The following is a 136217-nucleotide window of genomic DNA, read 5'->3' as shown; positions in this document are numbered from 1 at the left end:
TTGCCTGGTCCTCCGGTAACATTAGCAGTTAGCAGGGTTAGCATGATTAGGCTATGGCGGCGTTAGCCAGGACCAGTCGGGAACACTTTACTGGCCGTGTCTCAATTTGTTTTTGTGAGTAACCAACTCGGCTGCTCTAGCTATATAATTCAATGTGAGTAGGCCTACACAAATGTCAAAATGACATAAAATGCCCGTACCTAGCCGTGGTAAATTAGCCTGAAGCTAATGCTTACCTGTTAAGGAGGAAATTAGCCAAGTCGGCTTTTCTTTTGTCTCCATCTTTCAAATACATCTCCAATATTTAACCAGGGTTTGTAAAGTCTCTGGTCGGGTAGAATCCATCTCCGTTGATCCGGTTCGTTTCAGCTTTCATGGCTGTACTAATGTTACAGCTGTAGCACGCTGGGTTTGCGTTTTTACAGGTATATCTGGCATCCCGGCCTGGCTGTCAAACTGGGCAGTTGATAACAACACACAGGCCAATACACAAACAGAAATTCAGTCACGGAAATTTTAAAAGGAGAAAATTATAGAATTAGCATTGTTGTCAGAAAAGATAGTATTTCAACTTCCTTAATACAGTCCTTCCAGAAAAATTGTTTTTTTTTTATTGTTGCGGGCAAAAATCCTTTATTATGCAGCACGTTTTCTTAAAAAATGCGATGGAATATGCCGGATATTTATGCAATTTTATGCGGTGAAATTGCGGGAACTTGCAAAAATTGCGGTTTGAGGAAAAAGAGAAAAAAAAAGTGATTCCCCCAACACCCTGCTTTTCGATGATATGTATTACATATTGGACCTTTAACATTCAAAATTGTAATTATTGTGGCTTCACAACCCTCATTATTACATAACCCTTATTAGGTTGAGGTTGGAGATTAAAATAGTTACATGTTTTCTGTTATGATCCGCCCACCTTAACATACACCTTTACCTGAAATAGTCTGCTGGCCAATTGCTCGACAAAAAGCAAATGCAAAAACATAGCATTTTATGCTACACAAATATAACACCCAGTCACATATATTAAAACATTCAAAACTTACAGTTGCTCTATAAATTATATATACAATCAATAGTTACAGTAGGTCTAGCTTATATCATTATACTTCCTCAAAATAAAATATGCTGTGACAGTAGGCTACCCAAGTCTCTGTAATTGTATCACTCCGCGCTGAGAAGACCCCGAGAGTAGTTCATCTGTATGACACTACACCCTAAAAATGTAATTACATCGATGAATGTAACCAACGTATTGGAAAGTGTAACCATATTCACTTCACTGTAGGGCTGCATGATATGAGGAAAATATCTAATTGCGATTATTTTGACTAGTATTGCGATTGCGATATGATTCACGATATTGGAGGGAATGATCGTTTTTGTAACATTATTCTTATTTTCGTTGAAAATTATTAACATTGAAATAAATTAAAATGATTATAGTGTGATTTTTGCGAGGATCTGTACCAAACAAAGATTTTTTTTCTTTAGTCTGTAGGATACAATTTGTAGGCCGGGATGTCTCTGCAGCACCACAATACTTCATTCAGAATGGTTTGACACATATTTTGCCATTAACAAATATTGCGCCCCCCCTGCCATTTGGATATTGCACTAGTCCATATTGGGATTTCGATACAATTGCTATTAATTGTGTAGCCCTACTTCACTGTCTGCAAATATGCCTAATATTGTAACTGTAGTAGTAAACCTTAGCACAGGTTCCCTGGAGTTCACCTAATGCAAAATACGTGCAGGGTAGACATTTTGGCTCCTCTGGACCATGTGAACACAGCTGAACCTTGCCGTCGAAAGCCCGGAGCCACAATGATGCCAGTTGCAGTAACTCGTATCCAGCGTGCACCGCCACTGTGAGCCCTATAGTTGATAGCTACGTGCTCGTATCGGCGGATGGCTTTCGGTAGCGCAGTGAGAGCGAGATGCGTTCCAACAATAAGACTTCCGGCTTGGGCCGCTGGCCTTCAGAATAAAACAGTGATCTTCAATTTTTTTAAATGTAAAGACAGGCGCTCCGACACGTGTAGCAGCCATGGGCAGAATGAGAAAAATAAGTGGGTTTTGAACATTAAAGCATGTTAACGTGTTCTAATAGAAACATTAAATACAACTATACGTCTGAAAACGGTATATAATAAGTCTCCTTTAAAGTGCAGTAAAGTATTTTTTGTATTTTCGCCAAACATATTAGTCTCTGAAAAAAGGACTAAACATGTTATAATATATAGAGGTGAAACAATTAGTCGACTTTGCAGACAAAATGAATATTTTTGATAATTGATTAATTTGTATTTATATTCATAGTAATACATTATATCAATTAGTTAAGGGCCAAACATTCTCTGGTCCAAGTTCCAACTACTCGGATGAGAGGATTTGCTGCTTGTGATGGGCATTTTTCACTATTTCTGACATTTCATAAACCAAACAATTAATGGAGACAGAAATTGACAGATTAATCAATCATGAAAATAATGGTTACTTGCAGCCCATTATGTGTTCCTCTCAGTGGAGCCTGCACATAAGTCAGTCAGTACTTTGTATCTATATTTTTGTTTTTCTGTATTTATTGTTTATTTCATATTATTATTTAATATTTGTTGTAATGTTTGTTTGTTCGTTCATTCACCAAGGCAAATTCCACATAAGTGTACTTATTGTGGCAATAAAACCTTTTCTGATTGTGATTCTGATTTTGTGGGCCTGCATTTTTTACCTAACAGGTGCAGTTTAATTTATAGTATGAGAATAGAGTACAGCCAAGTCGGACAATTTCAAACATAATTTAGTCGGTTTAGTTACTAAATCACCAGGTAAGTCCATTTGGAATAATGGCGATGGGGCTTTTATTGTGAAGAGTTGAGTTCGGAAGTCTTGTCGTTGTTGCTGCTGGCAGATCCCAGGCCGCAGTGATTTGGTAGCCGCTGCAGTAGGAGGAAGGACCGCGGTTCTACCCCTTCTATCTTTCAGTTTCGTCTCGAAATTCTATCGGTGGTTCCTTCTTGTAACGATCGGTAAATTGAGTGTACAGCAACAGTGTTCTATGAAAACTAAGTCGTAGTATTACCAACGGACAGTGATACCAATCGCCATTTTAATCGCACGTTTTCCCTGACAGAAGCGCTAGCACAACAATGGCTCTGAAAAGAATTCACAAGGTAAGGAAGTGAACGACGAGGCCCAGGCTTTCGCAGTTTCGTTAGGGATTTAAATCCAAGGCTGGCCATCTGATGAGTGTCTGTCGGGTTTATTAAACTGAGAATAAAACAAAAATACTGACTAAATAACTCGGGCTTGGTTTCAACGGCCAGCTAACGGTATCTGAGTAGCGGGTGACGCCGCCTGTATGACTGGTTCACCAGTGCTGCTACAGTTGAACCGTTACTAACCTTAGCTAACCGTTATTAAGCTTATTTTCGTCGTGTTACTTCGGTTCACCATCGATGTCTCTAGTACGGGATATAACGAAATGTTTTAGCTAACGTTAGCTATGCCGGTTACTAGGTAACGTTAGCGATATTAGCGGTGTGCTAGCTGTTTCTAGCTAGCATTATCTGTCCCGGTGGTTGCTAACTTGGATAAGCTAAATGCTTCTTCTGATCAAGCTAACGTTAGCTTACTACATGACGCTAATGTTACATCTTCACAGTAAATTAACGGTAGTTTCTACTCGTTTGGTGTGTCTGCTATAATTTATCTCCATAGTAGTTCCCCTATGTGATAGTAAAGGTAGCTAGCTAACTGTATTTATTACAGTTACTTAAGCTTGTTTAACTCGGTCCTTGATTTGACAGATAGCTAAGTTGTCCGGCTAACATTAACGTTAGCTTAATTTAAGGGTACTCTCGCGCTTATTCTGTTAAGCGATTTGCCATTTTTAACTCTTTTTATATTAGTTAGTTAACTTTGTCGATGTTTTTGTGTTTGGATGTAAGTAGAATTTTAACAGCCTACAAGATAAGAATGGATGTAACCTAACGTTAAGCTATCGTTTACGTTATCTAATCCCTGTTTTTTAACGTTATACTGTCTTCGTAATGCACAACCTGTAAATTCGGTATTTTCAGTAACGTCAGTGGTGGAAAAAATAGTTGCGTTATTGGTTGTATTTGACATTATAATGGTATGTATTCGACAAAGGAGCAATACACAGCGGAACGCTAGTGATAACGTTAGCAGTTTGTCGCTGTGGTTAAGACAGGCCCCACGCGTTGTTCGCCTTTGATGCCATGATGTTGCTGACAGCAGGCGAGCAGCAGACCGTCATCATGCCGTTTGTTTGATCGAGTTAGCTGAATGTTGTGTTTTTGTCTCGTTGATTCCTCCAGTAACCTTAGCCTGTGTCATCATGTGGCTGACCAGCCAGCATAACGTTTCTCTCACTTGACATCCTGTGCTGTTGTTTGCACCATAACGTAACACTCGGCTGCACACAACGAGCTTCCACTCGGTTCACCAGAGTGTCTTGGTTATAGTAAAACCTCTGTTGTCATATCGTCGTGATCTCAGTTTGGCTGTCACATGTTCTACCTGCTGTACCTGGAGAAATGCTATTATGTAATAGCGATCGCTTCAGTAATCAAAGCTCACGGTGCTACTGTAGTGTTGTTCTGTCAGTAGGAATGGCCCTTTTTTAATTGTCACTGTTGCATTCAGACTTTGTAGCAACTGCAGTGGCACTGACCTTCGGATCTGTTTACAAACAGGGATTTAGTCAACTATACAGAGGGCTCATACAGAGCATGTTAAGTGGTATTTTAAAACAAAACAAAAAACATATTAGTTTCAGATTATTATCTTTTTTTCCCCACGAATTTCGTTTTTTTGTGTGTTGCCATTCCCATTTCTGTTATGTAGGTTAATGTTTGTGGAAACACTTGAAATACTGTGCAGGACCTCATCAACTGACTTGTCAAATGTTTGTCTCAGGAGTTGAATGACTTGGCACGGGACCCACCAGCCCAGTGTTCTGCAGGACCAGTAGGAGATGACAGTAAGTCCATCATCTCAACCGAAGTTGCCCTGGTAGCTGTGTGTGATGGGGGGGCTCAACATTGAGCAGTACTCAACAAATTCCTGTCTTACCCTTCCCTTATTCTGGCCAGATCATTCAATAAACAACTCAACCCGCATAAATAAATATTTCTTTAATAAATAATATATATATATATATATATATATATATATATATATATATATATATATATATATATATATATATATATATACACACACACACACACAAATGACACCGAAAGGAATGCCATATTCTAATGTATTACAGACTATGTAGTTTAAATCTGTCACCTGCAAGATAGCTATGAATTGTCTTCAGATCTGCGCCCTCGGGTTAAAAAATTATGATTTATCTGATTAGTTTGGATCGGTAAAACTGCCCACAATATTTCAATTTACACAGACTGCAACTCAAATACATAACAAAATGTTTCAAGCCTAAGTATTGTAACTTGCAAAGGAAAATGAAAGCATCAGTGAATGGGCTGGCTTTTTATATAGTCCAGGGCATTTAACTAAATTAAGGAAGTACCTCTGTTTTTTGAGTAAGCAGATCCAGGAAATACCGACTGTAGACTGCCTCTTGTGAAAATACTGATTCATTATAATAGCAAAATATTCCCAACTCTGTTGCCACATGTCTGTGTCATTTTTGGTTGCAATGAATGTATGCAGGGTCAAGTGCCAACAACTGAAATCGCTTTAGCTTAACAGTGTGACCAAGAATTAGTTATATTATTACAATTTGGCATAACTCAATAAAATCAACAATTACCATCAACAGATGTGGTCCTTAGGACCTTAGATAATGTTAGCAATTAAGAAATGGCGATTATGTAAAAATATAGATAATTAGACAATTATGTAATGATTGTTACATGCCTAGTTTCAAGTCATTTTTTTTTTTATTATATATTATTGGTATTGTTAAATGATCAAGCAATAATGGATTGAAGTCATTGTCCCATTGTGTAATAAGCATGTCACAGTATCCTGGTAGTCTAGGTTATGTGTTGAATGTGTATGGGGAACGACACAATATCATGAACGCATATCTCAAGCAGTTTAGTAAAATAACCCTTTGAAAAATAATCACCTTTTGTGTATCTTGTGATTTTGTTGGTACTCTGTCAGAAAGGCCACATTCTGGTGCTGTGTTTGACTGTATTACATTGAAAGGTGATTCTATATTTTAGGATTTCCCCCAACTTCACCTGTCTGCCCATCTTATATTTACTGTTTATGGGGAGGACCAGGCCTGTAACAATTATTACATAATTGTCTAATCACCATGTATCACATTATCGCTGTTTCTTTGTTTCACCGCAATTAATTGCTAACATTATCTAAGCTCCTAAGGGATATGACTGTTGATGGCAATTGTCAACTTTATGTTGATTTAAGAAAAAACTCAATGTTTTATGATAAAGAGGCACAGTTTACTTTCTAGGCAGTGTACCTGTGTTATTACATTATCTGGGTCACATGACAGTCACATAACCAAAAGATGTACCCTGGGATTCATTCAAAACTTATTTGTTAGAAAAAGTAATAAATAAATGAATCTTTTTAATGTTGACCGAAAGACAATTATATTGTTAATCACAATTATTTCTGAGAAGATTTAATTGTACAGCCAAATTTGGAATTGTTACAGCTCTAGAGAGGACCAAATAAGAGTATTATGGGTGTAGTGTCAATCCCTTGTATATGCCCGCACGTTAACGTAAGAAAGCTTTAGGCTAAAGAACAAACCTGCTGCAAGTTTTGTGAACTTCACGAATGTGGTGCAATGCACAGACAAAGAGAGCCCTCTACCTAGCTTATATAATTACATCTTTTGATCATTCATAGTTTAGATTTATGGCTATTTTCATGTTTTTCTGCTGTGGTGATAAACAACAACCATCAATGAGCGGAAGTTTACTGACAGATGCATTACTGTTCTCTGTGTTTTGTTTTGTTTTTTTAAACCCTTCAATGTAAGTAACCCAAACATGAAGCCTTGTATTGACTCTGTCCACTGTCTGTAATGAGAGCCACATCTTTTCTGTCTGAAGAAAGGCACCGTGCTGCTGATAACATAGTTGCAGTGAAGGTAACGCAGATATGTTGCTGCGATGTAGGCACAGTGTTCAGGCTGGGTATCGCCAAGGATTTCCCTAATCATTTCGATTCCGCGTCACAAGCTCGATTACATTTTCGATTCAGTAATATTAGGTTAGGGAAGTTTCATTTACCAATTTTGCTTGAATATAAAAGATTCTCAGAGAACCTAATGCTGGAAGTTTCACAAGCAAGATATAATGCACCAGGTTAATGTTTAATAATTATCCACCCAAAAAATTTAGTTTAAAGTACTTATACAGCCATGGTGCAGAGGCATATATTAAATGATGCACCGATTACAACTTTCTAGGCCGATTTCATTTTTTCTAACCACTTTACAGCACACACAAATATTTATTTTCTGTCTTTTATTTAATAGAACATTTTGCAAAGAACAGAACATTTTTTGAACAGTTAATGGATCACTATAAAATAGAACTAATATAAATTACTCCTGGTGTGGGAAATTCACACACATCTAAGGTGCAACATTAGAACCATTTTCTTCTTTTCACATCCAATACCAAACTAAAAAAATGTGATTTGGGTTTTTGGTGTCGTCCCTCCACGCCCTACTTTTTCCTTGCAGGTGTTGCATATTGCAAAGTTGTTATCTTCTGCACACACGCTGAAGAATTTCCAAACAACTGACATGTTGCAAGTTAATTCACGAGGTTCCCTACATGTGTGAGACAGGCGCTTCACACCGCGAGCGGGTACGCTCGACGCACGGCGGAGAAGCTGAGAGAAAAGAAAAAGAGGCTGTGTGTGTGTGTGTGTGTGTGTGTGTGTGTGTGTGTGTGTGTGTGTGTGTGTGTGTGTGTGTGTGTGTGTGTGTGTGTGTGTGTGTGTGTGCGCGCGCGTTTGTGCGCGTCCTTGAGAACTGTAACTCATATAACTTATGTTGTCAGTTAATTGTGGTGTTGACCGGCATGAAATCGGCATATGTCAGACTGACCTCCCGTCACCGGTCATGGCCGAGCACGTGAAAACCGGCCAATTCCGGTCTCCGGTCATTTCTACTTACAATACCAATTTTGCTTGAATATAAAAGATTCTCGGAGAACCTAATGCTGGAAGTTGCACAATCAAGAAGCAAACCTCAAATATATTTTTTTAATAATGCACCAGGTTAATTTTTACATTAATAATTCCCCCACTTATACAGCCATGGTGCAAAGGCATATATTAAATGATCGATTTCTGGATTTTATTAAGCAATATCAGATCACTCAAAGATTGGCTGCAAGTGGTGAATTGATTATTTTAACCCAGCCCACTCTTTGTCATCACAGTCACGTTCCATTTAACATTGGCTCAATCTGGTAGTAGTAGTAGTAGTATTTAGATATTTGATATTCCATTCCTTGCTTTTCAAAAGCAACATAAGATTAAACTTTTATTTTGACGATGTCAAGGTCTTGTATTGCCTTAGGTAATGATGTGATCACTTCCTTGTGTGTGTCCACACTGCTGGAATTAATACTTTCGAGTTTGGTTTGTACATGAAGAAACAGCTATCTGAATCATACGCAGTTTTGCCAAGTGCGAGCTGTATTGCACATGTCATTGGAATTCATTTTAAAAGAGCAATCTCTGTATTTGGTAGTGTGGAATTGTTTGGTTGAACTAACTAGCCATAGGAAGAACTTTACAAAACATGTAGTGTTAACATCACAATGGTTAGCTTAAGAATGGTTAACAGCCTGTGTAGTAGCTTGTTCCAGTGACATCAACTAACTTGTTTTTTCAATGGCATTACCAACGAGCGTGTAAGTACACAAGTGCTATTAGCGTCCTTGCTTTAAAGTGCTCATGTTATGCTCATTTTCAGGTTCATAATTGTATTCAGAGGTTATATCAAAATAGGTTTACATGGTTTAATTTTCAAAAAACACCATATTTTTTTTGTACTGCACATTGCGGCAGCTCCTCTTTTCACCCTGTGTGTTGAGCTCTCTGTTTTAGCTACAGAGTGAGATATTGCACTTCTATCCCATCTTTGTTGGAAGTCGCACATGCGCAGTACCTACGTAAGGACTACTAGCCAGTCAGAAGCAGAGTATGCGGGCATGCCCTGACAGTACCTAGGTAAGGACTACTAGCCAGTCAGAAGCAGAGTATGAGGGTGTACCATGCTAGCAGCTAGGTGAGCATTATAACGTGTGTTCCAAAGTGACCACGTTTGTCTCTGAAGTAAAGGCTGGACTACAGTAGAGCTGTTTGGAGCAGTTGGTGAACAGTGTTTTCTGTTGGAGATGGTAAGTCCCTTTGGGGGGGACTTTGGGCTTTTTCACTTTGTAAACCTATAACGTGCACAAAAAATATATATATAACACAATAAAGGAAAGGGAAAGAGCATAATATGAGCACTTTAAATCTGTTTGATAAAATGTGCAGGCGACATATTTGAACAGGTTTTTTTCTTTGTGTTGTTGGTGGTGTTACACTCAACATATTTGTGTATCTTTTAGTATAGGAGTTTTTCCATGACATGGTACCTGCTCGCCTCGACTCACCTTTTTTTTTGGTTTTCTGTAATGAAAAAAAGTCCCAAGTACCTGCCAACAGGTACTTTATTTAGTATCCCCTCCGTCCAGGTTCCAAGCGAGCTGAGGAGCTACCAAAAGGTGACGTGAAAACCTGCAGACTACTGATTGGTCAGAGAGAATCGTCACTAATCGCTGCATCGTCATTGCTGTAGCGACCGACAGGGGTGTCCTGAACAAACCCGCCATTTTTAAATAGTTTAGCCAACAGTTTTTTCTTTATTTTTTTGCTGCCTCCAGCTTCTTTAGAAACGGTGTCTTCTGGCCTCATGCCGAGAATCAAAAACAACACACCTTCGACGTTCTGTGTGTGTGTCGCGTTAGATCACGGCAGTTTCCTGAGGCGTTGCTATAACAACCAGCAGCGCTCGCCTCACGCATGAGGCAGTAATAAATCTACAACGGAAAAGCGAGGACGGGGCACCGCGGCCGAGCCGAGTAGGGCTGGTACTAGCGGTGGGTAAGCGCCGTGTGTGTGTCCCCCCTGGCACCTTTTCACACTAAAACGGCACAACAGAAAAATGTAGCAACACGTACAACGACGTGTACAAAGCAACATCGCTTTGTACATGTCGCTTCCTGTCAGCCAACATCAAATAAACCACTCAACTATAAACTGCAAGACAGTGCTACTTGTAACATAATTGCTGTGTTTTACAGTGCGTTATTTTTTTTTATTTTCTTTCTCTTTCAATGTGACATTTGTCCTCAGACCTCAACAGGATGCTAGAATTAGAGCACAGGTTTAAATGCTACCAAATCTACTTCTGAGGTTTTTTTTGTTGTCACAATTTGTGCTGTCCAAGCTTTTTAACATGATACCCCATGTCCAGCTAACGGTTTTCTTTTAAGCACTGCCTTTAATATCATTCATATAAGGAGCAATTTCTGAATGTAAATGTGAGTCCCCTGCCATTATATGACCCTTTTTAAAAATACCACTGCCAAGAATAGCTGTCCTGAGTTGCACTTTATGTAAGCGCCTGTTACCCAACCGTGTAAATAAACACACTCTCTTCATGCGATATTATATATTCTAACACTTCCCAGCCATGCATTGTGTTCATAGTGTTTCATAACAGTTTTCTCTCTTTTTTTTTTTTTTTTTTTTTGTTGCAGTGTTTCACTGGCAAGCCACGATAATGGGACCTGTAAGTATTCACTTATTGTATCTCACTGATTTAGTCAGCTACTGCTGGGGATCCAGCATTCACACACACATATATCAAGCAACTTAACTTAACCAATACAGCATCTGATAGTGCTGAGGCAACTAAATTTACTGCTTACTTAATCAATTTAATTCAGGAGAAGGTCAACGTTTAGTCAGACAACAGTGTTTCCCTAGGTTTGTTGAAGACTTGGGTGCACTTATTTAACGGGGGGTTAAGGGGTCCTTCCTTAAGAAAATTGTGTTTTTCAACATCATTTTGTACCTTTGCTATTACCATATGTGTCTCAAACGTTGGAAAAGCTAATAAATAACCCTCAGAAAGCTTAAAGACAAAACTTGCTAATGAAGTCCACTGGGGACCGACTACAATCATTAGATCTGATAAAAGGCATTTAGTCTCATTCATTTGGCTTAGGTGGTGCCCAAAATGAGTGCTGTGCCTCAGCTTTATAATGGTAGGGAGAACCCATCTCAGTTGACAGCAACCTTAGCATTTCATCTTTTTATATTCCATTTGTATGCATTTATTTCAGTCACTAATGAGTTGAGTGGGCTTCTCTTTCCCGGCATTAGAATGACAGTCCTTACCAGAGCGGGGTTTTCTTCTTGACCATACACTTCCCCACAGACTACCCCTTCAAACCGCCAAAGGTAAGCAAGACGTAGCTGCAAACAAAGAAGCAGCAAACATACACATACAGTAGTAACAGTGAAGCACACACAGTGCCTCTTGCCTGCCAAAACATGCCTCAGCTTTACATTATTCAGTTTCCTGTTGTTCCTCTCACCTGCCCCCTCCCCCCTACATTTCTTCTCTCTCTCTCGGTCTGTTTCCAGGTTGCATTCACCACGAGAATCTACCACCCAAATATCAACAGCAACGGCAGCATTTGTCTTGACATTCTGCGATCACAGTGGTCTCCGGCTCTCACCATCTCCAAAGGTAGGCTCTTTCTTACAGGTAAATGGCAGATGCTGCTGCCTTTTATAAACAGTATAACATAGACAGGGGAAACATGTCTTTTTTTTTTTTTTTTTTTTTTTTTTAATGAAAATGTTTCCCACAAATGATACAACATTCCTCACCCAGAGGTCTGGAGTAGTCTCAGCTTTCAAATTTCATATCAGTTAAATTCTGACATACATTCAGAGAATGTCTGTTTTTTGTTGTTTGTTTTTTTTGTTATTATTTGTGAATACTGATTGGTTAACTGGTCCATTCCAGTCCTCCTGTCCATCTGCTCTCTGCTGTGTGACCCAAACCCGGACGACCCCTTAGTACCCGAGATCGCCCGCATCTACAAGACGGACAGGGAAAAGTAAGTTATTAGCTCCAGGTTGTTATGTGCATCATTTGGACGTATTCCCGAATTTGTTTCCACGGCCTCTTAACATGACAAACCAGCCCACTCTGATAAAATGTCACATCTCCGCCCGGCATCGTTGAAGCTGCGCTTAGGCCTGTTCTGATCCACAACCTGGCAACTGATGGACACCAGCTCCATCTTGCTCATGATTATTGGTTTTAAAAACATTGGTACTGGCATAGAGTCTGCAGCGATCACAAGGGATGTAACACAAGTTGGAAAGATGACGATTTTGATAGCAACATTCTAGCAAATTCACATCAATTAGCCACATTTCTGTGTTGTCTTTTACATAGTTTGAAAGCCAAGATATACATGGAGTGTCGGTGTTTACGCATGTGTCCTCACACGTCAAATAATGGGAACAGGGTGCTTACTCTTCAAAAGTAATAAGTCTCTTAAGCCGGGCAGACACTGTACAGATTAGGCTGGATTTAAGCCCTGAATTGGTCACCTGAATCAGGCTGAATTTCTGCCATATCGGTTGTCATTTTTTTTTAGTGCAGTTTGAGGAGATTCACGGTGCCTGGGTACTAGCCTGAATGATCAACGCTCTGATTGGTCAAAGGGATTTCCCGCAGGTCAGAAATTTCGGTCGGTCGTCTTGCGGTTTGAGAAGTACCACGGTCAGATTTTCCCACACTGCTGCTTTCAAAAGATTTCCATTATGAACTGAACTTCTTTTTAATATTACTGAGAGTCATATTTTACACGTTGTGGCTCAAACTGTATGAGACTGCTGTGACATAAAGATGAAGTTTACTGCAGATCAGACGGATCGCATTGTCTACGTCTTCCAGCCATCCGTGGCTCCAGTTTTCCTCTTTCCATTCATAGAATTGCTGCCTTTTTCTCTTTTTGTCTACGTTGAGGATGCAGCCTTCTTTTTGAATAAACTTTATTGGAATTGTCGATGAACAAAACCGACTGGGGGCTCAATGTTTACATTAATGGCTGGCAACTAATCCATACAGTGTGAGCTTAAAAAGTCTCAGGTTCTGGCCGTTCCAAAAGTTAATTACAGGTGTCTGCTGAGGTTTCAGAACATTTAGTTATATTCCCGCCCCATATAAAGGTAGTTTTGACCATCTGAAGGTAGTAATTGTGCTTTCCCTCCCCTACCTGCTACTCTGAATGGACACAGAGCAACTTGAGAGCTCGAACTATATCACAAACAATCATTTTTACATTTCTTTTAGAAACATTTCTTACCAAGAAATTACTTTTACATTTGGTGTCATTAATCCATCTGGCTTTATCAAAGTAATGCAAAGTTCTGCACAGTTGCTACAGCTCAATTTGTGAATGTGTTATTTTTGTAGCTTTAAAACAGAATGGCAAGATGTGGCTGCTTGCAATGAGATAAATGTGCTTGCTTAAAATGGGAATAGACAAAAATGTGATACATGGATAAAAGAAATCCTCTAAAAAGCCCTTCAAATTGCCATGTATTTGTGGTTCATGGTTTTATTTCTTATCTCCTCCACCCAGTTACAGTCCATCTCACCTGCGGAGCGTGGAGTACAGTCTCGTGTTTACCTGCAATACTCGCGTTTTACTGCTCATGTTCACCATCTGTACTATGAAAACATCCCCTCCACTCAGTCAAATAAGTCAGAGTGCTGTCCTACATTTCCAGCACACCTTTTCTGTTTCTATCCCAGTTAAATCTCTGGGTCATTTGAAGACTAGACTCGGTTTGTGAAAGTTTACAGCCTGGCATGCGCTTATCTTATCCAGCTCTACTCTGTGTACAATGATTCAGCAAAAAAAACAGGAGGTGAATCGACTGACGACAAAATATGAATCGGGAGCTTCTCGACTGACGATGTGAACCATCGATGTTAGGGGGCTCGTATTATGCTTTTTGGCTTTTCCCCTTTCCTTTATTTTTATATATCTTTTTTTGTGCATGTTATAGGTTTACAAAGTGAAAAAGCCCAAATTCCCCCCCAAAGGGACTTCCCATCTCCAACAGAAAACACTGTTCACCAACTGCTCCAAACAGCTCTATTGTAGTCCAGCCTTTACTTCAGAGACAAACGTGCGTCACTTTGTAACACACGTTATAATGCTCGCCTAGCTGCTAGCATGGCACGCTCTCATACTCTGCTTCTGACTGGTTAGTAGTCCTTACCTAGGTACTGTTAGGGCACGCCCTCATACTCGGATTCTGACTGGCTAGTAGTCCTTACCTAGGTACTGAGCATGTGCGATTCCCAACAAAGATGGAACAGAAGTGCGATGCCTCACTCTGTAGCTAAAACAGAGAGCTCAACACACAGGGTGAAAAGAGGAGCTGCAGCAATGTGCAGTACAACAAAAATATGGTGTTTTTTGAAAATTAAACCTATTCTGATATAACCTAAATACAATTATGAACCTGAATATGAGCACTTTTAAGGTGGCAGCCGTCAAATAATGTGCCTTTTTTACTATTAAAGTTTTACATTATTATTTTGGCTTCATTAGGATGCTGCTTATCAATCACTAGATTTTTTTGCTGTGGGGTTAGTACACCTCTGCGCTTACAGGACGTGGTAAACAAAACCAATAACGGCTCTTTTGCCTTTTTGTCCCCTTTGGTATCACTTACCAACAAGCTTAATAAACCTAATCAGGGCAGTGAGAATGGCTATTATTTGGGTTGTACCATATCTGTGCTAACTGGCCAGCAGCATCAACTCCGGCAGTTTTCTGCAGTAGGAAGGGGACATAAAGACAAACCTGCTGGAAAAATTGGTGCAAGCTGGCAGAGCTGTATCTGCCGTTGTAGAGTTCCAGCCAGCTGGCATCTCCGCTGCTGCTTCAAGGACAGCAGCAAAACTTATGATGTACACATGGAAATGAATGAGTGACAGTGTCACAGATTCCCTACAGTAAAAGATGTAACAATATTTTGATCTTTTTGTAAAGCAAAACGACTAATAACTCCTTCTCCCCTCTCTCTCTCTCTCTCTCTCTCTCTCTCTGCTTGTTCACAGGTACAACAAAATAGCTCGGGAATGGACACAAAAGTATGCAATGTAGTGTTGGGGTAGAATCATGGCCAACCACCTCTACGACATAAGGTTAGGGGAGCTTCAGACATAAAGAGAAAACAAACAAAACCATTCAAACAAATGAGAAGTTTAAAACAAGATCTTGTTGGTTTCCATTGGAGTGCTTTCTTTGAGCCACCCCTCCCCTTCACCAGAGTACCTGTAAAACTCCCTCTGCCCCTCCTCTCTCTCTCTCTCTCTCTCTCTCTCTCTCTCTCTCTCTCTCTCTCTCTCTCTCTTTTCTTCCTCTCCCTGTTTGACTCTCCTTTTCCTCTCCTCTCAGCTCACTGCCCACCCTCCAGTGTACATATTGTCAACTTGCAATGGCAACACCCATCGGCCCCTACTCCCTCTTCACCTCCTACCTCCCCTGTGACCTCTGGCCCTATCTCCTGACTCCAGTATTTCGTTACATTTTGTCACCGTGCAGGTTGGGCTGTCGCACCCCCTAACCCCCCCCCCCTTTTTCCTATACACACCTGCATCCCACCTTCCCCCGACGGTAATCACTAAACGCATTCCTTTTGAGCATCTGTAAAACTTTGAGGGGACCTTCTTTTTTTTTTTTTTTTCTTTATTTCCCTATTTCTTTAGGGGAGTAGGGGACAATAAGATGGAGGGACTTTTACACTCTGCACCCTTTTCTTGTTTTGTTGTCAGATAATTCCCATCCGCAGAGGTGACAATTCAAGAAGGCAGTTTGTTTTCGCACGCGAGTCGAAGGGCACTCTGTATTTTATACAATGAATACTCAAAAGAAATCATTGCAAGCTACGTTAAAATGGAACCGATGCACGTAGCCTATTTTGGTCTTCTGTTGGATTCTATGAAAGGACTTGAATTTATCCCCACACTTCCTGCTCCTAACTCCCACCCCACCCAAGTTGACCCCTTTGTACACACAAACACACACCTAGACACACATGCACGCACAATTGTAAACCCGTGTCATGTCACCACCAACCAACTTTTCTTCATTCACAAAGTGGAGGTTCTGGTCTGGACCAGGTATTTAAGCAATTTATTTTCCTTAGTTTAACCTGTGTTTTTATCTCCTCCCCCACCCCTCCCTCCCCATAACTCTTTAGGTTGCTTTTTTTTTTTTTTTTCTTTCCTTTTTGTTTTTGTTTTTTTTTGCTATTGTTAAATTAGAGGCTAACATCTTAAATGGCTATGGGACTGGCTTGGGCTCTGGGTGCGAGAAGAACCCACTCTTCTTGCACAAAACCTCTGTATATTGAATTACCTGAGAGGCTCGTTGAGCTTTGTGTGTTGATTAAACTGTGTAATAAAAAAACCCCATGATTCCTGTGTTGACTCACTCTCCCTTTTGGAGGACATAACCGAGGTAAGAAAGGGGCACGAGAAGCTGCAGGATACCTGCGCCATGACCACACAGCATCACTGTTAGATAGTTAACATTCTTTGTGGATATCGGGGAATGTCTGGTTGGAAAATAAAACTACTGGAACTTAAAGGTTTTTAAAATAGTTCAGAATGAATGATCACAAGCTGTGGGAGATGGTAGTTACAGAATATATATATATTTTTTATTATTTAAATGTCTGTGACAGTAGGTCGTTTTGCTGCCCTCTGGTGGTGCTTTTGTGTACAGTAATCTGAGTACATTAAATTTCGGTTCATGGCGATTCCGTGTTCATATATCAATTATTTGCTAAAGATGGACACGTTTTTTTCTGTTAAAATAAGTTTATCAAGTGAAATCCAGAAAGGACTGTTGTGGCTCATCACATTTACGTGGTTCAAGAGAAATAACTTATTCTCTGCCAAAGCCTCGCAGCCATCAAGATGATTCTCCTCCAACGGAAACCTTTTGGCTTTAACCGTCGTGGCCTGATGTGCAAGCTGTGACAAACGACCGTTAAATAAAGCATCGGTTATTCATAAAATTATATGAATTAAAAAAATTTTTTTAAATAATCTTTATTGGAACGTAGAGGCACATGCAACATTTTAACACCGTTTGAGCAAGCTTCGCCGGTGGAGGCTGTGAAATGTATTCTCTTGTCCCTGTTTACGTGGTTAAAAGTTAACTTTCACAACAACAACAAAATACTGGATTTCGCGTGGACACGAGATATTCGTAAAGGTTCACGTGAATCCCTTTGCATCTTAAATATCTTGACTAAGAAAATTAAAGTATCAAATCCTTATACATCCGTGATCTATTTGAGATGATCGTTACAGTTCAGTCCTCAAACGGCACCAAAGCGAAGCCGGAAGTACGCTGGAGGAGGGGTTTTGCTCCGATCTGTCCTCCTGGCATTATGTCACTCCCTTCTCCTCAGCCCTGATTGGCTGCTGCACAGTGACGTCGGGAGCCGAGCACGGTGCTTGCGGAGCTGACAGAGCTCCGATATAAAGACTCCCCGGTTGACCTTGCTTGTAGCGCTGACTACAAACAACACACCGTCCAGGAAACACACACCAACCCCAAGTTTACCAGCTATGTCACACATGTCAATGCCCGCCTTACCCAGGTCTGGATTCACGTTTTCGAAAGGTAAAGTATTCATTCAAGCTAGCGTTAAGGGAGTGTTTTCGTTTGCCGCTCAACTTAACGTAGCTAAACTTATCATGTCTGTGACCTAACGTTACCCAAGCCAAGTAACGTTAACAGCTAACGTTACGGTCTGAATTGTTTTGAGGCTACTGCGCGGTTGTATGGAGACTTCAAGTCAATTGAGTACATACATATTTAAAGGATTATCTAATTTATAAAGTTAGCTACTTATTGGTTGCACTGTCAACAACCGTTCCTTAGCTGGCTAACCGCCATGTAACGTTAGCTAGCTAACTGGCCAGTCAGGCGTGTTGGATACAGCCACATGTAGACGGTCACTCGGATAGTTCTTTTGCCCATCAGATAAGCCCATACTCGGAGGCGATCCCAGCATCTACAGCAGGAGTATCCTAACGCATCATGGCTACTAGCCTCTCTATCAAAGCAGCTAGCTAATCAGTGAACTTGCTGATCCGGACTGACAGCAGGGCCCCTGTTCCTCTTGTTTTACGACTCAACATCATGTGACGCTCAGTGGACCTGGATAATCCTCCTCGTTGCCTTGGAAAAAACGGTCAACATGAAAAGGCACTGCATCTAATGGACAAGAATTTATTAGAAATCCTATCTGATTATGCAACATTGCGAAGCTGTAGGAGGAGAGATGTATATAAGAGATAATGTGCTGCTGCCTATTTTAGCCAGGACCTTGAGAAGGAGATTTTTTAATCTCAATGGGACCTATCCTGGCTAAATAAAGGTTAAAGGAACACGGCGACTTATTGGGAATTAAGCTTATTCACCGTAACCCCCAGAGTAAGACAAGTCGATACATACCCTTCTCATCTCCGTGCGTGCTGTAATGCTGTCTGACGATTCCAGCATTAGCTTAGCCCAGCACAGATCCTGCAGGTAACTGGTTCCAACTAGCCTACTGCTCCAAATTGTGACAAAAGTGACAAAATAACGCCAACATGTTCCTATTTACATGTTGGGATTTGTAGAAATCTGGCGTGTACAAAAAACAACGTAACATGAGACACAGCCGTCTTCTAACAGTAAACAAACCGGGAACTATATTCTCAGACAGGCTTGCTGCGAGCATATCACTCCGCCCAAGTACTATATTCTTCCGCCTGAGAATATAGTTCCCGGTTTGTTTACTGTTAGAAGATGGCTGTGTCTCATGTTACGTTGTTTTTTGTACACGCTGTGACTCTACAAATCACAACATGTAAATAGGAACATGTTGGTGTTATTTTGTCACTTATTCGGAGCAGTAGGATTACTGGAACCATTCACCTGCATGTTCTGTGCTGGCCTGATGCCGCTGGAGCCGTCAGACAGCATTACAGCACACACGGAGATGAGAAGGGTATGTATCGACTTGTCTAACTCTGGGGGTTACGGTGAATAAGATAAATTCCCAATAAGTCGGCATGTTCCTTTTAAATAAATACTAAAGTAGTGCGGTATTAACCTTCCTGTCGTCCTCGGGTCAAATTTGACCAATTTTAGAAAGTCTCTATATCAAAAAATTGGGTTTCTTTCAACCAATTGAAAAATGATGTTCTTTAGTGTAAAATAAATGATCAGTTCAATACTTTCAATTAATTTGGGTATTTTATTAGATTTTATAGCATTTGAAAAAAATGGATAGGTTGAAAAAAGTGACAAAAATGCTTCAAAAACGTGGGGGAAGAAAAACAATTTTTTAAATTGACATACATCAGAAAAAGTGACAAACTTGGAAAAAAGTGACAAGTCAGAAAAAGCTTCAAAAACTTGATTTAAAAAAACAACAAACGTTAAAGAGAAGCTTCAAAATAGCCACAAAACTGTCAAAAGAAGACCAAAACATTGAGAGAAAAAAAAAAAAAAGGTTTTCATTTTGACCCAGAATGACAAAAAGCTGCGTGGTCGACGAAGCCAACACGAGGGTTTAACTGCTTTACCTAGCGCTAAAGAGCCAGTTTCTCTCTCTCTCTCTCTCTCTCTCTCTCCAGAGCATTTGGTGGTTGCCGTGCCGGTCGCAGTGGTTGCAGCTGTCGGCGGTTTCCTAGTCAGCCATTACCTGAACGGCCGGAGCTGTAAAAAGGGCCTGGTGAACACATGCATCAGTAAAGATAGCCCCAAAGTGGTCCACAGCTTCGACATGGAGGACATCGCCACCAAGGCTGTGTACTGCCGCTGCTGGAAGTCCAAGAAGGTGATTCCTCGGCAGCTACTTCAGGGCCATTCATAGCTAGGGTTGGGCATTGAGAACCGATTCCTACTTGGAATCGTTTCAAAAATTATGATTCCAGTGGAATCTCCTCTTTATTGGAATCGTTTGGAGGATTTGGTTTCAAATCTGATTATCAGTTGCAAATTTAAATGCGTAAGTTTTGGTTTCCGTAGCGGCCAGGCACTTGATATCTTACAGGCCTGGAGCACAGTAAGCGGTGCTCTAGTCTGGCTTTGTTTTACACCCGGTAAAACTGCAACCCACCACTGAATCAAAATAAAACTTTCCTCTTATTTGTGAAATAAGCATGTGACGCGTTTCACCCCTCAAAGAATCAATAAGAACCGGAATCAAAAAGGAAGAATTGCAATTGGAATCAGAATTGTTAGAATCCAAAAGATGCCCGACCCTATTCATAACTGCACTTTAGCTTGGTGTTTGAGTAACTGTTATTGGGCATTCTAAGCTAGCAAAACCACTTCTCGGGGGTCCGAAACTCCCTTAGCGTTCCACAATTAAAGGGTGTGTGTGTGTGTGTGTGTGTGTGTGTGTGTGTGTGTGTGTGTGTGTGTGTGTGTGTGTGTGTGTGTGTGTGTGTGTGTGTGTGTGTGTGTGTGTGTGTGTGTGTGTGTGTGTGTGTGTGTGTGTGTGTGTGTGTGTGTGTGTGTGTGTGTGTGTGTGTGTGTGTGTGTGTGTGTGTGCCAGACTTTCACACATTGTTGCCTTTCTTTTTACATCCCAGTCAGTGATGTCACAGCCAGGCTGTTTTTTCCTTTGACTGCTAATGGAAATCTTCAGTTCTAACACCCCCTTCAACCCATAATGCTTAACATGCCAGAAGAAAAAGCCCGTCATTAGTGTTGGCTGAAGTGCTATGCATGCAGGAGTAAATTAATAACACTTTTTTTTTTTTTTTTTTTTTAGCTATCTGAATTAAACTGAGTGGGCAGCTATCATTTTGGGTAGAGGTCCCATTTTAACACTGAAATGAACCCAAGTGGTACTTGGGAGTCCTCGAAGTCCTTTTGCATAAACAATATCCACAATTTGCTTCATGGACGTAGAATAAAGAACAAGAAAAATCAAAAGTTTAACGTCCCTTAAGTCTTAACGACTTTTGTTTTTCCTCTAACGCGGCATGTTGTGCTTCCAGTTCCCTTTCTGCGACGGAGCCCACACCAAACACAACGAGGAAACCGGGGACAACGTCGGACCACTCATCATCAAAAAGAAGGACGCTTAAGCCACCCAGTCGGAGAGCCTCGCCCTCCCTTCACTTCTCATTCCCCTCACCCCCACCCTAGTTTTTCCCCTATCAGTTATCGTCATCATCGCAGTGTCACACTGATGGTGACGGAGTATGGCATTGTTGAAATTAAATCAAACCGTGGGTATTATTCATAGTCCAGAACAGAAAAGTGCTGAAAAATGTTGCGTATTTTGATTTCATACGTACGCCACGCTGTTTCCACATGAAATGGCTTTGAAATCAAAGGTCCTTTTTTTGAGCGGAGATAAGGAAGGGACTTTGACAATCAGCACAGTCAGACATGAGGTGTTGTGACTGGGCAGTTGCATTTTGACCTACTTATTTACAAGAGTTTTTTTGTTCAAATTCTCCCTGGACCTGATATAAGTGAGTCGGTTTCATCATGCAGGCATTGTACCTTCACATCTGGTGTCACCTGCGTCCCCCCCCCCCCCTTCCTCCTTCACTCCTCCTGGGGGTGGAGCAGGTGGTCGAAAACCTGATCAACTGGCAACTCTTGGTCTCAAGTCAGCCCGTTCTTTTTGAATTCAGCCAAGGCCTTCTATTTAAATCTACAACCCACGAACCCAGAGTCCAAAACAATGCACACAACCCATGTGAATGTTACAGGTTATGATTTTTGAGAGCTGCTTAGTCAGGAGAAAAACAAAAAAACGAAATAATAATAATAATCCTCTCCAATCTCAAAGTGTTGAAACACTATCTGATGTTTGTAACCCGTTACTGTCTGCTTTCTGGGGAAACTTGTATTTAATCTGTACTGTTCAAAAGTCTGCTTACAAAGGATATATTTAGCTTTTTTCATTAGATTTATTTTCTACTGGCTGCAGTGTGTCTGACTTGATTCATTGTTCTGTATATTGTGAATAAAACTTTATTGAGTGATCGGATTTGTAGCCTTCGCATCATTTATTTTTCAGGAGGGGGTTGTAGCGAGGCCCAGGGGCCAAACTGTACATTAGTTTGTTTTTTAACCACAGGATCAAATGCACGTCGCCGAACAACTTCACCTCTGTTAGCAGTGAGGCGGAGCAGTGTGGATTAACAGTGGGCAGGGATAATGAGTAAACAGCCCTGTGTGGTGACTGCAGTGGGACCTGTGTGTGTGTGTGTGTGTGTGTGTGTGTGAGAGAGAGAGAGAGAGAGGCCTTGGCTGAAGGTGAGGGGGGGGTGGGGATGCCGTGCTGCAGTGTCCACCAGCACCAGTGGCCATTTTAAGATGTGGCAGTATTTGTGGTGACCACTAGGAGACGCTGTGTTTACACGGATAGTCCAGGCCAGACCGTGAACGCGAGTACGGTGGGCCCCTGCTCCCATAGTGACACGTACACGCAAGTGCGCACACACACACACACAGAGACACGCACGAGGTATCTGGCTGCGTGCCAGATGCAACGGAGGGCTCTCACAAGAGGTGGACTGGACTCCGCCGTCCCCGTGTGAGAGGAGTCACCTTTAACGGGCAGCAGCGTCACAGAGGGACAGAACGGAGAACGGCGACGCTTTACAAGTGGAGGAACACTAGCATGTAGGGTAATTCATGCTAAATAGGCTAAAAAACTTTAGCAAGAACGCTGAGTATTTTTGGGGTGATTTGTTTAGTTATTTGTTCAATCATTCATGTGTTGTTTTTAAGCTTAGGTGACGTCATAATGTCGACCTGTTACACTGAAGCCAGCATAGAGACTTTTTCTTTTCTTTTTTTCACGGCAGACATGTTAACATGTCATAGTAGGAAAAGCACACAAAAACCATTAATGATGGCTGCATCCCACTTAGGAGAGGTCCTGGTATTGTGCATGCTGACTCACTGAACTAGCTTACTGGGACACTTGATGGAGTTGAGCCATCATTAAGGTTATCAATTCCAGCTGTGCTTTTCCTACTTTGACAAGTTAAAAATGTTTGCTGTGAAAAAGGTCTGTTGAGTTCAACGGTCATAACGTATGAATAGTGACCACCCCTGTAATGGAAAGGTATGTCGTGTGGATACTATAGGAAATACAAGTTTTTCTTTGTTCAGTTATTTTTGCGGTTAGCGTTTCTTAAAATGTAATGTTAAAACAGTTATGTATAGCGTCAACCTGCTCAAAGACTCTTTTTTTTTTTAATTTATTTTTTATTTTTTTTATTTATTTTTTTAGGCCTACATCATATTGTTGATCAATTTTGTGTATCAACAAAAGGATAAAGCAAATATTCACATCTCCCTTTTATTACTGCAATAAAGGCGTGTCACTAATTTACTACTGTGTACTAAGCTAATTAATAATATAATTAATGAATTATAAGTTTACAGAGGTGTTTTCACTGACCAAACAGGACTTAAGTTATGAATGAATTTAATTAGCATAGGCCTCAAAGACAATTTATTGAGACGCAGCCTAACATATGAATATAACTTCCCATTACAGGGATACTGCTATGGCTTTAGTGTAACATATGGTTGACATTATGACCTGGCATATGCTTTAATAGCAACAACGACAACAAATAAACAGTTGAACAAATAATTTCTAAATGAAAAATATTTTTCACCAAACACTTTATTTTTCTTTTAAGAATAGGTTGGATGCATTTAGGCCAGTCAAAAGGTGTAACGTACAGTTATAAAACTTATTTATGAATTGTTAGACAATTTCAGTCATCATCATCAAAAAAAAATGATTTTATGAAAACACCATGTTAAAATGTGAATATATATATATATTTGTTTTGTGATGCTTGAGTCTGGAATAGAGGATTTTATATCCTATAACAGAACATATTTTTTTTCAAGAAAATGTCAATAAATTCCAATAAACATTCCCAGAATTCTTGCAAATGTCCAAAGTTAGTAAATATTGTCCACGTCCTAAAAAGAACACACATTATAATGAGGATTCGATGATGTGTTGATTGACAATTTTATAGTGTTGCCATTGAAAGTTGTAGGCTATACCTTTAATAGCTAGGCTATTTCTCATGAAATAACAGGCTAATACGTGTTCCTTATTGGTAAAGTAGTAACGCCACTAGTGTAATGGACGAGTGGGACTTAGTAGCCTAATGCTGGGTTTTAATCTGTCATCCTATAGTGTTCCTACTGACAGCTGTCCGTGCATGTTGAAGTGTTCCTGTGGATGTGATGGGGGTCGCTCAGACCACGGTCTCGGCTGCAGAGTCCACTTCGCATTTTGAGCGACGCCCCCAAATTCCGTGCAGAGTGTTTGCAGACCCTCCGGGACGGAGAGGTGGAGGAGGAATCGGCAGCTCCGCCGTCCATATACACCACAATCAGCACGCCATTAGTTCATGACTTCATCATACGTGTGACAGGAAGAGTTCGGGCCCTATTTAGAAGGTAAGGGGGGAGAAGTTTAACCGATACTTCCTGTTGATTTGCGCTGTTTTTTGGGTTTGTCGCCTTTTCCTGCGCGCGGCGCCGTGTCGCAGCGACCGCTCGGACTGTGGTCAGCTCGCCGTGGCGTCGGTCGAACACCGTCTTCTTAGGTAACCTTAATCACGGTGAAATGATCGATCGGGTCTCCCGATCGACCCGTAAAAGTGTTCACGCTGTTGTCCTGTAACAACATATATGTCCCGTGTTTAACCGCTGGAGTAGATTTCTACAAATGTGGACATGGAATATATGCCTGGCTGGTCTTTTTTTATCCACAGCAACCGCATCGTTGCGCACCTCGCTCCTCGCCGTCGATACCAGACAAAAGACAGCCTGTTTTTTTTTTACGGTCCTCTATTTAGTCCTTCTCTGTTGAGCTTAAGCTTTTGGCTGGCACACATAACAGCAGTCGTCAAAATGTATTTGAAAAGCGCGCTCCACATTTGACCTGCGCATATGCGCATATCTTTGCATATTGTTGTCGCTCTGTTATTGATTGCATTGATATACCGTGAAATTCTTAAAGGGATACTGCCTCCTATATGCGGAAATCATGGGCAAGCCATGCACTGTCTGATACATGGCCCAGTTCATCTCTATTCAAGCAGTTTTCTACATTTCTATACATATATGTTATTTTTTCTTCTTCTATTGAAACAGATTCTCTACACTCTGCTTCTCTGACAGTGTTTACTGCCTCTGGCTGAGAAATATCTTCCAGTCTCGTCTCCTCTGTTTACTCTCTTTCTGTATTCGTCTCTCCCAACATTTCTATTCTTAACCTTCCTCTCTTCATCCCCCATTCATTTCTAGCTCTCCAGGACTCTGAGGCTGCTGCAGAGAATGGGAATAGGGACACAGGCCAAGGCTTGCCATTTTGGCTGAAGTAACAGCAGGACGGTTGTCAACCCCGCATCGGCTTCAATCCCCTTCTCCCTCACCTCTCCTCCCACACACACACACACACACACACACACACACACACACACACTCGCACAAGGACAGACACCCCCACACACAGCCACTGCTATGTCCACTGCCGTAGACATCGCTGGCCCTTCCTCCCCAGATCAGGCCCACAGCAGTGCTAAAATCCCCAATGAGCCACTGAGACCCAGCCTTAAGCGCTCCAACCACCCCTACGGCCTCTCCCATTACATCTCCAGCCCTTCCCCGGCCGTGGACGTCAAAGGCCTGATCCAGCCCTCCCCGGCCCAGCAGCGGGCTGCCCAGCCTGTGCACACCAAACCTCGCCGGGCCCCCTCCTGGCCTGACATGTGGGAGTCGCCCAGCGGGCTCCACCTGGCCCACGCCGCAGAGCTGCTGATGCGCGCCGGGCTGCTGGCTCTGACCCCTGCCACCACAGAGCAGGCCGGCCTGGGCGCACAGAGCAGCCAGCCCGCTAAAAGGGAGGCTGCAGAGGCAAAGGGGGACGGGGAGGGAGGTGGATCCGGGCCTGAGGAGGAGGAAGAGGACTCCTCTGGATGCGGCACTGACTTCCAACCCTTCCTGGGGGCTTGGTTCCCCTTCAGCCCCGCTCTGTTTCCCCTGGCAGGCTTCCAGATGGGGGGAGGCCACTGGAGGAGCGCGGCCATGGGAGCTGAGGGCATCGAGGGGCTGGTGGCCGAGGGCTACTCCCCCGGCTCTCTGGGCGGGGGCGGCGGAGGGAGAAGGAAGAGGAAGAGGTGCGGGGAGTGCGTACCTTGTCGGCGTCAGACGAACTGCGAACAGTGCAGCAGCTGTCGCAATCGCAAGAGGGGACACCAGATCTGTAAATACAGGAAGTGCGAGGAGCTGAAGAGGAAGCCGGGAGGTCCCGGGTTTGAGAGCAGAGTGTCCGGGTTTGACCTAAGGGGCTCCGACTTTACTTTGGGTCTGGCACAGGAGAGAGGCAACGGCGCCTTGGATGGATAGTAACGTATGCGGTGGCAGCATTTGTCAGAGGATCCTGGTTGGATGATTGTTGAGGAGCTGCAGTTAGTAAAAACACACAGGACACCATGATACCATACCCGGACTGTGGTTCAAAGATGTTTAATGAGGAGTATGCAGCTCCGTTTGAGAATGTCCACACTCGTTCCCATCCTTTCTTTTGACAATCAGTGAATTGGAGAGGAGAGAAAGAAGGATACCAATGTGTGTCAATATTTAGATGACGACAAAAATGCTGTAAATAGACTGTAAATAGCTGGAAAACATTATGTCTTTTTTTACATCCCTTTCCAGTTTGGATGTATTGTGTTTCAACATAAAAAAAAGGAGCCAAATTTTTTGTTTCTAATGGGAAGTTTTGTTTCTGTTGTTCTGACGTCACTGCATCAGTAAGAAATGAATAAGTTCAGCTGAGGCTAAATTATTTCATGTGCAACTTGTACTGTATAGCTCTGTTTGCCCTTTTGAAATAAAAGAAATTGGCCATGTTTACTTGTCTATAGGCTGGGTTTATACTACATCTGTGTGTGTGTGTGTGTGTGTGTGTGTGTGTTCATATTTAATTGGGTGTGTGTGTGTGTGTGTGTGTGTCTGTAAACCTCCGTGTTTCTGGTTGTACACGCACATGTTTTTGTGTGTGTGTGTGTGTGTGTGAGATGTGTGGATTATGAGTCACCTAATGGTGTGGCTGAGAGCCTTATCGCAACCCCACAGACACACAAACACACCTACATGCTGCCTTGGCTAGTCCAGTGCATGCACTCCAACACACCTGACACGCACACGCAATCACCAACACTCTCTCCTGGATTCACACACTGACGCAATTTCCCTTTTTTTTATTTATTTTTTTTTTTTTACACAAGTGGAGATCATATATAGACACAAACACATAAACAAAATACAGCCAGCTGGACTGAGGCTACAGGGTGGGTTTTTGCTTGTTGCCGTAACGATGGCTGATGTGATAAGACCTTCTTCCTCAGCGCCACACTACAGGGGACCGCAGGGAAGACGTAACCATGGCAACGGCCGGCCCGAGGTGTCACGCTATAATTGGGCCACGGCTGCACTTCCTGTGTGCCTTCAGTCAGGGGGATCGCAGAGGGACCGTGCGCGCGCGCGTGTATGTGTGCGTGTGCGCATGTGTGTGTGTGTCTGTGTGTGTGTGTGCATCTGTGGGGGTGTGGGGGTGTGTGTGTGTGTGTGTGTGTGTGTGTGCATGTTTGTCAGGCAGGGAGAGAGAGAGAGAGAGGGAGAGAGAGAGAGAGAAAGCGCAGCACGCCAGCCAACGCAGGACACTGCCAACTCATGGAGAAAAGCAGTGAGCTCCAACATCATGCTATTGCAGCGCTCCCACTGAATGAGGAACACAGTCTTTTAGTTAAAGTCCACAGTCTAGTGTTTCTTCATCTCGCAGACAAAGGGGGAATTTCAAATTCTTGGATCTGCAGCTTTTTTTTTCCCTCTCTCCCCCTCTCTCTTCGGTGCCTTTCTAGTGATTTGGAGCTTAATCCCCCCTCCCTGTTCTCGTCACGCATGCACACACACGCACACACACACACACACACACACACACACACACACACACACACACACACACACACACACACACCGGAAATCTGTGTCACCCGCTGCCCAGCAGGTCCAGTGACTCCCTGAACGCCTGCAGTCTGGCTCCACTGGCCTGCAAGATGGCAGGAGAGAAAGGGGAGGAGGAGGGGGGCAGGAGGAGGGATTGAACGGAGGACAGAGAGGGGGGGTGGGAGTGGTGGTGGTGGGGGGGGGTGAGAGAGAGAGATTCGGGGGAGGAGGAGGAGGGGGTGGAAAGCGGATCTAGGGAGAGGGGGGGGGGGGAGACGTGGTGAAGGGCAGAAAGGGAGGAGAGGGGGGTGAAGAGAGAGTGGGTGAAACTGGGAGAGATGAAAAGCAGGCCACAGGGGGAGAGAAAAGAGAGAGATAGGCAGGGAGGAGGACGGGGAGATGGACAGCAGGGGATGAAGATAACCGAGGCCAGACAAAGAGAGAAGGCGAGATTGAGAGCGAGATCCGAGAGGGAGTGCAGTGATGGAGGCCAAACAAAATGCAGTGAGACAGAGACGCAGGGAGACGGGGGTTAATGACGGGACGCATTGTCCGGATAGCCGGTGTGTGCCGTCACAGACCCCCGTGGAGCTTACATATGTTAGAGCCAGCGGCCCTGCCCACTCTGGAGAAAAAACTCCTCTCGCACACACTGCAGTTGAGCAACCTGCACGCCCGAGGCAACCTGCACTGGAGCTGGGCGGACCCTCACTCACAAGCCAGACCTTTGAAATGTTGGCCACTGCGTCTGCTTGGAGACACTGTGTCTCATTGTGAATTTTTTTTTTCTTTTTCTTTCTCCATTGGCTGTATCCCCAGTGTTAGAAAATGTGTAACAGCTTTGCAGAAACAGCGTCTTTCTGAGATCATTCCTCATTGCGCCTCTGTTATCCATTTGTGTTCACTTTTCATACACATGGGAAACGTGTTACTCCCGAGCAGAAATACAATGGCTGCTTACATCCTTGAAAAGCTCAGGCTCATCTGCCCTCAGGTTATATTTTGGTGACAATTTGGGTCAAAGGGGACTCTTGACCTTTGACCCTCAAAGCTGTCAAAGGTGGATTCAAAAATAGATGAACAGCTTCTAGTTTGGGCTTATGCTACCTATGAAAAACAAGCCTAACTAAAAGACTATTAAATGTTTTAAAATGTAACTTACATATTTCAGTCCTCGGGAAATGACTTTGTAAAAAGGATGTTTCTATCAGTATAAATCCAAACATATCCCTAAATTGAGGTAGCTCTCAAAACATTCTGACATTTTGATCTTCAGGCGGCTTCACACCGTGTCGGTTACGGATGTAATGTGTACACAAAATTCTGTTAATCTTTAGCCTGCTGCTGATTTAAAAAAAGGCACTGTGGTTCCAGGAAGTTAGGCAAAACGTGGTGATAAAGTCTGACTGCAGTGATATTTCATCAGAGCTTCTTTTCATGCCACCTCATGAGGTGGAATTGATTTTGACCAGCGCAGCACATCATGACTGTAATTAGTTACATGAGGGCTTTAACTTAGAGTTTTATGGCAGGGCCTATGAATTTAAGTATTAGGCCTATTATTTTTGGGAGCTTTTCCCTTTATTTTTTGATAGTGACAGTGGATAGACAGGAAAGGTGGGAGAGAGATGGGGGATGACAGCAAAGGGCCGCAGGCTGGGCTTGAACCCCGGGCCGCTGCAAAGGACTCAGCCTACATGGGGCGCACGCTCTAACTGGGTGAGCTAGAGGTCACCCCTCAGGCCTATTATTAATGAATAAAATAAATGATAATCAATTATAGCCTACTGAATTGCAGCAATGACTATACCACTTGAAATGATCTTACATTATTAATTTGCATCATAATCTGTTTACCCCGACTCATAATGCAAGCTATTGAGTAAAGCTATATAGCATTTTTTTAGTGTCTATATCATTTAATAATCAAATTTAGGATAACCTAAAAGAAGATTTAGTGACACCAAGCTAATCTTTTTTTTTTTTTTTTTTTGTATCCTCATTTAATCCTCTGATCCCAATACAGCTACAGATTCTACATGTCTCACATTGAGATCTAGCTCCAAGTTTGTTGTTGTTTCCTGAAGCGAACAGAGAGTCAGGCGATTATCCTGAAAATAACTTAGTAGGCCTACTTCTGTTGATCCAGACTAGGATTTGTCCAATCCCATCTCAGTGAATAACTGTTTTCTTTTGAATAAACATGACTGAGACTGAGACTCTGGACTCAACCCTGCTTGTGGCGCTGTGTGACTGTACTTATGACAGTGGCATGCCCGGTTTGGCAAATCGGGGGTCTGGTTTTGTGGTCGCGAGGGCGGGGGTTCAGTCATGGTACTGGTTTGAAATAATAGTTGAATATCATGGATGCTGTCCTTAGGCTGCCTGCACTGCCCACTCATTTTATTTATTTATTTTTCTTGTAGCCCACCGTTCTCTACATTCATGCAGCCCACTCTTTTTTTAATTTATTTTTTATTGACAAAATGCAGATACAATGCAGAGAATTAGGTAAACAGTAAGTTTATACATTTGTAATGTACAAAAACATAAAAGACATCAAACATACGAAGCAATACAAATGATGAAATAACAGAATCATTAATAGAAAAAATAAAATAAAAAGAGGTACATGAAAACATAAATTTACAATTAGTCAGAGGTTTCAGGGGAAGAAAGCTCTACAGTTTCCACAATTTTAATACTTTTTTTGTTATCAAACGATCTAAGTTATTTAAAATCTATGAAAAAAGGTATCATGCAGCCCACTCTTTTTTTCCAACTTCATTTTGATAGACATATATTCAGACATCAAAATTAATAATTTAATTAAATAAAATTAAACAAAAAAATATGTGCAAATAATAAAGAATGAGAGTAATAATCTAAACAGAGAGAAATAAAGAAAATATATACAAAGGTACATAAGTGACAGACTTTCTAACTGCGTTAATAATATAGACAGCAGGAGCACTTAATCAAAGAAATTTGAGTAGACATCAGATATTAAGATAGCTTTCTCATTGGATACCAACTTGCTTAAAACTATGTCAAATTCAACCTGGAATAGTCTGAAGCACGGTATTGATCTGGAAAATGTTGCCTTATGGATATGGCACTTACCTAATCAAATAAAGAGATTTACAATATTACATAACTTTCTATCTTTACATTAAAAAGATGTAATAATATGTTTTCATGCAGCCCACAAAAAACGTCACCTCGTACACTTCAGTCAGCGTCCGGTGCGCAGAATTACCATATCCCGCCCTACGAAGCAGCTTGATTGGTTGAGGTTAGGCATTTCACCTCGAGTGGTTAAGGTTAGGATAGCCGATTGGTCAGGGGATAGGACCTGTACAAATCAGGTTACGTTGCCTTTCGTAAGCATGGATGCCTGGCCAATAGTAGCCATTGAAGGGCGGGCCTTGGCGTGGCCATAGTGGGAAAAAGAAATATCGCGTCCGGTGCTTTAGGATGCGACCGCGATCAAAAGTAAGCTATGAAAACGGATTATAGAAAGAGCAACAAAAAAAAAAAAAAAAAAACGGCGCTGAAAAGACAATTAAAAAAGAAAGCTCTAGAAAGTAAAGTGTCCATGCAGATGTGCTAAACTGAGCAACGTTTTCATTAAAACCAGCGAGAGTGAAACGCCAAATGAAGACGATGAGATGGGTAAGCTAAGCTAGTTAGGAGCAGTGCAGGATGCTAGCGGTCGTACAAAACATCACTGGTGGAAGAGTAAAAGTACTAATACCACACTGTAAAAATACTCTGTTACAAGTAAAAGTCCTGCAGTGAAAATTTTACTTAAGTTCAAATATGTATCATCAGGGAAATGTAGTTAATGTATTAAAAGTAAAAGTATACTCAATGCAGAAAAATCCTCCCATTTTAGAGACTGGAAACGATCCAAACGTGTTAAATGTGTAATGGTCTAATCATTTCAGCTGGATTTGTAGGCCTGTATATTGTTGGGTGGTTTAATTTATGATAAAACATTGTATTTTTTAAACTACATGTGTTTTGTGTGCAAAAATCTGAATGTGTAAAGTAACTAGTAACTAAAGCTGTCAGAAGAATGTAGTGGAGTAAAAAGTACAATATTGCTCTCTGAAATGTAGCGGAGTAGAAGTAGAAAGTGGCACGAAAAGAAAAGACTCAAGTAAAGTACAAGTACCTCAAATTTGTACTTAAAGGTCCAGTGTGTAACGTATTTAGTTGTTCATTCTCAAAGTCTGTGTTGCCCGTTCACAAACTTGTCCTTTTTCATGAATGTTTACCTCCCCCATCAATTCCAAGTATTCCTGTTGGCTTGAAATTTTACATATACAGTACAGGCCAAAAGTTTGGACACACCTTCTCATTCAATGAGTTTCCTTTATTTTCATGACTATTTACATTGTAGATTCTCACTGAAGGCATCAAAACTATGAATGAACACATATGGAATTATGTACTTAACAAAAAAGTGTGAAATAACTGAAAACATGTCTTATATTTTAGATTCCTCAAAGTAGCCACCCTTTGCTTTTTTGATAGCGCTGCAAACCCTTGGTGTTCTCTCAATGAGCTTCATGAGGTAGTCACCTGAAATGGTTTTCACTTCACAGGTGTGCCTTGTCGGGGTTAATTAGTGGAATGTTTTCCCTTATTAATGGGGTTGGGACCATCAGTGGTGTTGTGCAGAAGTCAGGTTGATACACAGCCGACAGCCCTATTGGACAACTGTTAGAATTCATATTATGGCAAGAACCAATCAGCTAAGTAAAGAGAAAGAAACGAGTGGCCATCATTACTTTAACAAATGAAGGTCAGTCAGTCCGGAAAATTGCAAAAACTTTGAATGAGTCCCCAAGTGCAGTCGCAAAAACCATCAAGCGCCACAACGAAACTGGCTCACATGAGGACTGCCCCAGGAAAGGAAGCCCAAGAGTCACCTCTGCTGCTGAGGATAAATTCATCTGAGTCACCAGCCTCAGAAATCGCAAGTTAACAGCAGCTCAGATTAGAGACCAGATGAATGCCACACAGAGTTCTAGCAGCAGACACATCTCTAGAACAACTGTTAAGAGGAGACAAATCAGGCCTTCATGGTCAAGTAGCTGCTAGGAAACCACTGCTAAGGAGAGGCAACAAGCAGAAGAGATTTGTTTGGGCCAAGAAACACAAGGAATGGACATTAGACCAGTGGAAATCTGTGCTTTGGTCTGATGAGTCCAAATTGCAGATATTTGGTTCCAACCGTCGTGTCTTTGTGCGACGCAGAAAAGGTGAACAGATGGATTCTACATGCTGGTTCCCACCGTGAAGCATGGAGGAGGAGGTGTGATGGTGCGGGGGTGCTTTGCTGGTGACACTGTTGGGGATTTATTCAAAATTGAAGGCATACTGAACCAGCATGGCTACCACAGCATCCTGCAGCGACATGCCATCCCATCCGGTTTGCGTTTAGTTGGACCATCATTTATTTCTCAACAGGACAATGACCCCAAACACACCTCCAGGCTGTGTAAGGACTATTTGACCAAGAAGGAGAGTGATGGAGTGCTGCGCCAGATGACCTGGCCTCCACAGTCACCGGACCTGAACCCAATCAAGATGGTTTGGGGTGAGCTGGACCTCAGAGTGAAGGCAAAAGGGCCAACAAGTGCTAAGCATCTCTGGGAACTCCTTCAAGACTGTTGGAAAACCATTTCAGGTGACTTCCTCTTGAAACTCATCAAGAGAATGCCAAGAGTGGGCAAAGCAGTAATCAGAGCAAAGGGTGGCTACTTTGAAGAATCTAAAATATAAGACATGTTTTCAGTTATTTCACACTTTTTTATTAAATACATAATTCCACGTGTTCATTAATAGTTTTGATGCCTTCAGTGAGACTCTACAATGTAAATGAAAATGAAAATAAAGGAAAAGCATTGAATGAGAAGGTGTGTCCAAACTTTTGGCCTGTACTGTACAGAATATATATATATATATATATATATATATATATATATATATATATATATATATATATATATATAAATATATAAATCTTTTGGTTCAGGCACTGTTTTAAAAGTATCGTATCATGTTATATTTATACAAATTTTAAGAGCGTAAAATGAGAAAAAATAATGGGACAAAAAGAAATCAAGGGACATTTAGAATAGATAAAAATGTGTGATTAATTGCGATTTAACTATGACATTAATGCGATTAATCACGATTAAATATTTTAATTGTTTGAGAGCACTAGAATGAAGAGTATGGTGTAGACCTGCTCTATGCAATAAAATGCCCTGAGCTAATCAATGATGCCAGATGATTCGGCATAACATTAATGAAACTTTATCAGAAAGCTATGTAAAAAGCTGCTGTCAGTGTGGAAGACACAGTGTGTGAACAAGCAAACATGATCAGAGTAGTTACAATATAATCACTGTATATGCTCAAATGTTACCAGAATCAGAATCAGATTTATTGGCCAAGTATACTTACGTACACAAAGAATTTGACTTCGGTAGGTGTTAACTCTCTATACATTCAACAAATAGACATGTAGAAGTAAACATTCAGTAGACAAATAGTAATATAGACACATACTGTACAATAGAGACAACAATATACATATGGGCACATATCAACATAATGTACAAAAATACAAATAAGACATAATATCAAGACAACTACACATGGAGTGGGATGTAAAGTGCAAAAGTAATAGTGCAAAGTAGTGTGCAAAATGCATATTGTAATGAAGTATGTAATGTGTAGAGAAGTGGGTGAGTGGCCAAAGTGGGGATGACCCCACTTATCCACAGTTCAGTAGAGTGATGGCAGTGGGAAAGAAGCTGTTCTTATGTCTGGTTGTTTTTGTGCGCAGGGTTCTGTAGCGCCTGCCAGAGGGGAGGAAGTTAAAGAGTGTGTGTGCAGGATGTGTGGGGTCTTTGGTGATGTTCTCGCTATCCCCGTATGGATGTGATATTATTTCTATCTTTGTTGTCTGTCTGGCTCAGGTTAAACTCTTTGTAAAATTTGAACAAACACAAACAATGAATGTCGTACAACTTTCTTTTATTCTCCAGTTTGACAGTCGGTTATAACGGAAAATTCAATTGTATCGACTAATCGATTAGTTGATTTAATCGACAGATCTGTAAATCTGAGTTTCTCTGCAAAGAGTCATGCAAAATGATGCATATATTGAATAAGATAACGCCTCCTTTGCATATTTAAACACAACATTTCAGAAAACGTGTAATACAACAAAAAATTGCCTTAATGAAAGTAATAAAAGTAGGTTTCATGGTGATATCTCTTAGGTAAAATGTCAAACCTTAATTCTTGTGTTTACCAGAGATGTGCTCGTACGTTTCTTGGAAATAAGTCATTCAGCATGAAAAAAAGCATCAAACATGACTAATGGACTAAAGAGATCTAAGTTGACTAAGACCAAAACCACCGATTAGTCGACTAATCCACTAAGAGGGAGCAGCCCTCCATAAATTCGTACAAATAATTTTTATTTTTATTAATTCAGTATGTGTGTGTGTGTGTGTGTGTGTGTGTGTGTGTGTGTGTGTGTGTGTGTGTGTGTGTAATTAATACTATCAATTGTCTGGATACAATATAATGAAATAGCCTAGGCCAAAGGTTTTCACAATGGAGCCCGGGAGGTTGTGCAGTAAAAATAAAAGGAAAGAAAAAACTAAAAATATTCCAAATTATTATGGGTACTGTTATAAAAGTATTATTGGTAGGCCTAAAATGGGTATCTTTATAAAAATATAAAACTGTTAGAGTAGCCCTGCAGCCGATTCAACATGTAGCTATAATAATAATAATAATAATAATAATAATAATAATAATAATAATAAAAGCTACCCAGTGTTTCCTCTATGTTAATTTCTGCCGCCACAGTATCAGAAATAGGGCAGACACACAACAGGGTTTCCTGTTCCTATGTACATGTAGTATATAAAGTCATAATTCCACGACTCTACAGAGCCGTGTGCTCTACTGAACTCAAGCCAACTGTCATCCGCTCTCTCTCCCCTCAACTGGAACAGTGACAGGACGTCATCACTCGCCAAGTCATGGCAACCAGATAAACAACAGGGCGAGTACACCCTATGTCAATGAGTACACTTGTCACCCAATCTCAGGCAAAGTCACAAACAGCGACAAAAGCCGCAACTTGAAATCCGCACTCACTCAGCTTGTGCGTGGCAGGCACTAGCGGCGTCAGGATTTTGATTGTAGGTGGGCCTCCAGAAAACTGGACGGGCCATTTAAAATAAGCCAAATGTATTCAGGTTCCCCCTTCATTCAGACAGCCAGACACTAATGACGTTAAGACACTACTTGCCTTGCTGGTGTGACGGTGTGGCTACGGGAGGACTTGATGGGGAGAGGGCGGCCGAGCAGGATGGTAACTCGTCACTTGTAACCGCGTTACTTAAAATGTCCTCCTCCTGCTCCTTGGAGTGTTTCTTGCTCAATTTAGAAGAAAACAAGCTGCTTTGCTTTGCGTTTCATATTAGCTAGCTAATAGCTACACTCTGTGTCTGTCTCATTGAGCTTGTTTGAAAAGCTTGCGCACAAACGTCATTCATTTCATTGGATCACTTGCTGGTGACGACGCAGCCTGTGGGCCGGCGGGTAGAAGCCGCTGATTGGCTGAGAAGCTTTCAGTCAAAGCTTTCCTCAGGCTGCTTATTGGATGAACTGCTAAATGGGTCAAAATGGGCGGGCCCGAACCTAAAATGACCAATGGTAGCGCCGTGGATGGTGGCAGGGCGTTCTGAACTCTATGGGGAACTCACTTGATTCCTCTACCTGTTCCACTGTTAAAAATAGCAGCGCAACTTGGTGGGCGTTATGCTGGTAATTTCTCTGCGTGAGAAATACAAGGTGTGGCGTGTGAGCGTGTGAACGGGTTGAAATGCGTGTGTCTCACGCCCAATGCGTGAGACTTGAGAGCCCTGTAGACGATTACTCTAATGCTAATTTAGCCAGCTAGCACACTCCAGTCTGCCTGCCTCACTCCCCCAGCACAAAGAGACTTAATTCGGGATGATAGCTGACAACACACCCGGAACATGTAGCAATAGCTAGTTACCGTTAGCCCCAGCTGGTGCCGGGTGTTACGACGCTAACAGCAAGTTAATGAAGCGTCGGGAAACAGAGAATATTAGACCCAGGCATCCTAGTCACAACATCGGCCATCCATAATGTTAGCAAGCTAGCTACGTCTCCGTAAACGCTACCGGTGTTTGTACCGAAAATCTCCTGCCTGCCGAATTTTTTCCCCCTTTGCGTTTAGCTGTCTTTACAGTTAGCCAGCTAAATTAACCCGACAAAAGGTGGTTTAAGCCCCAAAATGAATAGTTAAAGGTCCCATGGCATGAAAGTTTCACTTTATGAGGTTTTTTAACATTAATATGAGTTCCCCCAGCCTGTCTATGGTCCCCCAGTGGCTAGAAATGGTGATAGGTGTAAACCGAGCCCTGGGTATCCTGCTCTGCCTTTGAGAAAATGAAAGCTCAGATGGGCCGTTTTGGAATCTGCTTGTTATGAGGTCATAACAAGCAAGGTTACCTCCCCTTTCTCTGCTTTGCCCACCCAGAGAATTTGGCCCACCCATGAGAGAGAGACATCATGGCTTTCAAACGAGAAAATTGGCAGTTGGTCAAGGCCACACCCCCACCCTCCACCTTGCCCCCCTCTCTCCTCCTCAATAGCTTCAGACACAGAAATGGCACATCCTAAGGAAAGCTCATTGTGGGACTGGCTCTAGGGGCTGTAATTCTGCACCAAGGCTGAATTTCGGGAAAGAGACTTCAGATATAGTATTAGGGGACCACTAAGGTCTATATAAAAGAGACTTCAGATACAGTATTAGGGGACCACTAAGGTCTTTATAAAAGAGACTTCAGATACAGTATTAGGGGACCACTAAGGTCTATATAAAAGAGACTTCAGATACAGTATTAGGGGACCACTAAGGTCTATATAAAAGAGACTTCAGATACAGTATTAGGGGACCACTAAGGTCTATATAAAAGAGACTTCAGATACAGTATTAGGGGACCACTAAGGTCTATATAAAAGAGACTTCAGATACAGTATTAGGGGACCACTAAGGTCTTTATAAAAGAGACGTCAGATACAGTATTAGGGGATCACTAAGGTCTATATAAAAGAGACTTCAGATACAGTATTAGGGGACCACTAAGGTCTTTATAAAAGAGACGTCAGATACAGTATTAGGGGATCACTAAGGTCTATATAAAAGCATCCAAAGAGCACCATGTCATAGGACCTTTAAGATTACAGAAAAGTGAAGGGGGAGATTGGACAGCTGGGCGATGTTCTGCTGCCGCACAACAGGCATTGAACGCCCTCGCTGTCGCCGTCGCCCCCTGCAATCCCCACCCACACCCGTCTCTCAGCCTCGTTGAGTAGCTAGCTAGCTGGCTAGCGTTACAACAAACCCTGTCCGCCTGGTCAAATCCAAAAGGTGACATTGGCATGTGAATATATACTGTGATAGTGTGGTAAAACCTGCTAACGTTAAGGTTAAGGTTAGGGGTGGTCATGTTTTCGCTTTCTTTACTGTAAAAAAAAGAAAAAATATGATTAACTTTTTGTACATATCAGACATATGAACAAATTGTTAAAATTGTTGTGAAATTTTTTTTTTTCGAAGTTGCACTTTTGCTAAATTTGAGAGAGAAAACATTGTACAGTTGGTAACCAAATACACCGTTCCTGACTGGGATTTTTCAATGAAACACTTAGTTATTACTAGTGCTGTCAAACAATTAAAATATTTAATCGCATTAATGTCATAGTTAACTCGCTAATCGCATATTTTTATCTATTCTAAATGTCCCTTGATTTCTTTTTGTCCCATTATTGTTTCTCATTATAACGCTCTTATCAACATGGAAAAGTGGATCAGCTTGCTTTGTGCTTTTGTCGCCTGGCTTTGACAAGGGGGGGGTCGTTTGGGGAGAACTGGCATCAGCTGTGTGCTTGGTCATCAGCTGTGTGCTTGGCCATCAGGTGGTATTTCAGACTGGACGTGCTGCGATGATAGCTCAGTTCACAACGACAAAACACACACATCACTTTGGTCTTATCAATGGAACCATTTGGCAACTTTTTAAAAGTAAACTTTCCATTCAGAATCTTATTGGCATCCATTTCGGCGTCTCGCGCTCGCCATCCACTCAAAACGTTACATTAGCCTGCTAGTCTTTGGCTGGCTCCAAGCCCAAACAAGTGTGTGCGGCGTGCCTGTTGTTGTGTTTCCGGTCTAGCTAGATCCGGTGTGGTGTTGTAGTTTTTCTAACGTTACTAGTTGTTGCAACAGCAACTACAAAGTTTTCTAGGCCAAAAAGAACATTAATCTCGCGCTAAAAATGTAAAAAGGGTTTGGTTAATGCTGTTAATAACGCGTTTAACTGACAGCACTAGTTCTTACTGTTTATCTTGTAACAGCCTGATGTTTTACACATTTGTTCCCCAACATTGAGCTCACGATTATGAATACGAAAACCATCGGCCAAATCTAATGACATCGGCTGAGTTGTAGTTATTCATTACAGAGTACAGAGCTGTTAAGGGACGGTCTGATCTCCGGACTCATTATGCCTCTTCACATTGAATTGATTCAGAAAAAGAGATAACATATGTTTCATTGCTCTCACATCCAATGTATGTAATCCTTTTCATTACAATCTTTGAAGTGCACTATCATACAGGCGCTTAGTCAACACAGGAAGAGCAAAAACATGTCCTAATTTCACCTTTCAGACTCTCAACATCTACAGTGAATAGAAACATTACAAGTCGACGGCATGCACACGTTCTTATGGGACAGAGATGACCGGACTCCTACAATGCTTTGCTGGGAAACCCAACACTGTCCTGCTATATATAGCGGGGCTTTTTCACACCGTGCATGACTGCTTGTGTCTAGTCACATGATTCAAGAAATATGGGTGGAACGCGTGCGCACACACACACACACACGCACACACACCCTTTCCACAGCTCTACAGAGGCACGTACACAGAGGCTGAGGGTGTGGAGGTAGTGGGGGAATGAGAAGAGTTTTTATTGAGTTGGCTCTGACGTGTTGCTTCCCGTGACTTGACTCCCATTCGCTCTGTCTCCCCGAGCGTCTCGCCCTGTCTCGCTCTAAACCGCATGCTAATCAGCTTTCCGTGCACTCTGTTTGATCTCTGATGGGCTGTTTTTCTGACTCATCCCGCTGAATAGATAATCATTGTGTAAGTGACCACCATCAGCAACTCCTCTGTGGCTTTCCCTATCAGCAACCCCCCCCCCCATGCTGAATGCATTCTATAACCATATGAACAGACACAACTGTGTTGAATGTAAAAAAAAAATTATTTTGTTCTTTTTCCACACCAACAAAAGACATAGAAAACCATTAGGCAAATCCAAATACAGATAGAAGGTAAAATACAAAAGTCAAAGTGTCAGCAGGAGCGGAGTTTTAGAATTAGTGATCTAGTAAAAGGAATATGTGACCCAATTAGTTAGGTAGTAACTACAGCTCAAACACTCTAAACCTTTAAAATGAAGTACTGCTATCTCTCATGGTCACATGTTCCTACAAGAAGAGTTTAGTATTTTTCTGCAGTTTCTTGCAGCCAATGTCCCTTTTGGGTCTGTAGATATGTGTCCCAGGGACACCTTTTCCATTCTGTTTGGTACTCCAGGACACTCATATCAAAATGAAACAATAACCGTGGGATTAAAGTGCTGACTCAAAGCTGTAGCAGTGTGTGAGGGTGTTCAAATCTTTGTCGGCTGACCAGCATAGAAGCTCTTTTTTTATATATATATATATATATATATATATACACAGTCCCTCCTATTTAATGACAATGCAGGTCAGTCATCCTAAACATGGCAGCTTCTAAGAGCCAAGTCTGTCCCCTGATCACTATCGTCCCCTGACTCAGTCCAACTGATCATGTGTTTCACTAACTGAAGACCCAACTGAAGGCAAAAGGCAGCTAAAACAAGCAGGAAGTGAAGATGCTAACAATGGAAGTGTTTGTTGGTGTGTGTGTGTGTGTGTGTGTGTGTGTGTGTGTGTGTGTGTGTGCCTGCGCGTGTGTGTGAGCGTGTGTGTGGTGGACTTCAGACGGTGACTGGATGTAACGGAATATTAAATACGTCATTTGACAATAATAAATCCTAATCACAAGGCCCATTTACTTGGTTTCTAGAGCTATCAGCCTCATGTTGTGTTATCTGTTGTTTCAGTTGTCATGGAGATGGTTTGCTTATTATCATGTGACATGAGTATGGATTTACGTGATCACATGATAACGGTCTTGAGATATGGCAGATTGCTCTGGAAGAACCAAGTGAGTGGACCTTGTGATTGTGATTTTTTTTGTCAAACTGCTATTTCGTAGGTAAAAAATGAACCGAAAAGGTCAATTATTTAGTATTCAGCGTTTTCCCTACTATTATAATTTTTAGGTGCAGCACCCGACCTGTTTTGGGCAGCAGGTAAGCCAAAATGAATGTTAAATCAATGTGAGCATCAAAACTAACTAAAGACTTTCCTCGATATAAGGGTTGTATAGTCGATCCCTACTGGACTTCTTTGTCTTTAAAGTGCTCATATTATACTTTTGGGCTTTTTTCCCCTTTCCTTTATAGTGTTATATATCTTTTTTGTGCACGTAATATGTTTACAAAGTGAAAAAGCCCAAAGTCCACCCCAAAGGGACTTACCATCTCCAACTGAAAACACTGTTCACAAACTGCTCCAAACAGCTCTGTTGTAGTCCAGCCTTTACTTCAGAGACAAACGTGGTCACTTTGGAACACACGTTATAATGCTCGCCTAGCTGCTAGCGTGGCACGCACTCATACTCTGCTTCTGACTGGCTAGTAGTCCTTACCTAGGTACTGAGCATGTGCGACTCCCAACAAAGATGGAACAGAAGTGAGATGCCTCACTCTCTAGTTAAAACAGAGAGCTCAACACACAGGGTGAAAAGAGGAGCTGCAGCAATGTGCAGTACAACAAAAAGATGGTGTGTGTTGAAAATTAAACCCTGAAAACCTCTTCTGATATAACCTCTAAATACAAGTATGAACCTGAAAATGAGCATAATATGAGCACTTTATGATTTATTTAAGTTAAGTAAGATATTTAAGTGTTATCTATTTATTAAATCTGATCTAACTTTTCCAATGTTTGAGACAGAGCACGTGCACTTAAGTCTTTTATAATGCTAGGGGAAAACACTGGTATTACTTTAAAGTTTATCTTAATCTGTCAAATTACTGTTGGCCCTTTTGTATAACAAGAGTCTACAGCCATGCTTTGAGCTAATTGCAAACGTCAGTGGGCTACCATGCTCACAATGACGATGCTAACATTTCGTTGAAATTTAGCAGGTGTAGTCTTTACTGTGTTCACCATCTTAGTTCGGCATGTTGCAATGCTAACATTTGCTAATTAGCACTTAACACAAAGTACAGCAGCTGCTGATGGGCATGTCATTATTAAATATTGGATCATAAAGCAAAAGTTTGCTTAAATGTTGTGCGATTCAGTGCGAAAATGAATGTAAACACCTTAAAAGGTCTCAAATCAATTCGATATACCAATTTAATCGCAAAACAGCATGTGACGTCATTACGCACAGGTTTTTATTCGCTTTAAAGCCGTTGGATGGAAACACACTTTCACCAGCTTTATTTGCATGAGTTTTTTTTTCGAACTTCAGATAATTTGATTGACAAGTGGATGGAAACTTAGCTATTGTACTACTATATTTACCTGACAGATTCAGAATGTAATCACAAAATGTCACAGTGACAATGTGGAGTAATCAGACATTAGCCTCATGGACTCATGGCAATGCGTTACCCACCTTGCCTGTTACGGGAGCTAATCAACACATATCAGTGTTCATCAACCACCAGAACCGGACCGTTTGTGTGTGTGTGTGTGTACGCGCGCACACATGCAGAGAGAGACAGACAGACGGACGGACGGACGGACAGACAGAGAGAGAGAGAGAGAGACGTCTTGTGTCGTAGTGCTACTTTGCACATGTTTGTGGGCCTGAGGTGTAGGTCACATTTTAGCTGCCAAAGCTCTGCTGCTCTTTATCTGTCTCTGGTCCTGCTCACTCAGTGTGAGAGGGGGAGGGGCCAGCGGCTAGAGCAGCAAAAGCCAATCTGTGCTTCTTTAACCGACGATATCTTTTACGTTTCTTATCCAAACAACGTCAAACTAGTTCATTTCAGAAATTACCATTCCAAAGGAATGGTTTGTTTATTGGAATCATTTTGGTTTAGAATCCGATCATCGGTTCCAAATTTAACACAAGTAACTAACTAAGTTTTGGTTTCCATAGCGACCCGTACTTCCATCAAAACTGGGCGATATGGAGAAAATCAAATGTCACAATATTTTTGACCAAATACCTCGATATCGATACGATATTGTAGTGTTGACTATTGGTGCTTTCACAAAATATTTACACAATAAGATTTTTGATAAATAATCATCAGTAATGTGGATATAATGACTAAGTGGGTAAAGATAAATAATTGAACAGTTACAACAGTCTGGTAAGTTCAGAAAATGACATCACTAAAACTAGGAAAAGACAACACTTATGCCATATTACGATATTCAAAATCTAAGATGATATCGTCTCATATCACGATATCGATATAATATCGATATATTGAAAAAGCCCAGTAAAACTGTAAATCACCATTAAATAAAATATTTTGTTTTTCCTTTTATCTGTGAAATAAGCATGTGACCCGTTTCTACTCCACCAAATCCAAATGATGCCCAACCAAATATATAGTTACTTTGATAGCAAAGAGTATAAAAGTAACAAGAGGCGAAACTCAATAGAACGTTGTGTTACGTTCAAGATGGCGGAGCTGCACTCTTTAGAACGTTCCATTGCAAACTCCAGCTCGGTCATGGGTGCGTTTGTTGCAATGGAACGTTCTAAAGAGTGCAGCTCCGCCATCTTGGACTGAACATAACACAACGTTCTATTGAGTTTCGCCTCTTGTTACTTTTATACTCTTTGCTATCAAAGTAACTATATATTTGGTTGGGCATCATTTGGATTTGAACAATTCTGATTCCAATTCCAAATTCTTCCTATCGATTCTGGTTCATCTGGTATGATCAGTCCACTACTTTCATTGAATTTGGGTGTTTTATTCAATTTGAAAGCATTTGTAGAAAATAATGACACATGAACGTTGAAAAAAGTAACAAAAATGTTGGTAAAAACCTTCAAAAACGCGGGGGGAAAAACGAAAACGTAAAAAAAACAACTTCGGGAAATAAGTGTGCAAAAACGTTGGGAAAAAAATTTCAAAAAATTGTGAAAAGTGACCCAGAAAAACTAGAAGTTGCACGGCCGACGGGAAGACAACACAAGAGTTCAAACAGTTTAACGCTTCTGAACAGCACAAAATCACCTGGATAGGAGTTTGATCAAATTATACGTTTTAGATCCTGGTAACCTGCGTATGACTTCTGAATAATGAAACTTCATTAACACTCGTTTAACAAGTTTGCCACAGTGTCTTTTTTTCTTGCGGTCAATTGTCTGTGGACACGTCTCTCTGCGTCTGCCTGTCTATCACACAAACCGTGAGCATATTTGAACTTGGCAACATTAAAGCAGCTTCGTTTTTATCATTCAGGTTGACTTAGTTTGAACAGCTTTCAAATCTTTCTCTCTCAGTCTGACCCCCCCCTCCCTCCCAGACATTTCTCTGTCTGTAGTTTTGGGTCCATGAATTGAAGCCTAACATCTCATCTCAGTTCACCGCTCAGGGTTCAAGTAAGGATCCTTTTCTTCCAGTGCATGTGGCCTCAGCCCGGTCCATCAGTGTCTACACCTGAGCCATTATGTTGTGCACAGGGCTCGTTAACAATCAGTCACAGTAGGCTCTGCCTCCGTGTGGGGTCCCAGTGGCGTCTCGTAGCAGGCTGGACACGCCTGTCTTAATGGATCAAAGGCGTGCTGCTTTTCTGCAGGTGAGCAGGTTTGGCAGGTACTGCAGGTTTGGTGTAGGCCCGAGTGCTGTGAGCATCGTCTGTGAATGCCTTCCTGAGCTGCGCCACGCGGCCTCCATGCTCGGACTTTTTCTCTTCACAAAACACGGTCTCTGAGGAGGGGAGAAAGGGGCAATGTGTTGAGTTTAGCCTGTAGTTTATTTTAAACATGTAACAAAATAAATAAATAAATATATATATATATATATATATATATATATATATATATATACACACACACACTCTACCGGTTAAATGTTTGGGGTCACTTAGAAATTTCCACTCCATTACAGACAGAATACCAGCTGAGATCAGTTGCATTGTTTTTTTGCAGGGGTTCAAACAGAGAGCTCAACACACAGGTGAAAGGGTGAAAAGAGGAGCTGCAGCAATGTGCAGTACAACAAAAATATGGTGTTTTCTTTTTGAAAAATAAACCATGTAAACCTATTCTGGTACAACCTCAAAATACAATTATGAATCTGAAAATGAGCATAATATGGGCACTTTAACAAACAAAACATATGATCAGTTTATCAAATATGATGCAACGGTGCAGATTAAAAAACAAAGAGTAAACAAAACTATTAAAATGAGCTCCACCTCACCCAGCAACAACGTTACATTCTGTTTACATGTTAACGCATTACTGATAATAATCCAATAATGAAATGTATATTATAACACTGTGAAAGGGGCTATTCTGCAAAAAGAATACATTTATTATTATTGGTGTATTAAGTATTTAGTACCTCAGTTACAGTTCATCTTATCTTATCCTTTCTTCTGATGGGTAAGGACTTTTGCTGTTAAAATGTCGGGAACTTTCACCTAATATGTATATGTTTATATTTACAATGTGGTAGTACTTCTAGCTTCACCTAATTAGAATCTGTTAAAATGAGTAAATCATAGGCTCTGAACACATAAATCAGGTTTCTCTCCGCCTCTTCCCTCCTCTCTTGTTTTCTTACCTCTGTCCTGTGCGCTGGCCCTCTCTGTGTCTGGGAGCTTGTCTTTGAGCGGTGCCTGGTTGCCATGGCTACTAAAATGGGGCCTGTAGAGAGGAGTCCAGTCGCCGAGGTCGTACGAGCCTGATTCACTGTCGCTGTCCTCGGCGGGGTCCTTCGGCTCGCCGTCAGCGCTGCAGGAGTCCTCCTCGTCCCACTGCTCGTGTGCTGGAGCTGCGTCGTTCTGAATACAAGCAGGACACAATGTGACGGTAAGACTCTTGATACACTCTTCGTCCTACCCTCCCCACTTCAAACCCGCATAACAAACACACAAACTCACACTAACATCTGCGGGGGACAGCTGGATGTCTTGCTTCAAATCGAGCTGCTGGGCCTCTCTTCCTGGCAGCAAGTCCACCGTCTGGACGCCGTTCAAATGATCCCCGTGGACTCTGGAAGCAAGAGCGTAACTTTGGGTTCAACATTGGTGGGGGTGGGGGGGGGATTGAGAGCTACACTTTTAAGCAAAATTGTAATTTTGAACATCAAACACTTCATTTTCAGCATTCTGGTGAATTATTTTCCTGCAACAATTTGGGCCTTTTCTGCATCAATTTATGGTGCAAATGTCTTTATTTATGTTAAGGAAATTATAGTAGGTTTTGGGCTGCACTGGCCAGTTTTGATTATTGCCCCCCTCCACCTATGTCTGGTAGACAAAGACGGCCTTTTTTAGTCCCACGGACAGCCGTCCTAACCTTTGAATCAATCCTCCAGTTATTCATATAGCAAATAACTTCTATAATCCAATTAGGAGGAGGAGATGGCTCGCTGACTAAGGCCCTTTAGTTCACTGTTGATTTTATCAATCCCAGTTATGTCATTTGTTGAAGGGACTGAAGGCTTTCTTAAGGTGGATGTTCTCATGTGTTGGTTTAGAATACGTGGATGAAAAAAAAAAGACCAAAAAAAGCTTTAATGTTAAAAATAATTCAAAGGAATTGGCACATTCTGGACGTTGCTGCATCCGTGAAAACTTATGGAAAAATTTGATGTTATAATTGAAAGCACATGAAAGAGATTTTCTCTGAAACCCATGTTGTCAGCATGTGATGGGTGGACATGGTGGAGGTGATGGCTCTCATTTCATGTCTATGCTTTTTTGAAGCAACAAGTAGTAGTTCATTTATTTATTTTTTTTACACTAATTCAAAAATCAACCACCCCTTGTTCTCTTCAGCCTGCTGCTGCAAAACCAATAATAAACACCCAGCAAACGGATACTGTTGCTATGGAGTCTGCTTTCATCCATCTCATCACATTTAGGTCAATGACAAAAAAAGCCAAAATGAGTCAATCAGTGATGACTGTGTGTGTGTGTGTGTGTGTGTGTGTGTGTGTGTGTGTGTGTGTGTGTGTGTGTGTGTGTGTGTGTTTTTAAAGCAGTTCTTTGTGTTTACGTTTGTGTCTACCTGTTGTTCGTGAGGCTCTGGAGGAGTTTGGAGGACCTGAACTCGTCCACCTCTCCGATCACACGGACGCTCACATCGCCGTCCCGACCCAGCAGCCACTTCACATGCTTGTTGTCAGCTGGGGGGAGGAGGGGGGAATTGAAAAGACAAGAAAAAAACGAAATGGGTAAGCTTACAATCTCTCCGCAAGATTCTGCTAAAAGCAGTCGTCTCATAAGTTGTTATTCTGGCTTTTATCCAGAAGGTGGTGCTGTCCGGTAAGTAGAGAGCTTGGGGAACCTCACACAACAGCAACAGCCTTTATCTCACTGTTAATCTGTTGCCTGTTTGTGCTCTCTCTCCCTTTTATGCTTTTTCTGTCTCTTTCTGTGAGTAAGTTCACGTGTGTCTCACGCAAAAACATCATTTGTATGCAGGATTTTGATGAACCATGTTTGAATAATGTGGGATCATTACAAAAGGAAAGGAAAACAGTTCATGCCAGTGACCTCCTTCCTGTCTGTGATCAGGAGGATCACATCAGGCCGGGGGGCAGTTTAACAGAAACTCCCTTGAAAGTTTGGAATCAGCCAACAGCTTGTTTAGTTTTGTCGCACACTGCATTCACTAAAGTCATTGCAAATGATTAACTTGCGTAATAGTTTCTTGTTAGCTTACCTTCATTTCATAATATACAGAAATGAATTCCAAACACAACACACTTTTATTCCATTACATTAACACCCACAGGGTATTTCAGGTTGTTACCTCATCATGACAGACAGAAAACAGCGTTTCCCCCAGAAAAGTAGTTTAGCCCGGTTTGCAAGTGTCTTTTTTTTTTTTTTCAAGGGCCCGGCTGGGGCCGGTCACAGACTGATGGCAGCATTAATGTAGAGCCCAATAGTTTCTGTGATAACAGAATCATGGACGGAATTGCGAAATTGAGAATTTAAAAAAAGCTGTATGACAGATTCCACAAAGCCGTACATTAAGTCAGCGCTAAAAGCTAACTGGAGATTTGAAAATAAGTCTACTTCTTAGTTTCCAACCGAGCCGCCCCACCACCCCAAAATAAAACTTATTAAAAATACATTACCAGCTTAGGCCTGGTGGAGGGGAACTTAGGCCCGGTGGGCCACCAGGCTTGCAATACACTGGGGGCAATGTGACATCATGACTTTGTGTAAACATACATGCCACTTTCGTTATCTGTACGCATTTTGAGCTATCCGTGTGTATGTCTACGCTGTATACAGCGGACGGCAATTTGCAACGTCACACTGTAAACATACGCGCCACTTTCTAAAGCCACACGTGACACGCGGGTTGGGATTAGGAAAAGAAGAACGGGGTTGGGTTTAGAAAACGTGACCCACGGGTTGGGTTTAGGAAAAGAACAAACATGGAAAGGAAATATCACACCCGGGACACAAAAGAAACGTGACACACAGGACACAATCCCCATTCTCCTCGATGAAAGTCCTGTGTTTTACCCATCCACTATAATCCCCCACTCCCCAATGTGTAAAAACAGGTGTTTTCCATGAGGTAAAACACCTACCATGACATCACTGATTGGGGGGGTGTGGCTTGAAAATTCAAATCCTTGGGGGAAGTGTACAGCAGAACTTTTCTGCCAATTGGAAATTCAATGCAGATTTACCCTTTAAAAGACGGAGGAGGCTCAGAGAAAGGAGTCCATAGAGACAATCAGCTCCTAACAGTGGACTGACTCTGCAGATCTCTTAGAAACCAGCTAACAAAGACAGCTCTGTTTCTCTTCATATTTTAGGGAATGCCTTGTGTTTGTGTACGCAGCATATACGGGTACATTGTGTGGACGTCTCAGTCTGATGCCACCGGGCCACAGACCATCTCTGACATAAGTCATGGCCCGTACATGCAGCACACCTTCATGTCACCTTCATGTCATATTACACTTTAGTAATAACTGGGATTACAAGACTTAGAGGCCATTTCCAGTACAGAAGTGAGGTATCTGCCTTAATTACTACCACACCTACAAATTTACCAGAAATGCAGCACATAACAGTCATGTTCAATTGTGTATTTATGTGACATTGACAGCCCTGCGTGTAAAGAACGTCTTTCCCGACAACAGCTCAGTGAACAAAGACTAAAAAGACGCCTAACTGGATTGTATGTTGTGTAACGACAACACGCACTCGGCCACTCTCAGGTGACATGGCACAGATTGGGTAAACAAAGACGGGAACTTAATATGAGGTTTAAAGCGTGGCGACGCCCCAAAACCACAGGGCTTACTCAATCTTCTTCAGCTTTCCACACACACACACACACACACACACACACACACACACACACACACACACACACACACACGCATGCACACACACACAACACACACACACAGGCATGCGCGCGCACACACACACACGCTCATTGTGGAGCAGAATATATGACTGTGTGTGAAGTAAACACATTACTCAGATTGGTAACATGAGAGGCTGTTACTATACAGCTTGTGTATCATGTGCACTCAGAAGATTTCTGGTCATTAATTAGTTGTAAAAGGGCTTGAATGTACAATTTTATAACATCTGAACAATATGCCACCTGCTATAAAATGTATTAAATGCGCACATGCGTGCGTGCATGCGTGTGTGTTTGCAGCTCCCAAAAATGGTAGTTGTTGATGGACTATGGGACATTATGTGAAAGTAATGGCAGTAATAGTAATTCATTGTAGAGTAAATACTCTCCGTATAGACTTAATCCACGCGTTCCCACCTCCACAAGACAACACTGCCTAGCAGCCAAAATCTGTGGGAATTTCTGATTTCAAATAGAAGATTTCAGATTGTATTGACTTATTCCACTGTTAAATCAAATGCAAATCTGATCTCACTTAATGTGTTCTCATAGTCTCCTCACTACCAGGATGTTATTCTCAGGGGAGAACATTTTAATTTGTCATTTGATCTTAAATCTAAAAAGTCTGGATCAATGGTAGCTACAGCCCTGAAACCAAACACATTCAGAAGGTTAAACATTTTGGGAAATACGCTTAGATCAATATCATTCTCATATCTATACATGATATATGAAGCTACAGCCAGCAGCCGGTTAGCTTAGCTCAGCATAAAGACTGGAAAAAGCTTAGCGCGGCTTTGTCACAGAGGTCCAGGATGTCACTGCACCCACCCGAAAAAATACGGCCGGCAAAAAAAAAAAAACTGCAACGTATTGTTTTTACACATACGTTTTTGTACACATTTAAATAGATATATAATGGCATAATAAATGGCAGGTGAATTTTGTTACCCTCAACAGAGCTAAGCTAGCTGATCCAGTCAGTATGCCAAAGCTAAGCTAACCCAATGCAGTGCAACCTTCTATTTAACAGACAAATATGAGCGTGGTATCAATCTTCTAATCTAAATCTCAGCAAAGAAGTATATATCCCCAAAAAAATGTAAAGGTGGCAGATTTGATGTGTTATCTTAAATACTTGCATGTTGAAGAAATGTCTGATTTAAGGGGCAGATCATTTTACATGTACTGCAGTCTGACATTTGGGCTATGTATCTTTGTCAAATTAGTTGTGACACACTTCTCTTGTACTGTAAAGACATGAGACCACGTAAGTGAACCTAGTATCTTTAACCTCATGTCAGAGTTATGTTACCGAAGACCACATTTCCCACAAACCTTGTTCCTTCCTGTTACTTTAGTCAGTGTTTTCCTCTTTTACATTACTGTAAATCATACTCATATACTGTTGTGTAATGGAATGAGATGTATGCGCTCTTCCCACCAGTGTAACCAGCACAATAATACACAGTGTTGGACTCTACCTTTCTTCAGCTTGTTGTTGTTGTTGTTGTTGTCTCTTCCTTCCCTCTCCTCCCTCTCCTCCCACTCTGTCCAGCGGCGTACCTGCTCCTCTCTCATCTTCAGGAAGAGGATCCTCTTCTGGTCCTCACTGAGGGCCTCCAGCACCTCGGGCTCTACCCACATGTCCTCAAGGATCTTAGCCAGCATCCTGCCTCTTTTCCCCCGGGTGTCAGAGTCAGCCTTCAGCCCTTCTGTCTCTCCTTCTTCCAGTGGGTCGTGTTTCAGCGGTGGGGTATGATCGCTCCTTTTTCCTCTTCCAGAGTCAGGTTCCCTTTTCTTTGAAGGATGGGGGATCGGGTGGTTTAACTGCTGCAGGTCACTGTAGTGTCCTTTGTCAAGTGCTCTTCCTCTGCTGTAGGAGTGTGTCGGCCTCTTTCACACTGGCACAGTGTGTCCGGATCAACTGAAGGTTGCTGTTGTGGAGAGAGAGCGAGAGAGCGAGAGAGAGAGAGATTATATCTACTGTATTGTTTAGTTCCCCTCCATTCAAGGCAGAACACAATAGTCCTGAAGCAAATAAGCCACAATAATAAACTGTGTGTGTGTGTGTATGTGTGTGCGTGCAGTGTTTACTCTGCATACAGCGAGAATGCCGCTGTGCTTTCAAATACTAAAAGGCAAATAGGGGCAGGTTTAGTACGTCAACACACACACACACACACACACACAAACACAAACAGGGTGTTAATGATTGCATGCTATCTGGGGGTAACAGACATAGATAGAAAGCAAAAGACAGCTACAGTTCACTCAAATTATTGCATTAACAGCAGCTCACCCACGCACACACACACACACACACACACACACACACACACACACACACACTCCGATTGTTTTTTGCACCTTATCAGCACACGTGACACAGATAGACATCAGTTAGTAATAACTCCATCAGGAAGTCCTAAGAGTAAAATCCCAGAGAATCTCCACCTTGAACTGTGTGGACATAGTTTAAAAGCAGTCCCCGCCCTGTACATACTTTTGAAAGTTGTGAAACAGTGAGTTGCTGAGCAAGAGCCAATAGGATTTGTGTCTGTGATAACAGTTGACCAATCTGCACTTAAGGGCAGTCTGATATTAGGGTAACTCAGAAGAAGCTGGCAAATATGAAATATCACCCTTTCAGTTAGTGTTTGAGGCGTGGCAAATGTTGAACCATAGAAATATACTAACCCTCACACTAGACTTGAAGAATTCTATGGTTTGAGTCTAAACTGAGCAGTAAAACAATCATGTTTTGCCTCTAACAAGCTGATACAGGACTGAATGCAAAACTGTGACTAAAAACAACACCAATTTTACATAGCTGGAAAATTCCTAAATAGAGTGAAGCCTAAAAAACAATAACTTTAAAAGAGATAAAGAACATGGCTGCTTTACTTACAATGACTTATGTTGTGATATAAAAAGAGCAGCAGCTCATAAATCTATGTACCATGTTTACGTAGTAAAACTTAAGCTTAACATATATGAAGCTATATATATATATATATATATAGCTTCATTGCATTACAGCTTCATTGCATTATTAGTCTACTGTGGAACCAGCATCCATTCATTCATCAACTCTGTGCAGCACTTCTCAAGTCTCTTTCAGTTGTTTTTCAGAGTGAGGTTTTTGTGATCCATGTTCTTGTTCGTTTTCTATGGGGTGTGTTTTCTTTTATTCTTTCACAATGGAGAAGTTGTGAAGCCCTTTAGGACTATGTAATTGAGAGCAATCGTAGACTGTAAAAAAGAATCGACGGAGCTTCCGGGCCTTTAACCTCCATTCTATCTCATTTCCAGCAGGGGGCGACTCCACTGGTTGCAAAAAGAAGTCGGCTTGCAAGGAAGTCTATGAGGAAAAAAACCCTACTTTCACTTGATTTATTTCCCCAATAAACATTTTCATAATCATTTTATGGTCTCAATCGCTAGTTTCAAGTCTTCTTTAATACAGCATGCTATTCATTTTGTATATTATAGTCCCATTTATTTTAAAATGGACAATAAAGCAGGGGATGCTTAAGTGGTGTGGCTACACACTGACCTGTCAATCCTGATAGAGGCTTAGCAATGCTAACCATGACCCTGTGTACATTAGGATAGCAGTGAACTTGTTTTTGGGTGCCGGGTGGTTTTTATCTGAAACTTTGACCCTCTCACTCTTTTTTTACTTCATAAAGTTGATGGAAACATTTTGGTCGCCTAAAAATGTCCTGTTCAGCGTTCGGTAGCACCTTGCCACCCAAAGCTAGCTAGCTATTGCTAGCCTTAGCTGGTAACTTAAAGGACAAATCCGGCGCAAAATGAACCTAGGGGTTAATAACACGTGTGTATTGAGTCGACCGTTCTCTGGGATATGTTTTCATGCTAATTGAAGGTGACCAGTTTAACTGCTAATTAGCTTATAATGCTAGTTATTTAAGGCAAAGTTGGCAGATTTTCACTGATTCTACCGCCATTATTTTTACAGTCTATGAGAGCAATACAAATGAACTGCACCTGACTTGAAGATTAGCTACCAAACAGCCCACTCAGTGGCAAATTGCTCCATTTTTCTGTAAAAGAATCTCACCTATGAGGAGTCTTATACCTGCACAACAGCTCTTGGAATGAACTGTGTACATTGGAATAAGGGCATGGCAGCACAACAGAAATATTCAAATCAAGACATAAACTAACCAAAGTGATCCCAGACAATAACAACACACACTGGACACTTCAGAAAACTGACATCACACGAGGAGTAAATGAGAATATAGCAAATCCACTTCCACACGCTCAGCTCTGTTATTCAAACATAAAGGCATGCAGGTCTGGCTCTGCGCCAACGTGCGAATGAACCCGAGATTTGCTTCTGCCTCCGCTCACATGCAGAGAAAAGAAAGAAAGAAAGAAGGAAAGAAAGGCAGGGAGACGAGAGAAAGGTATGTGCACTGCATACTGAGAGAAGAGTTTGAAAAGTCTCTCAGTCGTGAGAAAACACTGGCCATCTCACAGCAACAGAGGAGAGTGTGAGAGATAAATGAGCTCAGACAGGCCGTAGAATGGCAATCACAACAAAGACAGACAGAGAAAGAAAGCGAGTACAGAGGAGGGAAAGTGGACTTACTCAGTGGCTGCCAGCCGGTTGCATCTCCCAGCACTGCTCTGAGTTTCAGCGCCTCTGTGAGTGCGGTGTGATGGGTGTGTGTGTGTGTGATGAGTGTGTGTGTGTGTGTGTGGGATCAGAGCAGTCGTCAGCAGCAGTGGTATGCAGGCTCAGCTCCACTCTGCTGCATATGTACTGAATAGGAGTGGGACGGACTGACATCACTGCATTTGTCTTTTTCCCTCCTCCTTCCTACTCTTCCCTTCCCTTTCTTCTCTTATCCTATTTACATTCCTATAATGCTACGAAGGCGTAAAACAACAATTGGTTAAATATTTTCATGTTTCCAATGCTATAAATAACTTCATGACATGCTTTCTGATATGCTCCCTTGTGACATTTAGCTACGTTCAAGGACGCAAGGGATTTGATTGCCCCTGACAGGCTCTGTAACCTTTCCGTATGTAGCAGCATAGTCTTTTTTTCTGTTTTAACTTATCTTATCTCTGCATAGTTGTGTTTACCCCCACTTCTTACATTTTCTTCCTCCAGGAAGTCTTGCTGGCTTCTTATGAAACAATTGATCACAACACCACATGTGCAGGAAGGAATCTGGCTATTTATTCCACGGGTTTTTCCCGTCAACAGGTTGTTGACACACTTATCATGCCAGAAAGTCTTTGTTTTTGTGGTTGCTTTGCCAAATCAAATGAATCCAGCTGAATGGTGTCAATGTCAGTCACATACCCCCAGACTAATTATAGCTATTTCTAATTCTAATTTTTATCCCATAAATAATTCTATACAAGTGGATTCAATTGATATGCAGATGACTCACCTGTCTCCTCTTTGTTTGTTACAGACCTGTCTGGGTGTGACCTACTGGGAGTGTTTACGGTAAAACCTGTAAATAGTAGGTGCTGTTTCTTCACTCTGCATTGTGTCTTGTTTGGGTTAGTAGGTGGCTGGGGCTAACAAGTCACAGTTACGTCACAGAATAATGGTAAATTACCAACGTAAATAGAGATTTGTTTTTTCCTTGAAAGAAACAATGTTTTTTTTTGCCAATATATAAATATTGATGTATCAATAATGTATTATTTCAAACTTTATGTTCCATATTTGTTGAAATGTAAGCTTGCCTGTAGACAGACCTCGCATTCTCGCATGTTTAAACTGTAACCGGACTGACAATGATGGTTTGTTACACAGAACCATCTGAGAAGATGTTTGAAAAAGGGCAGGCCCTTTCAAAAAACACTCGTTGAACCATCTATCACGGGGCCTTTGTTTTAAACGAACAGTTGCCTCTCTGTGTAAAGCACGGCAGTAGCTCCTCACAGTAAAAATGTATACGCTTCAAGGATCAGGATTTCTTTTATTTCTTTTACCATAAAATGATTCATTCACATTGTAGAAGGGGTAAAATAATAATGTTAAAGGGTTGAAGATGAAAAAGATGACGCTTTATAAAATATCAGCTATAAAAATCCATTTAAAATGGTGTAAGAGTGAGATGAATATAATACATTGTCTAAAAACATAACTTCTGCTCTGACTACGTATGTGATAACTAACAAATGCATGATTAAGAAAAGTTCAAAAAGTGTCATCAGTTCAGTGAGATTTCTCCCAAACTTCCACGGCACTTGGCATTGCGCAAGATGAAACCACAGCTGTCATCAGTCAACACAGTTGGGTTTCCACAAAAAACGTCGTTTTCAGTGATACCAGACACCCGTCTATTTATCTCTCAGTTCGTCACTGCATGGTATCAGGGCAGAAAGCTCAAGGTCTACTCCCACACACACATGAATACACACAGCTTTGGGCTGCTATTTTTTGTGAGGACCAATATGCAGTCAATTAATACTCCTTAAATCCTTAAAGTTAACATCTAACCCCATGTCTGAACTAGGGCTGGGTGAAATGGAGAAAATCAAATATCATGATATTGTAGGGTTGACTATTGGTGCTTTCACAAAATATTTACACAATGAGATTCATCAGTAATGTGGATATAATGACTAAGTGGGTAAAGGCAAATAATAGAACAGTTAGAACAGTCTGCTAAGTTCAGAAAAGTACGTCACTTTACTGTAATGCAGCCTTTAAAACCAGGAAAAGACAACACTTATTCCATATTACGATATTACAATGTCCAAAATCTAAGACAATATCTAGTCACATATCACGATATCGATATAATATCGATATATTGCCCAGCTCTAGTCTGTACCTAAATTAAATATCAACTTCACTACACCTTATTCTAACCATACCAGGTGTAATAGTCCTAACTCTTACACTTTGCTCAGGAAGAACCCAGAATTGCAGTACAATTGGTCAGAGTGAGAACTTTTCCGTTGGTTTTCACTTACTCTTTTCCTTATCTTAATAGTGTCCTGAGGACATTCTCAAAAACATAAAAGGAGGAGCATGCATACATAATCAAACACACCATCTTTTTTGTCCCTCCTCTTTCCCTCTGGGGTCAAGCTCAGGTCTGCCAGGAGAAAACAAAACTGTGATCTACATATGGGTGAAAGCTACATAAACACATTAATCATCATGTAACAGTATGATACTTTCTTGGTCCGTTTAAAAGCAGGAAAGGTGAGCTATCTGTATATTTTTGCATGTTGTGACTTAAGGTCAATATACAGTATGTTTGTGCACATTACTAATCAGACTTTAGGCCACACCGGTGCTATTAACAGGAATTTTTAAGTACCAGGAAATATTACTTATCCATTCCTGTCTGTCACGGTCCTACCTTTATATTGTCTTGGTATGGCACACCTTGGGAAAGTCCCGGCTTGTTTCAAGGCATTGGCACTGTATCTGAATCCATGTGGAGAGCATTAGACGTGTCCCACTCAAATGGTAATTCTGCATGCACAGCACCCTCTGCTGGATAAATGGAGGACAGCAAGTCAATAAGGATCCCAGTGTTTTGTTGCGGAAGAGAAAAGGTACATTTTTGTTGATTCCCAGTATGTGAAGTGGTTATGAGCAATTTGAAACGGTCAGATATCAGGATAACCATTTTTATAAAAAAAGCATTGTAGCATGCAGGGCTGTAGTCAAGTCCGCCTTTGTCGAGTCCAAGACAAGTCCAAGACCAGGACTAGTCGAGACCGAGTCAAGACCGAGTCCAAAGAAGTTCAAGTCCAAGTCAAGACAGAGTCCAAATGAGAGACCGTCAATACCGAGACAGAAATAAAAGAAATCCTCTTCAAGACCACTTACTTACCTGTTTATAATTTATGTGATGTAAGAGACAGTATCACTTCTATTTTAAGATGATCATTGTGCTTTATTATTTTTTATAATCAAGTGCAGAGTAACACACTAGGATCAAATTAAGCCATATTATTTACTCAAAGTATAAAATGGATTTGTTCCCATTCTTGAAATTATTACTTGTCCTAAAGAATTCATAGTAGAAAGTGCTCGCTGACATTGTGTCTGTGGCCAAAAGGAAAATGATTGATACCTGATGATTGAGGTAGCCGACTGAACATGATGCAGCCAGGTCTGTACCAGGCGACCAATCACAACGCCTGTTCTAGATGGATTTTAAATTAAACTAATACCTGTTTTCTGAATGAGAGCGCTTCATAAATGGTTTTGTTTTGAAAGAGGAAGTTACTTTAGAACAAAAGCATGCAGTGCTGGACTCGGTCGAGACTAACTAAAATATTTGGCGAGTCCAACGGCTGAGTCCGAGACAAGTCCGAGTCCAAATACCAACGAGTCCAAGACAACAGAAAAGTGTCTCGAGTTCGAGTCCGGAGTCAAGTACTACAGCCCTGGTAGCACGTGTGTCTGGTGAATGAAAGTAAGAACAGTCATCTACATAAAAAACATGATACAACACTCTGTAAATGAAAAACTGTCACATCAACCTCATTGTTACATTAGCTGGTTATTGTGTTATGCTGCATGACAAATCTGATGATAAAAATGTGATGTTTTTGAGTTGTAAAGAGAGAATGAAAATGTGTGTTTGGTGATTTCATGAATATCACAGTGTGTCAGTTTTATTTTGGGGTTTGGGCTATCCCTTTAAATGGTTCCTTATTTTGCTACTTTTGCTCATGTTAACCTTTAAGCCCCTAGCAGATTAATCCAGCCCTGCGCCTCAGTCAGTTTTAGGGGACGGTCACCAAAAATACACAGTCAACATTTTCCCTGACCTTTGACCTCTTATATTGACCATGCATCATAAGACTAAAATCAAGCAGAGGCATCCAATACGTCGCTGTTCTCTGCTGAGATCATATCTGCATAATCTAGATTGTCTGTCTCTGTCTCTGTCTCTGTCTCTGTCGTGGATTTAGCAGTCAGGGAACACAGGTTTAAAGTTCAAAAAGTTGGGTATATTTTCCCAAAACAAAGATTCAACAAAGAATAAAGGCAAAGAGTTACAGGGTCCCTAAAATAGGTCAATGAAACATAACTAGAAAATAGAACTAATGCTACCGCTACCAAAATGTTAACTCAATTAGCAGACCTTTAAAAGAGACACAGGGACACTTATATACCAGCTGACCAAACCAATAAGCACACACAGGGGTGGACAACATGGACAAGAACTTAAATTAGCAGAAGGAAACCCTGACCCCCCCTCCCTGCTGTCATCTTTTGGTATGGTCCAAGGCTGGGGCCTCTGCATGAAACCAGGCTCCACCCTGTGTCACATGTTTTTTTGGACCAGGAAGAGAACTCAGCAGCCAGGTAACTCAAAAACAAAGAGGAATGAATTCATATCAAATTAAACTAAATAGCAAACAAGGTAAACTGTGTGCTAGAAACAGTGTATTGTTTAGGTGCTAATAAAGTCATTCTAAACCAAACAAACTGTTGTTTTTGATGTAGTAATATGTGACTGCAACTTAGCTAACTGAACATGTGGTAAAGATGTGGCTGATTGGATTCAACCTTAAACACTCAATTGTGTGGCTGTGGCCACCACAGTCTCCATATGCTATTGATACAGTAAATTAAAAAAAAGCATATGGAGACTGTCGTGGCTTAGAATTACAATACATCCCAAGTGACACCAACAACATTTGCTGAGGAAGTCCATTTTCTCCTGTAACTACAAGATTGTATTTCCCATCGTGCTTTAGCGGGCCTGATTCAACAACATGTTCGGGCAGATTTTCCATGGCAAAATTTTTGGTATTCCAAAATGTTCTCCCCCCTCAACCGCTGCATGTTTAATGCATGCTGAGTTGGAATCGGCTTTGTGACTCTGGAAGACTTGGAGTTAAGCTTTTCTCTGAGAAAAGAACAAAGAACGACACAGAAGTCATTCTTAAAAAAGGAAGATGTGTTCGGAGTTTTGCCAACCGGATACGGCAAAAGTTTAATCTATCAACTAGCGTTGCTCTGGTTGTAATTTGAAAGACAACCGTTTATCCCGCCCCTCGGATTGAGCCCTGCCAATGGTGAGTTCCCAGACCCAACATTTGGATGTGGGTCTGGCTTGTCAGGCTATGCTGTTCTTGAAATACTGAAGAAAATTCAGTCTGGGCTGGGATCGCCTCCACACGGCTATCACCAGAGTTTGGTTGACATTCAGAGTCTAGGCCAGGAATGGCTGCCCCACAGGTCTCGCCTCTGACGCGATAAGCAAACATGGAGCTGGCTGAGCTGTAATGGCGGCGACTAGCATTGCTAGCCTCGAGATTACAACGGCAATAGTGCTACCACTGGCTAGCTAATTGCTGCCCTCTCTGCACTGTGCACTACACAATACACAATACTGTGTATGCACAAGCTGCTTATGTGTATTTTGATGGACTTTGTTTTTTTAATTGTCTTTTCCACCGACATCGGTTAGACTAGTGAGCATTCTGGAATCACACAAAGGTTCCAGAGAGAAAATTCATTTGAAGCATATTTAAGTGAGAAGCAACATATACTGTATGTTGTTGTTGTTTTCTTGGAACCCCCGAACACAGAGGTAGGGAAGTTTGCATATGTATTTGATGCCTGTTATTTCTTGTCTACCAGATTAGGCAGGTATGCTCCTATAGCCCAATTTACAGTGACTAGTGCAGTGCTCATTCAAAACGTGCCCATTTGGAATGGGACGATTTCTTGGCCTTCTGTATTGCTGCCTTTAGCTTTCTCCAGAACCCGAAACAACTTACAGAAGGCAACTGTTTACTACTGACTTACTGTGTACTTCTACTTCAGAGGAAACCATTGTATTGCCACATTTACCTGACAGAGAAATGTTACTGGTTATGTTGCAGATTCAGATTTTACTCACAAAATATCACAATTAAAATATGATGTATTATTATTCATTAAACTATCCAGCATTAAATTAGAGAGCTCCATGTTGAACAGATGTTGAGTAAATGTAAGTATATTGTGCTGATATTTCCTCTCTTTCACTCATCACTTTAAGTAAACATTTAAATGCACATTTTACTGTTCAATATTAATAGTGTTACTATTAATAGTTAATAGTTTTACATCAGAGTACTTCTTCTACCCCTGCCAATGCCTAAATTCCCAGTTAGAGAAAAGCTGAAAAGCAAAGCAAGCCACTGTTTGCCTGGGGCCCCAAATCATCATTATATTGAACGTTTCAGTTAATCTAGTCTCGCCAAAACGAATAATTTTAGTCAAACTGATTTCATAAAGATTTTATCTGAAGTATCTTATTATCTAAATAAAAACACTGTGCCTACCGACAACGTTAAACTCAATTAACTGTCATTATCAGTTTAGATAACAGACAGTCAGCTGTCCTGCTGTTCTTACAGACGTGTAAACTAATCACAGACATTTGCTTCATTAATGGATTGTGGTGTGCTGTTGCAGTATGAAACACTAATGTATGAAACTGCCAATTAGATAAATTTACTTATAAATCAATGGTGCGGATGCGCAGTCCCGGATGGTTCCGGCCCACTTTAACCCCTAATTGAATAATTAAGAATTGCAGCTTTGCGGTTACTCAGAGTCCTCAATGCGCCGTTCACCTGCACCTATCCGACCCGTTATGAGAGACTAAAATATGCGTTAATCAGCCATCCAACCCGAACAGAGTATCTCCTATAGAGATGGACTCGACCAGCGCCAGCTGTGTGTGTCTGTCTGTCTGTCTGTCTGTCTTTGAGAGAGACAGCGGGGAAAGGAAAGGTGGAAGGCAAAGAAAATGATAGTTTTTATTTTTTTTAAACTACATTTAACTTTCGTGTTTTTTTGTCAATGATATTGCATGTTGATATCACCACAGTCTGCGTTTAATGATGGCGGTGCCATCTCGTCATTATTATCGTAAGCGAAACACTGCAGCAGAGTTAATTTGCAAACAGGCTTAGTGGATTGACGGTTATAAAGTAACTAAAAAAGCATGGATTTAATTAGCGTTAAAGGTCCCATGGCATGAAAATTTCCCTTTTATGAGGTTTTTTAACATTAATATGTGTTCCCCCAGCCTACCTATGGTCCCCCAGTGGCTAGAAATGGTGATAGGTGTAAACCGAGCCCTGGGTATCCTGCTCTGCCTTTGAGAAAATGAAAGCTCAGATGGGCCAATCAGGAATCTTCTCCTTATGAGGTCATAAGGAGCAAGGTTACTTCCCCTTTCTCTGCTTTGCCCACCCAGAGAATTTGGCCCACCCATGAGAAAGAGAGAGACATCATGGCTTTCAAACGAGCAAAGTGGCAGTTGGTCAAGGCCAAACCACCACCCTCCACCTTGCCCCCCCCTCTCCTCAATAGTTACAGACATAGAAATGGCACATCCTAGGGAAAGCTCATTGTGGGACTGGCTCTAGTGGCTGTAATTCTGCACCAAGGCTGAATTTCGGGAAAGAGACTTCAGATACAGTATTAGGGGACCACTAAGGTCTATATAAAAGAGACTTCAGATACAGTATTAGGGGACCACTAAGGTCTATATAAGAGACTTCAGATACAGTATTAGGGGACCACAAAGGTCTATATAAAAGAGACTTCAGATACAGTATTAGGGGACCACTAAGGTCTATATAAAAGAGACTTCAGATACAGTATTAGGGGACCACTAAGGTCTATATAAAAGAGACTTCAGATACAGTATTAGGGGACCACAAAGGTCTATATAAAAGAGACTTCAGATACAGTATTAGGGGACCACTAAGGTCTATATAAAAGAGACTTGAGATACAGTATTAGGGGACCACTAAGGTCTATATAAAAGAGACTTCAGATACAGTATTAGGGGACCACTAAGGTCTATAAAAGAGACTTCAGATACAGTATTAGGGGACCACTAAGGTCTATATAAAAGAGACTTCAGATACAGTATTAGGGGACCACTAAGGTCTATATAAAAGAGACTTCAGATACAGTATTAGGGGACCACTAGGCCTATATAAAAGCATTCAACTAGCACCATGTCATGGGACCTTTTTAAAGCAACACCAAATATTCTTTTGTACCTTTTAAAATAATGTTTCCAAAATCGTTTCAGTGGTTCATCAACTCCTAACAGGGTGAACGGCACTTTGCGGCTCTCTATCGGCTATAACCGCACTATGCAAGTTTGCCAGATCGGGTAGCGGATCATTAGTTTGAATGAGACATACAACAGCGGTAATGGACAATTCCAATTCCAACCTGTAGGGGGACCGAAGAGGAAAAGTGCTTTGGTGTTGCTTTAATTAACGTTATTAGTGTTATAAGTTAGTATGGCAAACTCGCACAATTGAATTTCAAACGCAGAGTGATGACACCGCTCGTGCTCGTTGAAGGAAGTGAAGAAAAGTTTGGTTGTAAAGTTACTCCATCATACATCGCTTAGTTTTATTTTCAGTTCATTAATATGGATGAGTCACGTTCGGGGTGGCAGCCCTAGTTTATTCACACAATAGTATGTCGAACAATAGTACACAGTGGCCTCCATGTTTACTTCTGTATTTCAGCGTGCGACGTCTTTCACACATCAGTTTACCACAATCGCAAGACAGACAGCTGGATGGACTCACAGACCGAGACATTCCTCCCTTTATTAGTTAAATGTTGCACTGCCAGGACTAAGGGTTTAATTTCATTCTGCTATGAGGTGTGTAATAACATCCTTCAAATAGCATATGTTAGCTCATCAGAGGGAACTACTCCGATGGACCAGCTACAGAAGAAGAGACTGACTCCTCCTGTGTATTAACATGCTACCGTCCTGAAACTTTTCAACAGTCAGCCATCCATATTTTTATACGACTTCCATATTTACAACTTGGCACAGAGGAGCTGAGTGTGGCACTGTTGCTATGGTGACTGTTCTGTCTGTTGACCCGGCTGCCCAGCAGACTTATAGTTGGTGCACACACACACACACACACACACACACACACACATGCACAGCACAGCACATTCTGTCACCATGTTGGCATGTCGCCCATGTTTTCCTAGTTTTTCTGCCTGGCTGTCTTTCTCTCACACTCTTTCACACTCTCTCACACACACAGGCACACATGTAAACACAGACAGAGAAGGGCTTTCTCCATAAATGGGAAACAACATGCTTGTGACTGTACATTTTTACACTGTACCATTATATTCCAGCTAAGGACAAGTGGTCACAGGTGGAAGTGACTGATGCTCAAATAAAGACCCTCCCCCTCTCTATTTGCCTCTGTCACATGGAGGGATGTGTGTCATTGTAACCCGCTTTTTCATGCCTGTGGATATAATGACCCAGATGAGAACTACACACACATACTGACACGTTTTCCCACACACGCACACACGCACAAGTGCTGACATGTCGTGTCTCCCTCTTCTTCAGTTGTAATGAATGCTGATGAGGTAGTCAAGGGAATCGCTGGAGTCCAACACAAAGCCGAGCAGCTAAATGATGATGTCCCTACTGAAGGTAGGAATGATGTTTTTTACTGAATCTGTTACGACTAGAGAAAGATAAATGTTGTGGAGCAAGGCCATTATGTTATTGATGATGGCCCAGTGCTAAAATGTCTGCTGCACTCCCTTTCCCGTATGTAACAAAAAAAAACAACCAGAATACACTTTTTTCCATTTTTTTTAATGGTGGCAACAATATCTACCTTGAATGGTCATCTCATTTTTTAAAAGGCATTAGTGACCTTGTTGCCTGACATCTGTAGGTATGCATTTAACAACTTTACAGTAGTCTGGAAGAAGTAGTTTGACATGCATCTTATTCACTTTCCTTCTGGGAGTTTGATGAGAAGGTCGATACCACTCTCATGTCTGTGCGTTAAGCACTGATTTAAAGCCAGGAGGTGATTAGCTTAGCATAAAAACTGGAAGCAGGGGGAAACCGGTACCAATTAACTACTTAAAAATAAGTCTGCTAACACCTCCAAAGTTCACAAAATAACTTGTAGTATCTTGTTTGTTTAATCCAACAGTAATGTAAAAATGAAAATGTTTGGCTTGAGGGAAGTTACATTTTGTAACTATTTCTTGGGAAACAATGGATGTGTGGACGGATAAAGTGTTGTTCACAAGTGGCAACATCCAGGCCTTAAACCAATGTGAAAGTGCCTTAAACCTGCATTCTATTTCATTTTCAGCAGGGGGAGACTCCACTGGCACCAAAAAGAAGATAGATGGATAAATAGTATTTATTGTCCACTGGGGGTCTGTACAGAAGTCCTTTTCCATGGAAGTCTATGGGAAAATGACTCTACTTCTCGCTTGATTTATTACCCCAGTAAAGATTTTCCTAATGAATTAATGCTCTCAATTGTTAGTTTTAAGAATTCTTCAATACAACATCATTTATGTTCCCATTTATTTTAAAATAGACAATATAGCAGGGCATGCCTTTGGGCGTGGCTAGATTACATTAGAATAGAAGTGAACTTGTTTTTGGGGTGCTGTCCATGTTTTTATCTGAAACTTTGACCCTCTCCCGCTGTTTTCACTTCATCAAAGTTGATAGAAACATTTTGCAGTCCCTCCAGGATTTCGCAGCCTTTTTTGGAGATTGTTGCGACCCAAAATGCCTGATTTTGCGGGAGGTTTTGTAAAAGATTTTGATAAAAGTTGCCATGTCTTTTGTATGTTTTTTTTTTTTTTTTTTTTTGTATAGTTCTTTAAAAATAAAAAGGAAACTTGTTTCGAGAAGAATAAAATTTAGTTTTCCTGTAACCTTACCAAAAAGGCTCAGGATGCTGCAAATATTGGTATATTATGAAAATGGCTGGTGGATTTATGACAAAAAATAATAATTTATTGAATTAATCAAATTTGGACATACTTGGCTTGTTGATCTTTACATTGTTAGTTAATTTCCTAACATACGGTCATACGGTTTGATAAAGTACTTATTGGACTTTAACTTATCATTGCACTTACAATAACTCATCCTGTACGTCTCATCTCCGGTTTTTCCTGCATCCACTGTGTGTGTTTGTGTGTGTGTCAGTAGCGGGGGGAACTGTATGAGCAGCAGCCCCACCCCCGCCCGCTGCAGACAGAATTGAAACAGCAGCAACTTCAGCGACTTTATAGTGAAAAAACGTTAGAGCGTACATTGATGTTAAAATGTATACAGGTTGGCAGGACGGTCTGAAATGTTTTGCACGGTCTTTCGCTGTACGTTTTGTTCCTAAATGTGAGATGTTCGAGTCTTGTCTTCACATCGGAAACAAGCTCTTGCTCACTCCCGCTTGGTCAGTGGCACTCAGTCACATTATACTGACGTAAAGTCTGGCAAGTGGGACTGCTGGGATTGGTTGAAGTTGCGGGAAACTCCGGTTATTGGTCAAATTTGCAGAAAAGTTGCGGTGATTGGTCAAAATTGTGAGTCGCACCAAAGTCACGGTGATTGGTTGAATTTGTGTGCATTGGAGCGATCGCAAAATCCTGGAGGGACTGATTTTGGTTGCCTAAAAATGTTTAGTTGAGTGTTCGGTAGCACCTTGTCAACCAAAGCTAGCTAGCGTTACCCGGTAACTTAAGGTAAAGTCTGCCTTTTTTTTTGTATACTGCCGTACATGCCGAACGGCACCAATATCTGGAGGTCCTCGTTTACCTGCCGGTCCTCGTTTACCTGCCGGCAATACTCCGCTGGATGAGTCGCGTCAGAAGGGTTGGAAATAGGCAGGTTTGCCTGTGTAGCATTTAGCTTAGCGTCATTGAAACCGCAGAAACACTGCCCAGCTCCGCCCTATTGTCCAAATGGTCACTTCTGGCTCCAAAATACCAAGATGGTGACAGCCAAAATGCCATCTCCCAGCTTCAAAGCAGCAGCCCACAAACCAATGTGTGGCTAAGCTAATCACCTTCTGGCACTGACTCCATACTTAATGTACCTTACATGTTTTTACTTAAAGGAGAAATCGGGCGCAAAATGAAAAATACCACATGTGTACCGAGTCGACCGTTCTGTGGGATATGTTTTCATGCTAATCGGATGTGACCAGTGTTAGCGCAAACCGCTAATTAGCTTATAACGCTAGTCGTCGGGGCACGGGTAAAGTAAAAATAAATCCCTATTTCTATACCACTAACAAGACTCAAAATAGCACCACACTTCCACTGTAGCATAATTAGGGTCCCTACATGTAAACCAATGCATTGAGAACTTTGTAAGTGTACAGACAGTTTATTAAAAAGATAGTTTAGAAAGACAGGCAGGCGCATCTTGTGAAAACAGTCACGACCAGTTGAACGACAAACGCTGTGCAACCAGTAACCAGTAACGTAGCTCAAGCACGGCGTTCGTTGTTCGACTGGTCATGACTGTTTTCCCAAGATGACGTACCTTGTAAAGTTGATATGGCAATCGTGTTAAACTGTCCGTTTACGCATCCAGCAGTTACAGAGCATTACTCTGGAGTCGTGTTTCTTGTCACCTGGCAAATATAAGTCCTTGGAGACAAATAAACACTTTCTCCATTCCCTCTAAATATCTCTGCTAAATATTGCTCCTAATACATAGTATTAGCTAAAAAGCTGTTTTCTGGGGCTCCTGTTTACTTTCTTTAGATATTGCACTGGTAAACATCTCTTAACATTCAGAAAACCACTCCTTGAATTTTGTCATGGGAAGTTTGATTTGTTTTTAGTAAAAGCAACTTGTAAAGACTCTGAAGCAACACACACACTCGCGCACACCATATCAAATATCAGAGATGCACACATGCTTTTTACACTCTGAAGCACATTCAGCTGGGACGTCCTCTGATCAAAATCAAAAACCCACTCCATGCGTACACACATTCTGCTGTGTGTGTGTGTGTGTGTGTGTGTGTGTGTGTGTGTGTTGTCTATGTGCCCGCAATGCTTCCTGCTTGTGTGTGTGCCCCAGCTGTCTCACAGAGCTCCCTGTTGTTTGGTCTGCCGTGGCAGACGGAGCCAACGCTCTAAACTCTGTGGATCGATGCTCGTTTGGAAGATTTCTGTATTTAATTCCACCTCAGTCAGCAGCACTTCATTCCTCTCTCGGAGTGTGTGCGTGCGTGCGTGTATGTCTGCACACTTGGGTGCGTGATTGTGTACTTGTGTGTGCACATTTGTATCTCTATCTTCAAATTGAGTTGTCTGTGTGAGCATGTGCAGAGGAATTCTGCAGGAGGTCTTGGCGTGTGTGGCTGCTAACATCTATGTGTGCATTTCTGTCGCCCACACACACACACACACACACACACACACACACACACACACACACACACACACACACACACACACACACACACACACACAAACACACACACAGAGTCTTACAGCAGAGGCTAAAGACACACACCATCAGTCGAGCACCTCCCCCTTGCTTTGATTATACTCCCAACGCTATTACTTGAGCACACCAACATCAGCATATTGATTTATCTTCCACACTACCTGCTTTCATTTAATATGCAAACACACATGCACACACAGTCTTCATGCCAGCATATCTTGTGATTGCACATTAGAACATGTACACACGCACACACACACACACACACACACACACACACACACACACACACACACACACACACACACACAAACACACTCTGACGCCGCAGCCGCCACGCACATTAACACACTTATGTGCACCATCCACCCCTACAAACCAAAACGCAAGCTGTTAGCTTTTCTCCTCACCAGTTACCTCCCCCTTCCCTCCCCTCACCTCCCTCCCATTGTCACATCAGGGACTTCCAGTGTCCCCAACACGTTGCAGCCGCCACGGCCCTGCAGATGTCACTTAGCTGCAGACCCACCTCTTCATTTCTGCATCCATCCATCCCTCCGCCTCTCCTGTGACACGGAGGAGGGACAGAACAGTGTGTGTGTGTCTCTGTCTCTGTGTTTGTGTGTGTGTGTGTGTGTGTCTGTGTCTGTCTGTGTGTGTGTCTGAGTCTGTCTACAGAGGGGGAAGGGAGCAGGACAGGTTAATGAATTAGTCATTAGGATTGACGTTGCGTCTGCAGTGGGTTTCCCCCAAACTGTTTCCACCACTCTGTCTCTCTCTCTCCGGTCATCTGTGCATCCTCTGAACTCTTTGTCATCTTCAACCCTGTGTTCCCCCCCCCCCCACCTGCCTCACTTTGGACCTCGCCCATCTAACCTTCTCCTCCCCTTATCTTCAAACAAACCCAGCTCTTTTGTTTTTATCCACATCCTCACTCTTGCTTTCTGCATCTCTCTCTCGCTTCTTCTTACTTTCCATTTTCTCTCTTCTTCTCTCAATACCTCTTTTCAGCCACTCCCCTTCTTCTTCGGTCTCCTTCTAATGTGCTATTGATCACTGGAGATCACTGGATTGGAGGCTAAAGTTCTCAATCCATGCAGACGTTACATTAAAGCTTGGCACGGCTCTGCATTATAATGGCCGTATCCAAGAAAACATCGTAAAATGTTGGCAGCAGACAATGCGTAGCCATATGTGTGATTGTATAGTGCTGCTGTGCTTTTGTTTATGACCCCAAGGTGCACCAGTAAGATGGTACTCTCAAAGCACTGTACTGTAATGTTTAAAAGAAAATACAAATGGTTTGCAATGGCTCTTGGCTTGATTTCTGTGCTGGTTTTACACGTGGTAGATGAACGAGAGAGCTTGTTGAAAGGGAGTGGCAAATGGGTTGTGGGCATTTTGCAGGTACAGTGGAAAAAATGTCCTCTGTCAAGGGCAGAGTGAACACAGGCTAATTTCTAGCATACTAGTGCAGTGCCTGTTGGAAACGGTGTTGTTGTTTGCAGCTTTCCCCAGAACTATTGTACCCCAAAATAACTCACAGAAGGCCCTCAAAGCTCAAAGCACTTAATATGCAACTCTACCGTATACTACTTACTTCGTACTTCTACTTTAGAGGAAAACACTGTACTACTACATTTACCTGACAGAAAAAGGTTACTGGTTATGTTGTATGTATTAGAGCTGGGCAATATATCGATGTTATATTGATATCGTTACATGAGACTGGATTTCGTCTTAAATTTTGGATAGCGTAATATCGTGATATGACATAAGTGTTGTCTTGTCATTGGTTTTAATGGCTGGATTACAGTAGAGTGATGTAATTGTTTGAATTTACCAGACTGTTCTAGCTTTTCTATTATTTGCCTTAACCCACTTAGTTATTATATACATTAATGATGATTATTTATCAAAAATCTCATTGACTAAATATCTTTTTGTAAGCACCAATTTTCAACCCTACAATATCGCCGCAATATCGATATCGAGGTATTTGGTCAACAATATCGTGATATCAGATTTTTTCCATATCGCCCAGCTCTAGTATGTATGTATGTATGCGACTTTGGGCTGAGCATTACATATTTTAACATACACTGTCTTATACCTCAACAGTTTTATGACAAACTGAGACTTGAGTTGCCACATTATCTTTTGGATTGATCAAATAATTATTTGTCCATTGACTACAGTACATATTTTTCTGAAATAAGGTTCCACGGTGGTCCACTGGAAAAGGTGTGACTTTGTATCTGTATGCAGCGGCTGCTTTTTTTTTCCTGAACCTTTTATTGTGCGGTTGCTTGGTTTTATTCATTTTATTAATATTGAACGCAATCCAAACTGCCCCGAATTTGAAACGGCGAGTTCATTGGGTACCCAGCAATACAACCGTGAACACACACACACACACACACACACACACAGATTATTGCCTTTTTAATTGGATGTTGGCAGATAACATGAACTGCTTGTCCATTATGACTTAACATTTTGTGTTAGATCTTGTGCCATCTAACAGAACCGCATGGTGGCATGATCACAGGCTCAGAGTGGACGTCCTCTACTATTTGACAGCACAATCACAGATATTTCAAACCATGTCCTGTTTATCACTGTCTTTCTGTCTACATACTACTTGGTGGGAGAAAATCTGACTCCCAATCCATTCCCCAGCTTGACAAGGTTATGTATATAAATATAGACTCAAAAAAGAATTTACCCTCCACTCATAAAAGTTTTTTTTTTAAAATGGCAGCGAAAAGTAAAAGCCCTTCTTTGCCATCTTTGTTCTCCAGGCCACATAACTTAAGATTGTCTTCTTTAAAGTGGTTTAATTATTGGTATTTCTCCTTTGGATAGACTGTAATTATAGTCCCGCCCAGTAGTGGAAGAAGTATTCAGGTCCTTTACTTAAGTAAAAGTACTAATACCGCACTGTAAAAATACTCTGTTATGTAAAAGTCCTGCATTGAAAAGGTTACTTAAGTAAAAGTATGTAAGTATCATCAGGAAAATTTACTTAAAGTATTAAAAGTATAAGTACTGAATACAGAAAAATCCTCCCGTTTTAGAAACCGTAAAGAAACAGTCCTGTGTTCAGTCCATAGACTGTTAATATTAATGGACAATACATCCGGTTTGGCAAAGTGCTGCAAATGCGGAAGTGCCTTAAAGCTGCATTCTATCTGAATTCCAGCAGGGGGCGACACGTGCGGTTGCAAAAGGAGGTCGGTGTCTGTAGAAGTCTATGAGAAAGTGACCCACTTCTCTCTTGATTTATGACCTCAGTAAACATTTTCATAATGAGTTTATGGTCTCAATCGCTAGTTTTAAAGTGCCCATATTATGAAAAAAAACACTTTTTCTGGGATTTGGACATGGATTTCCATCCATGGTGTTCTGAGTGAGATACTGTTTCTGAATGTGTCCTGCCTTCAGTCTCCTGGTGAGCTAGTCAAAATCTGCACGGCTTTCTACGTCACTAGCCGAAACAAGGGGGCTAGGGGGCTAACCGTTAGCATGCTAGCTCGTTCTCAATGGCAAAACACTGCTACAACACACACAAATTCACCCTAATCTACAAAATAAATTTTATAGAACTACTTGCATGTCCCTGTTCTGCAGGTATTCCACACAAAGTTTGAAGTGCGCCCTCGTTTAGAAGAAGTCTCCCGGCTAATCCTGCCTTGTACAGGCCAAAATTGGAGAAACAGCTAGCTAGCTGATGTAATCCTTACCTAGCTACTGCACATGTGTGACTGACAACAAAGATGTTACAGAAGTTGAGATGCCTCACTCTGTAGCTAAAACAGAGACCTGAACACGGGGTGAAAAGAGGAGCTGCAGCAATGTGTGTGTGTTATACTGTATATCTTTTTTGTGCACATTATAGGTTTACAAAGTGAAAAAGCCCAAAGTCCCCCCCAAAGGGACTTACCATCTCCAACAGAAAACACTGTTCACAAACTGCTCCAAACAGCTCTATTGTAGTCCAGCCTTTACTTCAGAGACAAACATGGTCACTTTGGAACACACGTTATAATGCTCACCTAGCTGCTAGCATGGCACACCCTCATACTCTGCTTCTGACTGGCTAGTAGTCCTTACCTAGGTACTGTCAGGGTACACCCTCATACTCTCCTTCTGACTGGCTAGTAGTCCTTACCTAGGTACTGTCAGGGTACACCCTCATACTCTGCTTCTGACTGGCTAGTAGTCTTTATCTAGCTACTGCGCATGTGCAACTCCCAACAAAGATGGAACAGAAGTGAGATGCCTCACTCTGTAGCTAAAACAGAGAGCTTGACACAGGGTGAAAAGAGGAGCTGCACCAATGTGCTGTACAACAAAAATATGGTGTTTTTTGAAAATGAAACCATGTAAACCTATCGGATACAATCTCAAATTACAATTATGAACCTGAAAATGAGCATAATATGGCAACTTTAAGTCTTCTGCAACACAGAATGATGTGAAATTGTTTTTAATAATGGTCTAGTTGATTTTAATATCAGCGATAAAGCAGGGGCTGTTTTAGGGCGTGGCTATGATGTGATTGCCAGTGAAAGTGTGTAACGTAACGTAGAGTGTCAGCAGCTCCTCTCTCTCATCTAAAATTGTCACATCCGCAACCAGGATGGCTGCGCCCGTAACGGCAAACTCAACGACGGGTAGCAGATCTCCACAAACCAGCGGGTGACGTCACACATGCTCTGGTTCAGTCGGCTAATCTTTCAATTGTACTTTAGGCCTTTATATTGTTGGGTAGTTTAATTTATAATAAAACATATTATTAAACTGCATGTGTTTTGTGTGCAAACACCCTAATTTAATTAGTAACTAAAGCTGTCAGAATAATGTAGTGGAGTAAAAAGTACAATATTTCTCTCTGAAATTTAGCAGAGTAGAAGTAGAAAGTGGCATGAAGACTCAAGTACCTCAAATTTGTACTTCAGTACAGAACTTGAGTAAATGTACTTAGTTACATTCCACCACTGGTCCCACCACAAAGGAAGAAGTACTTGCACCTTTAGAAAAGAGGAACTGACAGATCAGCGAAAACTACTGTAGATACCGCAAGTAATACGTTGTCTTCTGCGGTCAGCCAGACTGCCATAGCATTTCCGATTGCTTTCAACAATTTGACCAAGATAAATGTTTGTTCTGTTAAAGCTATGTCTGTGTTAGACATGGGGGGTGTACCCCACTACCCACCCAGAGCATGCTGGAATAGGTTCAAGCTATTGCACGACCCCCCGCGCCGTTGGTATAAATACTGAACGGATGGAGACTTTGTTTTCTAAAATAGTGACATTGTTGGAAAATTGCTAATGCTATCCTGGCTAACGGTAATTGCAGTAAAATAAACCGTAATCCTAGAAGACTAACATCACAGGCTAACAATAACCAGCAGGTTAAAGGTCAGGGCCATATTGCTGTTGAAATAATACAACATACTAAAATCTAACAAACTGATTTTATGGACACTGTATCATGCCAAGTAAATCAGAGTTCCCCATCATTCGTGGGGATTCAATTACACAATTTGAGCACTATAGTCTCAGTTGCAGTGACTTATTTTTTATTTTATTGGTTTATCTGATCGGGACTATGCATATTTATGAACATTGTTGTAAAAAAACACCATGTAAATATGCCAGAATTAGTCAAAATAACTTTTCATCTGCAGTCCCTAGGCAGGTGACCTAGGACTAACATAGAGACCGCCAGCAGTCATACAGCACTCATTCACTAGAAATTAAAAGGTACACATAATGGTGACATATACATTGACAAGACAAAACTAAAATACATGATGACAAAGACATTATTCATCCACCTCTGTGCTTACTTTGAATTTACCTCATATGTTTGGACATCATTATCTTTTAATAGATTTGTTTTATTGAGTAGCATATCTAACAATGTATAAAAGCATGCTATTGACTGTTTCATGGGTCATGTTTTTTCCCTTGCAGACATCAAATTCCTATCTAAACCAAACTACAGCATGACCAATGCTACATCCTGGATATGACAGCTGCAGGACTTTGGACCTTGGATAGGACTTTTTGACTGTCTGTAAATCATCAGCGTGATCTGTTTTTTTCTGGTCAATTCCCAAACTCCCCCAATAACATGTGTTCTCAATGCTAATGCCTGGTGGTGGAAAAAAATAAATAAAAGCCAAGTCATATAACCCATTCTTCTGAGGACATCCTGGAACTCAAAGTATTTGGGCATCCCTGGACCTCATCACTTTTGACTCTGCATCCAGATCCTCCAAAGTTAAAATCTTAACCCATTTTAATGGGATTTCAATACATTCTTGGTCTGTGGCAGTCCTATCAGAGTCGGGTCAGAGTCGAGAAGGACTTGTGTCAACAAAACTGTCGGTGCTAATCTTCACTGCAGGCTACAGTGTCTGATATCAACAGGCCCTGGAGACACGTCCCGTTCACACCGACGCGTAACCACGGGAGAGTGATGGTGCTCCCGAGAAGTCCGAGGAGCGGAATTACACTTTCTCAGCTGCCATTCAGACACCCAGAGGCTCCACGGAGAGGAGGAGACGAGGAGGACGCCTCCGTTCATCCACCCATTCATCAGTCCGCTCAGTAATCGCTCTCCGCCTGCTTGGACCTCCCGAGAGCCCCCTATACCATACCAGCCTGCGCGGAGGCGCGAGACAGCGCCACGAGCTTCGATCGGCAGCGGCCGTGAACAACGTTTTCGCACGCGCATACCGGTGAGAGGGGGTGGAGGGGGGCAAGCTGGGAAGGACGTTAAGCGTGGAGAGGGGGAAAAAAAAAGAGCCCGTCTGTCAGTGTTATTCCCCGGCGTGGATGTAGAGAGACGGAGGGAGAGAGAGGACCGCCGCAAAACTCTCCTTCTCAGCCTCTGACTGGACGCATTTTACCGGTGAGTGAAGACTCGACACCACGCTAAAGGACATGTTTAAAGTGTTATCGTTTTTTAAGCTAGTAGGGCTGTGTTAGCGCTAAAAAAATATCTCTGTTTGACCGGCACTTATAACGTAGCCCATGCTTAGATATCATGTATTTTAGTGTATGAGCGAGACGAGCATTTCTCACGGAGGCTGCGTTGAGCTTTCACGTCCTGTTTTTTTTATTTTTTTGTGTGACCAAAAATGCACACACTGAATGATGCCTGCAGCATACTCACGCTTTAGGACAGCACTGTTTGTGGAGCTAATAGAGGCTGAAAGATATGTGCACCGTGCGGGCCGTGGGATTTTATGGAGGTGTGTGTGTGTTTCTCTCTCTCTCTCTCTCTCTCTCTCTCTCTCTCTCTCTCTCTCTCTCTCTCTGTCCCCCCGAGAAGAGAAAAAGAAAAGCTTTTCCTTTCCGCTTTAAGGAGGACAAGTCGATCTTGAAACGCGACCAAGGTCTATTTTGGAGGAAAAGAAAGACACCGGCCTCAATTGAGTTTGAACCGTGTCTCCTAGCCATCCTGTTGTCATGGTTACTGGCTCGAGGAAGCTGGGAGAACATGGCTGTCTCGCGCTGTGCACACACACACACACACACACACGGCACGCAGCGCAGGGGAGAGACAATAAGCCTCGTCTATCTTCCGTTTGTTTATGTCTTTTTAAGTGTATTGGTAGACACTTTGGAAAAAGAACCAGGCATATTGTAACCTCATTATACATTTCAAATGGTATCCTGTAATTCTATGCACATTTTAAAGGTAATTGTATATTTTCATATAACATATGTGATAAAAACATCATAAAGAACCATAAGATCTGTAGAAGAGAAGTCTAATTATTCTATTCTGTCTAGAATATTATAGAAATATAATGATTTTTGGCCGTGTAGGACAGAGCTTCTGTGCTAGACTTATCTTTGCCTCTATGTGATGTGGGTGGCTTCTTTAAAACAGGTGTTTGATAGCATCTTATTTCTTATCCCCACAGCAAAGTCACTATTATCTTAATTATAGACATTTACATGTCTGGTCTAGATCCACTGTAATTCATTCCCCCCCAATACAACTGTGCGCTCTCCTAGGCAAAAAGTGCAGCTCTCTTCAGTGTAATCATCTTGAACTCAAGGTGTCAGACATCCAGGCGCACTGATTGCCTCTTCCTCCTCCTCTTCTCCAGACCCCCTCTTTTATTGTCCTTCTCTTTGTTTATTCCCTGTAATTACTTTATTGACACTATGGTTGATCCAAAACAACGGTACCAAAATGCTTTAGGATGCAAGATTTAAGAAAAAAATCTTTCAAACCATTTCATTTTTTTTAAAGTAGCCACTTTTTTGGATTGCAATTATGTGCAACACATTAATCATACTACAATGTATTACACTAAGACTGACCTTTCAAAATGAGGAGAACATGCAGTTTTTTCGTGTGTGTGTAATAAAGAGTGAATTTGCATGTCAAAATGGAAATGGAAAACCAGATAAATCACCACATGTACTGTGAGCGTGTATTTAGATTTAAGCGTTTAGTGACAAAATGCGAGTAGACGGTTGACCTTGACAGCATAGAAGTGACATATATTGGGGTGATTTGAGAGGCTGGCTGACTGCTACGCTCCAGTAGGCTGGTGTGGCTAGTTGGAGGCCTTGTGGTCATATTGGTGTGACTTGCAGGCAGGCAGGCTAGGACAACACCCGGGACTACTTCCAACTCCATGTTTTCCTGCCTTCCTGTCCCAAGCTAATGGCCAGGAAATGATTTTTCTTCCTCTCTGTCTGCATCTGTGCTTGTAACACAACAGCATCTGTGCATGTAACACAACAGCATTTTTGAAAGGTGACTCAATCTCTGCACTATCTGTGTGTGTGTGTGTGTGTGTGTGTGTGTGTGTGTGTGTGTGTGTGTGTGTGTGTGTGTGTGTGTGTGTGTGTGTGTGTGTGTGTGTGTGTGCGTGTGCGTGTGCGTGTGCGTGTGTGTGTGTGGCGTTGCGTTGCGTTGCGTTGCGTTGCAGCAGCCGTGCCAATGCTGCACCCAGCCTGTATATTATGAACAGGGTCAGTGGGTCATTTATAGCATGAGACTGCAGTGTTCGACAGATGAAGAGAGGGGGAGGGAAGTCCTTAGTATTCAGATCTGATTAGCATCCATCAGTATTCAGCTGATAGCTTCATGAATTAATTTTGATTAGCTCTTTATAGAATTATTAAGAGGGTTGTCTTGGTGGGTGCATTTGAAAGCTATTTGTTTGTTTTCTCTCTCTGATTTCTCCTGTGTTTCTCGGCTGTTAATTTTCGAATTAAAAGCTAAGCGTGCAAAAATATACATCAAATATGTAACCCTTAATAGTGGTTTTGTATCTGCGTGGGCTACTTATTCAATGTGTGACATCATTTTAGAAGATGAGATAACCAACGTTTTTTCTATGACTGCAGTGAAGTACCAACACTGTGCCCTTCACACCTCTTGTCAATACTGTGCTGGTGCTTTTCAGTAAGAAACCCTCACGGTGGCACACAGCTGAAATAAAAGAAATGCACCAATGTTTTATTTTTTGTTTAATATGCATGCCGGCAGCACTACAAACGTAATGAGGTCATACAAGTTCTAAGTGGTCAAATGGCTGCCTGTTCCACCACTTAAACTCTGTAAAGGTGGCGCAGTGATGCCCAGCACAAGTGTCTGCAGGCAGAGTAGTGTTTAAAAATAATTATATGATACACTACCGGTCAAAAGTTTGGGGTCACTTGGACATTTTCATTCCACTCCATTATAGACAGAATACCAACTGATCTGAGTGGGTGGCTGATCTATAATGCAATATCTACATTGCCCATTATCAGCAACCATTCATCCAATGTTCCAAAGGCACATTCTGTTTACTAATCTGATATCATTTTAAAAGGCTGACTGAGAAAACATTGGAGAACCCTTTTGCAGTTATGTAAGAACATAATGGAATCTGAAAACTGCTTCCCTGGTTAAAAAAAAACAACATGCAACTGATCTCAGCTGGTATTCTGTCTGGAATGGAGTGGAATGGAAATTTCTAAGTGACCCCAAACTTTTGACAGGTACTGTACATACTGTATATTATAATTCATCAGCAAAACACAGCTATAAATGGATGGATGGATGGATGGATGGCTGGACCTAGGGCTGCTCGATTATGGAAAAAAAATATAATCGCGATCATTTCGGTCAATATTAAAATCACGATAATTTAACACGATTACTCGTTGACTTCTGGAAAGATGTTGCAATTATTGAACTTAAAAAACAGTGGAAAAAGTTAAATAAATCAACCGTTAAAAAACACATACAACTGTGAAATTTGCCTTAATACGTTTCCTATTTAACTTAATATTTTTGCAAAAAAGATACTTGCAAAACCTAATGAGCTAAATAATTGTTTTTCTCGATTATTCAGTTTTTGTGATCATTGGGAGCCGAAATCATAATAACAATTAAATTGCACATATGGCTGCAACTAGGGCTGGGCAATATATCGATATTATATCAACATCAATATATGAGGCCAGATATCATCTTACATTTTGGATATCGTAGTATTGTGATAGGACACGTGTTGTCTTTTCCTGGTTTTAAAGGCTGCATTACAGTGAAGTGATGTCATTTTCTGAACTTACTTACTGTTTTATAATTTGCCATGGTATCCACATTATTGGTGATTATTTATCAAAACTCTCATTGTGTAAATATTTATGAAAGCACCAATAGTCAACACTACAATATCACCACAACATCGACATCGATGTATTTGGTCAAAAATATTGTGATATTTGATTTTCTCCATATCGCCCAGCTCTAGCTGCAACTAACGATTATTTTCATGGTCAATTTAATCCGTTGATTATTTCCTGGATTAATCGATTAGTTGTTTGATCTATAAAAATGTCAAAACATTGTGAACAATGTGGATCAGTGTTTCACAAAGCCTAAGACGACGTCCTCAGATGTCTTGTTTTGGCCACAGCTCCAAAGATATTCAGTTTACTGTCACAGAGGAGAGAAGAAACTAGAACATATTCACATTTAAGAAGATGGAATCAGAGAAATCTTATTTTTTTTAATAAAAAAATGACTCAAACTGATTAATCGACTATCAAAATATTTGGCGATTAATTTAATAGTTGACAACTAATCGATTCATCGTTGCACCTCGAATTGCACAGGCCTAGCTGGACCCCAATATTTGACTGTTTCTGATATTCATTCGTTGGGCAGGTTTTTTTGATTTTCACCTTTGGGATTTGAATATTCTTTTTCTTCCCCCACCTACAATACTGTAACAGAAGCCTCAGAAAATTAAACAATGAAAAAAAAATCTCAAAAAACATGCATACAGGCTGAAATTTCCCATTGTGTTTTGTAGCAATTAAGCCGCTAGCTAAATTTCCACTAGCCACTGGCTAATTTATGCAGCGCTATGCCGTCCATCTCAGCGGAGAACAGCAAAATGTTGAGTTATAACCTACCAGCCTAATGTATGAAGAGATCTATATGTTATTAGGGACAACGCTAATAGCCAATAACATCTGGCCTTGGTGCAGCTCCACTTGAATCTGAGAGGCGTTAAGTGCCCTGCTTAAGGGCACAAAAGTATCCAGTTATTATATTTTTCTGCATTTAATGCTTGAAGGAGAACATATTTTACATACAGTATAAAAGTCATGTGACTAATGGAGAGCACTACTCGGCATGTTGTATAATATCTTCTGTGTCACTGGAGGAGCTTTGTTTTATTTTTTTCCCCTAATGTATGTATTTTTGTTGTATGCAAACCAGGGAATATCAAACCGGTGTTGTTTTTTTAGATAGAATGTCAATCAAACTATTGAATTATTTATTTTGAGTATGGCGTGTATCTATTTTTCCAAATCAACTCTTCAATTTTAAGTTGAATCATATTGAACTTTAGGATGCAATGCAGCAGCTGGGTAGGCTTCCTACTGCCATTAGACCTGCTCACTCCGGAAAAGTGTTTGCTTATTTTTGAAGTCTCCAGTCTGATCATCAGTAGTGTGTCTTTAGCATCTTTGTGTCTATACAGACCAGTCATGCTTATCGCTGGAGAGTCCCAGTGGACTGCGGCTCTGTGTCTCAGAGATCAATAAATTACACCATGGTGTGTGTGTGTGTGTGTGTGTGTGTGTGTGTGTGTGTGTGTGTGTGTGTGTGTGTGTGTGTGTGTGTGTGTTTGAGAGTCTGTGCGTATGTCTGAGTGAGACAGAAAGACGGGCAGAGAGATAGAGCGAGAGAGAGATATAAAAGGCACACGAGATAGAGAAGAGCTGTTTAATGGCGACTCTGCCTTTTATCCAACATCATCCTCACTGGATTGGTAGTTCATATGTCTGGATGGGCACGTGGTCAGATGTGTGTTTGTGTGTTCTTCACGTGATTGGCAGATGGTCCGATCGCAATTAAAAGGAAATTGATAAGGTTTAAGAGCTCCATTATTCTGCTGACAAAAGTGGAATGCAATAAGTCTCTCCTGATAGACATTGTATACATAGAGACACAAAGACTGACTGACACACACACACACACACACACACAGCTTTTCCCAATTCCCAGTTATTCCTCTCCTTGCCTTTTTCTCCTCGTGTCTTAGACCTGACCCACAGGAGATTGGAGTGGAGGAGTCGAGGCATTTAACAAAATGAGACATGCATGCTCGGAGCTGTCATTCAAAGTGACGTCAGTTAAATATGACGTTCAGCACAACTGCATCAGCTGTCCATTGATTTGTCATACACTGTATTTTATGATCTCTGTCAGGTGAGCAGAACAGTGTTCATGACAACTCAATTCACAACCTGGCATCATGTGACAAGAATGTACAGGTGTATTTTGTTTTTAACACATGCACACACACACAGTAGTAAGCTATAGCCTTTATAGAGTTTATTTTATTGTGTAAAGCACTACAAATGGTTGTATGAAAAGATCTATACATATACACACAGACACTATCTATTAGTGATGCGTGATCGGCTCTACATACAAATCAGATTGTAGGTTTATAATCCTCTATCCTCCATCCACCTAAATGAATTAGTTTCTCCGATTTAGAGACCCGCATGGACATTTCTGGACACTCTGTCACGCCTCTTTTTTTTAAATGCCACAGGGAAAAACTTCCGCAGAGGATACACCGTTGTATCCTCGATTATAGCTCCTCCAGCGAGCCTGCTTGCTTCTCGAGATGCATTTTAGGAATTGGAATGGCCCAAACACACCGTTTCTCTATCATTGGCTGTTTTGTTTTTTCTTCTTCATCCATCTATGCAGGGTATCTGAGCACATCTTCTCTTCCTCAGCAGCGGTATTTATAGTGCTGCTCCCTTCCACTGTCTTCTTTTTCTAAGACCCATTTACCTCAATTACTGCAAAATGAGAGACTGAGACAGAGGAAATAGAGCGGAGGTAGACTGTGAGATAGCAGAAAACATAATGTAGAACAGATGGAGAAGAAAGAGTGGGAGAAAAACAGGACACTGGAGACAGCGAGAAAGCGAGAGTTCCCACTTTCCGTGTCTGGTTTCATAACTGTTCACTGTTACCATTTATGGAGATGTGTCACTGTTTTGTTTGTGTGTGTGTGTGTGTATTTGACTGTGTGTTAATACATGCTTTGTGTAATCGCATGAATGGATGCAAATTATGCTTCTTTGCTTATGCTAACTTCATGTGTGTGGATATGAGCTCCCATAGACTGGACATTTTCAAATGTTCAGTGCTTGCGTCGAGGATAATTTTTGTTCATACTGATCACTGATTGGTAAAGAAGGAAGGCACATACTGATCCATGAACGATTAAGTCATGAAAACCTTTCAGATTTATTTTATGTTTCTTAGTGTGTCATAAGTGTCATGTGATTGATGCGTCTCCAGATGGAATACACTGAGGCAAACTGCCTGGTCACTAATAAATAATGCAAAAGATTCCCATGCTCTTTCGCTCAATAAAAAAAAAAGAATGAGTAGGCCGGCCACTGATTGCGTATGCACAGAAAAATTGTTGGGGGATCAGTCAGAGTGTCCTTTGACATCATCACAGTTTCAAAATCAGTCAGAGTGAAAAGGATTAGAAGACGTTAGCTGAAACACAGTGTGCTCGTTTTTTTTTTTGCTGCTGCTATACTGTATTTTTACACTGCTTATTCTCTGCTAATACTCAGAGTGACAGAAGTCTTTTTACTTATTCAAACTGTAATGTGACGAAGAGGATGATTGCGTAAAGCCAAGGTGTTTCTTGGCTTCATCGTGGCTCTGCGTGCTCCAACAATAACATTTGCCACTAGAATTGAGACTGAGAGCTGAATACTACCATTGCATTTGGGTGACGACATTTAGTCCTAAAAAAAAGGAAAGGTCTATTGTAATTAGGAGAAATGCATGAAATAAGGGAGCAATTTGCACGACTTTCTTGGTTTCTGCATAATTTGCCCCGTGCTTTTTGCAGCTGTGATGAAACATTTAGTGGGCCTGTGGTGTCCTCGTGCTTAGGGGCTAAGCCAAAGCACTTGCAACATCATAGAAACAAATTTGGCTCACATCCTAGCCTGCCACAAATCTTTCCTCTCTATCATGATCCCGTTTTTCCTACACCGTTTGATCAAAATTAAGCAGAAATCCTAGAAATTTCCTCTGAGAATCCACAGAGTTTTGTTGGCAGGGTTCAGTGTGATCATTTCAGCCTAACCAGGTCCTCACCTGCATCTGCATGCCATCAGAGCAGCTTCAAATGCCAGTAAAAATTTTACTGCGGTTGTGCTGTCAGTCCCCTGCTACAGATGATTCAGCAGAGCAGAGATCTAAAGTGGCTAAGGACTGCCTGTCTCAGAATCCGTATAAAAAATAATCTCCCCATTAGATTAATGGCTGTTTTGGAGCTTTCAATCACATCACACATGCCTCCTCTGCAGATAAGTTTGCTCAGTTCTGAGCAGTGTACGGACTTTTCATCCACGTTGACTTTAAAAGATGCGATTGAGAGCTCATTCTTGACATTGAAGATTGTGTGATTCAATGACACATTCAATGATACTTTCAATTCATCGATTTATCAAAATTGTTGGGGTGATCGATTTTCTTTGTCGATTTAATTGGCTCATCGTTTCAGCACTGATTGCATTCTTCACACAATTCATCAGATTGTGTAAAAAAAAAGGATTAATTTCATTTTTTTTATACTTAAAAGAAATCAAATTTTCCATAAAAAGAATAATATATCAGCCTGCCTTAATTTAAACATTACAAGCACTCTGCAGTAATTAAGAGCTGCTCATTAGCATTTACCTGTGAGCCTGTGTAAGGATAGAGGAAGACCTGCTAACAGGGGTCTCAGCTGCTCATACCACAGTGCAAGTGAGAGTAACAGTAGACTATTAGAATACATGTTTAAATCTCAGGTTACTATCATGCATTTACACAAAGCACAGACACTCACAGCAGGGATGGAAACAGGGTAGTTAGTTATTCAACTGTGAAATCTCAGAGAGACAGAGAGAGGATGAGCTGGCAGGATCATTCTGACAGGATTCAGTTGAGCTGTATTAAACAAATCTCTCTCTGTGCCTGCCTCCCTGGCTGGCTGTCTGTATTCCTCTGCTTTCTACTCTATCTACCTTTTCCTGCCCTCTTTTTTTTTTTTTTTTTTAAAGAGCTGTTTTGGCATCATCTGGTGCAGAAGACAAAGTGTTCCTAACATATGCATCTCTCGCTCTCTCTCTTTAACACATACACACACACACACACACACGCACCCACACACTGCAACACACATATACACAACTGTTCTCTCATGATCTCTGAGACTTGTAATTGAGGGGCCATCCACACGGAAACTGCCTGAAGACCAAAAGCCATTCGAAAACGCCGCCCTTGCGGCTTTGTTTGGACGGCGAAGCCGCGTACTTAGGTATCTATGATGTCATCGCCACACACCTCGACCTCTAGCCTTCGACCTCTTATCACGACGTCTCATAACAACAACAATGGCCGACTACATGCTTGTGTTCTTGCTGGAGAAGATATTGAGCCTATAGAGAGCCGAAGTCCCGCCCTTCTACTTCCGGTCCATGGGACCTTCATTCGGAAAAAATATGAACGAGAGTCAATGGAGAGATAATAATTATTTGAATATTTTATACCATTTGAATTGAGCCATGGATTACAAATATGATGTTTGTCAATTTAAAACATTATTTTTCAACCGAAGAAAGTCTCAGTTTATTGTTAAACTGTTGAAGTATAAGATTGTGAAAATACGTAATTAGAAAGACTACACACTTCATGGATGACGTCTTGCTGAAGCTACGATGTCTGTGTGTATCGTACCGGGGATGTAACGTTACTCTAATGAGCAGAGGATCTCGCTTGTTCATTTGCTTCTCTGCTGAAAACACTTGACTGGATAAAACACAGCAGTTAAGATAACGTTACATGTGTTGGGGAACAGAGCTAAGCTATCTAGCTAGCTAGCTAGCTAGCGAGCAAGTTGAGCATCAAGCTAGGTGAGGTAGATTGTGTGAGACGGGAGATGTAGTCCACTAAACTAAGTGGTCATACGACAAACCTACAGCTAACTGAGACTTTATTCGGTTGAAAAATTATCTTTTAAATTGACGAACATCATATTTGTAAGGGTGAGGCTATTTGCACCCCTGGTACAATTAGCAATGTATGCTATTTGCACCCCTGGTACAATTAGAAGTGTATGCTATTTGCACCCCTGTGCATTTACAGTACCTTGGCATATATTTACACACAGTTATCCATACTACTCATGTATTACACCTTTTTGGAATATTGTCGCCCTGACATTCTTACCCTAACCAATCCCACTCCTCTTGCCTAAACCTAACCAACCCAACCAGAGCAGGCATATTCATGAGTCTTCCCCTACCACCCTGCAAAAAAATAAATAAATTGCGTTCGCGGGTCTTGACTTGTGCAATTGCATGCAAATTATCCAATCCAAATTTAAAAAAATAAGATCACCACACAGGGGAGTTGAACTCCAAACTCCCATACCAAAGGTAAGCGTACTAATCACTCACCTAGCAGTTCTTTCAGAATGTTGAACAACTGTTAACCACTTGCTTTCCTCAAGCCTCGGTTGCTAGGTAACCATACTGTATACAAAAAAATAGGTACTAACTAACAAACCAACGGTTGTATGCTTTCACTGAAGACAGAAAGCGCAACTGTAGTATCCATTTTCAGCTAGAAATTCAATTGTTATAAACTTTAGAGACAAAACTTCCCTAATATGCCAGTTTTTGCGCTCATGGAAGATGAATGTCCGCCATGATTTCGGTGCACGCGAGCAACGTTTTTTTGTTGTTACATCACAGGGTGTAAATAGCTCAGCTGTGTGGCCGAAGCTATTCGTACCGGGGGTGCAAATAGACACTCCGTATTTGTAATCCATGGCTAAATTCAAACGGGACCAAAAAATAATTTGCCTCTCCCCGTTCACTACCGTTCATATTTTTTCCGAGTTAAGGTCCCATGAGGTCCACCTGAAGGGGCGGGACTTCAGCTCTCTATTAGGGTTACTAGGGCAAAATATTCTGCTCCTGTGCCACCCATAGACAGTATATAATGGACCAATAGACCCTGGACGGAGACCAGTGAAGGCTATTAGAAGCACTTTTCCGGTGATCTCTTGCTTTACTGAGCAGCCTCCAACTGAGAGAGACGACGTAGATGTGACGTGAGCAACCTGTCTAAAAGTTGTAAGTCTTCTGGTAGCTGTGCCAAGAGAAATCTCAATCATTTCCAATCTTACAGAAACGGAGAGTGTAGGTATATTAAGGAGATAACATAGACACAGGCTAATTATTGCTAACTAAAATGCTAGTTAACATTAGTAATTAAACCTAAACAGCTAATGTAAGTTGAAACTGCCTGCGAGCTTCTCCTGTACTATACGGTAATTCCTCTACTGTGTGACAGTAAGTCACTTGGTTATAACACAATCGTTAGCTTATTTTTACAAAAACGTCTGCTACGGAGCTATAACGTGAGGTACAAGGTAATGGAGCCTTTTATACATTGTCGTGTTTCTTTAGAAATAAACAATGGACAAATAGAGTCTTTAAATGCTTCAGATGTAAAGTTATTCGCAGTCAAGTGACGTAAAAAAAAAATGACGGTCAGTGTAATGCTAACAAGAGGTGATCTCTTCGTAGCAACAAAATGGCGCCATCGGAGGTTCGCGTTCTGAAGTGAAGCTTACCCCCTTGGTGCCACCACGCTGAGCAAAAAAGGCTTCTTCTTGTGTTTGGTTTCTTCTTCTACTGTCTGTTTGTATACAGCGCGCAAGCTTTAGGCGCATGCTCCGCCTCTTCTTCGTTTTTGGTGAATTTCTGTAGAAGAAACAGCGGCACCTATAGGCCTGGAATATGAAGTAGCGGGTTGAGTCATATACAAATGGTTCAATTTGGACGCATGGAACGATGCCAGGGAAGACGGGGGAGATCATTTTGGTACGTGTGGACGTGGCCTAAGACTAGAAATAATCAAATGACTATCAGTATCTGCCATAGTTATTATAGTTATAACACTGCTTCTCCTCCTCATTTTTACTTGGTACTTTGTCTTCATGTCATGCTGATTTTCCCTCCCTCTCTCCTGTTTCTCTGTTTCTTTTCTCTGCAGAGGGTCCTCCCTGGTTGCTGATCTGAAGTTCTGGTCCTCATCTCTGGCTGGAGTAGACAGCCGCCCCCCTTCAGTGAAGAGCACCATGACCCAGGAGGGGCAGGCTCTGCCCTCTCCCACCCCACCAGAGAGCCCAGTGGAGCCCAATACAGCCACCACGGAGACACACAGCCAGGCAGAGCAGGACAGGCTGGGGGCCGGGGCGAAGGACGAGCTAGAGGAGGCGAAACAACAAGAAGAGATCAAAGAGGGAGAGGAGGAGGCACAGGGGGAGACACATAGGGAAGGAGAGGGGAGAGAGGAAGTAAAGGATGAGGGAGGAGAGGCTGAGTTAAAAGAGGAGAGGGTGGACGGCACTGGTGATGAGATTCAACAGACAGACGAAGGGGCGGAAGGAGAGAGGGAAAGGACAAGAGCGGAAGGATGTATAAATGTGGAGGTAAGCTCAACGGGGGCCAAGGCAACACATGAGGTGGAGGGGATGAAAGAAGAAGAGGAGGGGAAGGAAAATGAAGAGATGCAACCGGCTACAGAGGAGGAGGCAACTCACCCTCAACAAGCTGGGCGGTTAGTTCACTATCATCTTCACTGTTGTGCTCTGTCAAGATATACTCTATATCGCTGTTGGGCTGGGGAAATCTTGTGACTACATCTTTGGACCTTTAGGTGTCAAAATATGATATACAATTAAACTTTCACCCTTTCTTGTTTTATTATGTATTGGCATGAGAATCTGTACATTCATGCACAAGTATCCCATGAGTTAAAACACACACACACACAGGTTTGTGGGACTTTGTTGGGACCCGTCTTTGACATAATGCATTCCCTAGCCCCTTACCTTAACCATCACAACTAAATGCCTAACCTTAACCTCTTACCCTCACCCTAACCATAACCTAATTCTATCCCTAATCCTAAAACCAAGTCTTAACCCTCAAACTGCCCTTTAAAGTTTTGGGGTCCAGCATTTTGGCCCCACAAAACTGTCGGGACACCACATGTATACTGGACTCCTGTTTTTTGGACCCCACTAATATAGTTAAACAAGAAATCACACACACACACACACACACACACACACACACACACACACACACACACACACACACACAGCTTCCTTAATGCTTACTAAGCATTGCTTACTTACCTAAGACCTTTTTGGTTGGGCCAACTGAAGTTTTTAAATGGCAAATGGTTTTCTCAGTATTGCTCTCTGGTACATAATTAGCCTAATTTTCATTTTACAAAATGAACAGGCTGAAAGAAAATAAACACGGAAGTAAAATAGTGTGATTTTCAAAGAGCTGGAAGACTCAGTAAACCAATTTTAAACCTACAAAGATAGTGAAGGGCAGTCTGTGAACAGTTCAAAATGTGGCAAAGACATAGCTGTTAATTAGTGTGAGCTTTGAGAAGAATCTAGATGAAATTAAATGCATAATATTAAATAGGCAAATGGCAAATTGGTGGTTTTATGAAATGCACAGCCATACATTAACACACAAATACAAAAATACAGCTATTATATATGTAAATAAAGCTGTTTCAAGCTTTGACGAAACCAATTTAACAAGGTATTTCTCTCCATCAGCAGCAAGCACAGAGCACTACAATAGGTTCATATTCTCACAAATAAAAGGGTTGATATAGTGGAGGTTTGACAGACCAGGGGAGATGAGCTTCCAGCTATTCACAAAGTAGCAAATTGGACAGAGCTTTTTCATCTTTAATCTTGAATTGTCAGTGTGGCTATTCAAGCTGAAATATTTGCCCATTGTGCGTGCTTCTCCTGAATGAAGAATGATTTCAGCAATGAATATGAATGATGTGTGCCAATCTCAACAAAGAAACTGCCGTATGTTTTAGTCATATGCTAAAGATAATTTCACACTTTCCTTTTCTTTCTCCACGTTGAAGCAGACTGGCAAATGGCATAGGTGGGAACGAAGACGAGGATGAAGCGGGCGAGGAGGACGAGGGAGGAGACGAGGGGGGGACTCCCACACACTTGGACACTTTCAGCTCTAACTTTGAGTCGACTGTAGAACAGGCTGACACAGAGGTGGAGGAAGAGGAGGAAGAGGTCCAGAAAGAGGGAGACGGGAGAGAAAACCAGGACAGTTTCAGCTCAGCGTTTGAGCAGATTGTTGAGCAGGTCGACGCTCAGGAGGAGGAAGATGATGATGAGGAGGAGGAGGAGGAGGAGAGGGAGAAGGGTAGGGTTGACAACAAAGACGGCTTCAGCTCCACGTTTGAGCGCATCGTAGAGTCTGCCCTGCTGAGGGGCGGGACCTGCTACAGCAGCCTGGACTCTCTGGACGTGCTGTCACTCACAGATGAGACGGACAGCTGCGTCAGCTTCGAGGCGCCACTGACGCCGCTCATCCAACAGAGGGCGCTGTTACAGGGCCCCGAACCCCTGGAGCTGGAGCTGGAAACGGTGCAGGAGCAAGAAGGAGCTGAGGCTGGACCAGAGGCCGGGGAGAGCGCTCTCCGTGGAGCTGGCGCTGTGGCTGGAGTAGAAGGAAGCCCGCTGAGGACCACCATACCGGGGAGCAGGTCTGAGTTTGTGCTGAGCCAGCACGGACGCTGGGCCATCCCTAACGGATACCACACAGACTCCCGGGGAGCCGTGGAAGGTTGTGGAGCCATGATCAGCTCTGTCAGGTAAGGAGGCCAGATTTAGGTTATTTAAGCACCTATCTTTAGTTATGTATGTATGTATGTATGTATGTATGTATGTAAAGGCAGGCAAACTCATTACGGAGGGAACATGTTTTGTCTGAAGATAAATTAGACAATTCTGGTGAAAATTGTTGAAGCTTTTTTATTTCAGCTCTTTATTCTGTATTTCCAGGTGGGGTCTGTCGTTGAGAGAGGGGGTGTTATCAAAGTACATTGTTGTCTGACACGGTGTCCTTTTTGATGTTATCACTAGCAGTCCCCAAAGTCAGTATTCTTTAAATCCTACGCATAGGGGCTATAAAGTTTAACTCCAACAATATACAAATATAACCAATTTTTAACTAGAGCCTGTTTTTTTACCTTTATTTATTCAGGGAAGGTTCACTGAGAGGCAGCCTCTCTTTTGCAGGAATGCCCTGATCACATTCACACAGTTCCACATTCATACCTGGAAGCTGCCCAGTACAACCACAGTCTCCAGCGCTGCTCTTGCACTTTCCCAACCCAGATTTGATCCTATAGGTCTGGGGATTGAACCAACAACCTCCCAGTCACAAGCTCACATCTCTAACCTTTAGGCCAGCTATATACAGCTTTGATGTATATACAGATATTAGAAGGATAGTGATTCTGATGTTTATTTCTTTCTGGGTTGTTCAGGTTGTGCTTCATTCTTCATTCTTTAAATCTGACTGAATGTAACAGCTAATACATATATCTGCAATGGCACACAACTGTTCCACCGTCCATGTAGAAGAAACATGGCGTACACACAGCTTTAGATGTAGAATGGGTCTTTGATCTACCATAGCAAATAGGTTATTTTACGTTTTGCATGTTTAACAAAGTTAAATGAATATTTAGATTATAATGACAGATTCTAGTGTGTCCTGTTGCAGCCAGAAAGTGGAGGCTTTGTGTAGATATCATACTGACACATAATTGGTGTAATATACTTTGACCTTGGCTTAACCAGCAGGTGGCGTGAGCATAGTGAGACCCAGCTGTGGGCCTTCAGAGAGGGGGCAGGGAGGTTGGTTGGGGTTCAATGCGGCAGTCTGGTGGTTCCAAAGGAAGTCATTTGTCCATACATGTAAACTCAGTTGGCAGGCAAATCTTTACCAGTCTACCCAACCAACCAACATAAAATACCAGTCTCAGCTCCAAATCCTCATATCTTTGGGAAAGGAGAGAAGGGAAACTGTTACTGTACATGGTTGGATAGCTTTGTGCCCTTCAGTGTGAATTTAACATTTGCACAACAGGCTTAAACAGCAAAAAGCAAACAAAAAGGCAGTACTGAAAAAAATTCAAAGATGCAGTCGGAGAGCTTTTACATTTTCATGCAGTCGGTGGGACTGTTAAAGCAGTATTGTTGCATTTGAAATGAAACCTCCTTCCCCTGTTGGTAGTGACGGAGAGCCTGGTAAAACCAAACAGAAGGTTCATGAAGCAGCCCTGCACATTGTTGCTGGGGCATTTCCTATCTTAAACCATTTTGCTTAAAGTGTACTTGCACAGTAGGGAGAGATACACTCCAGTGCTGCCAAATTACACAAGGTTTATGCATGACAAAAACCTTCCTTGAACGGGAACCAAATTTCTCGGACTATTGTGGTGGGTGCATATGGCAGATCAACACTTGAAATGTATACAGCAGTATTGGAAACAAGACACAGGGTGTCCATGTAATGAATCACTTCAATGAACTGAACAGCAGGGGTATCCTTCTCTTTTCGTCTCAGGTAGAACGCTGAGATTTTATGCTATGATCTCTAACTCACCCACTCTGTCCATCATTTGCATAGACCCCCAAGGAATTGTGGTGAATACAGCAGCAGCTGACAGTACTTTCTTACATCTAATTACCTTAATAGCACTAAAGAGGGTTGAGGAAGAGGCAGAGCCACTGAAGGGGGAGGGGGAAACAGGAAGCATATGGGAAAAGCCATGTAACGTGAACTATGGCTATAGGTCTGGCTGGCTGGCTTGTATACAATCCCAGTGGCTTGTCCCCCCCCCCCGCCACACAGTTTCAGTTACAAACCTACTGAAATGCCAAATAGATGCACAGACCTCCGCCATGATCAGCTCAGCTAACTGCTGCGATTTGTTTTCAGACTCTCCTGGTGCTTGCACAGCTTAGTACGAGTTTTAGGATGAACCGAGGATTTAAGATGTCGGCTCTCCTTCTCTTTCTCTTCTCTCTCCCCCCCCCGTCTACAGATGTTGTCCTTTAAGCACGGTCTTGCTTCCTGACCACCAGTGCCAAACTGAATGAGCTATTGTTTATGTCATGACATCATCGTCTTCAGCTTTCCTCTGCCCAGCAGGGTCTTAGAGTGTGTGTGTGTGTGTGTGTGTGTGTGTGTGTGAGTGAGCGATAATTGCTCTATGCCAGCTTGTCAGACATTTGAGCACTTAAATCTAGAGAGGATGCATCTGCTAGTCAGTCTTAAAGTGATACTTTAAGTTTTAAAGACACTTACAGTATCCAATTTATCATGAACTAGAAGTCCTAGATGTCCAATCAACTGTAGTTCTTTAGGATATTAAAGGGAGGAGTTGCAAGCATTTAGCAATTCAGTGCAGTCCTTGCTCCAATGCAAGTGGAGGTAAAAGCCATTACTCTGAAATCACAGATGAAGCACATTCAAAGTTTCTTTTGTTGTAATATTCTCTAGAGGCAGCATGCATAATTTTTAAAGAATTGCTTTTCAGCCCAATTTTAATTTAAGTAGCTTGAAGTAGCATGGCTTAAAATGCTAATAATGAAAACACGACAGCACCAGTGGAGTTTTTTTTTTGGTGTACTAAGAACACACAGAGCTCATAGTAAATAGACAGACTATGGTAATTTGAAAATTCCCATCTCTTTATGATTCAAAACACTTATACACGCTATGAAGGCTGCAACATGCACTATCTCATCCTTGTCAACATGTATTTCCCTGTTTCATTTCTTTTTCACTCTGTCACTCCATCTCTTTGTTTACCTCCTGCCTCTGTATTAATTTCTCCATTTTATTTGTTTTATCTCACTTCATCTCATCTCCCGTACCAGCCCTGCCGTCCCCCTCCTTTCTTCTTTGCATCACCTCCTCTTCCTTTTCCCCTGCAGGGCTCTCCTGCTGCTGCTTCTTATCTTTCATTCCTCTCCTCTCCCTACCTCCATTCTTCCCAGTGGTTGGCCATAGAATTGGCGCAGTTGCACATTTTGGCACTTTGGGGCGTCATGGACAACTAGTCTTTTTCACTGCAGGACACAGCAGCTGCAAAGCAGTGGATAAAACATGGCAAGTTAATCAGTCAGTCAGTCAATCAGTCAACTTGGCAGACATTTAGTTGTTTTATGGGTCAGTCGGCCCATGTGTGTGCCTGTCACCCAGAGTTTCTGTTTGCTAGTAGATAGTACTACTCAAATCATATTCATATTCACATGCTACAGAGCATAACCAGACTAGACATAAGAAAACAACACTAAAGTGTCTACAGCTACTTTATATGCTAACATCAGCACGCTAACATGCTCACAATGGTAAGGCTAGCATTCGGATGTTTAGCAACTATAAGTGTTAACATTTGGGCTATCTTAGTTTAGCATGTTAGCAAGCTTATTAGCTCTAAAAGCTGAGGCAGATGTGGAGACATTAGTTTTGCTGATCTTTAGTCATAAACCAAAGTATTTGTCAACTTAAAATGTTGACCCTATTGTGGCGCTTGGGGTAAGTCAGATGATCCCCGAAGTCATTGGATTGATCCTCTAGACATCATAAATCTCTGTACAAAATCCCGTGGCAATTCATCCAATAGTTGCTGAGCAATTTCAGTCTGGATCAAAGTCGAGGGACCAAAACACGGACATTGCCCCAGAGCCACATTGCTACCGTGGCTAAAGACCTTAAAAGCCATTATTTTACTGGATCTATAGATACATAGGAGTCTATGAGCACATTTTTGCTTGCAAAACACACAGTTCTAAACATGGCCACACGGCAAGAATATTATTACTGATGATGATGAGAGTGTATGTAAAAGACAAAACAGTGCAAGACACAAAGTGGTGTATATTTTCAGGAAAACATTGGACTGCAGCGTAAAGCAGTTGGATCACCATATGTATGGTCTACATCTAACATGCACGTCATGAATGCAACCAAAATAGCAAAACTCCATGCCTTACTGCACATGCTTTCAGTGTATCAAAGATATTCAGATTGATTCAGATGGCTGTCAAACCTTCCATCAATGTTTTTGACACCCTTAGTGCGTACATACAGACTCTGTCCAAAATTCAGGCTTCACTTTCCATAAGCGCCAGGCAGAGAGAAGAAACCTAATCTCACCTCAGCCAAACTCTCCCTGTAGATCCTCTCCCTACTACTGCTGATTATTCTGACATCAGTGGACGAAGGAAGTCAAGTCTGCAGCTGGTTACAGGGATATAGGAAACACTGGCTAGTATTGCAGTTGTTGCAGATAAGCCATAAACGTGTTGTGTCAGTGTCTTAGTCAGTAAACCTGCTTATTAGTTCTGAGGCTTTTCAGCCTGAACATCATGTAGTTAGTCAGCCTGTCAGTCAGTCGATTAGGTTGTATTTTAGATTAGACTGTCAATTACATTTGGTCATTTGATTAGTTAGTCAATCAATCTGTTACATTATCCCTCATGTATCCCTCTGTGCCTTGTGGGGACAATCATTTAGGTTTAAAGCTTATCTTTAATCCATATAGAGGCTGTTTGTCTGTCTGCTTGCCTGCCTGCCTGCCTGCCTGCATTTTACTACTGTACATAGCCAGCTCTAGATCTATACAGTGGAGACAACTAGTTGAATGCTACCTGTAGTGTAGAGTAGCATTCATGCAGACAAACAAGAACACACAAAGAAATGCTTCAGAGAAGGGAGAAACACTGACATGGATATGTCACTTCAGACCATTATGCACAGAATCACATCAAAGCACAAACAAATTTTCAAAAAGTAAAGTATGCGTGCCTTGGCTTATGCATACTTTTTACTCATACACGTGCGATATCTCCGGCTGAACATTTGCATGCATGCATATGTTTCTATGTGTATCCGTTTGGGGAGTGTGTGTTCATCCCCCTTGCCTACTAGATCTAAGCCCAAGTAGAGCAGATAAAAGCCAGGCGCAGTTGTTTCCATATCAGAGAAGCAGCTCTGCCGTGTGGACTAATCTCTTTCATATACACTGTCGAGCGCAGAATTGCACGCACACACAAAAAGGACACGCGGGCCAGCAGCATGCATGCGTAAACAAAAATATGTTATGTCGTACATCCTAATGCCTGCTCAGTTGCGCAACTATGGGAGCTTTCATATCCATCTTTCACACTCTGAATCTTTTCCACACACACACACACACTATCTTTCAGGATGTCATTTTGGGAATAAAACCCTTAGCGTGGTTCTATAGCGCTGCTGAAAATCCTACAGATTATCCTTGCCTGGCTCTCAGTCAGGCATTGATATGGATGCACACACAGTTGCACACGTAGACATAAATATACGCGTACGCACTTTTGCAACACAAGCAAGCCGTTACACATACACATTCTCTCTTTCATCCTCTCACCACAGACACACACACTAACTGAATCATTTCAACACCGAAAGATTTATCGCTGTCTATTTATAGCTTGACTCTGTGTTTTATGACACATCCCACGGTCCTTACTATACCAATGGCTGTTTTGGCTGAATGAGGTTCTTCTTACCACAGGCTTCTCTCCTCTGAGGCATCTGTCAACACTTCCTGTACAGTATGTGTTGAGTGGAAATCAAGCCGGACTCTACAAAACATTTGTTTTGTTTTCGTGGTTTTTTCTGCTCTTGTCTTTGAATCTGTGACTGATTTAAAGGCAGAAGTTATTCTTTAGTTGTTGTCAGATGACGCTGTTCAGTGTTTCAACAAACACAATCCCACACCTGAACACAATTAGTCTCACCCAGCCAAAAGAGGTCACCATTGTCCATTGTCTGCTGCTGAGTAGGTGTTTTTTGGCTCTTGTGTGTGTGTTTATGTGTAAGCGAGAAAAAGACAGAGGGAGACACAAAACAAACCATACCACAAAATTGTACCCGGGCTGTAATTAACTGATTACATTTCATGAAATTCTTGTTATCTAGTTATACGTTCATGCCATGTCCTTTGTTCATGCAAATCTATGTGTTACATGTACATGTTTGTGTCTTGGTTAATAACATCTTGAGAACAAAACAAACAAAACAAGTTTTTTGAGATACAGATTTAAAAAAAGCTTATCAATCAATTAGGGATTGACTATATTACTTTAATTAGAAAAGCCATTTCAATGACGTTGTCATAATCTTTTACATTGACAAAATTGAAGGTTGTCTTATAATATAAAAACAATATTTATTTAGCAAGTAAGTTAATTATAAAACTATCCAAACATCCATTTTCTGCAACATATCCGGGGCGGTTGTGGTGGCAGCCTTTACACACTTGGGGCGTAACAAATAAAGGACACGGAAATGTGAAATAATCTCCTGCAGATATTTCGCATCAGAACTATTCATACCAACAGCGATGCAAATTTGCGACAGTTGTTTTAAAAAAAAAAAAGGTTTGAATATTCGCGCCAGCTCATCTACCATGTTGGCGGGACAGTTTGGGGTCTCCTGGGGATACTCCTGAAGCGAGAGCGAGAAAGTGACGGCGGTGTGAGCGGGCGAGAGAGAGAGAGCGATTGGAGGAGAGTTAACGTTTAGCTGTGAAGATATCAAGTGAATGTAATGTTACAGTAGCTAGAGTCTGCATTTTGAGCACACCTACATGCTGCAGCTCCTCCAGACCAACGGAGGTGTCTGTGTCTTGTTTCCCCGGCTGCTGAGTAGAGTGACGTGGGTTAGCTCCGGAGACTCCAGCCCCGTCTCCTCCTGTGCTGTCCGACCACATTCGGGGAAGCCGGAGCAGAAAATCCTAACACTAAGCTACTGTAAGCTATTTCCGCCTTTTAGCAGAGTACTCTGAGTGAATTTATTTGCCTCCGGTAAACAGTTATACAGTGTAGCATATGTCCAGGGCTTTTATTGTGAAAGGTAAGAACGGAAAGAGTGTCTCTGGTAAATGCTGTCTTTGTCAAGGTCGAAAGTAGTCCAGTTTGGCGTATATACAGCCTTCTGTTGTTGTATTATGAATGTCATAATAAGTAAACAACACAACGTGATTGGTTGATGTCTGTATTTGCTGTGCAAAAGCTCAGAAAAATCCACCTCGTTCAGAAAAAAACAGCATATTCGCGCCCTGAGTGAAAGTACTCATGACGAAAACAACACTTAAAACATACTGACGTGCAAATGAATCCCACGAAAAAACGTCCCTGGTGTGTTAAGGCCTGTGTAAAGTAAGGTAGTTCAGACATCCCTCTTCCCAGCATTGTTTTCCAGTTCTTCCAGGGGGATAACGAGGTTTCCATGCCAGATGAGATATATAATCTCTCCAGTGTGTTCCCAGAAAACCTCCAAAAGAAGGCAACCAGGATGCATCCTGATCAGATGCCTGAACCAACTCAACTTCTTCCTTTTCAGCACCAAGGTGCAACGACTCTACACAAAGGTCACTCCGGATGTCTGAGCTCCCTAGATAGATCAACTGGTAAACCAACGGTCTGGTACAGCGCCTGCATTACTGCTCACACTGCAACAATCAGTCTGTCCAGTTTACCCCCACTCATGAACAAGACCCCCAAGATACTTCAACTCCTTCACTTGGGCCAGCCACTCACTCCCAAAACAGAGGAAGCATATCCAGGGCTCCAGACTGCGACCAAACGGTGGCATTTTGCGACCAAAATTTGAGAGTGTGCGACTGAATTTTACATCCAGTCACACATGTGCCACCAGTAAATTTGCCCCCTTTTTTTGCACGTTAAACGTTGAAATTTCGGTACCTGAGAGCGCTTAAGCTTATCTGTCCTCTCTGAAAATTGACAGAGAGCAGAGCTCTGACACACACACTCGCACACACGCAGAGCTGCAGACGATGCAGACTATGTCGGCTCTGCAGTTTTGTTGAAGTCACAGTGAGTCACGGAAATGCCGATAAAGTGGTTTCAAGTGTGGTTACAGTTTTTCATAACTTCGTTCGACGTTACACTTCCTCGGAGACGAGCAGGCAGGCACAGTGGTTTCTATGGCACAGTGGTTTCTATGCCCTGGGGACTGACTGACAGGCTAAGGTTATAAGTCAAGACAAATTTATTTCTACAGCACCTTTCAGCAACAAGGCAATTCAAAGTGCTTTACATGAAACATTAAAGAGCAATTAAAAACTGTCATGATGAAAATAAAACAGGCTAAAAAATAATATACAAGTACAATAATAAAAAAATATATATATTACTTTTTTACTGTCATGACAGCAATGGGTCTGTCAGTTTACCTTATATGTTGCATCTTCAAAAGTGACACTGAATTTGAAACCGCACATTGTAATTTCTGCATCTATTATCAAAGTATTTATTAGTAATACAGTGGAAATTAGTAGAAATGTGAATATTTGGTTAGCATGTTGATTTACGGTGTGTGCCCCTAAATTTTCTGGTTGTGCCCCTAAAATTTTCAGTTGGGGGCCACTGTGCTCCTAGTGAAAAAAGTTAGTCTGGAGCCCTGATATCACCATTTTCCGGCAGAGAACCATGGCCTCAGACTTGGAGGTGCTGACTCTCATCCCGACTGCTTCACACTCGACTACAAACCGCCCCAGTGCATGCTGGAAGTCACGGTCTGATGAAGCCAACAGAACCACATCATCTGCAAAGAGCAGAGAAGCAATTGTGAAGTCCCCAAACCGGACCGTCTCCTGCCCTCTGCTGCGCCTAGAGATCTTATCCATGAAAATCACAAACGCAATCGTGACAAGGGACAACCCTCGAGGAACCCAACACCCACTAAAAAAACAAGTTTGACTTCCTGCGGGGAATACGGACACAGCTCTCACTCCAGTTACATGCTGTAAGGACCGGATGGCTCGTAGTGACGGGCTGGTCTTTATATAACTGGAGTGAGAGCTTTACCCCCCACAGGACTCCCCGGGGACCATGTTCGTAAGGCTTCGCCACAAAACACATGTAGACCTTTGTGTTCTGTTTTGAGTTTATTGGTTTCTAGGACACAGCTAGATGGAGCACAACTGGACGAAAGCCTGAACTGCTTTCTGACTCTATCTTTGGCATTATGGCAGTATGGCTGACTGATTGAGGAGCACAAAATAAGGACTAATTTTAACAGGCTGCAAATGTTGGCAAGGAGCACTTATCTCAAGTATCTCTGGCTAACTGCTCCAAACACAGAATCACTCATTCCCATGTGCCGGCTGCCATGAGAACATCACATCTGTGGTGGTCAACAGGTCAAGGTTATCCATGAGTCAAAAAACTGAAGAGTTATCAGTATTCAGCAGCGTCTGCTTGGTCTAAAAAAGTATTCTGGTCCCAGTGCTGACTAAACTTCAGTTTTGTTGTTGTCGTCAAGGAAATGTGGTCATTGTTGTTGTCTGTACCTAATAATAATGCGCAGAACCCGGTTGCAGTGAATCTCATCGATTGCTTGCCTGTCCAAACTACCAATCCAACTTCCCCCAGGGTTTTGTCTCCATTCTCATCTTCCATCTCATCCTCCAAATTTTTTACTTTTGACCCTACAGCTGCCTCTCTGTCCTCAGATTTTTCTATTGTTCTTCTTTCCACCAGACGAGAAAGAGGAAGGAGGGATTTAGATGCTGAGGTTAGCATGCAGGGATGTGTCAGGGTGTTTTATAAAATACTGTGTGTGTGTGTGTGTGTGTGTGTGTGTGTAGTGGGGAGCATAATCATTCACATAGTGTGTGAGGATTATTTTTGTCTGTGCACCCTTACAGATACATAAAAGGTAGGTTCTGTCCTCCAGTCAGTGACTATTTATCATATCCTGCATGCCCTATAACATTTTAGATCAATTGCTAATTTGGCGTCCTCATTTTGCATTAAAAGAAAAATAGGAATTTAGGTAGTTTGTCTCTTCCAAAACAGATTTCATCATTTTAGGTTACACTTTTTAGGCAGCTTTACTCTGTCGTGCATCAGTGGTTGTGGAGCCATATTGAAGATACACTGGAGTAATGTACAGAAATAACTACATGAAATGACTAGATACTGGAAAGCAGCTTAGTGAACCGAGTCCAAATACAGGACGTCCTGCTGATATTGAACTGGCTCAGAGCCTTTCACTTAAATGCAGAGGAAGTTGTGTTGGCTGGGACACACAGGGCCATTGTGAAGCCACCACTAGGAACAGTAATTCATCAGGAAAAGTCTGTATGGTGGGTGGCTCCGCCCCCAACATCCTCTCCTCTTGTGGAGCGTTCAGACGTCCAACAAACTTCAAGGAAAAAACCTCCAAACACATTCCGTGTCAGTTGACACTATGGTGAAATAACGCTACAGTGTCATTTGTCAACAGAATAGGCTGTTGTTATCTATGACCTGACTTCCGCGTTGAAGAAAGCTGACTTGGCTGTGAAAGTGAAATAACGCACCGGGCCGATGCCGATTTTACCGACGACTGGATGATGAGGCGGTCGGACCTCAGCGCGCATTTCACCGCTGCTTTCCAAATTTCCGAGAGACGATGTGGAAAGAGGAATATGATGTTCACTTCGACCATTTGCTGCAACTACTGTAAGTTTCATATTTCGACAGATCAGGAATTGTTTTAAGATTTCACGTCCAAATGGGTGGGAACATTAACATTATGCTGCGTGGCAAAATGGAAATAGTGAGGTAGCTGTACTGTTACTTTACTCTGGCAAACGGTCTCTTTAGTACTTATGTTGTATTTCTTCAAGCACTTATGTAACGTCGGGATAAAAGTAATTTAAACGGTATTTTTTTTTAAATCATATGTTGTATATTCCTTTAGGGGCTTTAAGTGTCTGTAATCAATGTAGTGGATTAAGAGATTTTGACAGGGTTTTACCATCAATTTGCATTTTATCTTTATCAGGACTTATTATCAAGAATGGCATGTAGTAAGGCAAGCGTTATGAGATTATAGTTTTTATAGTTATAATGTGATAGGCCTGCAACTAACCGTTCTTTTTATGATCAATTAATCAATCCCTTTTTTGAATAATCAATTCATTATTTAGTTATAAATAAATGCCAGAAAATAGTGACAAATGCCCATCACAAGTTCCCAGAGCTCACGGTGATGCCTTCAACGCTATTCAGTTTACAATTAATATAAAAATGAGAAAATTCTTAAACTGGAACCAGTGACTTATACTTGGTAAATTATTTAAAATGGGAAGTGATTATCAACATGATTGATTTTGTACAGTGACTAATCAATAGATGGATTATTGTTTCAGCTCTAATTGAGGTATGAGATAAAGATTTGTAGCTATAGTCCACTTAAAGATGCCTAATTGCTCTAAACTGTTATTTTCATGTCTGACTTTAAAAAGTCAAAATGAGCAACTTTTTTACCCGTCATGGCCTTAGTTGATGACCCAGAAATGAAACAAAAAACGTGTGGCTACACGTCACTTTGTCTCATTTTCTAGGCTCGATGTGTCTCTTGTATGTTTTAAATGTTAAACAAACGTGTTACTGTTTTACGAGTCCAGTAACAGTTTTTATTCTCAGATTATATCTACAAGCCGATGACCTGTCTGACACACATGTACAAAAACAGACAAACAAAGAGCTCTCGTGTGTGTGTGTTCCCTCATTTATCTATTAATCAAAGAAAATGAAAGAAAAGTCTGGGAAATAACCGAAATTTGATAATCCGGTTAATCCCATAATAGTTACCCTGGTGGGAGATGCTGCAGAGATCCTCCCCTTCTCCTTCACACACACACACACACACCTCTTTCGTGCAGACACACCTTGTAAGTGTAGGTACGGATGGTGCACAGCCAAAGAGATTAACATGTGAGTCACTGGCATGCACCATCATGCTCTCAATCTCTGACACACACACACACACACACAGACTGAGTGGCGGTCACAGTGGATGAATAAGTGTGGCCTGGGGATACAGAATTGTGCCTTTTAGATAGACAAATACTGTAGGTTTACTGTGTGCCACTTGGCCCTCAGTGACGCCAAGTATCTTGGCACAAAAGGCCTGCACTAGATATTTGACACTTCATGTTTTGTGTCTCTCTTACTGTTGTTGGTGTGTGTGTGTGTGTGTGTGTGTGTGTGTGTGTGTGTGTGTGTGTGTGTGTGTGTGTGTGTGTGTGTGTGTGTGTGGGCTCTATTATTGCCAGCAGCAGTGAATTGGGGGAGCCCGGCATCTTTTTAGCCCCATGACTGATATGAGCTTTGAATGATTTATGAGGTCTCTCTGAATCTATAGTGAATTAATATGGTCAGACAAGCAAAAGCAATTTCACTGCAAACACTAGGTTAGATATTGTTTTGATGGTTTACCACAGACTCATTTTATTGTGTGTGTGTGTGTGTGTGTGTGTGTGTGTGTGTGTGTGTGTGTGTGTTCTTATGTCTTTGTGCAATATGTACAAAATTTCAATTCATCCATTTTTCTTTTTTTAACCACATGTTTGGGTCCCAAAGGGGGTTTCTAGGTGCATGCAGTTCATTGAGCGGATTCTGGGTCTGCCCAGAGGTCTCCTCCTTGTTGGACATGTCCAGTCATATACAGGAAGTATTTTTCTTTTTAAGATCCCCAAACCACCTTTACTGGCTCCTTCTCCACAAGAAAGAGCGGTGGTTTTACTCCTTCCGGATATACAAACTCCCCACCCTGTCCCTAAGGAGGAGCCCAGGCACCCTGCAAATGATCTGCTTTCACCGACTATCTACAATCGTATAGTCATTCTTGGCGGGCGATGCTCCATCACGATAAGGTGGAGGAGTTTGCATGACTAACCTCGTCATGGTGGAGGGGTAATGTGTTCCAGTGACCCTGGGAGCTGTGTTGTCGGGGGGGCAATGGCTCCTTGCGGTGTGTCCCGAAGCAAATTGGTCCAAGGTCAGGGGCCAGATGAAGAGTGATTCTGAGAGCTTAATGAATCAGTCAAGACAGGACAGTGTAACCTTGCCTGGAGTAGAGAAATCAGGTCCCAGGACTGACTCGTGGCTATGGATACTTGTTTGGTTTATTTGTCTTTTGTATCGGTCAGTTTTTTTCTGATGCCCCTTCGTGCCACATTGTGAAATTGTGTTAAGACAGTTATAAGGTAGTCCACAATCCCTTTATTTCTTCTTCTAGCACAGGACACTTTGGCTTCCGCTGTAGCCGTGGTAACCAGCAAATCCCTTACGACAACAGCGCATAGTGTATTCAATTTGTGAGGGTAATGCAATTGGGCTGATCTGATTATGCAAAAAAACATCTGAATCATCTGGCTAGAATGCTGACAGTGCCACGCAGATGCACACACGAACAGGAAATGAGGAAATGCCATTTAGACTGATTTACGTAAATGTGTGGATTCTCTTTCTTAAGAAATAAATCGGAGATAGGTGTTTTGTGCTTATTTGTATTAATACAACAATAGAGTGCAGTTTGTTGCTTTCATCATGAACATGATATTAAATGTCATGCTATTTTGCTTGAATGATTGATGTATTGTCTGTAAGGGTTGTTATTTTAATGTGTAAACCAAACCAACAGCAAGGCTTAATTAACTCCCTCCCTAACTCACTCATGGACTGTGATGTGTGTAGCGAAGTATACAGTGCAATGCAGTACGGTGGACGCAACTCAATATCTTAATCAAACTACCTCAGTAAGTCATAAATAAATAAGTAGGGCACTAATTAATACTCTTGCATTGATTCTCTCTGTTCTCTTGATGACACTAACGGTTATATAGAGTGTGAAACTCATAAGTCATTAAACTTTGTCCCTGAGCAAGACACTGCATTGCAGTCTGCACTGATGGCCTTATTTCTTCAAGTCTTATTGTCTTAGTTGAGTCAGCTGTTATTGGTTCTACAGACATTATTTACACTCAATAACATTGCAAGTGCTTTGACATTTTTGCTTTAAATAGGGGCGTCCTCTAGCTCTCCTGGTCCCATGTAGGCTGTGTCCTTGCCAGCAACCCGGGTTCCAATCCAGCCCACTTTCCTGTCTTTCTGTACTATCTAATAAATAAAAAACAAAACGTGTCTTCAAATAAAAACGAATAGCAACTGCAGAAGTGGAAGGCTAATGAAGCTGGTTTCATAATTGTTACCAATAGTTTACAATTCAGTATGTGTAACTTTTCAATGCATTTCAGTTTGAGGCATTACTATGTTAACATTTAAAGAAGAGGGTTATAACGTCAAATAGGGTACATAGTGTTCAAGAACATGCCATTCGTGCAGACTTTGCAAGTCATTACTCAATGAAAGCTGCATGTTCACTCTTATTTTTCAACTGTTTGGCAGCTGGTCTAATGTTTTTAACCTTAAATATTCCTGCAGGGGTGATTGAGTACATTCAGTGTTTTGCAGGAACGCCCTGATTCATAATCACACAGATACACCCATTCACAGCTGGAATAGACAGCTTAGTGATAGACAATGAGCATGAGATGGACAATATACTTGTTCAGTTTGGGGTTTTGCTCAAGGGCAAATTGATGGGAGTCATTGAGGCCAGAGAGATCATTACTTGTTCACTATATGGGCCTTTATAAATGGAAAGCTCACTTGTCTAACTTCCAGGCTACATGTTGTGGATCGATCGATACTGTTTTTTAGGGCCGATGCCGATTATTAGTAGTTAATGAAACATATAACCAATATATGGAACCAATATGCATTTACAGTGAAAATGAAACTCTTTAAGTCAAAATTAAGATTTTGGAATGTTACTAACTCAAACACAAAACTTAGTTTAAATGCTTTAAGCAATTATTTAATAAATGAGAAACTTTCAACATAATCCCCAGTAAAAGATAGAGGACATGATGTCAGACTCTGTGTGGAGTGAAACTGAAGCAGAGGGACAGACACAGAGCTGTAGCCGAGCCAAAGTATTGCACTTTTTAATTAATTAACTTTATCGGTTATTGGGCAAATAAAACGCAGATGCAGATAATTTGCAAACTGCCAAAAAATGGCCCGATAATTGGTCTATCCCTACTACATGTGCCTGAAACAGAGGAGTAGAAAAGTAGAATTGATGTTTTTATATTACAGCACTTTATTAAACATGATGTTAGAGGTAACAGTCTGAGATGAGTGGAGCTTTTTTGGAAGAGATTGCGGCAGGTGAAAGCTGCTTCGCCATTCTCATCAGCCTTTAGATACACTGCACTGAACGAAACTGCGTCAGCGTCATGACAAGTCATTCAAACCTCATTTGACTTTTGTTAGTGTGTATGTGAACATACGTTTATGTAATTGAGTTTTATCCTCAGCAGTTCAGTTTCCTCTGTCTGGTTTTAAGTGTGTGGGCGCGAAACGACAGACATGTGTTCCATTCATTAACCTAAAGGCACCTGCTTTGTGTGTTTGTTTGTTTGTTTGTGCGTGTGTGCGTATGTTCTCTCCTCCAGTGATGCCAACCTCACAGACGTGCTGTCTGACTCAGAGGAGTGTGATCTGGGCAGTCTGGAGCGTTTGGAGCGCGGCAGCACCGACACTCTGGCCAATGGCTGCCGAGCCGACTGCGAGGCCGCCAAGAGGCTGGCCAAGCGCCTCTATCACCTCGAGGGCTTCAAACGCTGTGACGTGGCCAGACACCTGGGCAAGAAGTGAGCGCGAACACACACACACACACACACACACACACACACACAGTAAAACTTGTGCAGTAGGGCTGGGCAATATATCAATATTATATTGATATCGATATATGAGGCTAGATATCGTCTCAGATTTTGGATATTGTAATATGACACAAGTGTTGTCTGTTGTCCTGGTTTTAAAGGCTGCATTATAGTAAATTGATGTCATTTTCTGAGCTTACCAGACTAACAAGCTGTTCTATTATTTGCCTTTACCCACTTAGTCTTTAAATCCACATTATTGATGATTATTATATATATACAGTATATATATAAAATAAAATCTCATTGTGAAAATATTTAGAGTCGACCCTACAATATTGTTGCCATATCAATGTTGATGTATTGGGTCAAGAATATGGAGATATTTCATTTTGTCCATATCGCCCAGCAGTTACTTTGGAAATGTAATAGGTTACCGATTACAAGTTATTTCAAATGTAATAGTACTGTAACTATTACTTTATCAAAGTAATTAGTTATATATAATAACTTATTAGGCTACATTCAATAACTTTTTGATTCCTTTTCTAAATGTCTAATGACAGCTATGGCGCTGCCAATTCATTCAGCATCAAACTTTACTAAACGGCTGTGGCTGGAAATGGCAAAAGAAGACACATGAAAAACATGCAAAGCAACAAAAATAAATATCATTCAACATATAGCCTAGCTTTTTACAGAACATATTCAGCAACCCCCCAATTTAATCATGGACATTTTCATAGGTAACTGTAATTTATTTACACATTTCTTCCCAGTAACTGTAATGGATTACAGTTACCTTTATTTTGTAATTAAATTACGCCGCTACATGTAACTAGTTCCTTCCCCAACACTGCACATGTGCATACATGATGACTAAAGGACTGACAAATAGCCAGAAACAGGAAAACATGTTACATACTGTAGTTACATGTGTTCAGTATGAGCGACACAGACGTAATGTACACATAGATGGACATGTAAGAATGTACACAAGCAACCACATCTGCACAAGCGTACTTTCTTCGTATAGCATCACTAGAAGAGCATTCTCTAATACAGAGGTGTCAAGTAAAACATTTCTATAACGCATTCATACGTCTTCAGTGCCACGTTGATGTGCTGACGCTCTCTCCCTGTCTCCCTGCAGTAATGAGTTCAGCCAGCTGGTGGCATCGGAGTACCTGAGCTTCTTTGATTTCTCCGGCCTGTCGCTGGATCGAGCCCTGAGGTAATGCACAGTCAGCACTTGGAAGTGATGAGTGTGCCTCCCCCCAACCCCCCTCGTCACAAAGCATTAGCTTTGTGCTAATCAAGCTGTCGTGTTGAGTATAGTTAGCCAGTGTAGCTGAACGCTGCGGAGTACATCGCTGGCCTGTACCTGACATGTTGCTGTCTCCAGCTGCTGCCTACAGCCCACCGTGTTCAGTTAAGAGCCCTCGTGTGTGCACTTCAGACTGGGCCAGATTAGCATTCTGTTGTTAAAGTGCTCATATTATGCTCAATTTCAGGTTCATAATTTTATTTGGAGGTTACATCAGAATAGGTTTACATGGTTTCATTTTCAAAAAACACCATATTTTTGTTGTACTGCACATTGCTGCAGCTCTTCTTTTCACCCTGTGTGTTGAGCTCTCTGTTTTAGCTACAGAGTGAGGCATCTCACTTCTGTTCCATCTTTGTTGGGAGTCAGAGTATGAGGGCGTGCCCTGACAGTACCTAGGTAAGGACTACTAACCAGTCAGAAGCAGAGTATGAGGGGGTGCCCTGACAGTACCTAGGTAAGGACTACTAACCAGTCAGAAGCAGAGTATGAGGGGGTGCCCTGACAGTACCTAGGTAAGGACTACTAGCCAGTCAGAAGCAGAGTATGAGGGCGTGCCATGCTAGCAGCTAGGCGAGCATTATAACGTGTGTTCCAAAGTGACCACGTTTGTCTCTGAAGTAAAGGCTGGACTACAGTAGAGCTATTTGGAGCAGTTGGTGAACAGTGTTTTCTGTTTCCCTTTGGGGGGGACGTTGGACTTTTTCACTTTGTAAACCTAGAACATGCACAAAAAAGATGTATATCACAATAAAGGAAAGGAAAAAAAAGGCAAAAAGCATTATATGACCACTTTAAAAAGTAACACTTCACAAAGGAAAAGTCCTGCATTCATTTGGGTATTGTTTAGATCTTGGATACCAAGGTCTTCACACTAAGTTCGACCATAATAATGTCTGGAATGAAATAAGCATCATAATGCACAGTAGGGCTGCACAATATATTGATTTTTTTATCGTCATCACAATATCAACTCTGGCACAATAAACACGTCGCGAAAGACACTCAAAGACTTTTTGTGTTAGTTGAAAGAAAATATCAGTTGAAAACCGCACTTTAAAATGTAACTGTCATTCTTTTTTAGTGCTGCCTTTTATTGAATATAAAAGGCAGCACTAATGCATGCATTAATCTGACTGCTTAGAAATTCTTTCAATCAAGATATATTGTTTAGTCAATGAAATTTGAAAAGAAATAGCAAAAGAATATCACAAATTCAAGTCCAAGGTGATGTCTTCACATATTACGTCCAACCAAAATTCTAAATCCCCAAAAGATTCAATTTACTTTAAAACAAAACAGCAAATTCTTACATTTGAGAAGCTTGAACCAGCCCGAATATTTGACGCTTTTGCTTGAAAAATGAATGAAACTCAATCAAAATAGTTGCAGATCATTTTTCTGTCAATTGACTAATTTATTATTAGATTTTCTGTTTCAACTCCACATTAATGTATCACCTGGAAAGATTGAAAGTGAGACTGTGTGAAACCTCTTGATTCTGTCATACGGTTACCAAATCCAATCCATTTATTTGCAGTTCAGAAGTGCAGCCAGTTTCCAACACAAGACCACACACACAGAGACATGAATATGACACTTTTCTTCATTATGACAATATACACACATGACCACGAGTCACAAAGTTTTAAAAAGCAGGTGTGACTGTTGCAGTTTTTCTCAAAGTCAAATGTCTGATAAGGTTTTGCAAGAAAGCTGTCGGCTGAATTCGGTGTTTAAGCCCTCAACGTCGTCTTCCAGGCAGTGTACCTGGAAGGCACTATTGATAGGGTTAGGGTTAGGGTTAAGGTTATGGTTAGGTGCCTTGAAGTCGACGGTCGCAGCGCTGCCTTGAGGTCAACGTTGGGGGCTTAAAACACCATTGAGCGCTGAATTCCTCCGCAAATTCTATTTACTGCCAGAAATTATGAAATCCTGCATTTTTCAGAGATGCATTATCGGGAACCATTTGATCTCCCGCTGACCTGTGACTTGTGTGCGACAGGAACTTCTTAAAGGCCTTTCCACTGATGGGAGAGACCCAGGAGAGAGAGAGGGTCCTTGTACATTTCTCCAGACGCTTCTGCCACTGCAACCCACAGACACTTACCTCTGAAGAAGGCCAGAGCCATGGAGAATATGACGGTGATGACGACAACGACGGTATGAGGAACAATATAATAAGGAGAAAGATAAGTCATAACAGCTGTTAAAAAAAATGACTCATGTTTTATTATATTGATTTGACATTACTGTTACAGTTTCCCATTTCGATCCCAGTTAAACAAACACTCATGACTGCAGCATATTTACACTGCGGCGGTAAAGTTATGGCTACTTGCATAATAAAAATACTGAATCAATTCAAAAACTAGCTGATTATTTTAGCATGCAGGCTATTTATGCAGCACTGCAGATTTGTGTGTGTGTGATTTGTGTCTGTCAGTGAACTATAAAGAAAGTATGGCACTGCATTCACATTTGTGTGTGTGTGTGTGTGTGTATGTGTGTGTGTGTATGTAGAGGAGTGATTTGACATTTAGCTGACGTTGGCCTTGTGTATTGTCCTGTTGCAGATGGAGCCCACACATTGACCTGCGCCCTTATGCTGCTCAACACCGATCTACACGGACATGTACGTACTGTACAAGTTGTCTATCTTACTGGTTCTGCAGGATTCTCTTTTCCTCTTGTCTTCCTGTACTCTCGCATTGCCAGACCTTCCTCCACAGCTCTGCTGAAGAGGGTCGGGCTAGTCCACACAGCATTCCGGGATGGGAGAAAAACGTGCTCTGGTCTATTGCCATTTCTTTAAACCAATCACAATCGCTTTGGGCGGTGCTAAGCGCCGGACGTAGCAACGGTGCCTCTGCAAAATAGCCTCGGGAAGGAACTTGTTTTGGTTGGAACACGTGCACGTAGGGAGGCGAGCTCTGGAATTATAATGGCTGTCGAATGTGTGATGAGAATAAAAAAAAAAAAAAAAAAAAAAAATAAGACATAATTTGATTGTCGGTTCTAGCTCGGAGGATGTTTCCCGGATCGACCGGAGTTTAGAATGCCAACACAAAGAAAGCGGAAGGTGAGGGACATCTATCTGAAAATGAATGACATCCGGCAGAACCTTCGGCGGCACGGAACTATCACGCAAAAGAAACGTCGTCGATATAGACTAGTCTTCCTGCAAAACAAAGTGTAAAGACAGTCCTTTGTCAGTAATGGCATGCCTCCATCCACACCTTCTTTTCTATCTATTCCTTGTTCTTTCTGTCAACACTTTCCTCTCTCTTCCTCTTTCTCTCTCCTCCGCGGCCTACTTTCTGACCTGTTTCTGTCTCTCCTCTCCTCGAATAGTCTCATCTGCTCGGTTCTAAACTGGAGCACTGTGGTCTGGGCAGCGTAACACGATCAGTATCATAGGTCCTGTGCTTTGCTTTTCCTCGACCCGCCTGCGAGTGAATTTCCTTCCTCGACCTGATATCCTTTCTCTCTTTTCAATTTCCTTTTCCTCCCTTTCAAATCCTTCCCCTGCTAACCAAATGTGGCCGCCTGGTCTCTCTCCACCCGTGCAGGTGGTAAGTATATTTATAGTACTAACACTGTCCTCATTGACATCTGTGCCTCCTCTTGTCAGCTAATAATATCATTCCATTAAGTCGTGATTATTTTAAATTTGATCAGTCACATTAGGCTCATAATAAATGATGCACACACAGGGATGTATACATTTTTTAATCATTGTTGTGCAGTGACACAGAAAATATTTGGTTGCTTAAATATTGTTTACCAAAAAGAAATATGATAAAAGGCAGTACTGGTATAAGCAATGGGAAATGCAATTGACCTGCAGTGCTGCAAATCACAATGTCTAAAGTAGAGTTCAAATTCAAACAAAGTGAACCGCAGATTCAATGGAGCATAAAACCTTTTGTGACACCTGTTATATCCCATCCTTTTTTTTCTTGTACTTTTCCTAGAAAAGGGAGCAGGGTTGTCTTGTCTGTTACGTGAGCCTCTTCAGACAAAAATGCAAATAGAAAGCCACAGACCCAATCTAGTTTTCTTTTTTCTATAACAGTAGCGAGGCGATTCAGATTTAGTTCCACAGCTGTATCTGTTTAGGTTACAGGCTTTATTCAGACAGAAACAGGGACGTAATACAGAAACACCTCCCTATGTTTTCACCCTGTAATGATGCATCATAATAAGAGGCTAAAGGAAATGTATGGTAAGCTGATACTAGCACATACATAAGAGGTGGAACCGCTCTCACCGCCACTACTAGTAGAACCAGCAGCATAACACTGCCACCCAGTGGATAGATTTTTTGCTGCTGCAACACTGGAATTTCCCATTTTTTTGGGGATCAATAAAAATCTATCTATCTATCTATCTATCTATCTATCTATTGTCTATAGTTGCAAAACTGCATTCAGGTTGCTTTGGAATTTGAATATTTGTCAACTTCTGTGCTGAGCTGAAGATTGACCACTTTACTTCCACACGTTAAAAAGCTAATTGAACTGATTGTTTTGTTTGTGTCTGTCTGTCTGTCTGTCTGTCTTGTTTGTTCGCCTCTCCTCAGAACATTGGGAAGAAGATGTCTTGCCAACAGTTTATCAGTAATCTCGATGGCCTCAACAATGGCAAAGACTTCCCTAAAGACTTATTAAAGGTACAGAACGAGAAAGTACAGCTACCACAAAAACCTCTTTTTGTCTTAGCCTTAGAATTGAAGCATGTCTTCACATTCTTTACCCTGTAGTCAGGTTAAAAGAGAATGTTTACAGTTCCTCTCTTTTCTTGCCTTGCCCACACAGGTCTTGTATAACTCTATCAAGAATGAGAAGCTTGAGTGGGCAGTGTGAGTATGCATTTTGTGTTGGTGAAAAGGAAAAGTACTTGGGCTATGCAAGTTTTTTTCAGAAGTAAGCACACTTGAATATGTGCTGCTCAGGTTTATCTGAATGGGTATTTGTGCGCAGTGAGGAGGAGGAGCTGAGGAAGAGTCTGTCAGAGCTGGTGGAGGAGCAGTGTGAGGGGGGGAGTAAGCGTGTTGCCAGGGTAACGGACGGCCATAATCCTTTCATCGCCATTCCCATTCTCTTAAATGCCGTCACCTACAAACATGGGGTGCTGACCCGCAAGAGCCACGCTGACATGGACGGCAAACGCAGTGAGTGATTGTACACACACACACACACACACACACACACACACACACACACACACACACACGCACGCACATTTAACTGAAATGAACTAATTCCTAATAAATTATTGTAAAAAATATGACCTAAAAGTTTTTTTATTTCTTCGCTTCTCTCTCTTCCAGCCCCGAGGGGTCGACGTGGTTGGAAAAAGTTCTACGCGGTTCTGAAAGGGATGATCTTGTATCTCCAAAAGGTACCACACCTCATCCTCTGCTCTGTTACCATAGAAACACACATCCAGCACCGCTGTCATTGCGGTGGTGGTGGATGCTGCTAGGTGTGTGTGTGTGTGTGTGTGTGTGTGTGTGTGTGTGTGTGTGTGTGTGTGTGTGTGTGTGTGTGTGTGTGTGTGTGTGTGTGTGTGTGTGTGTGTGTGTGTGTGTGTGTGTGTGTTGGAGAGGGAGGGAGTGAGATAGATGGAGCATTAAAAGAGGAAATGAGGCATGGCTACTCTGTGTGTTTGTCTCCCCCTGCTGTAAGGCAGCAGTGTGATATTTTCACTACATTTTAAATTATGTGATGGACATCTAATCCTCAAATTTTTAGGCTTATTGTTTGATTTAATGAGGACTATTCCTCAGGATAAAGAGTTTAGTATACTCTCTAGATTCTCTGCTATAATAGACAAACAGACTGAAAAACATAAGACCTACAATCTCTGTATCTCCATTGGTTTTTTTCTGTTACTTACCCAGGATGAGTACAAGCCTGACGCCGACATTTCCGAGGTGGACCTGAAGAACGCAGTGCGGATCCACCACGCTTTAGCCACTCGTGCCACCGACTACAGCAAGAGAGCCAACGTCCTGAAGCTCAAAACCTCAGACTGGAGAGTCTTCCTGCTGCACGCCCCGTAAGTTGAATTTGAGACGTTTTCATTACGCTTCAAAAAACAATTAAGCCTCAAAAGTATAGGAAATGAGACAACTACAATGGAAGTTTCCATTTTTATACATATATGTTTTGAAATGTTTTCACGTTTTCAATGTATGGCATCGTCCAAAGATCCTGAAACTTGATCTTTTGGTTGGAGCTGAATTGATGGATGGACGGATCCATGGATTTTCTGCAGATTTTAAACAAATCAAATAAATAATAATAAAACTCAAAATGTTAACACATCCTACGTATGTAGCGCAAGAGTTGAGAAAGTACTTAATAAAGTCAATTGTAGCTAAAAAAGTGTCTTCCCTAATTCAACCTTTTATAAGAGTATTTTGTGATAACTAAATCCACTATCCTCTCAATTCTCAGACAGTGGAATTGTTTTGTGAATTTAGGCACGCAATGTCAAAAGAGACAATTACATTGTTTCAATTACATTCTGTGAATCGGAACAATTGTCTTTTTTTTCTGTCATGTTCTGCAGCCAGCTGAGTGTACCAGGCTTTTTCTTGTAGCCGAAACTGTGTTGATGAGTCGAACTACGTGTACGGCAATAGAAACAGTTTTCATTGTACTCACTTGCTCTCTCTCCCTTCACTCTCTTTCCAGTAGTGAGGAGGAGATGATGTCTTGGATCTTTCGGATAAACCTGGTGGCAGCGCTGTTCTCCGCGCCGGCCTTCCCTGCCGCCATCGGCTCCATGAAGAAATTCTGCCGGCCAATCCTGCCGTCTTCGTCCACCAGACTCAAACAGGTACACACACACACACACACACACACACACACTCACACACACACACACACTATTCTATTTTTGTCGGCTTGCATCTGATTGGCTGTTTTGGGGTTCTTCTGGTTTTTGTCCGGGCTGTGATTGGTGCAGGAGGAGCAGCTGCTGAGTCATGAGAGCAAGCTGAAGCAGATGAGCCTGGAGCTGGAGGAGCACCGGAAAAACTCGCCCTCAGTCGACCCCAAAAGCCGCGAGTGGGAGGAGTACCGGCTCAAGGAGCACTACCTCACGTACGAGGTACAGGCTATGAATAGCTTTAATTAATTTGTCTGTTTTTTCAGGTGTCATTTTTATTCTTTTTATGTTTTTTGTTTTTTTCAAGTTAAAGGTTCGCTAAGAGACCAAAAAACATGCCAGATGGCCAGTGTAAAGCGATAGCTGTTTTCCTTTCTTATCCATTCTATTATCATAAGTATATCATTCGTGATTTTGTATTTTGTTATTAGTAGCGAGGAAGATGTTCAGTTAACACACATATGAAATCTCATTATCAGACTTCATTGTTTTCTTCTAACCTATCCAACCAGCTACGAGACGAACCGTGACAATAAAACATTTGATTCGGCCAAAACAACATTTTTAAAATGGTAAACAAGGCAACATTGGGAATGCCCAACCAGGGACAAGAGTTGAGAATTAGCTCTAGCTATAAACTCTATATGCTGCGCATCAGTTACGGGCTTTGTATTGTCACTATGTTTGCTTGTATGGTCCCTGTTAAATAAATACATAATAATAATAAAAACGTACAATAATGTTAACATAGCCGTTTGCGAGTTCGCGGGCACGGTAAACATTTCCATGGTAACAGCGAGCTCCACCAATTGGAGACGTCACTGTTATGCTTAGGATTGTGTGTAGTGTAGTCTTTTTCCATGACATCGCGAATAAAACATGTTTTTCCTACAACGAGATATTATTATTATTATTATTGATATGATACGCAATTGTGGCTTCTACAGGGGTGTAAACCAGCGTTACACAACCTGGTGGCTTGTGGTCGGTCTACCTCGGATTAGTCTCGTATTGCCAGACCTTCCTCCACAGCGCTGCGGAGGAAGGTCTGGCTAGTCCACACATACATTCCGGGATGGGAGAAAAACGTGCTCTTGTTTATTGCCATTTCTTTAAACCAATCGTCTTGGACGGCGCCTCTGCAAAATAGCCTCGGGAAGGAACTTGTTTTGGTGGAACATGTGTACGTAGGAAGGCGAGCTCTGGAATTAAAATGGCTGTCGAGTGTGTGATGAGAATTGTACTAAAAAAAACGAAGATAAATATAATTTGATTGTTGGTGAGGGACCTCCGGCCGATAATTGAGGGACATCCGGCTGAACCTCCGGCGGCACCAGAACAATCCCGTAAATTAAACGTCATTGATGAAGACTATTCTCGGATGGTTAAGACAATATGGCTAATAATCAAAATTCTTATGGAGAGAATGAAAGGGACTTTCGCTTCCAGAACCACACTGTTGAGTTCTGTTGGATTCATTTTCTATTGGTCTCACTTTCTTTCTCTCACTTTCTTTCTCTCCCCTCCTCTCTCACTGAGCAGAAGACTCGGTATGAGACGTACATCAGCCTCCTGCAGGCCAAAATCCGCGCAGAGACGGATGACCTCGAGAAGATCGAGGCCAGCGTGATGGCCGGCCTGATCATGGAGGGTGGCCTGGCCGGCCGCGAGTGCCACCTCCGCAAGACGCAGTCCTCCCCGTCCATCAGTCAGGCTCAGGGCGGGCTGAACGGGAGGGCCGCTGGATGCACTGCCCCAGGACAGCGGAGCTGAGGGGAGGAAGGAGGACCAGTGACCCCAAAGCCCACCAAACAACATCCCTCCAAGCCAAACTAGCTTAATCCTCCCACATCTTACTGGGTTTTCTGTTAGTATTTAGTGTTTTGGGCTCCTCCGTTCCTCCTGTTGTACTTACGGTAAGAAGGTGGGTAGCAACAGGAGGCATGACTCACTGTCCTTCGTAGAATTGATCAACCCTGGTGATAAGTTTCTGTCCTTGAGCAATAGATGAAGAAGATGAAGAGCCCGTGCTCGAAGCCCGACAAGTGACCCTGCCAAACCTCAGACCTTTGAACTTTTACTATTGCACATTAAAATGATCATTAGTGTGATCACTATTTATAACGACATCATTAGTATTATTTTGAAATGAAACTCCGAGCGATGCACGTGTCTTTAGTTGAAATGTGTATTTAGTTATGAGCAGAGCTTTGAGTCATTCATAATGTCTTAGTTTAAAGCCAGAAAGAGAACAAAGAACAAGAGACGGACCGGTTTGCCTTTGTCCTCTGTCCTGTCCTCCAGGAGGCAGGCAGCGATTCAGATGGAGATGGTACTACTGTAGCATTTTGGCCTTTTTGTTTCCCGCTCGTGTTTACACACCCAGCCACTCACAGGCGTGTGTATGGACCTACGGTATGGGCGGAGTGTGGAGTGTGAAGATGCAACATATCTATCCCAGAGATACAAAAACTCTCCAAAAGAACTTCTCAGAAGGATCATGTCCCTGCCATGTATAGCATATTTATTTATTTATTTAATTCTCCAAACCTTTATTCACCCCAGGAAGGGTTTACACATTGAGCATGCTCGCTCTTTTTTTCAGCCATTTCCATTTGATGTTCATACATCCATTTGTAAGTGGCTGCCAAGAGGAACAGCCGTGGTTTTAACTGTTCACTAAGCTGCTCCATCGGAGGAACTGGAGGTTGAGTGCCTTACTCAAGGCCACCTTGACACTAGATGTTGAGGGATTTAGCGAGTGTTAGTCAGTCACTTGTCAGAGAGATCTGTGTCTGGGATTTCGAAGCTGCCGCTACCCCAAATACTGACATGTGTTCAATTATTCAATAATTCAATTATGTTTTTTTCCAACCAGTCAAATCTGAACTGAAGAGGATAACTGTATGTAACTGAATGAAAGCACTGTGCCATGTTCCGTTCTATCCCACAAACTACTCTTCTTATATCACGGCGGAGTGCACTGAGCTGATGTGTAACAATATACGGTTGGGTGTGAGGTTGCCGAACATCAAAGTGAAGGGCAGAACGGGAAGGTGTGGGTGGGAGACATACCGTATGAGTGGGTCAGCCGGTGTATATATGTGTGTGTGTGTGTGCACTGGCATGCTCTTTTTAAGCAGTTGAGCAGTTGTTGAAGCTGTAGGCCACAGGAAGAAGTAAATATAGCAGGTTCATGTTTTTCTATGAAGATTTTTGAGCATGTTTGGTGAGAAACAATCTGATGGCCTTCTGCTGAATAAGACTGCCATCACAATCAGGCCTGGAGCTCTCAAAAGCATCTTCAGCACAAAGGCAGACATCATCCTTTTGACAAAATATGTACCTTTAACTCCCAAACCAGAACATCTAACCAATATACAGTATGTTCTGATTTATAACATGTTACATGGACCTAATATAGCTTGCTTGGCCTTGTGTTAGGCATTTACTAGTTCCGGTGTATTCCTTTGATTGCCATCCTTCCTAACAGTTGAAGATGTTTTTGGGAGAGCAGGACCGGGCCTATCTTAGACAGAGACTGGCTTATTGGAGAGTGTAGCAGCAGGTCTGCTCCAGCTTAACATGATAAAGTCAAGAAAGCTGTCAGCGTACTGGGATGGAGAAGGGAACAGCAGCAAAACAACTCCACCAGCAGAGTAGCCATCAAAACATCCTCCACAAGGGGGAGGAGGAGGAGAAAAGACTTGTTTTCTAAGAAGAAGAGACTGCTTTGGTTTTCTAGGTAAGACGGTCTCTGCCAGCCAAGAACAAGCAAAACAGACATCCAGCACACGTTAGTCCAAACTGGGAACACAGCATATGAAGCCTGTTTCTAATGGGAGGAGGATGAGAGGATGTGGTGGTAGGGGTGGCGGTACCGCTGTTTGTGAGCACCTTAATTGATTCCAAGCCACACACATGCACACACCACACACCACACATTTTCTCTTTCTACGTAATTTGCTTATGACACAACTGTAGATCAGCGAGCTAAGTCCTCCCTCACTCGGCCTCAGTGTGGCACAGAAGCATGTTGACATAAACCAGAGCTGTGGATATCGACAGTATATGAAATCTTTGGCTCTGGACACAGCGCTTCTGTTGCTTCGTATATCATATTAATAGTGACTGAGAGGATCTGAGATCCTTTTGGGACTTGGCTGGACACCTGGAATCACAGCTTGAATCCTGGGACCGGATCCTTGCACAGACCAAAATGCTGAAGCGGAGCTGAGTTTTCAGAGAGGAAGTACCATTTTATAAAGCTGTATTGTTAGGATGAATAACTGCTTTCTTACAGGGAGACTTCCCCTTATAGTCACTTTGGCTGTTGTGCTAACCATTGTTTCCCAATGTTCTAGGGTAGGCCTGTGCTGTAATATAGGATTGTGAGAAAAAAAAAATATTTGTTGATTGTTATGTTTAATTTAAAAAATGAAAACTTAGGCACTTTGATGTCAGCATTGGATCTGTCTTTTTGTTTGTTTTGTTTGTATATCTGAACTGTTCTTTGACAGGATGCTTATACTATGTAAAGGACATATTTACTGAATATTTAGTCTGTGCTTCATAAAGTAAGCTTTTATACAGATGAATGTGATCGTGCTTTCTTAATATTTTTAACTCTGCTAAAAAAAAAAAAAAAGGTTAGCAGTTTGCTAACCTGGGTGACATCTATGATACTATATGATTATTAAATCCGGTATAAAACAGCTAGTTAACTAGACCAGTGGTTCCCAAAGTGGGGTCCTTGAGGGAGTTCCAGGGGGTCCCCAACAAAAAGGAGAATCATAAATTTTCACTCTAATTCCATCCATACGTAACACAATGATTGTGTTATGTATGGATGGAATTAGAGTGAAAAGTATGACTGTTTGGGTCATGGGTTTCCTACACTTTCTGTAATCAAGCATCTAAAAGCAAAACTCCTATCAGATGGGGGACCCTGGGATGAAAACTTTATGTGAAAATGTTTGGGAACCACTGAACTAGACCAAAGTCACAAGTGTACAAGTACCTAAAAGCAACAGCATCCAACCCATGTAAAAATTAATAATTGTTGTAGAGTTGAAACCCAAGTCAGAAAACTAGATTCACAAAACAGGCCTCTTATGATACAAATGATGTTATATGGCATACGTTATGTATCGTGCCATAATAAACTACATTAACGTCACAAAAAAAAAAAGCATTTGAAAGTCCGCACCATGAGACCTTTTAAAAACTGCATGGTGTAGCATAACACTAAACACACTGACAGTGGTATTACATTTGTGTGTATCAGTGCAGCATTCATATCTTTTGCAAAACAATGCGTGGAGCAGCTTCCAGTAAACGACAGTGTAACACATTGCTGTATCATCTCCCTGTTTTCTTTTAATGCATCAAACGTAAACTTAAAAGGCACCACCCTCTCGACCACTTCAATTCTCCCCCCAGGTGTCTTGCAGTATTTCTCCTGCATCAGCAGACATGTTGGAAGGGGCTCTGCTACAGCAGCTGAGAGATGCTGATCGCATTTTATGTCATGCTACAGACTGATACTTCCCAACAGTGAGCTGTTTTGACCTCAAAATGACTGATCTATAATTGCATGTTAGCTTCAAAACCGAAACACTGTGACCTTAAAAAATATATACAGTCAGGTCAATCAACTATAACTATAGCTAATTGACCTGACTGTATTTTTTTTTTGATTGATGGAACAAGATAAACAATTTATTTGTTTTTATTTAACACATAAGATCACTATATTAGCCTAAGAAGTTGAACATTTTATCAAATGGATGTCCTGTTCAACTGTCAGCATATTGGTATATCTCAGGCCATTATAGCACTGCTTTAGAATAAAAGAAAAATAAACATTTCTTTATCCATGCCATTCTTGCAAATAACCAAATACCTGATATGACTGATTTGATAAAAGCTTTTCGAGTGTATGTCCACCACCCTGATATTATTCACCTTGGACTACCATTTATTGTGATTTATGGTAGAGGAGATTCAATAATGAACATTTTGGGAATTAGCATTGGTCCACATTTTACACAAAATATGCAGTCATTTGTCTTGAGGACATGACAAACTGTAGAAGTGGGACAGGGAATGAAATATGTAATTTTACCTCACCATAGTAAGAATAAGATGACATAATTTAATTAGCTATCTAAAGAAAAGAGCTTAGAAAAACCAAGATAGCATGCTATCGTGCTGGCATATATTGGTCTTTTCTGGGAAAAAAAAGTGGGTTGGGAAAAGAATTTTGAGAAAAGAACTAAGCAGTATTTCATTTATTTACAACAGCAGCTTCTCTCAGTACCCGCTCAATTGTGCTAAAGAGTGCCTGTTACTTTAAGAAAGTGTTGCATTATGGATGGTTTTCAGCTGTAATGTTGCTAGGCTAGCAAGTTTTTATGTCTATCTTTTTAGCCCCAAAAGTCTCTAGTAAGCCCACATAACTTGCAAAATATTTTAGCCGGCTCCTGTTACATTTAAGTCTTTGCCGAAACAAAAAGTTGGGACGTCAAGCAGCTAACAAATATGGTGCCACTGAATGTCAAAATAAGGTCCAAAAGATGCTAACAGTCTGAGAAAGTTTTGTGTTCCTGAAACTGCTGGCAGTGTGTGAATATGTGACTGAACAACAGAATAAAGAAACTCCACAGAAGGGTAAGATTTATACTTTATTCTACTATGTTAAAAAACAATATGTTTAACTTTTGACAAAAGAAAGACAGTTGGAACCCTAAACCATGCTAGAGTGAGTGAGGTAGCAGCAGGAACAATTGTAGGCCTGTGCTTTTCCTACTAGCACAAGTGTTACTAATTACATGGCACTGTTCTATTTAAAGGTGCCCTGCCATACATACAAAACCGTTTTTACTTGCATTTTTTGAAATATGTTAGGTCCATATGTGTTTGTGTTATGTCGTGAATGTGAAAATGAACTGCTACCTCCTCTGTCAGCTCTAGCCACTGAAAAGAAATAAGCAGAGAAATCAGGCGAATTACAAAATCTGGTCAGTCTGACGTCATATTGCCTGAGCTCATTACTATTCATTAGCTCGCCCAGTTGGGCTGGGTAAAGGATTCTGACAGCCAGGCTCTCATTGGCTAGCTGTTAGCCAATCAGATTCAAACAGCTTAGCTTGTTGAATAGTAATGAGAACTGGCAGAAATCAAGCTGGGTCTTCCTGTAGGCTTTCTATACCACGCTAGAATGGCTTGAAACAAGGTAACCAAGGCATTTTTTCCACAAAAAAATTTCCAGAGTCCATGGTAGAACTTCAGACATTAGCACAAAGTCATGAAATACGTGTGGCAGGGCACCTTTAGAGGAGCAGTGTGTAGGATTTAGTGCTAAGGTCGCATCCGGCTTGTGAGATGCGTCTCTGCTGCCGCCATCTTGATCCGGAGGAAGACCCGCCGTTGTGAACATAAAGACTCACAGAAAGAGGCAGACTTTTGTGCTCCTCCTTTTGCATGTTCATTCGAAACACCAATAGTAAGCAACATGAAATAACATTATACAGATAAAAGGATATTTAACATTATTTTACTGTTACGAACGTGTTGAATTTGAATTTTAAATCACAAGAAGTATATGTTAATCCTTCTTTTAAGCATAACATCAAGTTACTGTCCTGATACTAAATTAAGCTAACGCTAGCTTATGTCAAGTAAAGTATTTTTTATTGAAGTAATTATTACATATCAGTAAGATGCTGAAAATGATGTTTGTCATGTTATGTGTGTTATTCAAGCTGCAGCTTGTAGACTGAACTGCAGTTCCTTGAGTGGCCGCTTGAGGCGAGTCAATCCCCATAGACCATGGATGTATTATGTTTAACCTTCCTGTTGTCCTCGGGTCAAATGTGGGATTCTTTCAACAAATTGTCCCAAAAAAATAACGTGGATGGTTCATACAACGTTCTTTAGCGTAAAATAAATGATCAGTTCAATTCTTTCAATTCATTTGGGTATTTTATAAATGATCAGTTCAATACTTTCACTTAATTTGGGTATTTTATTAGATTTTATAGCATTTGAAAAATAAGTGACAAAAATGCTTCAAACACGTGGGAAAAAAACAAGAAAAACTTTTTCAGAAAAGACATCAGAAAAAGTGACAAACTTGTAAAAAAGTGACAAAAAAGTCATAAAAAGCTTCAAAAACTTGATTTAAAAAAAACCCCGTTAAAAACATTAATAAAAATGTAACTAAAATCGACAAAGACATCGGAAAAGGTGGCAAAAAACTTGGGGAAAAAAAGCTTCAAAACGTCAAAAAAGCCACAAAAGTGTCGAAAAAGAGGTTTTCATTTTGACACAGAATGACAAAAAGCTGCGTGATCGACGGGAAGACAACACGAGGGTTTAAAATCCCAAATTCACAACAGAAATAAACAATTTTACAGCCTGGTACCAAAACTGTCCAAAAACGGTTTTGGTCTCTAAAGCTAATATCCCCTTTCATGACAACTGTTTAGGGGGGTGGACGTTTAAATAACTCACCCATTTAAATAAAACGAAGCCTTTAAAGCCTCACGGGACGATTTTGAATAGAGGGCAGAGAATTTAAAAAAAAAAGTTGGAGCATCGCCCTTATCTCCCACTCTATCCCCTCTGATATCACTACGGTAGGCTACTGCTTAAACCACAAGCTGGAAGCATGCTTGACCACGCCCCCCCGGTTTGCGCTTGGCAAAGAGGTACAGATGTCCATTGTTTGTTTACAGCTATATGAGATAACAGTTTAACCTCTGCTTTCTAATCTGACGCATCACACTCCTCTGTTATGGTGTGGGGGTCATTTCAGTAAATTTACTCACTAACATTGTTGGGGAAACACAATAAGCATGCAAACTAAATGCACACATCCTGCATTACTGCATTACTTCAAATACTAAGTTACTCCTAATTCACATGAAATAAAACAATAAAACATTGAGACCATTCAACAAAGCACACTGGGTAATAATCAATCGCCAATCGCGGTACGGCTGTTTTGGGAGGCAATAGACAGACGGTGGTGGAATAATTCAACTAAAATGTAACCGTGAACAATCAGTGTTCGATTTACAGTCTGTTGAGATGGCTTTCCAAACGCAGCGCAATCACACCATAAAACGTTAAGACACGTTAAGAAAAAAGATCCGTAATTTGCCGTAATCCAATGACACGAAAAAAAAGTAATCCACAGCGATCAGTAGATCCACAAAAAATGACACGGTTTATCCAGCAAGGCCTACGCGTGTCACGTTGCCCGGCCAGCTCCAAACAGGTGAACGAGGCCTCTCCACTTCGCCGTTTAAACAAAGTGGAATAAACGTGTTACAGTCCAAATTTACACAAATTTACACAAAACGCGCAATCAAGCTGACAACAAATGTATGGCATTTAGGAAACCTTTTTAGGACATCTTGGCATGGCAAGATCCAGATTTTTTTTTACTAAAGCAGTATATGAAATTAGATGTATTACATACCACCATTTAGTTGTTTTGTGTTATTTAAAATATTTATAAAATATCTGGTCAAGCCAAACGTAGGCCTAATTATTCCACTCATTTTTTAAACAATGCAATTACCCTTTTCAGCCACCAGGGCGGCAGTGCCCCCAGCAAACTCCACATATGCGGTCAGACCCATCTGCTAGGGTGCTGATGGGGGGCCGAGACTAATTTCCACAACATGCGTAATGGCTGCGGACCGGCTCCGCTGCGCGTCTGCTGCGTGCGCCGCCGTCCGTCAATACCCACCAGGTCCGGATTTGTTGCGGAACGGCTGCGGCCATGACTGACAGCTGTAGTCACGAGGCCCCCCAATTCACGTAGAATAGAACCACAAAACCAACAACAGTTAGTTTCCATCCAGAGGAGAGGGGAAACAGCTCTGTGCTGTGTTTTCGAGGTGTAGTGCAGGGAAATATGATCCGCCGTGAGCACGGTGTATTTTATTTTGAAAATTAACCGGATGTTTATTTTGTTTCTGTGCTCGACTTCCTGTCCCGCCCTATCTGCCGTGTGCCGAATTGCTGCGGAGCTCTCCGGCGTCCGGCAAAAATAGAAGCTCTGCGTATCTGCTCCGGAGGACTGCGGACCGCCGGAGCTGAGCCGGAGTCGGAACGCAGCCGTTCTACAACCGGTGGAAATGCAAACATTGACTTTAATGGAAACCTAATGACTCCGCCGCCGTTCCACAGCCGTTCTGCATCTGGTAGAAATCCCTGGTGAGAGCTACACTTTGCAAATGTTGCTCTTTTCATGAAGTTGGGTGACCCTCCTTCCCAGAGTAAAAAATGTTGGGCGACCCTCCCCCAGCAAAGAATAAAAAGACATGACCCTCCCCTATTTTCCTCCGGTGGTCCATTCCATAAATACCAAACGGTCCCTAAGCTAGTAAAATAGCATAAGCTAGTTACAATGTAGTCCTAATTAATTAATTAGTAACACCTGTGCTTGTCCTGCTGTGACATGCCTGTAATGCTGCGTTCCAGGCAACTCGTAACTCGTGTTTTCACAACCTTCTACCCATGAAAGTGCCCTGGAACGGCAGTCAAACCCCTAACTTACTCCCCGTGAACTCATTGTACTCCAGGTTACAGTAGGTTACAGTTAATGGCGATTAACGGTGAGAAATAGAAATAAATATACATAAGTAGGCAACGTAAAGTAATTTCGAACATTTTAATCAAAACAATACACATACGATTGTGTACAACTGCAGGTTATGTTTATCAAATGACTAGAAATCGCTAGTATCAGCTAACGCTAGCTAACGTCAATGTTAGGTAGCTGCTGGCTAACGCTAGCCAACTCTAGCTAGAAGGGTTTGTGGTGACTTTGCCTGGAACGCTACCAAGTCGTACGTTACGGGCTGTCTGGAACGCAGCATGAGAAGGCCTCTTTTTAACAAATTATTTATTTATATAAATTCATTTTATAATTATTTATTATATTAATTATTTCGATGTTTTATAAATTGTAATTTTATACTTAAATTATGTCTTATCCACAAAAAGGTCCTTATCCAAAGGGGGTTTGGGTTTTAATTAGCATGGTCTCATCTTCTTTTCATTATAGTAACCTGCTCTGACATTCCAAAAAAGGCTAAGCTAGTTTGCCAGCTAGCTAGTTTAACAAAAGGATCCGCATGGTTATTTAGCGGCCAGACACATTACGTTGTTGAACAGACACCTACACATTGTTTAATGCCTTTTGTCTTCATATTGCGTCTTCGGCAACATGCCTTGTGCCTAAAGGGTGTTTGTGATGCTACCACTGTGTTTCGAGTACAGTATGTTTCTGCTCCTTACGTTTTTAAATAACCCCAGCAAGCTTATAACACAGCCAATAGATAAAACCAAACTGTGCAAATCTTATTTGCCATTTCAGTATCCCTTTATAGGCTGTAATTGCATTAGTTTGATATAGCACAGATGACTGCAAAAAGTCCACAAAATTCAAAAAGGAGGGACTGTATTCTTCAAATGAAAAAGATACCTTCCGAGAACGTTAAGATATAGCTTATATATAGTATATATTACCACTATGCTATTGCCAGTGTAATTACTGAAGAGTCACATTTAAATCAGCCTGTTAGGTGTCAGACAAGTCAATGCTTGAAACTTCTGTTTACTTCAGAAATGCATTCCTACTAAACATGTTTGTTCATTATTGTGCACTGCAGTGTTTAGGCAATAATATTATCACTGAAATTACATTGTGGTTAGAATTTGTACATAAAAAAACCCCCACCTTTCTTTATCAATCCCTTCCCTTCGAATAACCAAATACCTGATATCACTGATTTGTTAAAAGCTTTTTGAGTGCACTGTCCACCCTGATATTATTCACCCTGGACTACCAATTATTGTGATTTATGGTAGAAGAGAATTCAATAATGAGCATTTTGGAATTCATTAAATTGAAATTTCACAATCTTAGCATATTTGTTCTCACAACTCTGACTGTTGTGCAAGTCACTGCCACTAAATCAGCTGGTTATAATTAGAGATGGCCCGATACCACTTTTTTGCTTCCCGATACCGATTCCGATACCTGAACTTGCATATCGGCCGATACCGAGTACCGATCCGATGCCAGAGTGTCATATATTTCATTATGTTTTAACAGCTGTATAGTACTATCCCTGTATGGATGTGATATGATTTCTACCTTTGTTGTCGGTCTGGCTCAGGTTAAACTCTTTGTGAAACATGAACAAACACAAACAATGAATGCCCCAGAACTTTCTTTTATTCTCCAGTTTGACAGTCAGTTATAACGGAAAAAGAACATAAATAAACTACTTTAATGTAGATTTTCTTTAGGGCTTTATTACGTGGTATCGGATCGGTGCATAAACTCCAGTACTTCCTGATACCGATACCAGCGTTTTAGGCAGTATCGGAGCTGAACATCTCTAGTTATAATATTTGGTTCACAATACCTGACAATGTAATGCAAGGTGCTATCAGGTGTTATTGCTGTTTGTGCACTGACCCGTTGTCCCCCGCAGGCTGAAAAAGCCTCACCTGGCCGATAACAGTTAATACTGTTCTGTCAACAGCGTGTCCTCTTTCCTGCCGTGGTAACAATCTGGTACTCTACCTTTGATTTCCACGTGGAAGTCAAAAGCAGATGTCTGGAGCGCTGTTTTAAAATCTGATCTTTGTATCCGTCCACTGTTGTTACCCTCCTGTTGTGTTTGTGCAATATTTATTCATTAGTATACAGAATCTTTCCCAAGACAGATGACTGGGGGATAAGGTTTAAATGATTATAGGTTTAGCAGAGATGAATGAAATAAACTCAAACATAGGGCTAGGTTTGTTTGAGTGATCTGATATTGATTAATGAAATCCAGAAAATCGATTTTTAATATATGCCTTTTCACCATGGATGTGGTACTATAAAACTGACTTTTTTGGGGTTAATCATTAACGTCAACGTTAACCTTGTGCGTTATGAAAAATTTGTGGTTTGCTTTTTGCTTCTTGCTTGCACAATTTACAGCATAGGTTCTCTGAGAATCTCTTTTCTATTGAAGCAAAACTTAGTCTGGCTATCAGCAGACCAAGCTCAATCTTTTAAGATTGAACATTAGTCTGGGGAGTCTGCTCAGTATTTTCTACTGCACAAAAGGCGTGATCAACGGGCATAGTTCAAATGACTCTGTACGCACTTGGATAGTCCTTCAACCAATCAGACCAACGATCCGGGTGACGTACTTTGCAGAGCCAAGCAGAGCGAAAGCCGGTCTGTAGTAAAACAAACAAAGAAAGCTGGTCGGTAGTAAGGCAAACACATCCTTCTTTTGTAGGAATTGTTCCAGGGCAAGTTTCTGTTCCATTTTCAGGGAAAACTTGCCTTTGAAATCTTTTAAAACAGCAGCGACAGCGGCATCAACAGGTTGCTGCGCTTCGGTGGCCGCCATGTTGAATGTAAACAAGAAGCTGCTTTGTCGCTTCTCTATCGTCATCGTGTTAAACCCGCCAATAGGTGGATAAGCCAGTTTGTGATTGGTTCCCGCAAATTTGTAACGGAAGCAGGATAGATAAACATACAGGTCTCCAGCCCAAGCTGCAGGGAGAAATCAAATCACCGGCAGATCGGGCTGCGTTTACCCAGTCTAAGCAAAACTGGTATTGTAATTGAAATTCCCCTAAACTTATTGATATTGAATTGGAAATCTAATCGAATCAGGACCTTGGTAATCAGAATCAAATCGATTTGGGAAATCAGCGATACCCAGCCCTACTCAAATAATTGACATCCGATTGACGCACGGTCATTCTATATACGATATCTTAATCAACTGTACTACTGTACTACTGTGTTCATTTATGTATCCAAACAGTGTTAATTAACATAAAGATAGGAATAAGTCTTTTGAAATTTGGGCAACAGATAATGAACATTCAAATATATTTCTTTCAGTTTTATTAGGCCCATTCCTAATGAAAAACTGTAGCGCTGAGACATTTGTGCAGAGACAGGGACATGTGGAATGACTTTTTATTGCGCAATTAGTCATTTTTCAGACAACAAGGCTCCCCCAACATTAAAACAAACGGCAACGTACAAAACAGCACACCTTTTTTTGCCATCAACGGAAATTTAATAAGGTAGTGAGAGTACATAACAGAAAGTAATGAAGTTTAAGGACGCAAGTTATGATGATGTTGAGATGTATAGGATAAGCTTGATGTCAAAGCCAAAGTAAGCACCATCGTCATGTAGTCAGGAAAGGCCATATTTCAATAAGAAATATTCTAGAAGGGGTGAGGAGAGGTTAAACATTATACAAGAGGGTTGTTATCACAGTTTTCAGACATTTTTACCAACTAAAAAAACAATATCGGTGTAGCACTACTTTATCATGCAATTTACTTTAGTAAACCTTCTGACACACAGACAAAATATACTTCAATAAGTAGAACTCAATACATCTCTGTCCAGCAATAGTCACAAAGCCTGTAATTTATACTCTTTGAATGTGAGATCCCTATCAAAAATAATATGCAGATTTTTATTTTTCTTAATATATCTAAAGTGCAAGTATTTATCCATTTTTATTCAATGCTTTCTGTAAGTATAAAATACAAAGGAAAAAAACAGCAATATGTTTTTCCTGTTTACATGTTATATTTTTCTGAAAGGAGGATCATCATATATAACAAACCATATATATATATATATATATACACACACACACACACACACACACACACACACACACACACACACACACACACACACACGCCACAGATAAAATATTTTTGAAAGATACAACATATTATCTCATATGGGGATGGTAAAGGGATTTAGACCAAACAGTGACATGGGATATGTTCATTGTGCATTGACCCCCACCCCTTACAATCCAGGATCCATTTCCCAACATCTTCAAAACATTTGAAAGAATGTCTTTGTAACCATACACAATAGTAGCCTGTACAGTCTGCGAACACGATGGACCCTACTACTCGGTGCAAGAGCAAAAAGAAGACGTGCTGAATGAGCTCCTCTGTCACTGGTTTGTGGTGAGTCATATAGTGCTCGGCTTTGACCAGAGTCTGCCATTGGCTGTGTGATCAACCAGGAACTCTGAATGGCCAATGAAAGACTACAACACTGAAACCAGAAACAGAGCAGATTTGGTTGTCTGAAACACCGTGTGGAAGTCAGCTTCAAGTCAGTAATTGTGGAAGTTAGTCATGTACATGTGGCTGTTTGAATGCAGTCAGAAACGTGAATAATCTCCCTGCTTAAGACAGGAGGAATAAGAGCCTACAGCTGGAGCCATCATAGCAGTCTGACTTTGAGTACATGCGACAAGTAGCTACTGCTGCACTTTTGAATAACGATTCATTTTTTTTCTTCTATTTCCGTCAGTTGAAATGTGTGAGGAATGGTCTGGTCACCTGTTGTTTGAGCAACAACAAAAATAAACTCTACTGACTAAAATTTGACAAAATGAACAGTGTAGTAATAACAGACGAAAGGCAGGATTACATCATGATTAAGGATTGCTACGATGGCTGCCGCTGTATAATAAATCAGAACATCATTCTCGTCAATGCTAAGCAGCTTCAGTGCGCCGTCACCCATGTGCACTAAACGTAGCCAGAGCCACCGAGGAAAGCACACAGCGTGACCACTGACGCTTTTCACAAGAATCCCCCCCCCCCCAAAAAAAATCTGCCTCCCTTTTTGCATTTGAGTCCCAGAAGTGGATGACGTGGGCACAACATGGCTGATAGGTCACTACGGATTTTGCTGTGCCACTGGGTGAGCTCTCATAAACGGAGAAATCAGATTTGATCACACTGAGTTCAGCAACATTACAAGTCCCCCCCTCTTTTTCTCTATAACTCAGATAGAACTGCGACCCAAAATGGACAAGTCGTGTTTCACAACAGAATCGTTCTGCTCTAAAAGCACAACCGACCCAGTAGCACCTGGCGATGACAAAACGATTTTTAATCTTTAAAGAAACATGTGCGTTTCACAGAGTGAGGCATTCACAAAGTGAACTTTATCAGCAGGTTTAGGCTCTCCATATATTTGGCCATTAGAGAAAGAGAGTGTTGTATTTCCAGTCTTCATGTAGCAGGAGCCTCCTGGAGGCCTAAATTGAATCAAGCTAAAGCTAGAACACTTTGGGGAATAAGTGCTGTGTCACAACAGAGAGTCCAGAATCATGTTGAACTCGGGTTGACCTCACATGTTCGTTGGTGGGCACATACTCCAAGGTGGCTTGTATGCGTGTTAGAAATGGATATGGCTTTCTTTATAATTCAATGGGCAGCACGTAGAAATGTAGTCATCACTGCAAGAGGGGAAAGAGACTTCCTGTTCTTCTCCAAAAACGGAGAGAAAAGTCCTAACAGGATCTGTCCGGTCAGTAGGTCAGGGCAGGCTGCTGCTGCTGCTGCTGCTAAGCCCCTACAGTGCAGTGCCAGGCTTCATCAGGCCTTTCACCAGCACTCAGAGACAAACCTAGGCCAAAACGTCCTGCGTGGAAACAGATGGCTTTTTCTGGAACATTTTTCTGGGCTCTATTGCAGCGACCATGCCCAATCAAACACAGATCAGCTCTTCTTTTTTTTTTTTAAACCAAGGAAGATTCTACATGACTTCTGATACTGTTTCAGCCCAGGTGTGCTTTGGGGAATTCTGCTTCAGTCTAGCCTCAGCTTTCCCACATGTCTGGCAGGCCCAGTCTGTAACTGCATTAGCAGCTTTTATCCAGCTGAGCCTGCAATCCATGCAGTCTGTGTTTCCCCTTCATGTCACCTAGGCAGCACACCACTTGCTCAGTTGCAGGCCAACCTGTTTTAAATAAAGCTGATAGGTGAACTAACCACTTGGAGCACATCGATAGTTAACTAGCATTTCAGTGTAAGCTTAAAAGTCGATTGGGTTTGAAAAGAAGGAATGGCCTGTGTGTGTGACGGAGCGTAATTAAGCATCGGGACTAGTTTAACTGCAAATACAATGAGCCAGGGCCTTTCTTTACGCTTTGAATCATGAGCTGGGAAAGAGGAGCAGACCTGAGATCAGAGTCTGCCCACATAAGAGAGAAGGATTGTGATCCTCATTGTAAAAACAACAACAAGTTCCTCTGTCCTTTGGGTCAGTTGCAGCCGATCACTGTTGCCGAGCTCGAGTGAAACCGCAGACAAGCAAAAATCGTAGTTCACCTGTCCTGCGGTCGGCACTCCCAGGCGAGAAAGAGCAGTCGCACTCGGGCTCCAAACACACAGTTTCCTGGCTACTGGTGACAGTAGGCCTTGTGCTGTTCTAGACACCATTCCAAATACTTTTGAGGCCTCCCAAACACTCAGATAGCGACAAGAGGCCTCAACGGGGAGAGAGAGTGTATGTGTGTGTGTGTGTGTGTGTGTGTGTGTCAGCTACCCCTAGACCCGAGCCCCAAGATACTATTCAACTTTCAACAGTCTAGGCCACTGCAGAGAGGCTAACAGTTAGAGGTTGTTGACTGTCTGTGTTGTGTGTGTGTGTGTGTGCGTGTTGGGGGAGGAACATAGAGGAAAAGGGTTTTTCTCTGGGGTGACTCCATAGGGGGACGTAAAACACCCAAGCTAGTCTACGCGCACTGATAAGACGGACAAGGCAGCCTACGTCTTTACAGAACATGACAGGAAAAATATCTCACTACTAGTCTGACTTTTTTTTCCCACTTTGAGCAAGTGCTTGAAAAGAAAGACTTCACATTTCGGAAATTTAATGCAGATGCATCAACCTCATCGTCATGCTTTTGAATATCTACTGATCACATAGCCTATACATTTTTTCGTCTTTTAATAGGTCTATACACGTGATACAATGCCGCGATTGGCACGCACACAATATTGCACACTAATATGAAATGTCCTACACTAGTCAGTGGCGTCCTCTCTGCCTGTGAGGGAGAAACCTGACACGTTTTGGACAACATAATGTCGAGAAAAGAACTTTGAAGGGACAAAGAAGAAAGAGAAAAAAAAAAGCATCAGAAGAAGAATAATGCAAAGTGACATATTCTGAGTGGCGAGGCCCCAAAGAAGCGATCAAGGGGCTGTAGCACCATAAAGAGATAGATACACCCTCGGCCCTCTGCACTGATAGGCCTCTACATCCACGGGACTGCGCTCAGACTGGCTGCATGGCACGGCCGGCTGGCCTGCCTGGCTGGCTGGCTGGCTGACTGCCTGGCTCTTTAACCGCATCCACCTCAGCTCTGACAAATAGCCTCATCCAGCCACTCCTGATTTCCTTATTTTTGTTGCCGCTGTTCTTCTTTTTTTTTATTCTTTTTTTTTAACATGGTGCATATGGTGTGCAAAACCACCCGTAACAACTCCAACAATCTCCACGCTGACACCCAGTGGTACATCCTGGGTCGTTGTCCTGTTCCAGGGAGAACCATCTCTACTCTGTGAGAGGCCACCAAGGCAGGGGTGCTGCTAGGGATTCTGGGCTCCAGAGTGCCCCCCTCCCCCCCCGCTGATTTTAAAGTGTATGTACGACGACGACGGCTTCTCATCTTTCTGAAAGGGCCAGCTCTGTTTTCTGTCCACTATCACTGTTGGTCCCCGAGCTCCCAGCAGCTTACTTTTGGTGTTGCCACCCATGCTCCATGCACCACAGGGGTGTGAATTAACGCAGCCCTGGCAAGTATATATTTCGGCCTACATAACAACACTCGTAAATGAAAACGCACAGCGGTCGAGGTCACAGACCATCCACGTGAGAACACGTAAACGAGTGGAGTGTATAAGGCACGGGTCGTAATGACGTCAGAGAGGATGCGTTGCATCGCCGCGCTGACGCGTCTTTTCTTTTTTTCCGCGCCTTGCGCTCCCACAAGTGGACCTTATTCTTTTGCATCCCCCCCCTCCCCAGAGGAAAAAACAACAAAGTCACAAGAAAAAACTTAACCCACAGAAAACGTGGGCATCTTAATAAGGATTTTTTTGTTGTTTTTTTACAACTGATTCACAAAATCATAATTAGTACATCTAAGTTAGCACTTTTTTTCATTTAAGTTTATATGGACATGGTGCAGGAGGGTTGATATTTAATATAGTAGCTCAGAGATAGATTTATCCCATTTGTTTTAGGTGCACAAAATAGGCTATTTATCTTTGAGTCTCAACCTTTCCATAATGGCATGATAGAAATGCTTTCATTAGCCTACTAGGTTTTAGGTCAAATTAAAGACTATAGCCTACTTTGCCAAACTTCTTTTCAAAACATGAGCCTACACACATGCTGTCAGGTGTTTACAGGCCTGTAGTGCTGCGTTCTGCAATTCATACACTTTTAGAGCGCTTTCATATTTATTCTGCGTACCTTTAAAATAAACTATACATCTGGTATCTGATTTTGGTTTTGTAAAGTCCATAATATACTCTTTGTGCTGATGTCAAATATTTGTTCTACATGAAGACCGTCGTTTTATATAATAGACCTCTGGTTTTGATTAAATCTTAGTATAGCTATTACCAGTTTGAAAACATTTAAACATTTTTTTTTCGAAATAGCTTTGATGTGTGCAAAATCTGTCGTTTGATAGAGATATAAACACTCATGTTCATTTAAATCAAGTAGGAAAAGTTCATATCTTACAGTTCAATCCTTGATAGCAGCGGCTTACTGTTACATGGGTGGTAAGTGGGGTGACATCCAGTAAAATGAGCGGAGGAGACAGCAGAGGTGCTGCCATGTCTGTGGAGGTTGTGTGTGTGGGGTGATTCCCTTGGAAATTCTCTTTCTATTGTACAGTTCAAAGTCTCCTTTTTCTCTCAGAGTTCAGTTTAGTCTTTGTTGTTTTATTTCTGCTCTCCTAATATCCGCGTCAGTCATCGTCGCCGTCATCGCCGCCGTGTGGGCCCTCAGGTAGCAGTTCGGAGGCCCGTTTCTCTCTACTCCTCTCCTGGATCTTCCTCATCTCCTCCGCGTATTTACAGAAGGTGTTGCCGAATTTGGACCACACTTTGCACGGAACCGTAATGGAGTTCCGGTACGTGGGCTTCACCTCGCTGACCCGCATGAAGACCCCGTACTTATTGGAGCCCACGTCAAAGAAGAAGCGCTTGTTGTCGACCGTGAGCGAGGTGCCCTCCGGGAGCTCCGCCGGCTCCTCGTCCACGCCGTAGTCGTCGATGAGTTTGGCCAAAGCGTCGCGGAACTCGATGAGACCCTGCGCCGGCAGAGCGATGGTCTGGCCTTGCGCGCTTCCCAATCCGGGCCCCCGATTAACGGTCTGTCGGATCCTTAGGAACCGCCCCCTCTGGTTCTCTTTCAGATCCATGTAATATTTCCGATTCTCCCGCACCAGGAATTCGCTCTTGAGCGCCCGCCGGGGCTCATCCTGCACTATGTCCGGGTTGGACGGGCCCAGCTGGGCGTAATGTTCGATAAAGTCCCCGAGATAATCGCGGAACTCCACAGCAACCGACATGGAGAGAGTGAGGCGGCTCTTGTTTCCCCCAGCCCCGACCTCGGCTATCTTTAGGAAGCGGCCTTTAACATTCTGCTTCACGTCAAGGTAGAAGCGCTTGTTCTGGATGTCGACGCGCTTCGAAGCAAGCTCCTCGGTGTCGTGCTGCAGCCGGGACATGGCACCCATCGCACCCGGGGGCAGCGAGCCGGGGCCTGCGGTGGGCCCTCCGTGGTCACTGCCACTGTCTCTGTCCGCCATGATGCTGCCTCCCTGCTTTACCTTCCACCGTCTCCCTCTGCCTGCTGCAACCTCGACTGCCAGTCAAACCACTCCGCCGCTCTATCGCGAGACGAGAGAGGAGAAGAGGGTGAAAAAAAGTAACTGTAGTTTGTGTTACTGTAGTTCTCGTAGCAGGCTGCGTTCAAGACACTCGCGCTGTTTTTACAACGTTTCACAGAATCTTCACTTCAGCCTTCAGTGTAGCCGTATATTGCAACTGAAAGTTAACCCCCACCCATGTGAGCCTAAAACACTGCAGTCCTAACATATAGATAGATAGATAGATAGATAGATAGATAGATAGATAGATAGATAGATAGATAGATAGATAGATAGAGATTACACCTGTCTGCATCCTGTCTAAAAAGTGTCATACCTGATGATTATTGGTTTGGGTGTTTCAGCACCACGGACAGCGAACCCGGACAGTCCCTGAGGAAGGAGACGGAGAAAGAGAGAGTGGGGTGAAAGAAATTTCTGAATGAACAGTAGATGATAGCTGTGTGGGAGTCTAAGGGAGGGGGCTGATACACTGTGAATCCTGAATAATTACCCTATGATTGGACTGGCTTGCCTGCCATTGTTTCTCAATGGTCTTGAAAGGGTTCATCAGTAGAAACTGTTATATCTTGGGCAATCAACATGTCAAAAAAAAATTATAATAAAAATATATATATATATTAAACTCCATTGATTACCATGTATTGTATGTACAAACAAGGTAGAAATTAAATTTTTTAAATGATACCGTATGGTTTAATTATACAATTTATTATTCCTGTGATATGAGTTTATATAACTTAGTTTCTATCCCCATTTCAATTAAGATTTTGTTTTGTTTTAGCACTTGCTTATCTTATTATATGAGTTTGACTGAACCAGCTTTTAAAGGTCATATAAGGTACAACAACTGTCACTACAAAATATCCCAGGTGAAGTTCTGAGCTCTCAGCCTTTATGGGACCAAAGGGGCAGAGCACACATCAAGTAAAAGAATGATGTGGGTGACTTGATGTTGGTAGGATAACGGCTTAACAGAATTAGAAGGTTCTGGAGTATTATTCAAAACAATAGAAAAAATCTGAAAAAGGAACACAACACCATATGCTTTAATTGTAAACTTAAAATTGTTTGTATATTGTTTGTGGACAAGCCTTTAAGCAAACTATATATATATATATATATATATATATATATAGTTTGCTTAAAGACAAAAATCGCACTGTAGGTCAAATAATAATAAAAGTCACAAAAAGCTGAATTATTTTAAAACTCAAAAGCATAACATACGCACGCCTGTAATTAAATATCCTAACATTGATTTAACCCAAAATATAAGTTTGATCTGACAATGACCTTGTAAAAGAAGGGGTGTTAACCTGATATGGACTGGGCCTTTTTATTTTTTAGCATAAGTCCATTCATTTCCATTGTGGTTGGAGTGGATAGACACTGGTGTTTTCAGAACCATGGACAGTGGATGGTGGGCCTAAAAACAGGTTGGATTTGATTGCTCATGAGTATTGCTGGTGATTGTAGAACATTGTGAAAAGAGGACTGCAAAGAGGAAAAAAGTGTGGAAAGACATATTCTGCACAATTGTAACAAAAAGGGTTGCTGTGTCACTAAGGCAAGTATATTTTAGCCTAGAGACAATGACAGTAGAGCAGTTTGGACAGCAAGTGTATCATCACGAGAGGCCAATCCAAGTGACCTCATCAACATCCTTCTGATATGACCGACATTTCAGCACATCAAAAGCAGCCCCCCTGATAATTCCC

General features: G+C 41.6%; 6 protein-coding genes and 1 long non-coding RNA gene across 18 annotated transcripts; 5 read left to right on the top strand and 2 right to left on the bottom strand.

Moving 5' to 3' along the window:
* The first annotated feature begins 2909 nt into the window (after window positions 1–2909).
* Window positions 2910–16588, top strand: ube2d2 (ubiquitin-conjugating enzyme E2D 2 (UBC4/5 homolog, yeast)). 2 transcript variants are annotated; one of them, XM_028589108.1, is made up of 8 exons: window positions 2910–3185; window positions 4957–5020; window positions 10821–10852; window positions 11449–11526; window positions 11713–11818; window positions 12101–12194; window positions 15227–15313; window positions 15944–16588. In XM_028589108.1, the coding sequence occupies exons 1-7, from the start codon at window positions 3162–3164 to the stop codon at window positions 15270–15272; spliced, it is 444 nt and encodes a 147-aa protein (XP_028444909.1). In that variant the 5' UTR covers window positions 2910–3161; the 3' UTR covers window positions 15273–15313; window positions 15944–16588. The 2 variants fall into 2 exon arrangements, with proteins under 2 accessions (XP_028444909.1, XP_028444908.1); XM_028589107.1 differs by having other exon boundaries at window positions 15227–16588.
* A 1011-nt stretch (window positions 16589–17599) lies between these two features.
* zgc:110843 (CDGSH iron-sulfur domain-containing protein 1) lies at window positions 17600–22194 on the top strand. The gene is made up of 3 exons (XM_028589441.1): window positions 17600–17807; window positions 19814–20016; window positions 21188–22194. The coding sequence occupies exons 1-3, from the start codon at window positions 17753–17755 to the stop codon at window positions 21275–21277; spliced, it is 348 nt and encodes a 115-aa protein (XP_028445242.1). The 5' UTR covers window positions 17600–17752; the 3' UTR covers window positions 21278–22194.
* A 293-nt stretch (window positions 22195–22487) lies between these two features.
* cxxc5b (CXXC finger protein 5b) lies at window positions 22488–27110 on the top strand. Of its 4 annotated transcripts, none has more exons than XM_028589611.1 (3): window positions 22488–22832; window positions 24382–24647; window positions 25500–27110. In XM_028589611.1, the coding sequence occupies exon 3, from the start codon at window positions 25716–25718 to the stop codon at window positions 26598–26600; it is 885 nt and encodes a 294-aa protein (XP_028445412.1). In that variant the 5' UTR covers window positions 22488–22832; window positions 24382–24647; window positions 25500–25715; the 3' UTR covers window positions 26601–27110. The 4 variants fall into 4 exon arrangements, with proteins under 4 accessions (XP_028445412.1, XP_028445413.1, XP_028445414.1 ...); XM_028589612.1 differs by having other exon boundaries at window positions 22488–22837; XM_028589613.1 differs by lacking the exon at window positions 22488–22832 and adding an exon at window positions 23231–23280.
* A 4547-nt stretch (window positions 27111–31657) lies between these two features.
* Window positions 31658–53488, top strand: LOC114562551 (uncharacterized). Of its 2 annotated transcripts, none has more exons than XR_003693515.1 (4): window positions 31658–31877; window positions 46312–46522; window positions 47700–47891; window positions 51621–53488. It is a non-coding gene; the product is annotated as an uncharacterized LOC114562551 (long non-coding RNA). The 2 variants fall into 2 exon arrangements; XR_003693514.1 differs by having other exon boundaries at window positions 47697–47891.
* On the bottom strand, window positions 45004–54856 carry zgc:92242 (SH2 domain-containing protein 4A). Of its 3 annotated transcripts, none has more exons than XM_028588991.1 (6): window positions 54687–54856; window positions 51547–51999; window positions 47726–47843; window positions 46594–46705; window positions 46275–46494; window positions 45004–45413 (listed from the first exon to the last, which is right to left on the bottom strand). In XM_028588991.1, exons 2-6 carry the CDS (start codon window positions 51731–51733, stop codon window positions 45250–45252), a joined length of 801 nt encoding a protein of 266 aa, XP_028444792.1. In that variant the 5' UTR covers window positions 51734–51999; window positions 54687–54856; the 3' UTR covers window positions 45004–45249. The 3 variants fall into 3 exon arrangements, with proteins under 3 accessions (XP_028444792.1, XP_028444794.1, XP_028444793.1); XM_028588993.1 differs by having other exon boundaries at window positions 46600–46705; XM_028588992.1 differs by lacking the exon at window positions 54687–54856 and having other exon boundaries at window positions 51547–52018.
* Window positions 54857–59319: 4463 nt separating this feature from the next.
* On the top strand, window positions 59320–118289 carry psd2 (pleckstrin and Sec7 domain containing 2). 5 transcript variants are annotated; one of them, XM_028589067.1, is made up of 16 exons: window positions 59320–59408; window positions 64468–64554; window positions 87010–87576; window positions 88933–89679; window positions 105253–105450; window positions 106619–106699; window positions 108798–108955; window positions 109369–109427; window positions 111378–111467; window positions 111613–111656; window positions 111778–111968; window positions 112128–112198; window positions 112701–112858; window positions 113500–113644; window positions 113774–113917; window positions 115238–118289. In XM_028589067.1, the coding sequence occupies exons 3-16, from the start codon at window positions 87095–87097 to the stop codon at window positions 115466–115468; spliced, it is 2799 nt and encodes a 932-aa protein (XP_028444868.1). In that variant the 5' UTR covers window positions 59320–59408; window positions 64468–64554; window positions 87010–87094; the 3' UTR covers window positions 115469–118289. The 5 variants fall into 5 exon arrangements, with proteins under 5 accessions (XP_028444868.1, XP_028444865.1, XP_028444866.1 ...); XM_028589064.1 differs by having other exon boundaries at window positions 88930–89679; XM_028589065.1 differs by lacking the exons at window positions 59320–59408; window positions 64468–64554 and adding an exon at window positions 74498–75282 and having other exon boundaries at window positions 88930–89679.
* A 9415-nt stretch (window positions 118290–127704) lies between these two features.
* Window positions 127705–134500, bottom strand: purab (purine-rich element binding protein Ab). The gene has a single exon (XM_028588750.1). It carries the CDS (start codon window positions 134413–134415, stop codon window positions 133570–133572), a length of 846 nt encoding a protein of 281 aa, XP_028444551.1. The 5' UTR covers window positions 134416–134500; the 3' UTR covers window positions 127705–133569.
* Window positions 134501–136217: the final 1717 nt, after the last annotated feature.

Source organism: Perca flavescens, chromosome 10 (assembly GCF_004354835.1).
Source record: "Perca flavescens isolate YP-PL-M2 chromosome 10, PFLA_1.0, whole genome shotgun sequence".
Classification (NCBI taxonomy): Eukaryota; Metazoa; Chordata; class Actinopteri; order Perciformes; family Percidae; genus Perca; species Perca flavescens.
Note: the sequence above shows the minus strand (reverse complement) of the source record. Positions and strands in the feature narration are given on the sequence as shown.

Excerpts from the sequence above, each read along its gene's own strand:
- ube2d2 (XM_028589108.1), top strand. The coding sequence starts at position 3,162 with ATGGCTCTGAAAAGAATTCACAAG. Across the intron at positions 10,853-11,448 it reads AAGCCACGATAATGGGACCT|AATGACAGTCCTTACCAGAG; the intron begins GTAAGTATTCAC and ends TCCCGGCATTAG. Across the intron at positions 12,195-15,226 it reads TACAAGACGGACAGGGAAAA|GTACAACAAAATAGCTCGGG; the intron begins GTAAGTTATTAG and ends GCTTGTTCACAG.
- cxxc5b (XM_028589611.1), top strand. The coding sequence starts at position 25,716 with ATGTCCACTGCCGTAGACATCGCTGGCCCTTCCTCCCCAGATCAGGCC.
- psd2 (XM_028589064.1), top strand. The coding sequence starts at position 87,095 with ATGACCCAGGAGGGGCAGGCTCTGCCCTCTCCCACCCCACCAGAGAGC. Across the intron at positions 112,199-112,700 it reads TGATCTTGTATCTCCAAAAG|GATGAGTACAAGCCTGACGC; the intron begins GTACCACACCTC and ends TTACTTACCCAG. Across the intron at positions 112,859-113,499 it reads GTCTTCCTGCTGCACGCCCC|TAGTGAGGAGGAGATGATGT; the intron begins GTAAGTTGAATT and ends CTCTCTTTCCAG.
- purab (XM_028588750.1), bottom strand. The coding sequence starts at position 134,415 with ATGGCGGACAGAGACAGTGGCAGTGACCACGGAGGGCCCACCGCAGGC.
- zgc:110843 (XM_028589441.1), top strand. The coding sequence starts at position 17,753 with ATGTCACACATGTCAATGCCCGCCTTACCCAGGTCTGGATTCACGTTT. Across the intron at positions 17,808-19,813 it reads TGGATTCACGTTTTCGAAAG|AGCATTTGGTGGTTGCCGTG; the intron begins GTAAAGTATTCA and ends CTCTCTCTCCAG. Across the intron at positions 20,017-21,187 it reads GCTGCTGGAAGTCCAAGAAG|TTCCCTTTCTGCGACGGAGC; the intron begins GTGATTCCTCGG and ends TTGTGCTTCCAG.
- zgc:92242 (XM_028588991.1), bottom strand. The coding sequence starts at position 51,733 with ATGCTGGCTAAGATCCTTGAGGACATGTGGGTAGAGCCCGAGGTGCTG. Across the intron at positions 46,495-46,593 it reads TGTCCCCCGCAGATGTTAGT|AACGACGCAGCTCCAGCACA; the intron begins GTGAGTTTGTGT and ends GCTTGTATTCAG. Across the intron at positions 45,414-46,274 it reads GGCCAGCGCACAGGACAGAG|AGACCGTGTTTTGTGAAGAG; the intron begins GTAAGAAAACAA and ends TCCCCTCCTCAG.